General features: G+C 42.6%; 1 protein-coding gene across 1 annotated transcript; it reads left to right on the top strand.

Annotated features, from left to right (window-relative positions):
• Positions 1–68956: 68956 nt before the first annotated feature.
• Positions 68957–137139, top strand: LOC311118286 (uncharacterized protein; the record flags this gene model as incomplete). The annotated part of the gene is made up of 3 exons (XM_084193114.1): positions 68957–69786; positions 70051–70281; positions 133853–137139. 3 exons carry the CDS (start codon positions 68957–68959, stop codon positions 135492–135494), a joined length of 2703 nt encoding a protein of 900 aa, XP_084049240.1. The 3' UTR covers positions 135495–137139.
• Positions 137140–144179: the final 7040 nt, after the last annotated feature.

Genomic DNA, 144179 nt, shown 5'->3' with positions numbered 1-144179 from the left:
GCAAGAGAGTTGGCTAAAGACGGCACGCTCAATGGTTTTGGAGAGAAAAGAAAGAAGGGATACTGGTCTGTAGTTGTTGACATCAGAGGGATCGAGTGTTGGTTTTTTGAGAAGGGGTGCAACTCTCGCTCTCTTGAAGATGGAAGGGACATAGCCAGCGGTCAATGATGAGTTGATCAGCGAGGTGAGGTAAGGGAGAAGGTCACCGGAGATGGTCTGGAGAAGAGAGGAGGGGATAGGGTCAAGCGGGCAGGTTGTTGGGTGGCCGGCCGTCACAAGTCGCAAGATTTTATCTGGAGAGAGAGGGGAGAAAGAAGTCAAAGCATAGGGTAGGGCAGTGTGAGCAGGACCAGCAGTGTCATTAGACTTAACAAACGAGGATCGGATGTCGTCAACCTTCCTTTTAAAATGGTTGACGAAGTCATCCACAGAGAGGGAGGGGGGGGGGGGGGGGGGGATTCAGCAGAGAGGAGAAGGTGGCAAAGAGCTTCCTAGGGTTAGAGGCAGATGCTTGGAATTTAGAGTGGTAGAAAGTGGCCTTAGCAGCAGAAACAGATGAAGAAAATGTAGAGAGGAGGGAGTGAAAAGAAGCCAGGTCCGCAGGGAGTCTAGTTTTCCTCCATTTCCGCTCGGCTGCCCGGAGCCCTGTTCTGTGAGCTCGCAATGAGTCATCAAGCCACGGAGCTGGAGGGGAGGACCGAGCCGGCCGGGAGGATAGGGGACATAGAGAGTCAAAGGATGCAGAAAGGGAGGAGAGGAGGGTTGAGGAGGCAGAATCAGGAGATTGGAGGGAGAAGGATTGAGCAGAGGGAAGAGATAATAGGATGGAAGAGGAGAGAGTAGTGGGAGAGAGAGAGCGAAGGTTGCGACGGCACATTACCATCTGAGTAGGGGCAGAGTGAGTAGTGTTGGAGGAGAGCGAGAGAGAAAATTATACAAAGTAGTGGTCGGAGACATGGAGGGGAGTTGCAGTGAGATTACTAGAAGAACAGCATCTAGTAAAGATGAGGTCAAGCGTATTGCCTGCCTTGTGAGTAGGGGGGGACGGTGAGAGGGTGAGGTCAAAAGAGGAGAGGAGTGGAAAGAAGGAGGCAGAGAGAAATGAGTCAAAGGTAGAGTCCCCCAGAACTGTGAGGGGTGAGCCATCCTCAGGAAAGGAACTTATCAAGGCATCAAGCTCATTGAGGAACTTTCCTAGGGAACCTGGAGGGCGATAGATGACAGGATATTAAGTTTAAATGGGCTAGTGACAGCATGGAATTCAAAAGAGGAGATAGACAGATGGGTCAGGGGAAAAATAGAGAATGTCCACTTGGGAGAGATGAGGATTCCTGTGCCACCACCCCGCTGACCAGATGCTCTCGGGGTATGCGAGAACACATGGTCAGACGAGGAGAGAGCAGTAGGAGTAGCAGTGTTTTCAGTGGTAATCCATGTTTCCGTCAGCGCCAAGAAGTCGAGGGACTGGAGGGTAGCATAGGCTGAGATGAACTCAGCCTTGTTGGCAGCAGAACGGCAGTTCCAGAGGCTGCCGGAAACCTGGAACTCCACGTGGGTGGTGCGTGCAGGGACCACCAGGTTAGAGAGGCAGCAGCCACGCGGTGTGAGGAGTTTGTATATCCTGTGCGGAGAGGAGAGAACAGGGATAGACAGAGGCATAGTTGACAGGCTGCAGAAAATGGCTACAATAATGCAAAGGAGATCGGAATGAGATGAACTAAACATCTGGGAAAGGAGAGAGCGGGGCCTCCCTCACCACAACACCCAAATATAACTCTCCCAACTTCCACCTCAGAAACTATAATTGTTGTAAACTACAGCGGTTCAATGTTTTCTAGGAATAGACTAACTTAGTTTATTCAGCTAGCTAACTAGGTAAAGTATTCTTCCGTGAAAATCGTCCAGGGCACCTAGTCATAAGATGCCGCAGCCAGCTAGCATGCCGGACTCCAACAACACGGTTTAGCACCAATACTCGGCCACACCAAACCACCAGTGGGTCAGCACGACAAGCAGATCGTTCGTGTCCGTGTCTAACGTTGTGGGTTAGTCCCGACAGCTTGAGCGAGTCCGTCGTCAACTTATTCAGCCAGTTAGTTAGCTAGAATAGTTAGCATACTAGCTAGCCATTGCTTTCAGACAAAGAGGAAACCCCTCCTTTCACGGCACGAACACACAGAGAGAGCCAAACTAACGTTAACTAGTCACCCATGTCCCGAATTCCTTGAACGACTCTGGCTACCAAAAGACACAAATGTAGATTATCTGCTATATCACACAGACAGCACTAGTGAAGGCCTTGATTATCTGCTCTATCACACAGACAGCACTAGTGAAGGCCTTGATTATCTGCTATATCACACAGACAGCACTAGTGAAGGCCTTGATTATCTGCTATATCACACAGACAGCACTAGTGAAGACCTTGATTATCTGCTATATCACACAGACAGCACTAGTGAAGGCCTTGATTATCTGCTATATCACACAGACAGCACTAGTGAAGGCCTTGATTATCTGCTATATCACACAGACAGCAGTAGTGAAGACCTTGATTATCTGCTCTATCACACAGACAGCACTAGTGAAGACCTTGATTATCTGCTATATCACACAGACAGCACTAGTGAAGGCCTTGATTATCTGCTATATCACACAGACAGCACTAGTGAAGACCTTGATTATCTGCTATATCACACAGACAGCAGTAGTGACGTTGCATCAGTATACTATTACAAATGGAGCCTACTTCTCTGTGCTCTGGAGAGATGGCAGGTAATTGGTCAGAAGGCTCTGGAGGTCCTTGGAATGTTCTGTCTCTGGCACCTGGAGAGGGATGGATAGAAGTACTGAGTTTGCTTGAAAGAAAGCAAGAGGGTTAACCTGTAATAAGTATTACATTGTTGATTATTTAGGACTATAAGGGGGCCTTTAAATCAGACGCAGCAACTCAATGTGAGGAGTGTTGGGGGAGTTCTATCTTCATGTCTGTAATGTCCCCTCTTACTGGGCCAGTTCATTTTGCATGGCTCGGTGCCCCACATTGGTGGAGATTTCACATAAGGACCAATGGAATGGTCTAAAATGTGCAAACTCCACCCACCCGGGGCACCGGGCCATGTTAAACATACTAGCCCACTCTCTCTGACCCCCAAGCCCTCACCCGTGACCTCCCATTGGCCCAGGGCCTCCTGTCTAACCCTCTAATCACAGTTTCTCTGACAGGAAGTTACTCCAGTATTAAGGTTTATGGTGCATAGGGCTTCTCCACTCCTTATGAGATGACAAACCTGCATGGATTACAAAAGAAAACATGGCACCTGTATTTAGACAATTGTAGTCAAGACAGCCACAGTTTACACAGGAGTGTCCAGGTTCCAGCACTCTACTAACACTTCACTCAACTAATTGTGGTCTAAATGGAAGACCATGCTTAGTTGAATGAGATGTTTGTGCTAGGCAGGAATAAAAACGTGCCCATAGTTCAGTCTCCTGGGACTAGAGTTGCAAAAATCCACAAATTTTCCCATAATCCCCAGGTTTTCCAGAAATCCTGTTTGAAGATTCCAGATTTACTGTTTATTCCCTCCTGATTCAGGAAACCTTCCAACCGGGTTTTCTGGGAAACAAGGGAATTTGGGGAAAGTTACCAGATTTTTGCAACTACCTGGGACAGAAATCACCAACGTCTGTATTATAGAACGAGCTCCCTAAGGAACAATGAGATGACAATTCTGCATGATATAGACAATAACATGTGTGGATCTACATGTAATTGCAAAAATAAAGGAAACCCCCAACATAGTGTCTTAATAGGGCGATGAGCCACCATGAGGCAGAATAGTTTCAATGCACCTTGGCATAGATTCTACAAGTGTCTGAACTCTATTGGAGGGAAGCGACACCAGTCTTCCTCAAGAAATTCCATCCTTTGGTGTTTTGTTGATGGTGGTGGAAAATGCTGTGTCAGGAGCCGCTCCAGAATCTCCCATAAGTGTTCAATTTGGTTGAGATCTGGTGACTGTGACGGCCATGGCATATGGTTCGTATAGTTTTCATCAAACGATTCAGGCACTCATGCCCTGTGGATGGGGGCATTGTCATCATATGGGGGCCAAAAAAATGGCCTGCCCAGCATTTTGTATGCATGACCCTAAGCATGATACGATAACTCAGGAACCACACCTGTGTAGAAGCACCTGCTTTCAATATACTTCGTATCCCTCATTTACTCAAGTGTTTAAATAGTTTTGCCCCTTTTTCTCCCCAATTTCTTGATGTCCAATTGCGATCCAATTACGATCTTTTCTCATCGCTGCACCCCCCCAATGGGCTCGGGACAGGCGAAGGTCGAGTCATTCGTCCTCCGAAACATGACCTGCCAAGCAGCGCTTCATAACGCCCATAACCCGGAAGCCAGCCATACCAATGTGTCGGAGGAAACACTGTTCAACTGACGACTGAAGTCAGCCTGCAGGCGCCCAGCCCGCCACAAGGAGTTGCAAGAGTGTGATGAGCCAAGTAAAGCTCCCCTGGGACAAACCCTACCCTAACCCGGATGTCGCTGGGCCAATTGTGTGCCGCCCTATGGGACTCCTGGTTGTGACACAGCCTGGGATCGAACCCGCATCTGAAGTTACGCCTCAAGCACTGCGATGCAGTGCCTTAGACCGCTGCGCCACTCAGGAGACCCTAGTTACCTGTATTTTTATCTAACATGTGTGCCTTCCTGAATAAACTCCAGAATAAACCTGAAGAACAGGGAGATTTTCCTGATGCTCAGGCCACTGAAGTTCTACATCTGTCTGGGTGTTATGTGCTTACATCTTTAAAATATGACTAGAACATATATTGTTTATTTCTAGAAATATATCCTTAGATACATTGAACTCAGTTGATAGTGGGAGTTAGCTATCTAGATAGCTATTCCCCAGCAGTTTCAACCTAGCTAGCTACCTAATGGCCTTTTTATCATCTTTATAGATAATACAAATATATGAAGTTTCCCCTCGCATCTAGAGCTACCTAATATAGCAAGCCAGTTGATAGTACAGTAGCTAGGATGAATGCAATGTGTGACATTAGTAGCTCTATGGGTGACATTAGCTAACCTTAGATAATTGAGTGATGAAATACGAAGAATGACATCACATCAGAAAAAGGTTTATAGCTAAACAGGAATTAATGAGTCTACCAATACATATATCCACTGGCAAATCTTTACATAAATGATGTCATCAAAAACATGCTGAATTAGCTAGCTAGCTAGTCCCTTGCTGGGAGTCCACCATGTTGCAATGTGGCTACTGGCTAGGTACCTAACTGGTGATGTAATCATCATGTTGTATGGGTACTGCCTTCCATTTAGCCAATCAATGACATTATAAGAAAAAATACAGTAGTTGCATGATAAGAAATGGACGAGAAAAAACACAGCTCAATCAAAACCATCTAACCTATAGCGCTTTAGACACACCCACTCCTTTCCAGACGCCCACAACTTTCCTTTAGACACACCCACTCCTTTCCAGACGCCCACTACTTTCCTTTAGACACACCCACTCCTTTCCACACGCCCACTACTTTCCTTTAGACACACCCACTCCTTTCCACACGCCCACTACTTTCCTTTAGACACACCCACTCCTTTCCACACGCCCACTACTTTCCTTTAGACACACCCACTCCTTTCCAGACGCCCACTACTTTCCTTTAGACACACCCATTTAGTTTGTAAATGATGTCTGAGTGTTGGAGTGTGCCCCTGGCTATCCATAAATACAATTTAAAAAAGAAAATGGTGTCGTCTGGTTTACATAATATAAGGAATTTGAAACGATTTCTGCATTTACTTTTACTTTTGATAGTGAAGTATATTTTAGCAATTACATTTACTTTTGATACTTAAGTATGTTTAAAACCAAATACTTTTAGACTTTTACTCAAGTAGTATTTTACTGGGTGACTTTCACTTTTACTTGAGTCATTTTCTATTAAGGTATCTTTACTTTTACTCAAGTATGACAATTGGGTGCTTTTTCTACCACTGACAATGCCACAGATGTCTCAAGTTTTGAGGGCGCATGCAACTGGCATGATGACTGCAGGAATGTCCACCAGAGCTGTTGCCAGATAATTTAATGGTAATTTCTATACCATAAGCCGCCTCCAACTTTGTTTTAGAGAATTTGGCAGTATGCCCAACCACCCTCACAACTGCAGACCAAGTGTATGGTGGTGTGTGGGCGAGCGGTTTGCTGATGTCAATGTCGTGAACAGAGTACCCCGTGTTCATGTCAGGGTTATGGTATGGGCAGGCATAAGCTACAGAGAAGGAACAAAATTGCATTTTCTTAATGGCAAATTTAATGCACAGAGATACCATGACAAGATCCTGAGGCCCATTGTCCTTCCGACATCACGTCATGTTTCAGCATGATAATGCATGGCCCAATGTCGCAAGGATCTGTACACAATTCCAGGAAGCTGAAAATGTCCCAGTTCTTCCATGTCCTGCATACTCACAAGACATGTCACCCATTGAGCATGTTTGGGAGGGCTGGATCGACGTGTACCACAGCTTGTTCCAGTTCCCACCAATATACAGCAACTTCGCACAACTACTGAAGAGGAATGGGACAACATTCCACAGGCCACAATCATCAGATTGATCAACTCTATGCAAAGTAGAAGTGTCCCGGAGGAGGAGGAGGCAGCGGCAGATACCCTGTTCTCATGTAATGGGGTAGGGCCCAGTGATGCCAACTTAGCAATTTTGTTGCCAGATTTAGCAACTTTTCAGACTACCCTGGCAACTTTTTTTTCAAACAGCACCTAGCAACAAATGTAGCTACTTTAAAAAACGTATTTGGAACTTTTAGCAACTTTTGAAAAGTGACTCAAACACTAAAATGCACACATTTTACCTCCAAATGACACTAAAACGATTTTATCTGTCACACACTCAGTCACGACACACATGGCTGGCTGCAAAAGTGCATTGTGAGTGACGTCAGCAGCAGGCGCTCAGCTCGTGCACAGGCAGCAGCAGGCCAGCCAAGCAGCACAACAACCTGGAGAGAGCTGGAGAGAGATGCCTAGCGCACACATCATTATTTGAGTTAAGTTGCTTGTTCAATAAGATAGCATATATACCTTGTTATTAGCTTGTACCTATAATTGTTGATCAGTTAGGTAGCATGTTTACTAACTACCAATACACTACTAGTTAATAAGAAAATAAATCAAATGTAATTGTTCAATAATGTGTAATGTGTAATTGTTCAATAATTCAATGTGTTGTGTTTATAAATAAAAATATCTGATCATATAAATGTTATGTATTTATATTTATTTTACAAATACAAATATGTGATAATAAACAAACAAATCTAAACTAACAAATGTCAAATCATATTTGTCGCCGAGATGGCCAGTCAATTTGATTAACGTTATTGTGTATTCTCTATAATTATGCAGTTTTACGTTTTTACGTAATGACTTCATCACGCAAAGACATCACAACGTTTTGAGCAACTTTTAGCAACAAATCGACCTGCCTCTAGCAACTTCTCCTGAAAATGAGTTGGCAACACTGGTAGGGCCGTCCCAAGGATCCCGAAATGCACGGACCGTTGCACCGTTGTAGTGGGGAAACAGGAAGTTCCGGCAGGCGCGCCCATCCCACGTTCTTCACAATAAAGAAAGCGCCAGAACTGTGCAGTCAAGAAGATAACCTTTGTGTCCGTTTCTATTTATTACTACAGGTATGTAATAGCACGATTAAACTTTCTAATGTCGAAAGAACATGTCATACCATGCTAGTTAACACATCCATTAATATGTTATCACGTTTGCTAAAGGTTTGATGTGTTATTTTTGTGTCAAACCGAGTAAGTGAAAGAACTTGATAAAAAAAACTATTTTACAAGTCACATAGCTAGAGATTTTGGGTTTGTCTGAGTGAATGTACATAATTTTCTCATTTTAGTTTAATAAATAATCAATTTATTTGAGATTTCTGAGTTCGTTTAGCATATTATTGCTTTTGTGTAAAATTCCCATGCTGGTAAAATGGCGGCTACTCTCGGTCAGCGTCAACAGACTTCAGTGAGGACAGTGCGGGTGCATCAGATAGAGACAATTTCACGGTCGCACTACTGTTTTGAAGCTGAATGTAATGATTATCAGTTTTCTACATGTGTACTAATATTCAGACACATTCACTAGTTTCAGTCTTTATCAATAAATGTTGCTGTGGTGTGACCAGGAAAACCAATTGTTTTTTGATTGAAGTAATACAGTGAAGACAAGGTTCTTCAGGAAATTAGCACACAGTGCTGTCTAAAACAAACTGTAACCTTGTACTAAATGGATTTTGAGTCATGTATGCATTTATCTACTATAGGTTAGGTATTAGCTCAAAAGTATTGTGGAGCTCCTGCCCCTTAATATAAACAGTACCGGCACCCAAAATGAGTATTGGCACCTATTTCAGTCCAAGTAAAGCACTGAATTAGATAATTGAACAAGAAAAAATTATATTTTTAGAGAATAAGGATATTGCCAGAACTGTCAACACTAACTTTTGTGTCTGTGCTCTCTATATTACTACTAGCAGATTCAGATAAGTCCAAACATACAGTCACTGGGTCCTGATTGTGACAGTTGAGCCCAGTTTGCATCGCAATATCCAGAGATGGCATCAATGAAGCTGGAAGATTGCAGTCAAACACTGGAGCTGAATGTCAACATTAAAGATGAAGAAGAGGAGAAGATTGGGAAATCTGTTTCTCAGGGTAAGAGCAGGTTCTATCTAATTAAGTTTGTTGGACATGATTTGGAAAGGCACACACCTGTCTATATACAGTGCATTCGGAAAGTATTCAGACCTCTTGACTTTTTTGAGATTTTGTTACGTTACAGCCTTATTGTAAAATAGATTAAATAGTTTTTTCCCCTCATCAATCCCAAAAATGTCTAAGAACCTGTTTTCACTTTGTCATTATGAGGTATTGTGTATAGATTGATGAGGATTTTTTTGATTTAATCCATTTTAGAATAAGGCTGTAACGTAACAAATTGTGGAAAATGTCAAGGGGTCTGAATACTTTCCTAATGCACTGTACATATCCAAAAGTGGACCTAGAAGTTTGTCCTTAAATATCTATTGGGAGCCCATCTGGACCTTCCGCTTAACCTCCCTTCAGATTGAAAATAGCATCAGATATTTCAACACCATCCAATTCCTTTTCCAGATCCAATTTAGTGTCTTCTGAAGTAGAGGGAAAATCAAGACCTGACTAGTTCAGTTCTCAGGAGATTCAGAGTTGTAAAGTGTGTTGTAGTAGGAAGCAAATGTTTGGTTCATTTCTACAGGATCCATTGATAATTGTCCTTGTAAATTATGAATTGCATTAAAGGCTGAATTTTACTTCTTAATGTGCCAGGCCAGCAATTTACCAGGTTTTTCACCTTGATCATAGGACTGTTTCAGCCTAGTTAAGCTGTTTGCAGCGTTTGAGGTGGGAAGTTCTTCATACTGAGCTTTAAGACCAAATCATTCCTTGTTTACTTCTACTGAGTTATCCAAAAAAGCTTCTCTCCAATTCTCTGATTTTGCTGTCCATCGCTCTCATTTTCTGATTTATTTGATTTTAAACTGGTAAAACGTATAATTTGCCCCCAAATATGTGCTTTGAAAGCCTCCCATCTGGTACTCGCTGAAGTTTGGTCAGTGTTCAATGTCAAATAAACATCTATATGCACTCCAACGTAATGTAAGATGTCTTGGTCCTGTAACCATCTGGGATGCAAACGCCATCTAGAGGATCCTTTTACTAGTTTTGTATCCCTATAGAATAATGACACAGGGGAATGGTCATTCAAAACAATAGTATCATATCCACTTCCTGCTACATTGGGAAGCAATAAGCAAGAAACTAAAAAGTAGTCTACATGAGAATATGATTTAAATGTTGACGAGTAACATGAATTCTCCCTTTTACTCGGGTTCTGAGTCCTCCAAGGTTCACATAGATTTAAGTCCTGAATTAAATGCTGTAATTTCTTTCTACTCTGTGAGTGGGAAGTGTCTAAACCAGAGGAGCGATCTAGATGAGGATCAAGAGTGCAATTAAAGACACCCTGCCATTAGGACTTTACCAGGAATGGAGGCTATCAATAGAAATACATTCTCAAAGAATTTGGTATTATCATCATTAGGACCATGAACATTAACCAGATGAATATGCTCATTCAAAAGAGTTCCCTGTATCAAAATGTATCTACCAGCTGTATCAGTTATAATAGTATCCACTTGAAACGGAACAGATTAGTGAATTAAAACCATAACACCATGAGAATAAGAGGAGAAACAGGATGCTATTACTGGCCCTTGTCATCTCCTGCATACTTTAAGTAGCTCATCCTTCAACAGGTGAGTTTCTTGTAGGAACACAATAGATGAATGAAGTTGTTTAAGCCTAGTAATAACCTGTTTTAAGCTTGGATAGTTTACAAACTCCACAGACATTCCACTAAGTAAATTTAAGTTTAGCATTTGAAGTCATTTAACCAAAGATGTAAACATGGAAAAGCTATAGCATGAAGGCATATCTAAAATATGTTTAGTAACCACAAGGACCGCAGGAATATTTTGTAGTGAGGAAAATGTGTAAAGATCTGTTGGAAGAAACAAACATAAATCTATCCTAACAACACAGGGTCTTTTGCTAGTAGCCTATATAGTAGCCTAAATATCACAACAAAAGGCCTCTCTAGCAAGATGATATGTGAAATATCACGTAGTATTTGTTTGAAAAGTAGCAAAGAATAGCTCCACCTAAAACAGTAACGCTAGTTAGTGAAGCCTGAGACTAACGTTAACGTTACAGTATGGACCGTCCAAAATAGTGGTAGATGATCCACAACACAGGGTCTGTTGCTAGTAGCTACCAAGTAACAATATGGCCCAAACGTATAGCGTTAATGTAGTATGGGTTAATGTAGTATGGGCGGCAGGTAGCTTAGTGGTTAAGAGCGTTGTGCCAGTAACCGAAAGGTCGCTGGTTCTAATCCCCGAGCCCACTAGGTGAAAAATCTGTCGATGTGCCCTTGAGCAAGGCACTTAACCCTAATTGCTCCTGTAAGTCGCTCTGGATAAGAGCGTCTGCTAAATGACCAATTATTTAATTATTTAATTTATTTTAGTATACCATGATACGTTTATAAACCAGAAAAAGTATCAAAGATCAGAAATGAACAGCCTATGTGAGAAAAATATATATCATTGAATATGTGCTACGTTACCCAAAGGCCCTTTGCATGTGATGTTAGGCTTGTACCTGAGTGTCAAACATTTTAGTCCAAGGATATGATCGAAAGGCCTCCATTATTCTTAAATGGAAAAAGTGTGGAACCACCAATCATTTTTCTAGAGCTGGCAGCCCAGACAAAGTAAGCAATCGGGGGAAAAGGGCCTTGGTCAGGGAGGTCATCAAGAAGCCAGTGGTCACTCTGACAGAGCTCCAGAGTTCTGTGGCGATAGGAGAATCTTCCAGAAGGACAACCATCTCTGCAGCACTCCACCAATCAGGCCTTTATGGTAGGGTGGCTAGACGGAAGCCACTCCTCATGAAAAGGCACATGACTGTCCGCTGGGAGTTTGCCAAAAGACACCTAAAGGACTCTCAGACCATGAGAAACAAGATTCTCTGGTGTGATGAAGCCAAGATTGAACTCTTTGGCCTGAATGCCAAGCGTCACGTCTGGAGGAATCCAGGCACCATCCCAACGGTGAAGCATGGTGGTGGCAACATCATGCTGTGGGGATGTTTTTCAGTGGCAGGGACTGGGAGACTAGTCAGGATCGAGGGAAAGATGAACGGAGCAAAGTACAGAGAGAACTGAAAATAGCTTTGCGGCGACACTACCCATTTTACCTGACAAGCTTGAGAGGATCTGCAGAGAAACTCCCCAAATACAGGTATGCCAAGCTTGTAGCGTTATACCCAAGAAGACTTGAGGCTGTAATCACTGCCAAAGGAGCTTCAACAAAGTACTGAGTAAAGTCTGAATACTGTTTTTTTATTTTTATTATTATTATTTTTGCAAAAATGGTGTCATAAAACGTAGCGGTCAATCAGGGAAATGGTTCCAATCATTTTTCCTTTTTATTCATTTTAGAAACACTTAGAATAATGGCTGTGTTTCGTGTAGGCTTACCCTGGCGTGACTTTTAGCAATATTCGGCTCTATTTCCTCTCAGATGATAAAACTCTAATTATCATCAAAGTAGACATCATGCAAAACAACAACACTGCAAGCTCCTGCACGTCATCTCTAGCTGTAACCTTTGATAACAGGTATTGTGTCAATTTAAAACTACTTAACTGTGGTGGCAGGTGCAGTGATGACCGCTGAGAAGGAGCTGAGTGTAGAGGGAAGCAGTGTGGTGAGGGAGGTTATCGTCTAGTGTATAAAGAGGGATACATCCTCCAGTAGCTCAGAGATGGAACCTGGTGAGAGTGAGGATGAATTACCTGCGGTGAGGAACTCCGAGTTCGGGCCTCGTTCCAAGGATGATAAGGATGATTCTGGCCCAGTGGGAGTGAGATTTGTAGAGAGAATGGATACATATGTGGTGTCAGGTTAGGTGGAGAAGAGGTTGGGGACTGTTGAGTTGGTGAAGGTAACTGAGTGGACTCGTGATGATTTATTGTTTCTCCTCTGCTCAGAGGGAGCGGGTGCTGCGGATTACGTGATTAGAGACAGGAATTGTGACTTGAATTGCTCTCCGGAACAGTGTGGCATTGAAAGGAGTGGTAACAGGGTTAGGTTTAAGTGTTGAGGATGAGCAGTTGAAATGGAAGATTCCAGGTGTCTGTGACGCCCTCCGTTTGGTGAGACGTAGATCCGGTGTAGAGCGTGGGGAAACAGAGAATACATTATCTGTCATGCTGGGTTTTGATGCATAGTCTCTGCCAGATAAGGTCAAGGTAGGAAGTGTCAGTTATCCCGTGAGCGATTCTGTTCTGTAAATACTACAGTGTTTTAGGGGTGAAGTTTATGGGCCTGTTGCAGCAGTGTGTAGGCGTGAGATGCCTAGATGTGACAAGTGTGCAGGAGGGCATGAGATGAAGAAATGTGTGGTATCGGTGGAGAAAGTTCTGTGTGTTAGTTGTGGGGGTGCTAACGGGCTGGAGATCTGAGGTGTCAGGTGAGAGAAAGGCAGATTGAGGTTGCCAGGGTTACAGTAATACAGAAAGTGTTGTATGCAGAAGCAGTGAAGAGAGTGGTAGAGGAAGATGGGTACAGGGTGAGGGATCTTGAGAGGATTCCTGTGAGTAGGCAGAGACCAAGAGGGAGTGATGGGAAGAATATGTGCTTCAGTAAGGTGGGCTTTTTAGCATTTATAGCAATGGTTGTCAATTGTACTGCAGAAATGGATCAAAAGTACCAGAAAATAGAGGCTGTGGTGGCAGCGTCAGAGAAGTACTTGGGATTGCGAGGATCTACTGCAGAACAGCTGCAGGGGGTGTTGAGTGGTAGTGGTCTGGCGTAGGACTAGATAGGGTTAAATAGTGGAATGGGGTGGTGGGTTTTTGTCGTGGAAAATCGCCACGAAGGGACTCAAAGTCAAATGAGTCCCTTGTTGGAGAGGTTCCAACAAACGTAAAAGCACCATAGTACACGTCGGTCGGGAGCTCTGCCGGGGCAGTCCCGTTAGTTGTCCTATATACTGCTTACACAGACAAGTTATATTTGCATGATTTTAGCTTTATTAATAATTAATTAATTGTTAACATTTGGTTCCTGCATGTGACCGACCAATACCTCAGAAGGCTTCTTCTCTCCAAGCTGAGACCTTGAAACTGAGTTATCCCTTTTGGTTCCCAGAACAATGTTCTGGGCGTACTGCCAATTGGTCTGAGGAGGTCAGTCATCTGCACGAACCAAGAACATTTACCCTAAAATTTTTTAGAGCAGGCTAATACTGCAATTTTTTATTAATTACCGTATCAATGAATTTAATGTATATAGGCTGTGAATGGCCTCACACACCAGTACAGTAGGTGGCGGTGTATGCACCTAAAAGTTGAATGCGCTCTGCCAACCAAATCCTGAAGAAGAAGGATGCAAATGCACGTCACTTGACCCGTATGGAGAATGTGAAAAAGGAGCAAAGTTCATCTTTATTATTGATGTTTGATGAAGAGTATCTACCACCCTATGTAAAGCTGGGATATATAATATACCCCATAAGAGAGTTTGTGTAAAACCTGATGCAATGCAAGAAATGTAAAAAGTTTGGCCACATGTTTGCAGATGGAAGGAATATGTTATTGAAGAGCTTGTGGATGTAAAATGTAACTGTGGTGGGGGTCATATTCCTGAATTCCCAGAATGCCCTGTTAGGGTGAAAGAGGTTGAGGTCTCAAGGATCAGGGCTGTACAGCAAATCTCCTATGTGGAGGCGGTGAAGAGAGTTATAGTAGCAAGTTCTGAAGAAGATATGGAGGTGGATGCACTGCAACCAGTTGCAAATGTTGTACGTCAATCAAGCGATCTGGATACACTTATTTTGAAGGTGGATTTTTTAGTATTTACAGCCACAGCTATTAATTGTACTGCACAAGAAGTCCAAGATGCTGGACATCATATCTGTAGCTGAGAAGTTTTTGGGCCTCCAAGACTTCACGGCAGAAGCCCTGCAAGGTCTACTGTAGCCAGAAAATGTTCCACCCTCACAGGATCCTTCTGAGCCTGTGTAGGGACCTGATTAGAACAGAAAAGCAGGCTGATTTAATTTAAATGTTGTTATTGATAGTTTGTATGATTTTTTAGAAATACTGTATACACTGAACAAACATATAAACACAACATGTAAAGTGTTGGTCCCATGTTTCATGAGGTGAAATAAAAGATCCCAGAAATGTTCCAGACACAAACTTATTTCTAAAATGTTGTGCACAAATTTGTTTACATCCCTGTTAGTGAGCATTTCTCCTTTGCCAAGATAATCCATCCACCTGACAGGTGTGGTATATCAAGAAGCTGATTAAATAGCATGATCATCATTACACAGGTGCACCTTGTGCTGGGGACAAGAGTAGCTGAATAGGTTATTGGCAGCATCTAATGGGGATCCCTAACAAATACAAAAATGCCACTCTAAAATGTGCAGTTTTTACGCACAACACAATGCCACAGATGTCTCAAGTTTTGAGGGAGCATGCAACTGGCATGCTGACTGCAGGAATGTCCACCAGAGCTGTTGCCAGAGAATGTTAGGTTAATTTCTCTACCATTAGCTGCCTCCAATGTTGTTTTAGAGAATTTGGCCCAACCAGCCTCACAACTGCTGACGACCGTGTAATGGTGTTGTGTGGGCGTGCGGTTTGCTGATGTCAATGTTGTGAACAGAGTACCCCATGGTGGTATCGGGGTTATGGTATGGCATGGCATAAGCTACAGACAACTAATACAAATGCATTTTATCGATGGCAGTTTGAATGCACAGAGATGCCATGACAAGATCCTGAGGCCCGTTGTCCTGCCATTCATCCACCTCCATCACCTCGTGTTACCACCATGAGTACCCCATGGTGGTATCAGGGTTATGGTACAGTGTGGAAAAAAAGTATTTAGTCAGCCACCAATTGTGCAAGTTCTCCCACTTAAAAAAGATGAAAGAGGCCTGTAATTTTCATCATAGGTACACGTCAACTATGACAGACAAAATGAGAATTTTTTTCTCCAGAAAATCACATTGTAGGATTTTTTAATGAATTTATTTGCAAATTATGGTGGAAAATAAGTATTTGGTCAATAACAAAAGTTTCTCAATACTTTGTTATATACCCTTTGTTGGCAATGACACAGGTCAAACGTTTTCTGTAATTCTTCACAAGGTTTTCACACACTGTTGCTGGTATTTTGGCCCATTCTTCCATGCAGATCTCCTCTAGAGCAGTGACGTTTTGGGGCTGTCGCTGGGCAACACAGACTTTCAACTCCCTCCAAAGATTTTCTATGGGGTTGAGATCTGGAGACTGGCTAGGCCACTCCAGGACCTTGATATGCTTCTTACGAAGCCACTCCTTCGTTGCCCAGGCAGTGTGTTTGGGATCATTGTCATGCTGAAAGACCCAGCCACGTTTCATTTTCAATGCCCTTGCTGATGGAAGGAGGTTTTCCCTCAAAATCTCACGATACATGGCCCCATTCATTCTTTCCTTTACACGGATCAGTCGTCCTGGTCCCTTTGCAGAAAAACAGCCCCAAAGCATGATGTTTCCACCCCCATGCTTCACAGTAGTTATGGTGTTCTTTGGATGCAACTCAGCATTCTTTGTCCTCCAAACACGACGAGTTGAGTTTTTACCAAAAAGTTCTATTTTGGTTTCATCTGACCATATGACATTCTCCCAATCCTCTTCTGGATCATCCAAATGCACTCTAGCAAACTTCAGACGGGCCTGGACATGTACTGGCTTAAGCAGTGGGACACGTCTGGCACTGCAGGATTTGAGTCCCTGGCGGCGTAGTGTGTTACTGATGGTAGGCTTTGTTACTTTGGTCCCAGTTCTCTGCAGGTCATTCACTAGGTCCCCCCGTGTGGTTCTGGGATTTTTGCTCACCGTTCTTGTGATCATTTTGACCCCACGGGGTGAGATCTTGCGTGGAGCCCCAGATCGAGGGAGATTATCAGTGGTCTTGTATGTCTTCCATTTCCTAATAATTGCTCCCACAGTTGACTTCTTCAAACCAAGCTGCTTACCTATTGCAGATTCAGTCTTCCCAGCCTGGTGCAGGTCTACAATTTTGTTTCTGGTGTCCTTTGACAGCTCTTTGGTCTTGGCCATAGTGGAGTTTGGAGTGTGACTGTTTGAGGTTGTGGACAGGTGTCTTTTATACTGATAACAAGTTCAAACAGGTGCCATTAATACAGGTAACGAGTGGAGGACAGAGGAGCCTCTTAAAGAAGAAGTTACAGGTCTGTGAGAGCCAGAAATCTTGCTTGTTTGTAGGTGACCAAATACTTATTTTCCACCATAATTTGCAAATCAATTCATAAAAAATCCTACAATGTGATTTTCTGGAGAGACAAAATGCTCAATTTGTCTGTCATAGTTGACGTGTACCTATGATGAAAATTACAGGCCTCTCTCATCTTTTTAAGTGGGAGAACTTGCACAATTGGTGGCTGACAATACTTTTTTCCCCCACTGTATGGCATGGCATAAGCTACAGATAACTAATACAATTGCATTTTATCGATGGCAGTTTGAATGCACAGAGATGCCATGACAAGATCCTGAGGCCCATTAAATACTTATTTCCCTCATTAAAATGCAAATAAATTTATAACATTTTTGATATGGGTTTTTCTGGATTTCTTTGTTGTTATTCTGTCTCTCACTTCAAATAAACCTACCATTAAAATTATAGATTGATCATGTCTTTGTCAGTGGGCAAACGTACAAAATCAGCAGGGGATCAAATACTTTTTTCCCTCACTGTACATGGTTTGACACCAGTATTGCCAGCATTTGTTTTATTCACTGGGCTATCTAGAGTGATCAGAGAGTAGACTAAAGAAGTGAAGTAGACAAACTGCCAATGTTTTAAAGTTCTATTAAATGTGTCTGTGTAGTTACGAACCCTTGTGATAGTGAGTGGAGGATGATATGGCTTCTGCATCTGCAAGGCTTGCTCTTTGGGGTTTTTGGCTGGGTTTCTATAAAGCACTTTGTGACAACTTCTGATGTAAAAAGGGCTTCATAAAATACATTTGATTGACATGTATATCACACCAACTGACTGGTTCTTCTGATGTTGTTCACACAGGAGACCATGTTGAGACATTCTCTACATCCAGAGAGCAACAGCAGGAAGATCACAGAGCTAAGAGGTCTCACCACTGCCCACATTGTGAGGAGAGTTTCTCAATTCTATCAAAGTTAAAAATACACCTACAAGTACACACAGGAGAGAATCTCTATTCCTGTACTGACTGTGGGAAGAATTTCACAACATCAAAGGCTCTGACAGTTCATCAGAGAGTGCACACAGGAGAGAAGCCTTACTCCTGCTTTGTCTGTGGGAAGCGTTTCTCTCAACAGTGCGACTTAAAAAGACATGAACTTATACATACAGGAGAGAAGCCTTACTCCTGCTCTGACTGTGGGTTAAGTTTCTCTCTTCTTGGCAACTTAAAAACACATGAACGTATACATACAGGAGAGAAGCCTTACTCCTGCTCTGACTGTGGGGCAAGTTTCTCTCAACTGGGCCACTTAAAAACACATGAACGTATACATACAGGAGAGAAGCCTTACTCCTGCTCTGACTGTGTAAAATGCTTCAAAACATCAACTGAGCTAAAGGTTCATCAGAGAACACACACAGGAGAGAAGCCTTACTCCTGCTCTGACTGTGGGTTAAGTTTCTCTCTTCTTGGCAACTTAAAAACACATGAACGTGTACATACAGGAGAGAAGCCTTACTCCTGCTCTGACTGTTGGAAGAGTTTCTCTCAACTGGACCACTTAAAACAACATCAACGTATACATACAGGAGAGAAGCCTTACTCCTGCTCTGACTGTGGGTTAAGTTTCTCTCTTCTTGGCAACTTAAAAAAACATGAACGTATACACACAGGAGAGAAGCCTTACTCCTGCTCTGACTGTGGGAAGAGTTTCTCTCAACTGGACACCTTAAAACAACATAAACGTATACACACAGGAGAGAAGCCTTACTCCTGCTCTGACTGTGGGGGAAGTTTCTCTCAACTGGGCCACTTAAAAAAACATGAACGTATACATACAGGAGAGAAGCCTTACTCCTGCTCTGACTGTGGGAAGAGTTTCTCTCAACTGGACACCTTAAAACAACATAAACGTATACACACAGGAGAGAAGCCTTACTCCTGTTCTGACTGTGGGGCAAGTTTCTCTCAACTGGGCCACTTAAAAACACATGAACGTATACATACAGGAGAGAAGCCTTACTCCTGCTCTGACTGTGGGAAGAGTTTCTCTCAACTGGACAACTTAAAACAACATAAACGTATACACACAGGAGAAAAGCCTTACTCCTGCTCTGACTGTGTAAAATGCTTCACAACATCAGCTCAGTTAAAAGTTCATCAGAGAACACACACAGAAGAGTTAAGCCTTACTCCTGCTCTGACTGTGGGAAGAGTTTCTCTCAACTGGACCACTTAAAACAACATCAACGTATACATACAGGAGAGAAGCCTTACTCCTGCTCTGACTGTGGGTTAAGTTTCTCTCTTCTTGGCAACTTAAAAAAACATGAACGTATACACACAGGAGAGAAGCCTTACTCCTGCTCTGACTGTGGGAAGAGTTTCTCTCAACTGGACACCTTAAAACAACATAAACGTATACACACAGGAGAGAAGCCTTACTCCTGCTCTGACTGTGGGGGAAGTTTCTCTCAACTGGGCCACTTAAAAAAACATGAACGTATACATACAGGAGAGAAGCCTTACTCCTGCTCTGACTGTGGGAAGAGTTTCTCTCAACTGGACACCTTAAAACAACATAAACGTATACACACAGGAGAGAAGCCTTACTCCTGCTCTGACTGTGGGGCAAGTTTCTCTCAACTGGGCCACTTAAAAACACATGAACGTATACATACAGGAGAGAAGCCTTACTCCTGCTCTGACTGTGGGAAGAGTTTCTCTCACCTGGACAACTTAAAACAACATAAACGTATACACACAGGAGAAAAGCCTTACTCCTGCTCTGACTGTGTAAAATGCTTCACAACATCAGCTCAGTTAAAAGTTCATCAGAGAACACACACAGAAGAGTTAAGCCTTACTCCTGCTCTGACTGTGGGAAGAGTTTCTCTCAACTGGACAACTTAAAACAACATAAACGTATACACACAGGAGAAAAGCCTTACTCCTGCTCTGACTGTGAGATGAGATTCTACATATCTGGCAATTTAAAAAGACACCAACTTATACATAAGAAGTGGTAGTGGATTGGATACACTCTATTGTAATCCTATTGTTTCTCACTGTGAGAGAACTGTGCAGAGGAACGGGAAAGTTGTAGAATTTATCATCTCTTTACTGATCAGTGTGCACCTTGTCAGTTTTGCAGTGCTTAGATTGCTCCTACTGTAAATATAATGTGAGGTCTAGGACATTGAGGAAACCACGAGTACATGCATCCATGCCGTGTGTCAGCATTGCAGGATGGTGGTGGTGGTGTGGGGTGTGTTTTCATGGCAGACATTGGGCCCCTTGATAAAAGTGGAGCAACGTTTGAATGCCACAGGATATCTAAAAATCATTGTCAATCAGGTGCATCCCTTCATGGCAGAAGTTATCCATCTGCAAATATATTTTTTCAGCAGGATTATGCCCCATGCCACAAGGCTTGTCCAGAAAAGGTTCCACGAACATGACAGTGAATTCAGGTTACTGCAGTGGCCTTCCGAGGCACCAGATCTCAATCCAATTGTGCATCTGTTGTAGGAGATGGAACAAGCTATTCTGAGTATAAATCTACTGCCAGACAACTTGACACAACTGTGGGAAGCATTGCAGTCAACATGGGCCAGCATCCCAGTGGAACGCTTTCGACACCTTGTAGAGTCCATGCCCCGACAAATTGAGGCTGTTCTGATGACAAAGACTATCAGCTGTTCAGAAATGACCGGTCCAGAGAGGGGATGCGAGGAGGGGGCGTGGCTATGTATGTGAATCACAGTATGCAGGCAAAGAGAAGAATAACTGACCTAGAGAAAGAAGAGTTTGAGTGTCTTCAGCTCCGTTCCTAAACAACATCCCAGCTCAGTTTCATCTCTGGTAGGAGTGCTCTAACATCCACCATGGGCACATGACAAAACACTGCAGCAGAACACTGTGGATTATCTCATAATCACTGTCCATGTGATCAGGATGTCCTCTCCCCAAATGGGTCTCATCCTGTGTGGAGACTTTAATCACCTAACCATCAAGATGCTGACAAACTCCCATCCAGACATGAAACAAGTGGCCAAAGACAAGACCACAGAGGGGACTCCATCCTAGATCTGATCAACACAACCCAGTGTCCTTGCCCCTCTCGGATCCAGTGATCACAAATGTCTGCTGTTCTCTCCAAACACAACATCAGGAGGGAGAAGAGAGGTGCAGCGGAAAAAAGGACATCTGGTAACCCAGAACAGAAAGGAGACCTTTGCACGATGTATGGCCAGTACTGACTGGTCTGCCCTATATGAGGTGGAGAGCATCGATGCAAAGGTGGAGATGTTCAACTCCTGCATTCAAACTGCACTTGATGTATACATGCCAATAAGAAAACAACAATACTGGACCAGCCCTGGATGACTGAAAGAATAAAGGCTGCCATCGGGAAAATACAGAATATTTTCAACAGATGGGGAGAAACAATGACATGGAGAAAATACAGAAACACAGTGCAAATGATTATCAAGGAAGCAAAGACAATCTACTACAAAACTGAAATCCAGGACCTAAAGAAGAAAAACCCTAAGGAATGGTGGGACTTCATTAACAATGGACTGGGACCAAAGAAAACATCAGGAGGGAGAATACTGGTCGAGGGAATTGAAGACGACAACGTGGCTGATGTTTTGAATGGCTTCTTTGCTGAGGCATGGACAAGCACCACACCTCTTGCCATCTTCCCCCTGCCCATGTCTACAAAGCAGGTTGAGCTGTGCAGCATTGGCCAGTTAAAGCAAGTTCTGAACAGACTCAGAGCACGTAAAGCATGTGGGCCTGATGGCATTCCAGCCTGGCTACTAAAAGAGCATGCAGAAGATCTAGCCCCTGTCATCAAACACATTGTTAAAACTGTCCCCTGCCAGTAGGAGGTGTTATCTGAGTGCACGATTCAGTATGACTACCTCCCAAAGTCCAGCATTACTACCGCCCTTGTGAAAGCCACATACTCCTGGCTGACAGCTACAGACTCCATAAACCCAACAATGGTGAGGGTGTTACTTGCTGATGTGTCCAAAGCCTTTGATCGAGTAGATCACCCATAGTTCCTGCAACATCTGTCTGACATTGAACTGTCTCCAAGGTTACTAGCCTGGCTCCACAGCTACACCACCGAAAGAGGGCAGAGGGTGATGGCAACTGGTACATTTAGCCGTTGGTCAGAGGACCATCCACAACCTGCACCACTAATCCTAGGAAGACAGGAAGTACCAGTGGTAACAACAACCAAGTATCTTGATTTTAATCTAGACTCTAACCTCAGTGGTGACATGTTGAGCAGCCAGTGAGAAAGGCCTCAACGCCTTTTTGACTGTTCTGGAATACGGTGGGGTGCTGTTAGTTGGATGCAGTAAAAAGCAGCAGGCCCAACTAGACAGGGTGCAGAGGAGGGCCTTGAGGATCATCTCCAGAGGTGGAGCAGTCCAACCACAGCTCCCGTCACTGCAGAGCAGGCGAGAACAGGCTGCAGTGCACCTGGTGAAGGACATGCACACTCTTGACCATCCACTGAATGACCTGCTCCCTCCAAGAAGAGGTAACTGCACCACCAGGCTCCAGAGAAACAGCCACAAACTGTCCTGTATAACTGCCCGTACAAACCGCCTGCGAAACGCCACTCTACCCACTGCTTTTTTTAAATCACATTTTAATATTTCAATTTCCATCATGAAAAATGTCCTGTAATGTTTCAAGTGTTCTGTATTCTACTTATGTCACACATTGTGTTATGTATTTAACAGGTAGCCTAGCGGTTTAGAGTGTTGGGCCAGTAACTGAAAGGTCGCTGGTTTGAATCCCGAGCCAACTAGGACAAAAGTCTGTCATTGTGGCCTTGAGCAAGGCAATTAACCCCAATTGGTCCTATAAGTCGCTCTGGATAAGAGCATCTGCTAAATTACAAATATGTAATGAAAAATCATGTTTGTACATTAATTTGTGCTGGGCAACCTTTTCTCTTGTGCATAAATATAGCAAAGTGTTTAAAGTGAAATAGTTAGTATATACAGTGCATTCTGAAAGTATTCAGAACCCTTTACTTTTTCAACAACAAAAATAAATTACAGCCTTATTGTAAAAATGATTTTTTTTTTTACAAACAACAACAAAAATCCCTCATCGATCTACACACAATACCCCATAATGACAAAGTGGAAACAGGTTTAGACATTTTTGGAAAACCTTATTTACATTAGTATTCCAGACCCTTTGCTATGAATCTTGAAATGTAGCTCAGGTGCATCCTATTACCATTGATATTCCTTGAGATGTTTCTACAACTTGATTGGAGTCCACCTGAGATAAATTCAATTGATGGGACATGGTTTGAAAAGGCACACATCTGTCTATATAACATCCCACAGTTGACATTGCATGTCAGAGCAAAAACCAAGCCATGAGGTTGAAGGAATTGTCCGTAGAGCTCCGAGACAGGATTGTGATGAGGCACAGATCTGGGGAAGGGTACCAAAAAATGTCTGCAGCATTGAAGGTCCCCAAGAACACTGTGGCCTCCTCCATTCTTAAATGGAAGAAGTTTGGAATCACCAAGATTCTTCCTAGAGCTGTCCGCCCGGCCTACTGCGCAATCGGAGGAGAAGGGCCTTGGTCAGGGAGGTGACCAAGAACCCGATGATCACTTTGACAGAGCTCCAGAGTTCAGCCCGCTTGGAGTTTGCCAAGAGGCACCTAAAGGACTCTGACCATGACAAACAAGATTATCTGGTCTGTTGTTACCAAGATTGAACTCTTTGGCCTGAATACCAAGCGTCACTTCTGGAGGAAACCTGGCACCATGCCTACGGTGAAGCATGGTCGTGGCAGTATCATGCTGTACGGATGTTTTTCAGAGGCAGGGACTGGGAGACTAGTCAGGATCGAGGGAATAATGAAGGGAGCAAAGTACAGAGAGATCCTTGATGAAAACCTGCTCCAGAGCGCTCAGGACTTCAGACTGGGGCGAAGGTTCACCTGGCCCAGCCAGAGCCCAGACTTGAACCCGATTGAACATCTCCGGAGAGACCAGAAAATAGCGCTGCAGCAACGCTCCCCATCCAACCTGATAGTTTGAGTGGATCTGCAGAGAAGAATGAATGAAACTCCCCAAATACGGGTGTGCCAAGCTTGAAGCATCATACCCAAGAAGACTCGATGCTGTAATCGCTGCCAAAGGTGCTTCAAGAAAGTACTGAGTAAAGGGTCTGAATACTTAGATATTTCAGTTTTTTATTAACAAATTAAGAAAAATGTCTAAAAACCTGTCTTTTGCTTTGACATTATGGGGTATTGTGTGTAGATTGATGAGGGGAAAAAAACAATTTAACCAACTTTAGAATATGGCTGTAACGTAATAAAATGTGGAAAAAGTCAAGGGGTCTGAATACTTTGAGATTGCACTGTATATAGCCAAGCTATCATTGACTAGGTATTGGCACCCCATGTATATAGCCAAGCTACCATTGACTAGGTATTGGCACCCCATGTATATAGCCAAGCTATCATTGACTAGGTATTGGCACCCCATGTATATAGCCAAGCTACCATTGACTAGGTATTGGCACCCCATGTATATAGCCAAGCTACCATTGGCTATGTATTGGCACCCCATGTATATAGCCAAGCTATCATTGGCTATGTATTGGCACCCCATGTATATAGCCAAGCTACCATTGCTCATCGTGTATTAATTCCTTGTGCTACAATCTTTTTCCTATTATTATAATTGTTGTATTGTGTTCTCCATTGTTGGTCAACATTTCACTGTTAGTCTACACCTGTTGTTTACCAAACATGTGACAAAATGAAATGACTACGTATTTAGTTAATTGTCTTCTAAAACTATACTGAAAAAATATATAAACTTGACAGGTAAAGTGTTGGTCCCATGTTTCATGTGCTGAAATAAAAGATCCCTGATATTTTCCATACGCACAAAAAGCTTATTTCTCTCATTTGGTGCACAAATTTGTTTCCATTTCTGTTAGTGAGCATTTCTCCTTTGCCAAGATAATCAATCCACCTGCGAGTTGTGGCATATCAAGAAGATGATTAAACAGCATGATCATTACACAGGTGCACCTTGTGCTGGGTACAATAAAAGGCCACTCTGAAATGTGCAGTTTTGTCACACAACACAATGCCACAGATGTCTACATTTTGAGGGAGTGCGCAATTGGCATGCTGACTGCAGTAATGTTCACCAGAGCTGTTGCCAGAGAATTGAATGTACATTTCTCTACCGACTGGCTTCACAGCCGCAGACCACGTATAACCGTGCAAGCCCAGGACCTCCACATCTGGCTTCTTCACCTGCAGGATAATCTGAGACCAGCCACCCGGACAGCTGATGAAACTGAGGAGTATTTCTATCTGTAATAAAGCCCTTTTAGTGGGGAAAAATCATTCATATTGGCTGATGGGTGGGCCCCTGTCATGTGAAATCCATAGATTAGGGTCTAATGAATGTATTTCAATTGTCTGATTTCCTTATATGAACTGTACCCCAGTAAAATTGTTGAATGTTGTGTTTATATTTTTGTTCAGTTAGTTAAAATCTTACAAAACAACTGATGATGATTATGTTTGGAAAACTGCATTGATGGGCAATGAAAAATAACATTAGTACATGAATTTGTACTGGTCAACCTCTCCTTCTCTTTTGTATTCAGTTCTTATTAGATCTGACAGTATGAATGGTTCTTATGGTTGTATTCAGTTCTTCCATATTAGATCTGACAGTATGAATGGTTCTTATGGTTGTATTCAGTTCTTCCATATTAGATCTGACAGTATGAATGGTTCTTATGGTTGTATTCAGTTCTTCCATATTAGATCTGACAGTATGAATGGTTCTTATGGTTGTATTCAGTCCTTCCATATTAGATCTGACAGTATGAATGGTTCTTATGGTTGTATTCAGTTCTTCTATATTAGATCTGACTGTATGAATGGTTCTTATGGTTGTATTCAGTTCTTCCATATTAGATCTGACAGTATGAATGGTTCTCATGGGCTGAGTGCCTAGAGTGACTACAGTCATACCAAGTTTTCTTTGACCCTGTGATCTCACCAGGACAGAACCACATGTGTCTATCTCACTCCAGCCCAGAAGGTGGCAGTGATGTACCTTTAAATTGGTCTGAACACCACCGATAAACACCATAGAAGAAGAATGCCTGCTTAGCAACATCCAAGGGGACATGCAGCTTTCCACTGTTCCAAATATTGTCTATTATATGGAACAGATTGGCATGTGACCACTCTAACAATGTAGATACATCCTCAAAGATTGGACATGAATCTGTGTTGGTCAAACTCTTCTCTATCATTAAATACAACAAAACTATGTTTTAAGTGAAATATTTAGTGTTTGTCTGAAGCTGGAAAAAAGACCTGAAATGAGCATCACAAAGATACATTTGACCTATGCACTAACAAGCTTTTTCAATATACGCAGCTTTGTCACCAGCTGCAGTACTGTAGCTTTATTAATCTACTGTACTTCAACATGTACTCACATTGGATGGATTGATTAGGATTCAAACCATGTCTTAAACTGCTACCTTGCAAGTTTCAAGCCACAACACAGATGTAAAGTTGCTGTAGAACTGTTTAATGGGGTGTGTAAATATATGTAATCAAAACTACTGGATATCTTTAGAAGGAAAATTGTTCTACAATTTTCTTACACTTTGAAAATGTGGAATAGTTTTTGTAGGTCGGCAGGATAAAAACAATATTTTATCCCTATTAAGATTTAAGTTTGCAAAATGTAAAGGGGTGTTTAGACTTTCACTGTGACTGTATACGTACCATTGACTTGCAATGGATTTGTGCCACAAATGCTAAAAAGTTAGCATTTTAAACAATAGTAAGATAAACAATATATGCCCAGGACTATATTGAGGGACAGACTGTTGAAATGCCCAGTTGATTATGTAAACAGTCTTGTAGAACTCTGGCATTGATGGTCCATCTGAGGGTGAGTCATTGATATAAATGCTCAGAGTAAAAGAGCTGTGAACTCACCTGTGATGGCCCACGTCTACCACAACCTTTCCTATTGTGTTTGTAAGCACCACAGCATTTTAGGCAGCCATTGTTCAAAATGTGTTCATACATACAGTACAATGGGAGGGCGTGTGGAAGGAACAGGGGAGAACCAGGAGTTTGATCTCTGACTTCTATTTAGGACTGGGATCCCTCTGTGGGCCGGGCTTTTCAGATTATCTCTCGATTCTCTTTTAAACATGCTAGAAACCTAAAGGACAGCCTAGTAAGAGCAGATGAATATGTTCCCCCTCAGCATTTCCTATCCACCCTCCCCTCAAATCATTGTGAGAACTGTAATGTGATGACCAAGGGGGATTTCTTTCTTCACTCTCATACTGGAAATAAAATGTATGTCCTGGGGAGAATTTCCTGTAAAACAAAATGTGTGGAATATTTCCTGATGTGCCCATGTGGCTATTATTATGTTGGAAAGTCTAAGAGAAAATTGAAAGCTGAAAGAGCAACTCCCCTGCAGTGTTACCAACTAATTTTCAGGGGAAGTTGCTAGAGGCAGGTCGATTTGTTGCTAAAAGTTGCTAAATGACGTTGTGTGTTATAACGTAAAACTGTGTCATTACGTAGAATACACAATAACGTAATTCAAATTGACTGGCCATCTCAGCGACAAATATGATTTGACATTTGTTAGTTTAGACTTGTTTGTTTATTATCACATATTTGTATTTGTAAATGTAATTTAAAAACACAACACATTTATATGATCAGATAAAACATTTTTAACACAACACATTTCATTATTTAACAATTACACATTACACATTATTGAACAATTACATTTTATTATGTGAGAAAGACAAATGAGATGATTGTGGACTACAGGAAAAGGAGGGCCGAACACGAGAGTTTTATGTTCCTTGGTGTCCACATCACCAACAAACTATCATGGTCCAAACACACCAAGACAGTTGTGAAGAGGGCCCGACAATGCCCTTTCCCCCTCAGGAGGCTGAAAATATTTGGCATGGGTCCCAGATCATCAAAATGTTAAACAGCTGCACCATCGAGAGCATCCTGACCGGTTGCATCACCGCCTGGTATTGCAACTGCTTGGCATCCGACCGTAAGGCGCTACAGAGAGTAGTGCGTACGGCCCAGTACATCACTGGGGCCAATATTCCTGCCATCCAGGACCTACATACTAGGCGGTGTCAGAGGAAGGCCCAAAAAATTGTCAAAGACTCCAGTCACCCAAGTCTGATAGAAGCATTTGTATGTTTAAGGTAATGACTAAAGTATTCCACCCTGAAACTGTGTGAAATGTGTTAGAATCATAAGACAATAATCTGATAGTGTTTAGCTTAGTTAGAAGTACAACTAGGGCATTGACTCATTTTTATATCTATGCAAGCAGAGTGCCACTGTGAAACCAATAACTGAAAACAGGATGTGAAACTAGACACTGAAAAACATGTCCCCACCTAGGGTGAGGACAGTGAGAGAGCTTAGAGAGTTAATCATATGTGCTTGTATAAGATGCATATTTGCCCAGCAACAGAGTATTTGTGTCTTGTGAAACCAGTAAAGGAAGTCTGTGTATGTGTGACCTGATACTGGAGGAACCAGAAAAGCAACCACACGAACACAGCTGGAGTGTGAAATAGATCCAGGAAGAAACAATAATAATAATAATAATAATATGCCATTTAGCAGACGCTTTTATCCAAAGCGACATACAGTCATGCGTGCATACATTTTTTGTGTATGGGTGGTACCGGGGATCGAACCCACTACCCTGGCGTTACAAGCGCCGTGCTTTACCAGCTGAGCTACAGAGTGCTGTGCAAGCTAACAGAGAAATATGATAGCTGTCTAAATATGGGCTAGGAGCTTTCTCATTGGCCCACTTAGGGGCGTAGTAGAGGTATAAAAAACATTGTGCATTGTATGATTTTCAGAGCTCTCATGAATAAAATACTGATCTAATGCAGAAATGGGACTTTGTTTAATTCATTATTAACTAGAGCCTTACAACCTCTGGGAATTATTCAAAGCTTGAGAAGTAGTTGACTTCAACACCCTGAGATAACAAAATGATTGTGACAAAGTCATAGACTGTTCTCTCTGCTACCACACGGCACACGGTACCGGAGCACCAAGTCTAGATCCAAAAGGCTCCTTAACAGCTTCTACACTGCTGCTACTCGCTGTTTATTATCACTGTACCCCTACCTACATGTACAAATTACCTGGACTAACCTGTACCCCCGCACATTGACTAGGTTCCGGTGCCCACTGTATATAGCCTCGTTATTGATATTTTACAGTGTTACTTTTATATATTTTGTCTTTTTTTTGGGGGGGGGGGGGGTTATTTAGTTAATATTTTTCTTAACTCTGTTTTCTTAAAACTGCATTGTTGGTTAAGGGCTTGTAAGTAAGTGTACACCTATTGTATTCGGCGCATATGACAAATAACATTTGATTTGATTTAATATCCATGACTTACAGAGAGATAAATATTATATCCATGACTTACAAACAGAGTAGCCTCGTACGAGCCGTCCTGATCTCTTGAGCTTACATTCTGTTAAGTTAAATGTATCAGTGAGATCAGGATGGTTCCTACGAGGCTACAAACAGAGAGTCCTAGAGGCCTTAATGATGAACTCCTGTTAGGTTGCTTCCTGTGATCAACAGAGTATCCTAGAGGCCTTAATGATGAACTCCTGTTAGGTTTCTTCCTGTGATCAACAGAGAGTCCTAGAGGCCTTAATGATGAACTCCTGTTGGGTTTCTTCCTGTGATCAACAGAGAGTCCTAGAGGCCTTAATGATGAACTCCTGTTAGGTTTCTTCCTGTGATCAACAGAGAGTCCTAGAGGCCTTAATGATGAACTCCTGTTAGGTTTCTTCCTGTGATCAACAGAGAGTCCTAGAGGCCTTAATGATGAACTCCTGTTAGGTTTCTTCCTGTGATCAACAGAGAGTCCTAGAGGCCTTAATGATGAACTCCTGTTAGGTTGCTTCCTGTGATCAACAGGTACTCTTTTCTTTGTTTATTATCTTTTTCTTGTAGAAAAATGTTAATAATGATTGATTGTAAAGAATTAAACAAATGTGAAGTCATCTATCAATATCTAAACACTGAGGAAGGCCACCTCCATTTGTTTTGACCTCTGCTGCTAAAAAAGAAGACATTAAACCTGAAAGAATATTTCAGTGAGTGGGTTTTTCATTTCTTCCAATCAGGTTTTAGACCTGGACATATTTTTCAGCGGCTACACTAGATGAGGTGCTATATTGTTTCCAGGGGTGTCAAACTCATTCCATGGAGGGCCTTGTATCTGCAGGTTTTTGGTTTTTCCTCTTTAATTAAAACCTAGACAACCAGGTTTGGGAGTTCCTTACAAATTAGTGACCTTAATTGATCAATCAAGTACAAGGGAGGAGTGAAAACCTGCAGCCACTCGGTCCTCCGTGTCGAAGGCATTTGATACGGTTAATAATTTCTTACTTTTTCTAAGGTTGTCTGGAATAAGCCTATATCAGGCATCTTGCAATTGGCTCAATAACTATCTAACGGACACAATGTGTGCTTGCTTAATGACGTTATCAAATCTAGATTAACTAATAATAGGAAAGGTGTGCTGCAGGCAATGTTCCCTGTAAACTGCGCAGCCGCGCACTTCCTCCAGGACTGCAGAGAAGAAGAAATGCCAGGCCGCGCAGAGACGCAAGAGATTGAATTTAACTGAGTTCGCCCCATTATTTTGCACTATATAGATCAACGTTTTTTCTGTGATCGAATCGATATTATATCAGCCCCTTTTCAATGCAACAAACAAAAACATATATAACTTTGCAAGATTGAGTCTGTGATTTTGTTGTAGGCAGAGCCAGTCCGAACCGAGTAGAATTCTATTGGCGGGAGTAGCCCACGAGCGGACTTTCAATCACCCGCGAGTGAATGCGCAGTTCAGATCAGACCGCAGAGCCGCGCGTCTGCACATTTGTTGATATTCTTTGCTAGTTAGCGAGTTATTAGCCCAGTTATACATAAGTATAGGTCAGCAATGGGGAATTACTGCTTCCTACAAGAGACCAAAACGTATAGGCGACATTTCAAGCTGTCTTTGAAAAGGCAGTCAGATAAAAAGCGTATGTCTTAATTAAAGAGGCAGTGTTGTATTTTGAGACAGGGTTGAATATGCAAATAAGCCAATGAGCAGAGGGGTAGCCTACATAGTCTAATTCTCTGTATGGTAATAATAATTAATAGTATTTTGTAAAGTGGTTTCTTGCATCATACAACACAATCCAATTTACAGTCACCTATTTGGCACATGGTGTTACAAACCAAGTAAAAAAACCAAGAATTCACGTCAAGCCCTTCATAATGTAAAAACGTGTTTTAAAGTATCCTGCAATGTAGGCCTGCATTGAACACCACATATAGGCTACTGTAGGCTATATCATAGAAATAAAAAGCTATCTAAAACTGTAAGAGTACAGCCTCAGTGTTCACTGGAAACGCGCGCGGGAAGTTGCGCAAAAGTCTCACAGCCTTCAAGTTTCCGCTCATAAGACCTACAATTTGCTCAGTTGCCCCAAAAACTATTTTACAGAAAAAAATCCTGCTTCACTTTGGAAAGTAGAAGGAAGATTGTTCAAGCAACAATTCTCCCAGTGCTTGATTATGGTGATGTAATCTACAGTCATACAGCAGCCTCTGTTTTAAAACCTTTAGCACTGTGTTTTATCACTGGGGAAATGTTCATATAAAAGTTAAATAAAATAAAAGCAATATAAATACAAAATATGCCTTTTGAACACAGCAACCAAATGCTTTTTTTTTACTAGAAACCTTTGAACTGAGCCAATTTCTCTTCTATATTATTTATCTAGTCAAAACATGTCACTACACCTCTACACATCACCATTGGGACAATCCAATTTGCTAGTCCCCATTATTTTCTATAATGCATATGAATAGATTTTTTCAGTATAAAGGACTTAGACAGGTTTTCTTCTTAGGTAACAATTAAATAAAACAACAAATATATTATTTGTATTTTTTTTCCATTTTTAAGTGTTTCCACTTACTATTGGGGAGTGGAACCAGAGAGGAAGCTTGTGTTACCTTTCTCACACCACTACAGTATTCATTTCAACAGACCCTTTCCATCCCCCATTGTTAGAGTTCAATATATGCCCAGGACTATATTGAGGTTCAGGCTGTTGTAATGTACCATTGATTATGCAAATAGTATTGTAGAACTCTGGTATTGATGGTCCATTTGAGGGTGATTCATTGTTATGAATATTCAGAGTGAAAGAGCTGAGAATTCATGTGATGGCCCACATCTAACACAATATTTCCTGTTGTGTTAGTAAGCACCACAGCATTTTAGGCAGCAATTGTTCAAATCTGTCCAGAGTTTACAAATGAACAGTTAGTACAAACCCAGCCTGCCTCTCTCCTTCCACACTGAGTCCAAACCTACAGTCACTGGGTCCTGATTGTGACAGTGGAGTCCAGTTTACTGCAGGATCCAGAGATGGCATCAGTGAAGCTGGAAGACTGCAGTCAAACACTGGAGCTGAATGTCAAAGATGAAGAAGAGGAGGAGAAGGAAATATGTTTCTCATGGTAAGAGCAGGTTCTTTAGTGATCATATGTACAGTACACCTCACCTGCTACTCATGAAAATATTTCAATTTATGTATTAAGTCTACTAACATGTTTATCTGACACCATAAAGACGATTAAAATATGCAAGCAAGCATTAGGCAATGAGTTGATGTTGACTAGCAATAATTGGTCTGATAGTGGAAAACTAAAGGTAAATAGATTTAATGACATTGTAAAATTAACGATTCATAAAAAAAAAAATCAGAGGATCTAGGGTTATGTGCCTTGCTCAAGGGCACATTGACATATTTTTCACCTAGTCTGCTCGGGGATTCGAACCAGCAACCTTTCAGTTACCTTCTGCCCAAGGTGTGAAGCCTAAGTTACAAATCAATACTGACATTAACGAAACATTAAGTATCTAAACATGATCAGACAGGAAGAGAAAGACAAAGAATCCATAGCTTGTGTCGTGGCCCATAGCTCATGGGATAGAGAGAATCCATAGCTTGTGTCATGGCCCACAGCTCATGGGAGAGGGGTAGAGAGAAAGACGGTGTACACTGAGTGTGTTAAATATTAGGAACACTTGCTTCTTTCCCTGCCATAGACTGACCAGGTGAAAGCTATGATCCCTTATCGATGACTCTTGTTAAATCCACTTCAGTGTAGATGAAGGGGAGGAGACGGGTTAAAGAATGATTTTTTGTGTATGTGTTTAATTCAGAGGGTGAATGGGCAAAATAAAAATATTTAAGTGCCTTTGAACAGGGTATGGTAGTAGGTACCAGACGCACCGGTTTGAGTGTGTCAAGAACTGCAATGCAGTTTCCCGCAGTTTCAACAGTTTCCCGTGGATATCAAGAATGGTCCACCACCAAAAGTACATCCAGCCAACTTGACACAACTATGGAAAGCATTGGAGTCAACATGGGCCAGCATCCCTGTGGAAGGCTTTCGACACCTTGTAGAGTCCATGCCCTGACAAAGTTAGTCTTTACTGAGGGCAGAAGGGGGGTGCAACTCAATATTAGGAAGGTGTTCCTAATGTTTTGTACACTCATTATATTTCTCACCACAGCAGGTCAAGAACAAAAGAGAAAGACACATTGAAGCTAAAACCCTTTTAGAACCATTTGACCATGTTTGGATTGAAAATCGGACTTGTTGATCAATAACATTACAGTTGAGTTAACTTCCAATCAGATATCAGACCTACAGTATGTTATCACAACAGGAGCTCAGAGGTGTGACAGAATGGGGGATGGTGAGATAATGCATCATTCAGAATTGGGGATGGTGAGATAATGCATCATTAATAATGGGGGATGGTGAGATAATGCATCATTCAGAATAGGGGGATGTGGGGAGTAACACAGAGAAGGCTGAATTCCTGAGAAGACAGTAAAACCTTTGGGTTGATAAAAGAGAAGTCTGGGGTTGGGCCCGCCACTATAGTACTATCTACATCTAGGAGTTATCTCCAAAAGTAAGACCTCCATAAGTTCATTCTGTCATTCTGACACCCCTGAAGAACTCAACACAACAAAGCTTGTTTTATCGTTGTGCATGAAAAGTTGAACTGTTTCGATGATAAGATAGATGTTCTTTCATGCTACTGAGACTTGCATGGATGACACCAGTATTGTCAGCATTTGTTTTATTAACTGGGCTATCTGGAGTAATCAGAGATTAGACTAAAGAAGTGAAGTATCGGACCCGGGGTGGCAGGTAGCTTAGTGGGTAAGAGCGTTGTAACCGAAAGGTCGCTGGTTCTAATCCCCGAGCTGACTAGGTGAAGAATCCCCGAGCTGACTAGGTGAAGTGTGCCCTTAAGCAAGGCACTTAACCCTAATTGCTCCTGTAAGTCGCTCTGGATAAGAGCGTCTGGCGAATGACGTAAATGTAAGTAGACATACTGCCAGTGTTTTGAAGTTCTGTGAAATGAGTCTGCGTAGTTGCCAGGGTTGGTGTCAATTCCATTTAAATTCCAGTCAATTCAGGAAGCACACTGTCATTCTAATTCCAATTCTCTTCAATGTTTTTCAGTCAGGAAAATTGGTTTACTGGAAACACCTTTCCTCTTTTGACCTCACCCTTTCCCAGTCCCCTCCCACTGCTTGACCCCATCTTCACTAGAGGCTGTTCTCCTACTAATCTCACTGCAACCCCCCTCCAAAGTCTCTGACCCCTACTTTGTTTCCTTTTCTCTCCATCTCTCCTCCAACCTACCCACTCAGCCCTAACCCAGATGGTCATGCTCCTCCCACTCAGCCCTAACCCAGATGGTCATGCTCCTCCCACTCAGCCCTAACCCAGATGGTCATGCTCCTCCCACTCAGCCCTAACCCAGATGTTCATGCTCCTCCCACTCAGCCCTAACCCAGATGGTCATGCTCCTCCCACTCAGCCCTAACCCAGATGGTCATGCTCCTCCCACTCATCCCTAACCCAGATGGTCATGCTCCTCCCACTCAGCCCTAACCCAGATGGTCATGCTCCTCCCACTCAGCCCTAACCCAGATGGTCATGCTCCTCCCACTCAGCCCTAACCCAGATGGTCATGCTCCTCCTACTCAGCCCTAACCCAGATGGTCATGCTCCTCCCACTCAGCCCTAACCCAGATGGTCATGCTCCTCCCACTCAGCCCTAACCCAGATGTTCATGCTCCTCCCACTCAGCCCTAACCCAGATGGTCATGTTCCTCCCACTCAGCCCTAACCCAGATGGTCATGGTCCTCCCACTCAGCCCTAACCCAGATGGTCATGCTCCTCCCACTCAGCCCTAACCCAGATGGTCATGCTCCTCCCACTCAGCCCTAACCCAGATGGTCATGCTCCTCCCACTCAGCCCTAACCCAGATGTTCATGCTCCTCCCACTCAGCCCTAACCCAGATGGTCATGCTCCTCCCACTCAGCCCTAACCCAGATGGTCATGCTCCTCCCACTCAGCCCTAACCCAGATGGTCATGCTCCTCCCACTCAGCCCTAACCCAGATGGTAATGCACCGCCGCAATCTTCGCTCTCTCTCTCCCGCTTCTCTCGCCTATTTTATCCTATCCTCTCTCATGACTCTGACTTTGCCTCCTGGACCCTACTCTACTCCCTTTCTGCACCCTTTGGCTTTCACTGTCCCCTTTCCTCCCGGCTGGCCCGACCTTCCCCTCCCGCTCCGTGATTGAGTGACTCACTGCGTGCTACAGAACAGGGCTGTGGGCAGCTGAGCGGAAATGGAGGAAAACTAAACTTCCGGAGGACCTATCATCCTTCCACTCCCTGCTCTCTGCCTTCTCTTCTTCTGTATCCGCTGCTAAAGACACTTTCCTCAAGAAACCAACACTACTCCTCTGACCTCAAAAACGACAGACCTGTATCCCTTCTTTCTTTTCTAAAACACTTGAGTGTGCTGTCTCTGACCAACTCTCCTGTAATCTCTCTCAGAACGATCTTCTTGACCCTAACCAGTCAGGTTTCAAGGTGGCTCATTCAACTGAGGGTGCTCTCCTCAGTGTCACAGAGGCTCTCCACTCTGCCAAAGCTGACTCTCTCCTCTGTTCTCATCCTCCTAGATGTATGCCTTCGACACCATGAACCATCAGATCCTCCATTCCACCCTCTCAGGGTTTGTCATCTCAGGCTCTGCAGTCTCCTGGATTGTATTCTACCTGGCAGGTCACTCCTACCAGGTGGCGTGGAGAGGATCTGTGTCTGCATCACGTGCTCTCACTACTGGTGTCCCCCAGGGCTCAGTTTTAAATTTTTACATTTTAGTAATTTAGCAGGCGCTTTTATCCAGAGCGACTTACAGTTATTGAGTGCATACATTATATATTTTTTGTTTTTTATATACATATACAGTGGGGAGAACAAGTATTTGATACACTGCCGATTTTGCAGGTTTTCCTACTTACAAAGCATGTAGACGTCTGTAATTTTTATCATAGGTACACTTCAACTGTGAGATATGGAATCTAAAACAAAAATCCTGAAAATCACATAGTATGATTTTTTGTAATTAATTTGCATTTTATTGCATGACATAAGTATTTGATACATCAGAAAAGCAGAACTTAATATTTGGTACAGAAACCTTTGTTTGCAATTGCAGAGATCATACGTTTCCTGTAGGTCTTGACCAGGTTTGCACACACTGCAGCAGGGATTTTGGCCCACTCCTCCATACAGACCTTCTCCAGATCCTTCAGGTTTCGAGGCTGTCGCTGGGCAATACGGACTTTCAGCTCCCTCCAAAGATTTTCTATTGGGTTCAGGTCTGGAGACTGGCTAGGCCATTCCAGGACCTTGAGATGCTTCTTACGGAGCCACTCCTTAGTTGTCCTGGCTGTGTGTTTCGGGTTGTTGTCATGCTGGAAGACCCAGCCACGACCCATCTTCAATGCTCGTACTGAGGGAAGGAGGTTGTTGGACAATATCTCGCGATACATGGCCCCATCCATCCTCCCCTCAATACGGTGCAGTCGTCCTGTCCCCTTTGCAGAAAAGCATCCCCAAAGAATGATGTTTCCACCTCCATGCTTCACGGTTGGGATGGTGTTCTTGGGGTTGTACTCATCCTTCTTCTTCTTCCAAACACGGCGAGTGGAGTTTAGACCAAAAAGCTCTATTTTTGTCTAATCAGACCACATGACCTTCTCCCATTCCTCCTCTGGATCATCCAGATGGTCATTGGCAAACTTCAGACGGGCCTGGACATGCGCTGGCTTGAGCAGGGGGACCTTGCTTGCGCTGCAGGATTTTAATCCATGACGGCGTAGTGTGTTACTAATGGTTTTCTTTGAGACTGTGTTCCCAGCTCTCTTCAGGTCATTGACCAGGTCCTGCTGTGTAGTTCTGGGCTGATCCCTCACCTTCCTCATGATCATTGATGCCCCACGAGGTGAGATCTTGCATGGAGCCCCAGACCGAGGGTGATTGACCGTCATCTTGAACTTCTTCCATTTTCTAATAATTGCGCCAACAGTTGTTGCCTTCTCACCAAGCTGCTTGCCTATTGTCCTGTAGCCCATCCCAGCCTTGTGGAGGTCTACAATTTTATCCCTGATGTCCTTACACAGCTCTCTGGTCTTGGCCATTGTGGAGAGGTTGGAGTCTGTTTGATTGAGTGTGTGGACAGGTGTATTTTAAACAGGTAACGAGTTCAAACAGGTGCAGTTAATACAGGTAATGAGTGGAGAACAGGAGGGCTTCTTAAAGAAAAACTAACAGGTCTGTGGGAGCCGGAATTCTTACTGGTTGGTAGGTGATCAAATACGTATGTCATGCAATAAAATGCAAATTAATTACTTAAAAATCATACAATGTGATTTTCTGGATTTTTGTTTTAGATTCCGTCTCTCACATTTGAAGTGTACCTATGATAAAAAAAAATGACAGACCTCTACATGCTTTGTAAGTAGGAAAACCTGCAAAATTGGCAGTGTATCAAATACTTGTTCTCCCCACTGTATATGTATATATTTTTTTCATACTGGCCACCTGTGGGAATCGAACCCACAACCCTGCCGTTGCAAACGCCATGCTCTACCAACTGAGAAACATCCTTGCTGATGAATACTTTCTTGAGAGAAAATGTAATTGATACGATTGTGATGCGTTGTTGTCTCACCTAGCTATCTGAAGATGAATGCACTATTGTAAGTCACTCTGGATAAGAGTGTCTGCTGAATTAGTCAAATTTAAAAATGTGAATTGATATGGAATTGACCCCAACCCTGATGGTTACTAACCCTTGTGATAGTGAGTGGAGGATGATATGGCTCGTAACACTTTAGAATAGTTTTATTCCCCTGTATTGTGCAGCATACAGTGGGGGAAAAAAGTATTTAGTCAGCCACCAATTGTGCAAGTTCTCCCACTTAAAAAGATGAGAGAGGCCTGTAATTTTCATCATAGGTACAAGTACTCTATGACAGACAAATTGAGAGAAAATAAATCTAGAAAATCACATTGTAGGATTTTTAATGAATTTATTTGCAAATTATGGTGGAAGATAAGTATTTGGTCACCTACAAACAAGCAAGATTTCTGGCTCTCACAGACCTGTAACTTCTTCTTTAAGAGGCTCCTCTGTCCTCCACTCGTTACCTGTATTAATGGCACCTGTTTGAACTTGTTATCAGTATAAAAGACACCTGTCCACAACCTCAAACAGTCACACTCCAAACTCCACTATGGCCAAGACCAAAGAGCTGTCAAAGGACACCAGAAACAAAATTGTAGACCTGCACCGGGTTGGGAAGACTAAATCTGCAATAGGTAAGCAGCTTGGTTTGAAGAAATCAACTGTGGGAGCAATTATTAGGAAATGGAAGACATACAAGACCACTGATAATCTCCCTCGATCTGGGGCTCCACGCAAGATCTCACCCTGTGGGGTCAAAATGATCACAAGAACGGTGAGCAAAAATCCCAGAACCACACGGGGGGACCTAGTGAATGACCTGCAGAGAGCTGGGACCAAAGTAACAAAGCCTACTATCAGTAACACACTACGCCGCCAGGGATTCAAATCCTGCAGTGCGAGACGTGTCCCCCTGCTTAAGCCAGTACATGTCCAGGCCCATCTGAAGTTTGCTAGAGTGCATTTGGATGATCCAGAAGAGGACTTGGAGAATGTCATATGGTCAGATGAAACCAAAATAGAACTTTTTGGTAAAAACTCAACTCGTCGTGTTTGGAGGACAAAGAATGCTGAGTTGCATCCAAAGAACACCACACCTACTGTGAAGCATGGGGGTGGAAACATCATGCTTTGGGGCTGTTTTTCTGCAAAGGGACCAGGACGACTGATCCGTGTAAAGGAAAGAATGAATGGGGCCATGTATCGTGAGAATTTGAGTGAAAACCTCCTTCCATCAGCAAGGGCATTGAAGATGAAACGTGGCTGGGTCTTTCAGCATGACAATGATCCCAAACACACCGCCCGGGCAACGAAGAAGAGGCTTCGTAAGAAGCATTTCAAGGTCCTGGAGTGGCCTAGCCAGTCTCCAGATCTCAACCCCATAGAAAATCTTTGGAGGGAGTTGAAAGTCTGTGTTGCCCAGCGACAACCCCAAAACATCACTGCTCTAGAGGAGATCTGCATGGAGGAATGGGCCAAAATACCAGCAACAGTGTGTGAAAACCTTGTGAAGACTTACAGAAAACGTTTGACCTGTGTCATTGCCAACAAAGGGTATATAACAAAGTAATGAGAAACTTTTGTTATTGACCAAATACGTATTTTCCACCATAATTTGCTAATAAATTCATAAAAAATCCTACAATGTGATTTTCTGGAAAATATTTTCTCATTTTGTCTGTCATAATTGACGTGTACCTATGATGAAAATTACAGGCCTCTCTCATCTTTTTAAGTGGGAGAACTTGCACAATTGTTGGCTGACTAAATACTTTTTTTCCCCACTGTACTTAAATTAAGTCATTTGTTACCCAGTACAGCCAGAAGAGGACTGTTCACTGCTCAGAGCCTGGTTCCTCTCTAGGTTTCTTCCTAGGTTTCTTCCTTCTAGGGAGTTATTCCTAGCCACTGTGCTTCTGCATTGCTTGCTCTTTGGGGTTGTAGTCTCGGTACCTGCACCCTCAGCGGAGTCAACAAACACCGGAAGCATCCGTGTTTCAGGGAAAAGGCAGAGTGGAAGGCAAAGCCTGAAATCCGGAAGCTTCTGGTTTCTGTGGACCTCGTTAAGGCGTTTCTTTTACGCCTGATACATTAGGTTAGGGTATCTGTAAAGCACTCTGTGACAACTGCTGATGGAAAAAGGGCTTTATAAAATCAATGTGATTGATGTAAATCAAACCAACTGACTGGTTCTTCTGATGTTGTTCACACAGGAGACCATGTTGAGACATTCTCTACATCCAGAGAGCAACAGCAGGAAGATCACAGAGCTAAGAGGTCTCACCACTGCCCACATTGTGAGGAGATTTTCCCAATTCTATCAAAGCTAAAAATACAAATAAATATACACACAGAAAAAATCTGTGTCTCTGCTCTGACTGTGGGAAGAGTTTCTCTCAACATGGCCACTTAAAAAGACACCAACAAATACATAAATGTGAGAATCCTCATCAGTTCTCTGACTAGCTAAGATTAAAATCATTCTATCACTTAATTCTCAAGAAATCGTAGCACACTCTATTGTAATCCTATTGTTTCTCACTGTGAGAGAACTGTGCAGAGGAAAGGGAGACATATTTACTGTTTTTCTGAAGCTGAACAAGACAGGAAGTTTAAATGAGCATCACAAAGCTAAATCTGACCTATTCACTAACATGTTTTGTCAGCATAAGCAGCTGTGAGACATGCTAGAGTACTGTAACATTACTGATCTACTGAATCATTGTAGTTGTTGGGGGTTATCTTTACAGTAAATATAATGCTTTTGTTCAATTCATGGCATTCAAAATAATATATGTTTTATTTATCCACTCAATACGACACCTCTACACATTGGTACAAGCCAATTTGCTAGTCACCAATATTCTCTGAATCAAATCAGTGATGGCTGTTTAACAGTCTTATGGCCTGGAGATAGAAGTGGTTTAATTCTCTCGGTCCCAGCCTTGATGCGTCTGTAATGACTTTGTGGCCTTTATCGCAATTTACATTTACATTTACGTCATTTAGCAGATGCTCTTATCCAGAGCGACTTACAAATTGGTGCATTCACCTTATAGCCAGGGATAACCACTTTACAAGGTTTATATATATATAATTTTTTTTTTTTTTTTTTTGGGGGGGTGGTGGTTAACGGCACTGCCAAGGTGGAGAAAAGATCTAGGAAGATAGAAATCATTGTGGTTGCGGCAGAACGGTTCCTGGGGCTGAAAGATTTCTCGGCAAAAGAGTTACATGGAATATTTTCAAAAGCCGTATCACCATCTCACGTCCTAGAGACTGAGAAGGGAGATATGGAGATTTAAAGGAAGGAAGAAATTGGAGTTTTGTTTGTTTTGGCAATGTACTATTTGTATTAGGGTGGAGTAAATTAGTATCACTATTAAGTATGGATTTATTTTTTATTTAGTGGTTTCAACCCGTCCAGTTGGTGGCGGCAATACAACTTTTGGAAGTAGTCTGCCATAAAACCCACAGAAGAAGAAGTCGCTGTTGCATTGTGGTAGTTGGGGAACAGGAACTTCCGTGTAGGCGCGCACCATTCTTCAGAATAAAGAAAACGACGGGGCTGTGATTTCCGTTTCTCTTTATTACTACAGGTATGTAATAGCACTTTTACACTGTCTAATATCGAAATAACATGTTAGATAACAAATCAGTCAAGGTGTTATCACGTTTGGGAAAGGTTTTGTGTAATGTTTGTGTCAATCCGAGTGATTGAAGAACGTGATAAAAAAATATTTTATAAGCACATGGCGCGGGATCCATTACACGTTTTTATTTGTGAGGCTTTCCAGGTTCGTATATAGGTCAGTGCGTTTCGCCTGGGTATGTTCAGTACAAAAACGTTTTGGAAAGTTGCAGATATAAATACCCTGAATAGAACTGACATGATTAATTAGAATCAGAGGCATGTTTGCTCTACATAATATATTTGTATCTGAATGTGGCCAACGTCTCCGTCCTCCTGCTGGACTCAGCCCTGGTACCCGCTTGTCCCTACGGATGTGAAGCGGGCCACAAATTCAGTGTTGCCAACTCCTCAGTAAGGAAAAAACACCCTAAATATGTTTAGAACTACAAATTAACTTTCTAATGTCGATTCTAGTTTTTTTTAATGTCACAATTCCAACCCTCCTCCTTTATCCGGGACCAGCAAAAGTGACCCAAAAGAGACACTACTTACATTTACATCTCGCCCTGAATGTAAGCCAGGGCGGGATCAGCCAGCAGCGGCTTCCCGAATGCGCGATTCATTTGCAGTCTGGACGCGGAGGGGTGAACATCTCCTGCGATGACTGTGCCGCCTGTGTGTGCTTTGGGACGGGGGGGAGCTTAAGAACGATATGTGCTTTAATGTCAGAGTCTCCAATAACACCAGAAAAAGTCGCTAGATTTGTCGCTAGTCGCTTAAAAATTAATGTCGCTAGAGGGGTCTGAATACTCGCTAAATATAGCGACAGTCACTAAATTGGCAACACTTGCTATAATAACGATTAGCCACAATAGTGGAATTTGCGGTTCGCGCTCAAAATAAAAGTCCCTAATTGAAAGTGATGCAAACTGATATAAAATTGTGAAATCATGTCAAATTTGGACTAGATAACGCTAAACATGGTTGGAATGTTGTTACTTAATTTAAAATGAATTACAAAAAATGATTATTTTTATAAAATCAAACAGAAAAAAACTGTTGAAATCCCACTGTGGAGGTATTAGACTGCATAATTGCTTTGGGCGCATTCATATATGCACTAATGAAACGGGTCGGATTGTGCTCCCATGGAACGGGTGACACCCACAGAAAACAATTCTCAAGAGTTCAAATCAAATCAAATGTTATTGGCCACATGCGCCGAATACAACAGGTGCAGACATTACAGTGAAATGCTTACTTACAGCCCTTAACCAACAGTGCATTTATTTTTTATAAAAAAGTAAAATAAAACAACAAAAAAGTGTTGAGAAAAAAAGAGCAGAAGTAAAATAACAGTAGGGAGGCTATATATACAGGTGGGTACCGGTGCAGAGTCAATGTGCGGGGGCACCGGCTAGTTGAGGTAGTTGAAGTAATATGTACATGTGGGTAGAGTTAAAGTGACTATGCATAAATACTTAACAGAGTAGCAGCAGCATAAAAAGATGGGGTGGGGGGGCAGTGCAAATAGTCCGGGTAGCCATGATTAGCTGTTCAGGAGTCTTATGGCTTGGTGGTAGAAGCTGTTGAGAAGTCTTTTGGACCTAGACTTGGCACTCCGGTACCACTTGCTGTGCGGTAGCAGAGAGAACAGTCTATGACTAGGGTGGCTGGAGTCTTTGACAATTTTGAGCGCCTTCCTCTGACACCGCCTGGTATAGAGGTCCTGGATGGCAGGAAGCTTGGCCCCAGTGATGTACTGGGCCGTACGCACTACCCTCTGTAGTGCCTTGCGGTCGGAGGCCAAGCAGTTGCCATACCAGGCGGTGATGCAACCAGTCAGGATGCTCTCGATGGTGCAGCTGTAGAATTTTTTGAGGATCTGCGGACCCATGCCAAATCTTTTCAGTCTCCTGAGGGGAAATAGGCTTTGTCGTGCCCTTATACAAATGTTAGCGTCTTCACTCTATTGCAGGACTCTGAAACCACTGTTGTCCGGGAGTTTAACCATGTCAGCTAAATTGTCATGATAATCAGTGATTTCAAGTTTGTCTGTACATTTGACGAGATGATCATAGCAAAAAAATTAATACTTCTGCATTTCCCGCTGTGCAAATGCATTGATTCTCATTGTAAAGAGGCTCAGGATAACTCCTAATAAAGATGGGTAGCTGATAGGCCTTTTCAGAGCTTAAATAGCCAAAATGATTAGTCACAGGGCTCCTGAGTGGCGCAGCGGTCTAAGACACTACAGAGCCTGGTTTGATTCCAGGCTGTATCATTATCCGGCTGTGATTGGAGTCCCAATCAATTGGCCCAGCTTCGTCCGGGGTAGGCCGTCATTGTAAATAAGAATTTGTTCTTAACTGACTTGGCATTAGACCAGACCAAATCTGAACCAATCACTCAGACATCATTAGGCAGGTTTCCATTGACCCAGCTGCATTCGACAAACGCAATGTTGCTAAAATAATCTTTGCGATGTGTAATGGAGACAGCAGATATAGGAGAAATGTTCTAAAGCTCGAAAACATTTTTAATCGTTGGACGGGTGGATTTTTCTTTTGTCAAAGTTTCTTTATTCTGACAAGTGAGGAGTAAAACAGTGTTTTTTAAATAATTGATTGCCAAATCATTTTGACGGTACAGGCTGAGTCATTACGTCCAGTTGTTTTTATCGACACAGGATAGTTAAATGGAAACACACCTTAGATGGCAATTGTCGTATCTATTTTCTATGCAAACTTTTTCTTAATGTCGAGAAACAAAGCACTGGACAAGTTATTGGAAACATAGCTACTGTTTCACAAGATTGGAAAGTACAGTACAGGAAAGAGAAGTTTAGTTCACTACAGTACAGAGTATAGTACAGTATAACGTACTGTATTGTATTCTACTTTACTCTAATGTACTCTGTTATGGCTGCTCTATATGGACTAAAAATCATACAGCTGTATCTTGAGTTTTTTTAACTTATGGGCGATTCACGATATATATCTCGATTTTGTTTTTCTCTAAGTAAGCTTGTACAATTAAAGGTAAAATACACTGCATTTCAAACAGTCAGCTATAATCTAATGAATTCAGGGCTTGTGAAGTTATACCTAGGCTAAATATAAGCCATCCACAACCAATAAGACCCACTAATTATTGTATTATTTTATAAAAATAGTTTAACCTGCTTTTTTTTGTTGGCAATAATCACTGATCTGATATTCAAGTCTGTCTATGAAAATGAAATGTCTTGTTACAAATTGACTAATTTATTGTAGCAGGCATTAGGCTATAGACAATTAACACAGGTCTCATCAACAATCTCTCAAGCCCACATGCTAGTGATTAGCCAGCTGATCTTTATATTTCAAGTTTAGCCAACTTGGATCTGTTTGCTAACAAGGTTGAACAGTTGAGTTGTTATGAACACACCATTCTGTCTGTCTCCAACTGTTTGAAAAGCATGTTAGCCTGTCCACTTTGTTCAGATGTTGAAATCAAGTGGCCTACCTTATTTCTCAGAATGAGAACGAGTTGCCAATTCCTTACAGTGGATTCAGAAAGTATTCAGACCCCTTTCCTTTTTCCATATATTCAGACACATTGTTGTTTCTATCTTTATCTATAATTGTTACTATGGTGTGAACGGGAAATACAATTGGTTTTTGATTGAAATAATACAGTGAAGACGAGGTTATTAAGGAAAATATTACATAGTGCTGCCTAAAACAAACTGCAACCTTGTACTAAATGGCTTTTGAGTCATTTATGAGAATTTCTGAAATCTACTATAGGTTAAGTGCACTTACATGGTTTAATTCAAAGTGTGCAATTTGTGTCTAATGTGAAATTAATAAATGGTTTGTTGTCAATGCTTAGCTACCTGATCTAATATATTTTTAGAGAATAAAGAAAGTGCCAGAAATGTCAAGACTAACTTTTGTGTCCGTTTCTCTATATTACTACTGGACGACTCAGATTAAGTCTGAGGCCGGTAACATCAACAGTGAGGACAAACCCAGCCTGCCTCTCTCCTTCCACACTGAGTCCAAACCGACAGTTACTGGGTCCTGATTGTGACAGTGGAGCCCAGTTTACTGCAGGATCCAGAGATGGCATCAGTGAAGCTGGAAGACTGCAGTCAAACACTGGAGCTGAATGTCAACATTAAAGATGAAGAAGAGGAGGAGAAGATTGGGAAATCTGTTTCTCATGGTAAGAGCAGGTTCTATCTAACTAGTTCTCTTTTTTTTGTCAAGCAGTGGCAAATATACAGCACCTACTCATTCAAGGGTTTTTCTTATTTTTTTACTATTTTCTGCATTGTAGAATAATAGTGAAGACATCTAAACTATGAAATAACACATATGGAATCATGTAATAACCAAAAATTGTTAAACAAACCAAAATATATTTTTTATTTTAGATTCTTCAAAGTAGCCACCCTTTGCCTTGATGACAGATTTGCACACTCTTGGCGTTCTCTCAACCAGCTTCACCTGGAATGCTTTTCCAATAGTCTTGAAGAAGTTCACACACATGCTGAACACTTGTTGGCTGCTTTTCCTTCACTCTGCGGTCCAACTCATCCCAAACCATCTCAATTGTGTTGAGGTCGGTTGATTGTGGAGGCCAGGTCATCTAATGCAGCACTCCATCACTCCTTCATGGTCAAATAGCCCTTACACAGCCTGGAGGTGTGTTGGGTCATTGTCCTGTTGAAAAACAAATTATAATCCCACTAAGCGCAAACCAGATGGGATGGCGTATCGCTGCAGAATGCTGTGGTAGCCATGCTGGTTAAGTGTGCCTTTAATTCTAAATAAATCACCAGCAAAGCACCATCACACTTCCTCCTCCATGCTTCACGGTGGGAACCACACATGTAGAGATCATCCGTTCACCTACTCTGCATCTCACAAAGACACTGCGGTTTAAACTAAAAATCTCAAATTTGGACACATCAGACCAAAGGACAGATTTCCATTGCACATGTTTTTTGGCCCAAGCAAGTCTCTTCTTCATGTTGGTGTACTTTAGTAGTGGTTTCTTGCAGCAATTCGACCATGAAGGCCTGATTCACGCAGTCTCCTCTGAACAGTTGATGTTGAGATGTGTCTGTTACTTGAACAATGTGAAGCATTTATTTGGGCTGCAATTTCTGAGGCTGGTAACTCTAATGAACTTATCGTCTGCAGCAGAGGTAACTCTGGGTCTTCCTTTCCAGTGGCGGTCTTCATGAGAGCCAGTTTCATCATAGCGCTTTATGGTTTTTGCGACTGCACTTGAAGAATCTTAAAGTAATGATGGACTGTTGTTTCTCTTTGCTTATTTGAGCTGTTCTTGCAATAATATGGACTTGGTCTTTTACCAAATAGGCCTATCTTCTGGATACCACCCCTACCTTGTCACTACACAACTGATTGGCTCAAACGCATTAAGACATTCCACGAATTAACTTTTAACAAGGCACACCTGTTGATTGAATTGCCAAGAGTGTGCAAAGGTTGCCTACTTTGAAGAATCTCACATAAAATATATTTTGATTAGTTTAACAATTTTTTGGTTACTACATGATTCCATATGTGTTATTTCATATTATTATCCTATGTAGAAAATAGTAAAAATAAAGAAAACCCCTGGAATTAGTAGGTGTTCTAAACCTTTGACTAGTACTGTATGTGAATTTGGGAAAATCTACTATAGGTTAAGTACCGGCACCTCAAATATCTAGTGCTTGAGCTCCTGTTCCTCTTATAGAATGTTAGCTCAACAGTATTGTGGAGCTCCTGCACCTAAATATAAACAGTACCGGCACCCAAAACGGGATTGTGGGTTATCATCATTAGGACCATAAACATTAACCAGATTAATATGCTCATTCAAAAGAGTTCCCTGTATCTAAATGTATCTACCAACTGTATCAGTTATAATAGTATCCACTTGAAACGGAACAGACTAGTGAATTAAAACCATAACACCATGAGAATGAGAGGAGAAACAGGATGCTATTACTTGCCCTTGTCATCTCCTGCATACTTTAAGTAGCTCATCCTTCAACAAGTGAGTTTCTTGTAGGAACACAATAGATGAATGAAGTTGTTTAAGCCTAGTAATAACCTGTTTTAAGCTTGGATAGTTTACAAACTCCACAGACATTCCACAAAGTAAATGTAAATGTTTCATTTGATGTCATTTAACCAAAGATGTAAACATGGAATAAGCTATAGCATAAAGGCATATCTAAAATATGTTTAGGAACCACAAGGACCACATTCATATGTTGTAGTGAGGAAAATATGTAAAGATCTGTTGAAACAAACATAAATATTTCCTAACATTAAAACACTGAACCCCATTCCACTGTCTCCCTAACCGAGACACCCAACGCTTCCTCTCCCACCTCCCCCTAATCGTAGAGTGTAGCCTGGTGGACGACTGATCCATTAAAGAGAGCAGTCTAACCTAAGCGACGCTAAACAAAACAAAGTATCTCCTGCCTTCTCTCTTTCATTACTTCTCACGAACAAAACAAAAGGCATATCTTGCAAGATGTTATGTGAAATATCACAACAAAAGGCCTATCTAGCAAGATGACATGTGAAATATCACGTAGTATTTCTTTGAAAAGTAGCAAAGAATAGTTCCACCTAAAACAGTAACGCTAGTTAGTGAAGCCTGAGACTAACGTTACAGTATGGACCGTCCAAAATAGTGGTAGATGATCCACAACACAGGGTCTGTTGCTAGTAGCTACCAAGTAACAATGTGGCCCATACGTATAGTGTTAATGTAGTATACCATGATACGTTTATAAACCAAAAAAAGTATCAAAGATCAGAAATGAACAGCCTACGTGAGAAAAAGAGATATAATTGAATATGTGCTACGTTACCCAAAGGCCCTTTGCACATGATGTTAGGCTTGCACCTGAGTGTCAATCATTTTAGTCCAAGGATATGATTGAAAGGCCTCCATCATTCTTAATTGGAAGAAGTGTGGAACCACCAATACTTTTTCTAGAGCTGGCTGCCCGGACAAACTAAGCAATCGGGGGAGAAGGGCCTTGGTCAGGGAGGTCACCAAGAAGCCAGTGGTCACTCTGACAGAGCTCCAGATTTCTGTGGCGATAGGAGAACCTTCCAGAAGGACAACCATCTCTGCAACACTCCACCAATCAGGCCTTTATGGTAGAGTGACCAGACGGAAGCCACTCTTCATGAAAAGGCACATGACTGCCCGCTGGGAGTTTGGCAAAAGACACCTAAAGGACTCTCAGACCATGAGAAACAAGATTATCTGGTCTTATGAAGCCAAGATTGAACTCTTTGGCCTGAATGCCAAGCTTCATGTCTGGAGGAATCCTGGCACCATCCCAACGGAGAAGCTTGTTGGGCAGCATCATGCTGTGGTGGTGTTTTTCAGTGGCAGGGACTGGGAGACTAGTCAGGATTGAGGGAAAGATGAACGGAGCAAAGTACAGAGAGACCTGAAAATAGCTGTGCGGCGACACTACCCATCTAACCTGACAAGCTTGAGAGGATCTGCAGAGAAACTCCTCAAATACAGGTATGCCAAGCTTGTAGAGTCATACCCAAGAAGACTTGAGGCTGTAATCACTGCCAAAGGTGCTTCAACAAAGTACTGAGTAAAGTCTGAATACAGCTTTTTTATTATAGTTATTTTTGCAAAAATGGTGTCATAAAATGTAGCGGTCAATCAGGGAAATGGTTCCAATCATTTTTCCTTTTTATTCATTTTAGAAACACTTAGAATAATGGCTGTGTTTCGTGTAGACTTACCCTGGCGTGACTTTTAGCAATATTCGGCTCTATTTCCTCTCAGATTATAAAACTCTAATGATCATCAAAGTAGACATCATGCAAAACAACAACACTGCAAGCTCCTGCACGTCATCTCTAGCTGTAACCTTTGATAACAGGTATTGTGTCAATTTAAAACTAACTGTGGTGGCAGGTGCAGTGATGACCGCTGAGAAGGAGCTGAGTGTAGAGGGAAGCAGTGTGTTGAGGGAGGTTATCGTCTAGTGTAAAAAGAGGGATACGTCCTCCAGTAGCTCAGAGATGGAACCTGGCGAGAGTGAGGATGAATTACCTGCGGTGAGGAACTCCGAGTTCAGGCCTCGTTCCAAGGACGATAAGGATGATTCTGGCCCAGTGGGAGTGAGATTTGTAGAGAGAATGGATCCATATGTGGTGTCAGGTTAGGTGGAGAAGAGGTTGGGGACTGTTGAGTTGGTGAAGGTAACTGAGTGGACTCGTGATGATTTATTGTTTCTCCTCTGCTCAGAGGGAGCGGGCGCTGCGGATTACGTGAGTAATGACAGGAATTGTGACTTGAATTACTCTCCGGAACAGGGTGGCATTGAAAGGAGTGATAACAGGGATAGGTTTAAGTGTTGAGGATGAGCAGTTGAAATGGAAGATTCCAGGTGTCTGTGACGCCCTCCGTTTCGTGAGACGTAGATCTGGTGTAGAGCGTGGGGAAACAGAGAATAAATCTGTCATGCTGGATTTTGATAGATAGTCTCTGCCAGATAAGGTCAAGGTAGGAAGTGTCAGTTATCCCGTGAGCGATTTTGTTCCGTAAATACTACAGTGTTTTAGGGGTGAAGTTTATGGGCCTGTTGCAGCAGTGTGTAGGCGTGAGATGCCTAGATGTAACAAGTGTGCAGGAGGGCATGAGATGAAGAAATGTGTGGTATCGGTGGAGAAAGTTCTGTGTGTTAGTTGTGGAGGTGCTAACGGGCTGGAGATCTGAGGTGTCAGGTGAGAGAAAGGCAGATTGAGGTTGCCAGGGTTACAGTAGTACAGAAAGTGTTGTATACCGAAGCAGTGAAGAGAGTGGTAGAGGAAGATGGGTACAGGGTGAGGGATCTTGAGAGGATTCCTGTGAGTAGGCAGAGACCGAGAGAGTGATGGGAAGAATATGTGCTTCAGTAAGGTGGGATTTTTAGCATTTATAGCAATGGTTTTCAATTGTACTGCAGAAATGGATCTCACAAATTACCAAAATGACAGGCTACTTTGACACTGAGAATCTGAGATCAATAAAAACGACCTTGTCTTAAATCCATCAATAGCCGAGGCCCCTAAGTGTGCAGAGAAACACATTGTATAATATGAGGAGGAAGATACAGTCCTAAAAAAGCTTTCCAGTTTCACTGACTCACCCAATGATGTGCAGCTCACTCACCGGTCAAAAGCTTATCTCTCTCTTGCTTTACTTTTTTAAACAATGCTGTTCGCTCAATAGGCCTATTTGGAAGTTGATAACTTGGTAACATACAGACATTAGTATTTTATTTTCAGCAGGATCCATTTGCTTTACAACCTGTGTTTTCCAGCGATTGTATTAGAAATATTTGCGAAAGGCCTGTTTTGGCTGCATGCTGTTAACTGACAGATTTGCCACACGTTAGGCATGCCTTGTGATTTGGCTACACACATTCCACAGCTAGGCTATTTTTTAAAATTAGCTATGGCTACTCTGTGGTGAAGTTCTAGGCTTACTCCTGGTGTAGTATTGGGAATTATTTAATTTCTTTCTGAACAGACTGCAGAGTGCTGCAGCACCTCCAGCACACTTCCCACAGCTATTATTCTATTAGGAGATAAATGATGAAGTGCAATGCTGGAGAGAAGAGAGTTGCCGGCTTATGTCTATAACAGCACAGAGAGGGAGAGAGATCATACAAAGTGAATGTCATTTCATTTCTGTGAGAGATACAGGTGTGCTTCTCTCTCTCACCACAGCAATGGCCTCGCCTTGGTCTAGGCTACAATGTTGTGCAAACCATAAACCCGGGACGGCCCAACATTAACCAATTCTTAGAATATCATGCACGTTTTCACATTACGTTTTTTTTAGGGGGCATGACAATTACAGAGGAATCTAAATGTAATTACTCTGATTGCTTTTATTAGGATTTTTACATTGCAAACAGTGGAAATTATTTTTCTTGCCACAAGAGGTAGGCTACCTGATCCTGGCAAATGGGTTCCGGAACAAAAGACTACAAAACTGAGAGGTACCGGAGGATCCAGCTCAAATTAAGCACCGCCCTTCTCATATAATGGGGTAGGGGCATCCCAAGGATCCCTGAATGCACGGACGGTTGCACCAAAATTTCTTATAACCAAACCAAGATAGACCACACCTGGTCATTTCCAATGGGAACAGATGAGTCATAGTGGGCAGAGCCAAGCACGAGCTAGCGAGATCCTATTGGTGTGTTCTAGCACACATCTGCATATTTCTGTTAGGGAACGCCTCCTCTGTGAAGCGCTTGTGTGCAATAACTAAATTCGCCTTTGCGTTCCTTCTAAATAACGTGATAAAAAAATATATTTGTCCACTAAACTTAGTCCACTCTGTGCATAACATATTTTAGTTTTGGGAACAGAACTGTATTAAGATCAGATGTTAAATCGATTAGAACATTTGCAGAATGTCGGCCAAAATCCATCTCGTGCCATCTTCTCCCACTGCCGGCCAGTGGGCTTCCTCTCACTGCCATATTTGGTAGTGAGTGGAAACGCCAACCGGATGCTTCACAATTATACATCCAGTGAAATATCTGTCTCATTGTTCTATCTGTGGCTGCACTGTGGTAGTGGGGGAACAGGAAGTTCCGGGCAGACACGCACCATTCCTCAGTATAAAGAAAGCGCCAGAACTGTGATGTCAAGAAGATAACCTTTGTGTCCGTTTCTTTTTATTACTATAGGTATGTGTTATGACGAGTTTCTCTGGCATCAAGTAATTCAGAATGGAAGAGAATAGTTAAACACTTAGATGGAGAGTTGGTTCAAAGTATTTAATATTACAGTACCAGATTCACATGACAAGCTGTACGAGCGTAGCCTAATGTCATCTGAATGACTTACATAGAAAACCTCTTAGTTTATATAATGCTTTTCCGAGCTAATTCCATCCAACAGTTGCCAACCATTATTGAGTGTCACTCCTCGCCACATATAGGATCACCCTATATGGTATCGTGTTGCACCCTAGTCAGGATATTCCATCACGTACTCCTTCTAAGATTAGCACCAGTGGCCCCCCAGCTATCTTGGCCCGCATACCTTCTGGCACCCACCAGTGACAGAAATAAATACATGGAATGTATGTCATCCTTCAAATCCTTATGCAGCTCTCAATATTCCAAACATTAACTAATACTTTATAAAATACGTAAAATCAGTATGTAATAGCACGTGTAAACTTTCTAATATCGAAAGAACATGTCATACCATGCTAGGTAACAAATCCGTCAAGGTATTATCACGTTTGGTAAAGGTTTGATGTGTTATTTTTGTCAAACTGAGTAAACCTGGTAACTATTTTACAAGTCACATAGCTAGATACTTTGGGTTTGTCTGAATGGATGTACATCATTTCCTCAAGGTGATTTCATAAAGAATCCATTTATTTTAGATTTCCGAGTTTGTTTTGCATTTTTGGTTTTGTGTAACATTAACAAGCTGGTAAAATGGCGCCACCCACTCGGTCAGCATCAACGGATTTCAGTGCAGCAGAGAGACTATTTCACGGTTGCACTACTGTTTTGAAGCTGAATGTAAAGAATATCAGTTTTCTACATCTGTACTAATATTCAGACACATTCTGTTATTTCTGTCTTTATCAATAAATGTTACTATGGTGTGAACAGAAAACACAATTGGTTTTTGATTGAAGTAATACAGTGAAGACAAGGTTATTAAGGAAAATAGTACATAGTGCTGCCTAAAACTAACAGTGACCTTGTACTAAATGGATTTTGTCATTAATGCATTTACTGTACCAGTTTGGACACACCTACTCATTCAAGGGTTTTTCTTAATATTTACTATTTTCTACATAGTAGAATAATAGTGAAGACATTTAAAATATGAAATAACACATATGGAATCATGTAGTAACCAAAAAAGTGTTAAACAAATCAAATATATTTTAGATTTTAGATTCTTCAAAGTAGCCACCCTTTGCCTTGATGACAGCTTTGTAGAATCTTTGTAATCTACAATGTAGAAAATAGTAAAAATAAAGAATTTGGGAAAATCTGCTATAGGTTAAGTTCCGGCACCTCAAATATCTAGTGCTTGAGCTCCTGTTCCTCTTATAGAATATTAGCTCAACAGTATTGTGGAGCTCCTGCACCTAAATATAAACAGTACCGGCACCCAAAATGAGCACCGGCACCTATTTCAGCCCAAGTCAAGCACTGAATTAGATAATTTAACAAGAAGAAATATAATATATTTTTAGAGATTAAAGAAAGTGCAAGAACTGTCAAGACACTAACTTTTTGTGTCTGTTTCTCAATTTTACTACAGGACGACTAGAATTACCGTATTGGTCCGAATATAAGACGGCCTTTTTTCCCCTCGAAATAGGTCCAAAAAAGTCGGGTCGTCTTATATTCGGGGTCTAGTATTCAGAGCGCAGTTTCTCTTCTTCGGCGCTCCCTTTAAATGTCAATACACATTCGCGGGCACAGATGGCGCCAAAAATTCGTTCCGGACGGAGGGAAGAGGCGTCCTTAACAACCAGCCCGTTACCGGTGTTTAAAGATGGAAAGACAGGCTGACCATTTAGAGACAAGTGGCTCAAAAGTGGGCCAGGTCAATAAACAACAGCGGAGGAGCTATGATGCCAATTTCAAAATAATGGTTGTCAATAAGGCAGAGTCATCTAACAACTGCCAAGCTGCCAAGACATTCGGGGTCACTGAGTGTAATGTAAGAAGATGGCGAGCAGAAAAACAACGTCTAAAAGATGCTAACAGTCAGCGAAAATCCTTCCGTGGTCCTCAAAGTGGTCGTTTCATTGAGGTTGACCGGAGGGTTTTTGAATATGTCAGGGAAAAAAGAAGTGAGGGAATGCCCATTACCAGAGCTGTCATCCAGGTTAAGGCCCTGGAAATCGCCAGAGAGCTCAACATCACTGGATTTAAAGCCAGCCTCGGCTGGTGTCGTAGGATGATGCGGCGTAATGGACTGTCACTTAGACGGAGAACGAGTTTGAAAAAACGAGTTTGAAAAAAATACACAGAGTGGCTCCTGTCTGGCAACCACGCACTCACACCGACCGGGAAAATACAGAAGCCGTCAGTCCGTCTACTGTGTGAATGGATCCTGCATGCATGGGATGCTATTCCCTCACAGAGCATCATCGATGGCTTTAAAAAATGTTGCATCTCAAATGCATTGGACGGCAGCGAGGACGACGTGCTTTGGGAGGAGCCGGTGGAAGCGGAGCAGCTGGGGAGCGATGACAGCGAGAGCGAACACAGCGGGGCAGAGGACGTGTGTGAGGGATAGAGAGACATCGGAGGAGAAGTTTGGCGAATTTTTGTTAAGTTTAGTTAAATGTGTGGCCTGTATTTTCTCTGTTATTTAAAAATGTTGCTTTATTATTGCTTGATATTAATTTTGAATCATACTGTACATAGTTTGCCTTTGTGTTTAATTCACTGTGTTTTTAATATTGTTATTTTAAAATAAAATGAAGTTCTTTGTTCGGCAAATCTAGTCTGCAAATCTGTTTTTCTAAATGTTTGTGTTGAAAAACGGGGGGTCGTCTTATAATCAGGGTCGTCTTATATTCGGACCAATACGGTAAATCTGATGCCGGTAACATCAATAGTGAGGACAAACCCAGCCAGCCTCGCTCCTTCCACACTGAGTCCAAACCTACAGTCATTGGGTCCTGATTGTGACAGTGGAGCCCAGTTTGCTATGCAGGATCCAGAGATGGCATCAGTGAAGCTGGAAGACTGCCGTCAAACACTGGAGCGGAATATCAACATTAAAGATGAAGAAGAGGAAGAGGAGGAGAATATTGGGGAATCTGTTTCTCATGGTAAGAGCAGGTTCTATCTATCTAAGTTTGTGTTATTCATTCCAACTTCTCACTGTGCATGAAAAGTTGCAGTAGAACTGTTTCATGATGAACTGTTTCAATGAGAAGGTAGATATTATTTCATGCTACTGACACTTACATGGTTTTACACCAGTATTGCCAGCATTTGTTTTATTCACTGGGCTATCTGGAGTGATCAGAGAGTAGACTAAAGAAGTGAAGTAGACAAACTGCCAATGTTTTAAAGTTCTATTAAAAGAGTCAGTGTAGTTACTAACCCTTGTGATAGTGAGTGGAGGATCATACTAACCCTTGTGATAGTGATTGGAGGATGATATGGCTTCTACATCTGCATTGCTTGCTCTTTGGGGTTTTAGGCTGGGTTTCTATAAAGCACTTTGTGACAACTTCTGATGTAAAAAGGGCTTCATAAAATACATTTGATTGACATGTATATCACACCAACTGACTGGTTCTTCTAATGTTGTTCACACAGGAGACCATGTTGAGACATTCTCTACATCCAGAGAGCAACAGCAGGAAGATCACAGAGCTAAGAGGTCTCACCACTGCCCACATTGTGAGGAGTTTTTCTCAATTCTATCAAAGCTAAAAATACACTTACAAAAACACACAGGAAAGAATCTGTATTCCTGTACTGACTGTGGGAAGAATTTCACTACATCACAGACTCTGACGGTTCATCAGAGAGTGCACACAGGAGAGAAGTCTTACTCCTGCTCTGACTGTGGGGCAAGTTTTTCTCAACTGGGCCACTTTAAAATACATGAACGTATACATACAGGAGAGAAGCCTTACTCCTGCTCTGACTGTGGGGCAAGTTTCTCTCAGCAGAGCACCTTTAAACAACATAAACGTATACATACAGGAGAGAAGCCTTACTCCTGCTCTGACTGTGGGGCAAGTTTCTCTCAGCAGAGCACCTTTAAACGACATAAACGTATACATACAGGAGAAAAGCCTTACTCTTGCTCTGACTGTGGGGCAAGTTTCTCTCAACTGGGCCACTTTAAAATACATGAACGTATACATACAGGAGAGAAGCCTTACTCCTGCTCTGACTGTGTAAAGTGCTTCACAACATCAACTGATCTAAAAATTCATCAGAGAACACACACAGGAGAGAAGCCTTACTCCTGCTCTGATTGTGTAAAATGCTTCACAACATCAAGTGAGCTAAAAATTCATCAGAGAACACACACAGGAGAGAAGCCTTACTCCTGCTCTGATTGTGTAAAATGCTTCACAACATCAAGTGAGCTAAAAAGTCACCAGAAAACACACACAGTAGAGAAGCCTTACTTCTGCTCTGACTGTGGGAAGAGTTTCTCTCGACTGGGCAGCTTAAAAAAACATGAACGTATACACACAGGAGAGAAGCCTTACTCCTGCTCTGACTGTGTGGCAAGTTTCTCTCAACTGGGCCACTTTAAACAACATAAACCTATACATACAGGAGAGAAGCCTTACTCCTGCTCTGACTGTGTAAAGTGCTTCACAACATCAACTGATCTAAAAATTCATCAGAGAACACACACAGGAGAGAAGCCTTACTCCTGCTCTGATTGTGGGAAGAGTTTCTCTCGACTCAGCACCTTAAAACAACATGAACGTATACACACAGGAGAGAGGCCTTACTGCTGCTCTGAATGTGGGACAAGTTTCTCTCAACTCGGCTCCTTAAAACAACATGAACGTATACACACAGGTGAGAAGCCTTACTTTTGCTCTGACTGTGTAAAATGCTTCACAACATTAACTGAACTAAAAGTTCATCAGAGAACACACACAGGAGAGAATCCTTACTCCTGCTCTGATTGTGTAAAATGCTTCACAACATCAACTGAGCTAAAACTTCATCAGAGAACACACACAGGAGAGAAGCCTTACTCCTGCTCTGATTGTGGGGCAAGTTTCTTTCGACTGGGCAACTTAAAAACACATGAACGTATACACACTGGAGAGAAGCCTTACTCCTGCTCTGACTGTGGGGCAAGTTTTTCTCAACTGGGCAGCTTAAAAACACATGAACGTATACATACAGGAGAGAAGCCTTACTCCTGCTTTGACTGTGGGGCAAGTTTTTCTCAACTGGGCACCTTAAAAAGACATGAACGTATACATACAGGAGAAAAGCCTTACTCCTGCTCTGACTGTGTAAAATGCTTCACAACTTCAACTGAGCTAAAAGTTCATCAGAGAACACACACAGGAGAGAACCCTTCCTTCTGCTCTTAATATTGCAAGAGTTTCTCCCGTTTGGGCAATGTAAAAACACACCAACGGTTACACACTGGAGAAAAGACCTATCACTGCACTGACTGTGAAACGAGATTCTACAGATTGGGCAATTTAAAAGACACTAACGTATACATAAGAAGTGGTAGTGGATTGGATCAAATGAAGAAAGCGTAGAACACTATTGTAATCCTATTGTTTCTCACTGTTAGAGAACTGTGCAGAGGAAAGGGAACGTTGTAGAATGTTAGCATCTCTTTACTTTACTGATCAGTGTTCACCTTGTCAGTTTTGCTGTGTTTAGATAGCTTCTACTGTATAGATATTGAGATTACCTTGGATTTGCCCTTAGGGTTGAATATCCTCTGTGAGGCGTCTCACAATGGAGTCTGGTTGACTGGGTGGTACTGCTCACCATTAGCTTTGACCCTCTGCAGTTTTCTGTGGGAATGAGCTAGTAGACACAACATACGCTGAGTGTACAAAACATTAAGGACACCTGCTCTTTCCATGACAGACTGACCAGGTGAACCCAGGTGAAAGCTATGATCCTTAATGATGTAGTTGTGGTGTATTTATTATGAATCACCATTAGCTTTCAGCAGAAAACAAGAAACTGCAGTGTCAGTGGGCTAAGGAATGAAAACACTGGACATTGGAGAATTTGAAAAACATTGCCTGGTCTGATGAATCCCAGTTCCTGCTGTTTCATGCTGATGGGAGGACTAAGGTATGGAGAAAACCACGTACATGCATCCATGCCGTGTGTCAGCATTGCAGGCTGGTGGTGGTGGTGTGGGGTGGGATTTCATGGCACACATTGAGCCCCTTGATATAAGTGGAGCATCATTTGAATGCCACAGGATATCTAAACATCATTGCCAATCAGGTGCATCCCTTCATGGCAGAAGTTATCCATCTGCAAATAGATTTTTTTCAGCAGGATTATGCCCCATGCAACAAGCCTTGTCCAGGAATGGTTCCAAGAACATGACACTGTAGTGACCAAAAGAACATGATAGTACCATGGTATTTATTTCATGGTACTACCATGTCAGGAACACACCATGGTAGTTGCACCAGTACCATGGTATTTTCCTGACATGGTAGTACCATGGTATTCTTTAGAAACATAGAGAGAAGATACGGCCAGATCTGTCATAACAGCCCGGAAGTAAAGCCAGATTGAATTTACAATATAGGGGGGTTGGCAACTAGGTTTGGCCTCCAGTCAATGTGTTGCTGAGCTTGTAGCTAGTCTGCGGGCCAGAACATAATTAGCCTATTAACAAATAGCCTATAGCTGCCCAATTCATAGTCCTACACAGTGTAGCTACACTACACATTTAACACGTGGTTAGTGGGCTAATCAATTCAATGACCATAACATAATAATGTCCATCTAATTACAGTGGTAAAATCACCAATGTCTATATTAATAGTCCAACTGTTCTATTCAAATATATTTATCATATTTCTCCAGAGTTCAATCTGAGATGTTATTATGAATCTAAGCATGGTACTTTCAGAAGTAGATTCAGAAGTCTGACGCAGAAAGGAAGGTAGGCCTAAGGAGTGAACACCCTGTGTGTTTTACATTGGCCATTTTATTATGTACATATTTTATTAATATTATTGAACCTTTATTTAACTCGGCAGTTCCTATTGACTTACACAAATCCAGAAGGAGTCAGTAGAAACCATATTTGTTTAAGCAAGTCAGCCATATCAGCTATGTTTTTTTAAGGCAGTAAATGAGGCTGAATAAACGTTTTCGCTGCCAGACTTTGCTCCGGTGGCTGATAGCCAGGTGTAGCAGTGGTAAGGATTCACTCTATGGTGTTGAAAGGAAAGCTCAAACTTTATGTTGGACTAACAATAATTATGTTACAAATGTTTAAGCGTTCTGATATTGTCACTAATCTGGATTTAGACTGTCTGCTACTTCAGGTCTAAATAGGGGTATAATCTATACCTTGTGACAATGTAGGACTACTGAAACCATTGTAAGACAGACTTGACTTATGGTAAGGGTTTTTTCAGCTGTTCTGGCACACAACATTTTTTCCTCGAGTCAAGCCGAAGTCTGTAGCCGAAGGGGAAGGGGGTTATTGGTCAACAGTAGGTATTCTTCATTAAAGTATTTGTTAAAGTATTTCTCAATTAAAAAATCTGCATGAAAACGACTCGTCTCTCATTTAATGACAAACATCTTAGTTAAATGTAAAATTGCACGACTAAGATTTCCTCGGCAAAAACATCAACATTAAAGACGGAATTCTTGAGTTTTCTGACTATTTTGAGGAAGTGGCTATAGGCCCTTTTCCAGTACATGACACACTGACGTCACAAACAGATGCGTGCGACTCTTGGCGGCAGTAGTCAAGATTTACATTTTTATTACTTCTAAACAAAATAACTTTTTTGGGTTCTCATACACTTAAAATTATGTTTTGATTCTTGCTTGAACAGTCGCTATGATTATATTTGGTTGTGTGTGATCTTTGCAAAATACCTTCGATGCAGCAGTTGTTAGCTAGAATGCGTATGCTGATTGATATAGGCTGTAGCAAAAGCTAGCCAAAGAGCCATTTTACTGGTTGAAGTGTTTTTTAAGTATAATGCAGTTGATTTGTGATGATGCCACAAACATTATATTAAGCAGGGCATTCATACGAGCCTTAAAATCCAATTATAATCCAAAGTAGTGTGAAATGCACTCATAAGCAACATGTAAATAGAGGCTTTTTTTGTTGGCGTTCTATAAGAACTCCCCCTTGTTCTGCCACCAACTCGCGCCCATCCCCCTCTTGCAGCTATGTTTGTTAACACAGAAAGGGGTCTATGGCGTCTCAAAATGGACAAACTGTACTACTGCCGTTTTTTCTCTTTATTCAAGCAAAGGTCTTTAAGGGAATATGCGAGCACAGTGTCTGCAACACCACTAAGCAAGGGGCACCACCAAGCAAGCGGCACCATGAAGACCAAGGAGCTCTCCAAACAGGTCAGCGACAAAGTTGTGGAAAATTACAGATCAGTGTTGGGTTCTAAAAAAATATCAGAAACTTTGAAAATTCCACGGAGCACCATTAAATCCATTATTAAAAAATGCAAAGAATATGGCACCACAACAAACCTGTCAAGAGAGGGCCACCCACCAAAACTCACGGACCAGGCAAGGAGGGCATTAATCAGAGATGCAACAAAGAGGCCAAAGAAAACCCTGAAGGAGCTGCAAAGCTCCACAGCGGAGATTGGAGTATCTGTCCATAGGACCACTTTAAGCCGCACACTCCACAGAGCTGGGCTTTACGGAAGAGTGGCCAGAAAAAAGCCATTGCTTCAAGTAAAAAGTAAGAAAACACATTTGGTGTTCGCCAAAGGGCATGTGGGAGACTCCCCAAACAAATGGAAGAAGGTACTCTGGTCAGATGAGACTAAAATGTAGCTATTTGGCCATCAAGGAAAACGCTATATCTGGCACAAACCCAACACCTCTCATCACCCCGAGAACACCATCCCCACAGTGAAGAATGGTGGTGGCATGTTTTTCATCAGCAGGGACTGGGAAACTGGTCAGAATTGAAGGAATGATGGAGAATGATGGTGCTAAATACAGGGAAATTCTTGAGGGAAACCTGTTTCAGTCTTCCAGAGATTTGAGACTGGGACAGAGGTTCACCTTCCAGCAGGACAATGACCCTAAGTATACTGCTAAAGCAACACTTGAGTGGTTTAAGGGGAAACATTTAAATGTCTTGGAATTGCCTAGACAAAGCCCAGACCTCAATCCAACTGAGAATCTGTGGTATGACTTAAAGATTGCTGTACACCAGCGGAACCCATCCAACTTGAAGGAGCTGGAGCAGATTTGCCTTGAATAATGGGCAAAAATCCCAGTGGCTAGATGTGCCAAGCTTAGAGAGACATACCCCAAGAGACTTGCAGCTGTAATTGCTGCAAAAGGTGGCTCTACAAAGTATTGAGTTGGGGTGGTAGGCATGTCATGCAAATTAAATGATACAAACCCCCCAAAAATCAATTTTAATTCCAGGTTGTAAGGCAATAAAATAGGAAAAATGCCAAGGGGGGTGAATACTTTCACAAGCCACTGAATGTAAGATTACTTGGTTTGTATTCAGGGGACTAGGTATGTTTTAGTAGTGGTTTGTTTGCAGCAATTCAACCATGAAGGCCTGATTCACGCAGTCTCCGCTGAATAGTTGATGTTGAGATGTGTCTGTTACTTGAACTCTGTGAAGCATTTATTGGGGCTGCAATTTCTGAGGCTGGTAACTCTAATGAACTTATCCTCTGCAGCAGAGGTAACTCTGGGTCTTACTTTCCTGAGGCGGTCCTCATGAGGGCCAGTTTCATCATAGCACTTGATGGTTTTTGCGACTGCACTTGAAGAAACTGTAAGTTCTTCACATTTTCCGGATTGACTGACCTTCATGTCTTAAAGTAATGATGGACTGTCATTTCTCTTTGATTATTTGAGCTGTTCTTGCCATAACATGGACTTGGTCTTTTACCAAGAGGACTATCTTCTGTATACCACTCCTACCTTGTCACAACACAACTGATTGGCTCAAACACATAAAAAGGAAAGAAATTCCACAAATTAACATTTAACAAGGCACACCTGTTAATTGAAATTCTATATTGTGCAAAGCTGTCATCAAGGCAAAGGGTGGCTACTTCGTAGAATCTCAAATATTAAATATATTTTGATTTGTTTAACACTTTTTTGATTACTACATGATTCCATATGTGTTATTTCATAGTTTTGATGTCTTCACTATTATTCTACAATGTAGAAAATTTTCAAAAATAAAATAAAAATAAAAACTTGAATGAGTAGGTGTCCAAACATTTGACTGGTACTGTATATACACTGCTCAAAATAATAAAGGGAACACTAAAATAACACATCCTAGATCTGAATGAATGAAATAATCTTATTAAATACTTTTTTCATTACATAGTTGAATGTGCTGAGAACAAAATCACACAAAAATTATCAATGGAAATCAAATGTATCAACCCATGGAGGCCTGGATTTGGAGTCACCCTCAAAATGTAAGTGGAAAACCACACTACAGGCTGATCCAACTTTGATGTAATGTCCTTAAAACAAGTCAAAATGAGGCTCAGTAGTGTGTGTGGCCTCCACGTGCCTGTATGACCTCCCTACAACGCCTGGGCATGCTCCTGATGAGGTGGCGGATGGTCTCCTGAGGGATCTCCTCCCAGACCTAGACTAAAGCATCCGCCAACTCCTGGACAGTCTGTGGTGCAACGTGGCGTTGGTGGATGGAGCGAGACATGATGTCCTATTGGATTCAGGTCTGGGGAACGGGCGGGCCAGTCCATAGCATCAATGCCTTCCTCTTGCAGGAACCGCTGATACACTCCAGCCACATGAGGTCTAGCATTGTCTTGCATTAGGAGGAACCCAGGGCCAACCGCACCAGCATATGGTCTCACAAAGGGTCTGAGGATCTCATCTCGGTTCCTAATGGCAGTCAGACTACCTCTGGCGAGCACATGGAGGGCTGTGCGGCCCCCCAAAGAAATGCCACCCCACACCATGACTGACCCACCGCCAAACCGGTCATGCTGGAGGATGTTGCAGGCAGCAGAACGTTCTCCACGGCATCTCCAGACTCTGTCACGTCTGTCACGTGCTCAGTGTGAACCTGCTTTCATCTGTGAAGAGCACAGGGCGCCAGTGGCGAACTTGCCAATCTTGGTGTTCTTCTCAAATGCCAAACGTCCTGCACGGTGTTGGGCTGTAAGCACAACCCCCACATGTGGACGTCGGCCCCTCATACCACCCTGATGGAGTCTGTTTCTGACCGTTTGAGCAGACACATGCACATTTGTGGCCTGCCAGAGGTCATTTTGCAGGGCTCTGGCAGTGCTCTTCCTGCTCCTCCTTGCACAAAGGTGGAGGTAGCAGTCCTGCTGCTGGGTTGTTGCCCTCCTACGGCCTCCTCCACGTCTCCTGATGTACTGGCCTGTCTCCTGGTAGCGCCTCCATGCTCTGGACTCTACGCTGACAGACACAGCAAACCTTCTTGCCACAGCTCGCATTGATGTGCCATCCTGGATGAGCTGCACTACCTGAGCCACTTGTGTGGGTTGTAGACTCCGTCTCATGCTACCACTAGAGTGAAAGCACCGCCAGCATTCAAAAGTGACCAAAACATCAGCCAGGAAGCATAGGAACTGAAAAGTGGTCTGTGGTCACCAACTGCAAAACCAGTCCTTTTTTGGGGGTGTCTTGCTAATTGCCTATAATTTCCACCTGTTGTCTATTCCATTTGCACCACAGCATGTGAAATGTATTGTCAATCAGTGTTGCTTCCTAAGTGGACAGTTTGATTTCACAGAAGTGTGATTGACTTGGAGTTACATTGTGTTGTTTAAGTGTTCCCTTTATTTTTTTGAGCAGTGTAAAGTGGGGGAAAAAAAGTATTTAGTCAGCCACCAATTGTGCAAGTTCTCCCACTTAAAAAGATGAGAGAGGCCTGTAATTTTCATCATAGGTACACGTCAACAATGACAGACAAATTGAGAAAAAAAATCCAGAAAATCACATTGTAGGATTTTTAATGAATTTATTTGCAAATTATGGTGGAAAATAAGTATTTGGTCACCAACAAACAGGCAAGATTTCTGGCTCTCACAGACCTGTAACTTCTTCTTTAAGAGGCTCCTCTGTCCTCCACTCGTTACCTGTATTAATGGCACCTGTTTGAACATGTTATCAGTATAAAAGACACCTGTCCACAACCTCAAACAGTCACACTCCAAACTCCACTATGGCCAAGACCAAAGAGCTGTCAAAGGACACCAGAAACAAAATTGTAGACCTGCACCAAGCTGGGAAGACTGAATCTGCAATAGGTAAGCAGCTTGGTTTGAAGAAATCAACTGTGGGAGCAATTATTAGGAAATGGAAGACATACAAGACCACTGATAATCTCCCTCGATCTGGGGCTCCACGCAAGATCTCACACCGTGGGGTCAAAATGATCACAAGAACGGTGAGCAAAAATCCCAGAACCACACAGGGGGACCTAGTGAATGACCTGCAGAGAGCTGGGACCAAAGTAACAAAGCCTACCACCAGTAACACACTACGCTGCCAGGGACTCAAATCCAGCAGTACCTGACGTGTCCCCCTGCTTAAGTCAGTACATGTCCAGGCCCGTCTGAAGTTTGCTAGAGTGCATTTGGATGATCCAGAAGAGGATTGGGAGAATGTCATATGGTCAGATGAAACCAAAATATAACTTTTTGGTAAAAACTCAACTGGTCGTGTTTGGAGGACAAAGAATGCTGAGTTGCATCCAAAGAACACCATAACTACTGTGAAGCATTGGGGTGGAAACATCATGCTTTGGGGCTGTTTTTCTGCAAAGGGACCAGGACGACTGATCCGTGTAAAGGAAAGAATGAATGGGGCCATGTATCGTGAGATTTTGAGTGAAAACCTCCTTCCATCAGCAAGGGCATTGATGATGAAACATGGCTGGGTCTTTCAGCATGACAATGATCCCAAACACACCGCCCGGGCAACGAAGGAGTGGCTTCGTAAGAAGCATTTCAAGGTCCTGGAGTGGCCTATCCAGTCTCCAGATCTCAACCCCATAGAAAATCTTTGGAGGGAGTTGAATGTCCGTGTTGCCCAGCGACAGCCCCAAAACATCACTGCTCTAGAGGAGATCTGCATGGAGGAATGGGCCAAAATACCAGCAAGTGTGTGTGAAAACCTTGTGAAGACTTACAGAAAACATTTGACCTGTGTCATTGCCAACAAAGGGTATATAACAAAGTATTGAGAAACTTTAGTTATTGACCAAATACTTATTTTCCACCATAATTTCTTTCATTTTGTCTGTCATAGTTGACGTGTATCTATGATGAAAATTACAGGCCTCTCTCATCTTTTTAAGTGGGAGAACTTGCACAATTGGTGGCTGACTAAATACTTTTTTTCCCCACTGTATATATAAAAAGCATTATCAGTATTTCAAATAAATTATCAACACAGTAATAAATGGCTAGAAAAACTCATTCATAATTAAATATAAATCTAGAGGTATAAATACATTGTTCTTTTTGATAGTGGTAAATTGTAATTATTAGTATTATTAACATAACATAATATTAAACAATTCCACCTTTCCAAATGATTGCCTACAACATAATTTACATCCACTTGAGAAATAACAAAACAGTAGATAAACTGACTGAATATCTGAAGGATATTTTTGTACTTTTAAGGAAGGTGAGTATTGGCAAAGTGTGACACTTTCTGAAAATTGTCTTTCCTTGAACACCTTCCAGAATCATCCCATTGTCTTAACCCCTAACATGATACCATTCTAAACACTATGAACTAAAAAATAAATAAATATTAAACACAGGATCAAAGACTCTTCTTAAAACACTAATTGTTCTGAGATCATTGAAATAGTCCAGCTAATCAATTTTCTCTCATCGCCAAGGTCAACCTGGGGGCCAACATCCATTAATCTGAAGTTAAACCTGCCTCTGGCCAGGTTTAATTCAAGCCTTCACTTAGATCCAGTCACGAACCGTGACTATAGGACCTAGGCCTTCAGAGGAATCAAAATTCTAACAATAAGTTGTATCAAAAAATATATATCATGAAAATAACAGAAAACATAGCATCACTTAATACGCCAGACATTATATATTCTGTAGTCGGGCCATTCTAGTTCTAGTGAAGGAGGAGCAATGCTTTTTGATGACATTATGAATTAATCAAACAGGTCGCGCTTCGGGCTGCCGCGCACACAGACAGAACCCGCAAGGACACAACATGACACATAGAATTTTAGAGATGGCGCCGACAGATATGGCAGCTCTGCTTCTAGCTCCTAAGCAACTTTGCAGTTTTTTGTGTTTTTTGTGTGTTATTTCTTACATTATTTGGCAAGATTTTTTTTTGTGTTATTACATTACAGCCGGAAATAACTTTTGGATATCAGAGCGGCAGGAACTCACCTGCCATCACTAGCCGGCTTCCACCCGGTTACGCAACCCTGCAGCTTAGAGGCTACTGCCCTACATATATAGACTTGGAATCAATGGCCACTTTAATAATGAAAAACTAGTCACTTTAATAATGTTTACATATTTTTGCTTTACTCATCTCATATGTATATACTGTATTCTATTCTACTGTATTTTAGTTTATGCCACTCCGACGTTGCTCATCCTAATATTTATATATTTCTTCAATCCATTCTTTTACTTTTAGATTTGAGTGTATTGTGTGTATTGTTGTGAATTGTTAGATACTACTGCATTGTTGGAGCTAGAAACACAAGCATTTCGCTACACCCGCAATAGCATCTGCTAAATATGTATATGTGACCAATACAATTTGACTTGAACATAATGCACTGTTTACCCAGCTTATGGTAGCCAGCACCACTATCACACTATCACCAATAGAGACAACAACAGTGTCACATCAGATGTGAAAGGCTTGTGGTGCTGAAAGGACAGCAACCGTAATACCTGTGCACTCCATAGCGCTGAAGGAGAGCCAGTTTTGGTCAAACACAGAGACAGGGCTGATAGCCAGGAGACAGCAGTCTCACACAGCATCAAACAATGTTACGGAATAAGCAGCCCATTCACTCCAGTAGGCCCCATGAAGTCAGAACAATACAATAGCACAACCATTTCATTTCCAAAATGAAATTAATAAACCAGCTATTACTTCCCATTGCAAATATATTTTATCACGTTCATCACACTAACTGGTGATACAAAGTTTAAATGCAACAATGTTTTCCAGTCATTGTAAGTGAGGACCTGGTGGACCTATTGGGAAACCACACAATCATTTGGCCTTTTTTGGGGCTTGGGCTCATTAAATGTTGTTAATGTAGGGCTCATAAAATGCATTTAATATATGTCTGATCAGGCTCAGGTAGCATCAGGTTTTTATTTTCATGCTGATCAAAGCTATAATCAAATCCAGACATTTATAAGCGTTATAATGCTTTTGAATGACACTTCCGGTTTTGGCGGAAAATACCGGGTTACCCGGGAGAAGTGATTTATTCTCGGGATGGAACATTTGTAAAACACCGGGGGAATATTAAACCCTATTGGCATACCAGTTGATTCACAAGACACCAACTAAGTAACTTACATATACGGTATTATTAATAAAGACAGGCTATTTTTATTGTTCATATTATTTGCGTTGATGATGTATTGAAGTCAAGTGGTTCAACATTCAAATGTAGTTGGATGGACCACACAGGACTGCTTGGAAAACGCGACGGTCGGTGGAACACTTTCGCCACCAAGTGGACAATTGCTTCAGTTCCCTTGTGGCATCAACGCTACCAGAGATATGTGATATAAGATCAAATGTTATGTCATAATTATTATCTCTAAATTGATTCCCCCACCCATATTTCATATATTATTATTCCGATTTAGCTGTTAATCTGGATTTAATTTATAAACACTTTCTGTCATTTCCGATTGGAGGTCAGATGACCACGTGACTTCCGATCCTACCAATTTGTTACTTTGTAACAGTCAAAAGTGGTTATTCCCAACGTTGATCAACTCCCAATCTATGACAAGATTTTCTTTAAATCATTATCTTTGATATTTGGTGGACAGTTTACAGAGCTATGTTTTGTGTAAACGTCATCGAATATGACGTGCCCGAGAACGGCACCTTCCTCCTGAAATCATTGCGGTATCGCTTCTCGGCCTTTTGGCTAAGATCAAGTGTAGTATCGGACTTTTGGCTAAGATCAAGATCAAGTTGCAGTACCAAGGAGATCCTGAAGGTGGAGCGATGTCGTCATCGTCCACGTCACAGTCGGCAGCCGCCGGACTGAAGAACACGCTGCGTTTTCAATGGACTGGAAAAGAAAAGTTGATGGAAAGAGTTATTTTTGGAAAGGACGTTCTTTTTGGACCTCTACGCCTGACAGCAGACGATGTGCACTGTCTGCAACAAAACACACCGGAGAAGTTTTATGATGTGTCGTTCTACACCATCACCAGGCTGGAGGAGGTGAGAGGGCTCTTCCGAGCGAACTCGACAGCACCCGCCCTCAGTAACTTTCAAGTTGAGTCCCTGTGCAGGCACAATCTGAGGGTGCTAACGGTGCACATGTTCAACCCCTGGGTCACTGAAGAAACGTTAGTGTGCTACCTCAGCCGGTATGTGACCATCTTGCCAGGAGTGAGAGACATTAAGGACGCCCTAGGCATCTGGACAGGGAAGAGGCAGTTTCGCGTGCTGCTAAAGGAAGACGAGAGCGGCCATGATGGCTACCTCCATCCTCCCGTGTCTTTTTCTATCGGTGCAGACAGGGGTTACCTCATGTATGCTGGGCAGCCTCGTTTTTGCAGGAAGTGCAGCACGTACGGGCACCACGCTGATGCCTGCACCCAGACAAGGTGCAGAAACTGTGGGACCCTCGGCCATGTAATGAGGGATTGCACCGTGCCTAAGCGCTGCAGTCTGTGCAGCTCAGAGGAGCACCTGTTCCGTCACTGCCCAAAGGCAGCCCCCTCCTACGCCAGAGCGGTGAGCGGGAAAAGAGCAGATGAGGGAAAAGTTATAGAGCTACGCGCTATTGAGGAGGTCGTGGAGGAGCTAGTGATGGAGAGAGAACGGCGAGAGTCTGAGGAGAGCGGGAGTGAGGCGCCATCATCACCTCATGAGGAGAGCGGAGCGGGGGACAGGAGCTGGAGCAAGCAAATGGAGGAGGCTACAGGAGAGCCCACCGCGCCCTCTGCTCCGGAGAGCTGGACCACGGTGGGAGAGAGGAGGAAGTGCTCTATCAAGAGGAAGCAGATGAGCCCTGTTTCCCCACTCATCCCTATGGCGGCGACGGAGGAGTCCGCCCTGGGGGGGAATCGTTTCAGTTGTTTTGCAAGCGGGGAGTCTGAGGAGAAAAGCGCGGGAAACCCGGGCAGCGCAGAGGAGACTCTGCTTTCCCTGTCAGGCGCGAGCTCTACCGACAGCAGCGGTCTCGCACCCAGCGGTGTTCCAGCACCCACACTGACTGAGGAGGAAAGTGTTTTCCCGACCCCTATCTTTGTGGACAGTCCTCCCCCTGGGGACCACCGTTTCCCAGACAGGCCTCCTAACGAGGAACTGTACTTAAAGTGAGTCTGGAAATTAATGTCATATTTAGATAGTTGTCTGCTTCCCTCCTTTCCCCATGTCGTCCCTTTTTAACATAGCTAGCATAAACGCTAGAGGGCTTAGGAACCCCGTTAAAAGGGCGACTGTTTTTTCCCATTTGTCCTCCATTTGCTTCTCTGTGTTTTTTACAAGAAGTACATTTAAAAGATCAAAATGATGTGGAGAGATTTACGAGGGAATGGGTTCAGGGAGAGTCAAGGTGGAGTGTCGGCGGGGTGCATTCTACAGGGGTTGGTGTTCTATGTGGAAATAGGGATTTTTAAAAATAGTGGGAAGTTTTTCGGCAGTACACGGGAGGGTTTTAATAGTAGATATTGATTGGAGGGGTAAATGTCTTCGGTTAATTAATGTACAGTGGGGAGAACAAGTATTTGATACACTGCCGATTTTGCAGGTTTTCCTACTTACAAAGCATGTAGAGGTCTGTAATTTTAACAATAGGTACACTTCAACTGTGAGAGACGGAATCTAAAACAAAAATCCAGAAAATCACATTGTATGATTTTTAAGTAATTAATTTGCATTTTATTGCATGACATAAGTATTTTATACATCAGAAAAGCAGAACTTAATATTTGGTACAGAAACCTTTGTTTGCAATTACAGAGATCATACGTTTCCTGTAGGTCTTGACCAGGTTTGCACACACTGCAGCAGGGATTTTGGCCCACTCCTCCATACAGACCTTCTCCAGATCCTTCAGGTTTCGGGGTTGTCGCTGGGCAATACGGACTTTCAGCTCCCTCCAAAGATTTTCTATTGGGTTCAGGTCTGGAGACTGGTTAGGCCACTCCAGGACCTTGAGATGCTTCTTACAGAGCCACTCCTTAGTTGCCCTGGCTGTGTGTTTCGGGTCATTGTCATGCTGGAAGACCCAGCCACGACCCATCTTCAATGCTCTTCCTCCCCTCAATACGGTGCAGTCGTCCTGTCCCCTTTGCAGAAAAGCATCCCCAAAGAATGATGTTTCCACCTTAATGCTTCACGGTTGGGATGGTGTTCTTGGGGTTGTACTCATCCTTCTTCTTCCTCCAAACACGGCGAGTGGAGTTTAGACCAAAAAGCTATATTTTTGTCTCATCAGACCACATGACCTTCTCCCATTCCTCCTCTGGATCATCCAGATGGTCATTGGCAAACTTCAGACGGGCCTGGACATGCGCTGGCTTGAGCAGGGGGACCTTGCGTGCGCTGCAGGATTTTAATCCATGACGGCGTAGTGTGTTACTAATGTTTTCTTTGAGACTGTGGTCCCAGCTCTCTTCAGGTCATTTACCAGGTCCTGCCGTGTAGTTCTGGGCTGATCCCTCACCTTCCTCATGATCATTGATGCCCCACGAGGTGAGATCTTGCATGGAGCCCCAGACCGAGTGTGATTGACCGTCATCTTGAACTTCTTCCATTTTCTAATAATTGCGCCAGCAGTTGTTGCCTTCTCACCAAGCTGCTTGCCTATTGTCCTGTAACCCATCCCAGCCTTGTGCAGGTCTACAATTGTATCCCTGATGTCCTTACACAGCTCTCTGGTCTTGGCCATTGTGGAGAGGTTGGAGTCTGTTTGATTGAGTGTGTGGACAGGTGTCTTTTATACAGGTAACGAGTTCAAACAGGTGCAGTTAATACAGGTAATGAGTGGAGAACAGGAGGGCTTCTTCAAGAAAAACTAACAGGTCTGTGAGAGCCGGAATTTTTACTGGTTTGTAGGTGATTAAATACTTATGTCATGCAATAAAATGCAAATTAATTACTTAAAAATCATACAATGTGATTTTCTGGATTTTAGATTCCGTCTCTCACAGTTGAAATGTACCTATGATAACAATTACAGACCTCTACATGCTTTGTAAGTAGGAAAACCTGCAAAATCGGCAGTGTATCAAATACTTGTTCTCCCGTCTGTATATGCACCATCGACACCCAAGGAAATGAGGGAAATGCTGAACAACCTAGACACTATTTTTATGACAAACAGACAGGTTATTATGGGGGGAGATTTTAATGTATCATATGACCGAGGTAATCTGGGAGGGCATCTTGTAAAAAACCTAATAGAGAAATATAATTTGGTGGATACTTATAGAGTGGCGCATGCAAATGATCCCGGTTTCACCTGGGGAAACAGCAGGGGCGCTAGGAGCCGCATAGATTATGTGTTTGTTCCGCGTGGACTCGGTGTGGCCTCTGCATGCGTCACTCCGGTTTTTTATTCTGACCACAGTTGCCTGTCTGTGACAGTAGAATTAAAAACAATTGAATTTGGAAAAGGATATTGGAAAATTAATAATGGTATTTTACATGACAAAACATTTGAGACTAGATTTAGGTATTTTTTCCAGGGCTGTGTAACCATGAAATCATTTTATTCTACTGTCATAGACTGGTGGGAGAGCACAAAATTACGAATCAAGATTTTTATTCAGAATTATTGCAAAGATAAAGCACGTAATAAATACAAAGATTTTTATAAGTTGCAGAACGAACTAGAAGATCTCCACATTCAAGGTAATTTGAATGGTGGTGGTTTAGATAAAGACACCTTGTGTAACCTGCAGAAAAAGCAGCAGGCCTTTTTTGGAAAAGAAAGCTCGAGATTTCATGTTTAAAAGTCAACAAGATAAATGGGATAATGATGAGAAGTGCTCTGCATATTTTTTCTAACAAATTAAGTCACGGGGAAAGAGGAGGACCATTTCGGCTTTATTGAATCAAGACGGGGAGACGGTTGAGGATGGAGATGGCATGCTTGGTGTCGCTACCCAGCACTTTTCTCAGCTATTCCAAAAGCAAACAATTAATTATGAGAAGGGGACTACTTTTTTAAAATGTGTGGATGTGCAGATACCTTTAGATATTAGAGACCAATTAGAAGGGGAATTGAATTTAGATGAAATATATATGGCACTGAAGAGCATGAAAGATAACAAAGTACCAGGAGTGGATGGGCTCTCTAAAGAGTTTTACATAGTTTTTTGGGATTTAATTGGATGTCATCTTTTGGAAGTATTTAGAGTTATTTTTGGTTTGGAGCATATGGGAGGTTCAATGTGCGAGGGGGTAATCTCGCTACTTTACAAAAAGGGAGACCCCAAGACACTAGCAAATTGGAGACCTTTAACAATGTTGTGTGTAGACTATAAATTATTAAGTAAAGCCATAACTAATTGTCTGTCTTCTGCCATGGCATATGTTGTTGGTTTAGACCAAACATGTGGTGTGGTAGGGAGAAAGTTAACCTGGAACTTGCAATTGCACAGAGACGTTCAAGCATATTTAGAGGAAAGGCACCTGCCAGCTATTACTGTAAATTTGGACCAGGAAAAAGCCTTTGACATGGTAAACCATGAGTTTTTGTTTAGAGTTCTGAAAAAATGTGGTTTTGGAAAGAATTTTATGAAATGGGTAAAAATTCTTTATAGTAATGTGGGAAGCAGAGTAAATATTAATGGGAATATTGGAAATGTAATCAAGCAATTACGAGGTGTCAGACAGGGGGACCCTCTCTCTGTATGTTTTATATATTGAACCTTTCGCATGTGCAATTAGGACAAATTACAACATCAAAGGCATTATATTACCTGGAGGGGATATTCTAAAAATTTCACAATACGCGGACGACACCATTTTATATTTACAAGACGACCTGAGCTTGAAAGAGGTTATCAAAGTCATTGATGAGTTCTCTGTTGCCTCCGGGTCTAGGATTAACAAGAATAAAACGGAAATAAAATATATGGGACAGTGGAAATGGAGATCTGATCAGTTATGTGGTTTGACTGTGTGCACAGGACCAATGGTAGTGCTCGGGATATCTTTCGGAAATCAAATTAAAGATGACATGGTTAATTGGAAAGAAAAACTACTTTCGCTTAATAAAAGATTGGGACTGTGGAAAGTGAGGCGACTATCTTTTAGTGGCAAGGTGTTAGTGCTGAAGGCGGACATTCTGCCTTCATTACTCCACCTTGCATATGTGTTTCCCATGCCGGTGTCTCTAAGGAAAATGTTCATACGTGTACTGTTTAATTTCTTCTGGGGGGGATATGAGTACATCCGGAGAGATTGGATGTACCAGCCTATAGAGGCTGGTGGAAGGGATTTCCCTCATATTCCTCTCAAACTAGATGCGTTGTTCTACTCAAACGTTTGTTGTCCTGTGTCGTCTTCTGTACATAAATATCATATATTAATCAAATTCTGGCTGTCCATACTGTTAAGGTTTATGGTGGAGTGGGATAACAGTAAGCCAAAAGCTGAAATTATCCCATTACATTTTAAGAAAATAGTTGAATGGGCAAGGAAAAACCCTGTCTGCAAAGTAAAAGAAAATGTAATCAACCACAGACTGCTATATGTGAAATTGATAGAAAATTGTTGTCCTAGAGACCGATTACCTATATCACCTTCCACCTGGCTACGGTCACAATTAAAAGGTTTAGACAACAGACTGAAAGATTTTAATTGGCTTGTTTTACACAGACGTCTTCCGGTCCGTTCAACATTATATGATCATAATTTGACCCTGAATAAATTTTGTCCCAGGGACAACTGTTTGTCACGGTTTCGGCCGAGGCTGCCTCTCTCCCTTGTTCGGGCAGGTTTCGGCGTTCGTCGTCTCCGGAATTCTAGCTGCCACCGTTGTATGTTTCATGTTCGTTTGCTTTTGTCTGTTTGTTTTCACACCTGTTTCTGTTTTGGCGTAATTAGTGTCCTATAAGTTTCTCGTTGTGTTTGTCTAGTGTTGTGTGTAATTATTTTCCGTCAGTTGTGTGTATTGCTCGGTTGAGCTTCTCTCCACTGCGCTGGAGTATTTTCGCACCTGTTTGTGCGCAGTTACCATTGTCGCACCTGTTTGTGCGCTGTTACTTTTCGCCTTCGTGCGTATTTTTCGCCTTCGGGCAAAGTTGTCCTTTTGCCTTAGTTTGGGCAGTAATACAAGCCTTTGGAATATCGTTCTGAGTCCTGCGTTTGATTCCACCATTGCACCTACAGCACGCCCTGACAGAATTACACACCATCAATGGAATCAGCAGGAGCCGAAGCAGCCCAGACGAGACTGGAGGCCCAGGTTCGGGACCAACAAGATCAGATCCTGCAGATGGGGACCGCCCTGCAGGAGGTGATTTCCACCCTCCGAGGCTGGGGTACGCCTCCACCGCCTCCCTCCCTGCCAGCACCATCGGCCAGCCCGCCCATTCCAGCGCCGGAACCTCGAGGAGTCCGACTATCTCTCCCGAGGGCCTACGACGGAACCGCGGCTGGGTGTCAGGGATTCCTACTCCAGGTGGAGCTATACCTGGCCACAGTGCACCCGGCACCTTCGGGGCATGAGAGCGTGTCCGCCCTGATCTCCTGCCTGGCCGGAAAAGCGTTGGAGTGGGCCAACGCGGAGTGGAGGAAGATCGACGCCACGACGATTACCTACGACGAGTTCTCCCGCCGCTTCAGGGCGGTGTTTGACCATCCCCCGGAGGGGAAAGCGGCGGGGGAGCGTCTGGTCTTCCTCCAGCAGGGGAGGAGGAGTGCCCAGGAATTCGCTCTCGAATTCCGTACTCTAGCGGCAGATGCAGGGTGGAATGATCGGGCCCTCATCGATCTATACAGATGTAGCCTACGAGAGGACGTCCGTCGGGAGCTGGCTTGTAGGGACACCAGCCTTTCTTTCGACCAGCTGGTCGACATGTCCATCAGGCTGGATAACCTACTGGCTACCCGCGGACGTCCTGCGGAGGGTCCGTCCATTTCACCCTCCAGCGCCTCCGAGCCGTGTCCTATGGAGCTCGGGGGCGCTGGCGCTAGAGAGAGGAGGAGTCGGCAGGCTAGGGGGTCCATCCACTGCACCAACTGTGGTCGGGGAGGACACACCGCGGCTAGGTGCTGGGGATGGCCTCCTAGGGGAGATGACGACAGGTCCCGCACTGGGGATTCCCTCCAGGTGAGTAGGTGCCCCACTCACCCAGAGCTCACTGTTGCCCATTTTTGTATGCCTGTAAGTTTTCCACAGGTAGCACCTCATTCCCAGCATAAGGCGCTGGTAGATTCAGGCGCGGCTGGGAATTTTATTGATAAAAAGTTTTGTTTAGCGTTAGGGATTCCCCTTATTCCTGTTGATGTTCCTTTCCCCGTTCATGCCCTAGATAGTCGTCCGTTGGGTACGGGCTTAATCAGGGAAGTCACGGCACCACTTAGGATGTGTGCGCAGGGGGATCATCAGGAGATGATTCAGCTGTTCCTGATTGACTCTCCTGCGTATCCGGTGGTGCTGGGCATGCCCTGGTTGAGTACCCATAACCCAGCTATTTCGTGGCAGGAGAGGGCTCTGATGGAGTGGTCTGCTCAGTGTGTGGGTAGATGTTTGGGCGTTTCCGTAGGGGCTACCTCGGTGGAGAGTCCAAACCAGGTGCCCGCATTGCACATTCCACCTGAGTATGGGGATTTGGCTATTGCGTTTAGTAAGGCGAGGGCGACGCGGTTGCCACCCCATAGGCAGGGGGATTGTGCGATAGACCTCCAGGCAGGAGCTGCGCTCCCACGGAGCCATGTGTATCCTCTGTCTCAGGAAGAGAAGAAAGCTATGGAGATTTACATAGACGAATCTCTGAGACAAGGATACATACGGCCTTCCACTTCCCCTGCGTCCTCGAGTTTCTTTTTTGTGAAGAAAAAGGATGGTGGTTTGCGCCCGTGCATCGATTACCGTGGTCTCAATCAGATTACGGTGAAGTATAGTTATCCACTCCCGCTGATTGCGACCATGACTGAGTCGTTGCATGGGGCGCGTTTCTTCACGAAATTAGATCTCAGGAGCGCGTACAACTTGGTGCGCATCAGGGAGGGTGATGAATGGAAAACAGCCTTTAGTACCACCTCGGGCCATTACGAGTATCTGGTCATGCCATACGGGTTGATGAACGCTCCGTCAGTTTTCCAATCATTCGTGGATGAGATCTTCAGGGACATGCAGGGGCAGGGGGTGGTGGTGTACATTGATGACATTCTCGTGTACTCGCCTACCCGTGTCGAGCATGTGGCCCTGGTGCGTAGAGTGTTGCGGAGGCTGGTGGAGCACGACCTGTATGTGAAGGCAGAGAAGTGTCTGTTTTTCCAGGAGTCGGTCTCCTTTTTGGGTTATCAGTTGTCTGCGTCAGGGGTGAAGATGGAGGTAGACCGGGTGTCGGCCGTGCGTAATTGGCAAACACCAACCACTGTGAAGGAGGTGCAGCAGTTTTTGGGGTTTGCAAATTACTACAGGAGGTTTATCCGGGGTTTTGGACAGGTGGCAGCTCCCATCACGTCTCTGTTGAAGGGGGGTCCGGTGCGTCTGCAGTGGTCGGCCGAGGCGGACAGGGCGTTTGGGAGGCTGAAGGACCTGTTTACCTCGGCCCCGGTGTTGGCGCATCCGGATCCCTCTTTGCCGTTCGAGGTAGAGGTGGACGCGTCAGAGGCCGGTTTAGGAGCCGTGCTTTCACAACGGTCTGGCGCGCCACCTAAACTCCGCCCCTGTGCTTTTTATTCTAAGAAGCTCAGTCCGGCGGAGCGGAACTATGACGTAGGGGACAGGGAGCTGTTAGCCGTGGTACAGGCTCTAAAGGTGTGGAGGCACTGGCTTGAGGGGGCTCAACACCCTTTCCTCATTTTGACGGACCACCGTAACCTGGAGTACATCCGGGCGGCGAGGAGGCTGAACCCTCGCCAGGCAAGATGGAGTATGTTCTTGACCAGGTTTACTTTTAAGATCACGTACATCCCTGGGTCACAGAATGGCAAGGCAGATGCGCTGTCTCGGCGGTATGACACGGAGGAGAGGTCCGTGGAGCCCACTCCCATACTACCTGAGTCGTGTCTGGTGGCACCGGTAGTGTGGGAGGTCGATGCTGAACTCGAGCGGGCGTTACGCACCGACCCTAGTCCACCACAGTGCCCGGAGGGTCGGAAGTACGTTCCGCTCGAGGTTCGGGATCGATTGATCTATTGGGCTCACACGTCACCCTCCTCTGGACATCCGGGTATCGGCCGGACAGTGCACTGTCTTAGTGCCAAGTACTGGTGGCCCACATTGGCAAGGGATGTGAGGGTTTATGTTTCCTCCTGCTCGGTGTGCGCCCAGTGTAAGGCGCCTAGACATCTGCCTAGGGGTAAGTTGCTACCCCTGCCCGTTCCACAACGACCATGGTCCCACCTCTCAGTGGATTTTATAACAGACCTTCCCCTCTCCCAAGGGAATACTACCATCCTGGTCGTTGTGGACCGGTTCTCTAAGGCCTGTCGTTTGCTCCCCATGCCGGGTCTTCCTACGGCCCTACAAACTGCCGAAGCACTATTTACCCATGTGTTCCGACACTACGGGGTGCCCGAGGACATTGTGGCTGATCGAGATCCCCAATTCACCTCCAGAGTCTGGAGAGCGTTTATGGAGCGGTTGGGGGTCTCGGTGAGCCACACCTCGGGTTACCACCCGGAGAGTAATGGGCAGGTGGAACGCGTAAACCAGGATGTGGGTAGGTTTCTCAGAACATACTGCCAGGACCGGCCGGAGGAGTGGTCAAGGTACGTTCCCTGGGCCGAGATGGCCCAGAATTCCCTACGCCATTCCTCCACTAACCTAACTCCATTTCAATGTGTGTTGGGTTATCAGCCGGTTCTGGCACCCTGGCAGCAGAGCCAGATCGAGGCTCCTGCGGTGGATGAGTGGGCGCGGCGCTCGGAGGAGACGTGGAACGCTGCACACGTCCACCTGCAGCGGGCCCTCCGACGTCAGAAGGCGAGCGCTGATCTCCACCGCAGTGAGGGACCGGTGTACGCACCTGGTGATCGAGTCTGGCTCTCTACCAGAAACCTACCCCTCCGCCTGCCCTGTCGGAAACTGGGTCGGCGGTTTGTGGGGCCATTTAAAGTCCTGAGAAGGTTGAACGAGGTATGTTATAGATTACAGCTACCTGTGGAGTATAAGTGTATTAACCCCTCGTTCCATGTGTCCCTTCTCAGGCCGGTGGTAGCGGGCCCACTCCAAGAAAATGAGATCTTGGAGACTCCTCCGCCCCCATTGGACATCGAGGGGGCACCGGCGTACTCCGTGAGGTCCATCTTGGATTCGAGACGTCGGATGGGGGGTCTCCAGTATTTAGTGGAGTGGGAGGGGTACGGTCCGGAGGAGCGGTGCTGGGTGCCGAGGAGAGACATTTTGGACCCGTCGCTCCTGACGGAATTCCATCGGGGGCATCCGACGCGCCCTGCTCCGCGTCCTCCTGGTCGTCCCCGAGGCCGGAGTCGGCGCACGTCTGGAGCCGCGCGTCAAGGGGGGGGTACTGTCACGGTTTCGGCCGAGGCTGCCTCTCTCCCTTGTTCGGGCAGGTTTCGGCGTTCGTCGTCTCCGGAATTCTAGCTGCCACCGTTGTATGTTTCATGTTCGTTTGCTTTTGTCTGTTTGTTTTCACACCTGTTTCTGTTTTGGCGTAATTAGTGTCCTATAAGTTTCTCGTTGTGTTTGTCTAGTGTTGTGTGTAATTATTTTCCGTCAGTTGTGTGTATTGCTCGGTTGAGCTTCTCTCCACTGCGCTGGAGTATTTTCGCACCTGTTTGTGCGCAGTTACCATTGTCGCACCTGTTTGTGCGCTGTTACTTTTCGCCTTCGTGCGTATTTTTCGCCTTCGGGCAAAGTTGTCCTTTTGCCTTAGTTTGGGCAGTAATACAAGCCTTTGGAATATCGTTCTGAGTCCTGCGTTTGATTCCACCATTGCACCTACAGCACGCCCTGACACTGTTTCGCAATTGAAACAATTCCCCATGTTTTATGGGAATGCTCTTTTGCCCAAATAGTTTGGAAGAAAATTAAAATAGATTTTAATATTTTAAAAAACATTGATTATGAAGGGGTAGCCAAATTTGAACTAAAAAATGTGGAAAAGGTGCAATTATTAGAATTAGTGACTCTGGTGTCCCTTATCAAGACTAAACTTTGGGAGGCCAGATGTGGTGCGGTCAATGACACCCTCAAGTGGTCACCGACGGGATTGGTTAAATTTATAAAACAAGAAATTTGGAAAAAAATACAATTCGAAATAGATAAGTGGGGCATCACATCTGTTAAACATAGATGGAAAGGGATATACCCTTCTTTGTAAAAGTTTTTTTGTAGCCTATATATAGGCCTATGTGTAACTGTATTCTGGCATGTAAATTGAAATGTAGGCTTTGTAAATATTCGATATACACTGAGGTTTATTCAGAGTTCCCTTTGGTATATGTGTATGATTTTATTTCTATGATAGTTTTTATTCCTTTGAAAGATCAGCTTTGGGAGATTGGTAGAGGCAATTGTTTACATGCTTCTCTTGAATGTAGGCCTTTTAGCTGGTCAGGTTCCTCAGAACAGCACTTTTTTTTAGGAGTTTTGTTATTTTGATATGGTTAAGGTATTGTTTTTGTAAATCCATGTTATGTACAACGTTATGCACTGAATTTGTACTTGTATTTGAATGTGAAATGAAAATAAAAATTATTTTTCCAAAAAAAAAAAAAAAAACATCTGTTCTTATCAGTTTAATATCTGATACGTCCCCTATCTGGGGACCATATATTAAATTGATTTTTGGAACAGGGAGATGGAATAGGGGCTTGCTCCGTCCACTCCACGCATCGACCTGGTATTGCAGTACCTCCAGGAACGGTGCACCCCCTGTCATTGTAAACATAAATCAGGCAAAGACAACAGAATTGCTTTGTTATATTCCATTAGGATCACGATATATTTTATATTTTCACGTTTGAACATCTTCATCTCAATGTCAATGATGGCTAGAAAGTGATGGTGAAGTCAGTCACTGTTATATTGACTATGATAGCTGATGTGAATGGTGCGTTAATCATCTAATCAAATCAATGTTTATTCGTCACATGCACAGGATACAGGGTGTAAATGGTACAGTGATAATGCTTTAAAGATAATGCTTTAAAAAATCGTGTCATAGATTGGGAGTTGATCAACGTTGGGAATAACCACTTTTGACTGTTACAAGGTAACACATTTGTAGGTTCGTAAGTCACGTGGTCATCTGCCCTCCAATCGGAAATGACAGAAAGTGTTTATAAATTAAATCCAGTTTAACAGCTAAATCGGAATAATAATATATGAAATACGGGTGGGGGAATCAATTTGGAGATAATAATATTGACATAACATTTGATCTTATATCAAATATCTCTGGTAGCGTTGATGCCACAAGGGAACTGAGCAATTGTCCACTTGGTGGCGCAAGTGTTCCACTGACCGTCGCATTTGAATGTTGAACCACTTGACTTCCATACATCATCAACGCAAATAATATGAACAATAAAAATAGCCTGTTTTTATTTTACATGTCTGTAGAGCCTTGTACGATAAGACCAGGGTGAAGAGGACTTCATAAAGTTGCCCTCCTAAATTACTAGAGGCCAAACTTCAAAGATGTCCATGGCACTGGACTGCAGTAAGAGCTAGGCCTACAGTGCGGCCTACGGAGCGGTCCTGGTGTATGGTCCTGGCTGCCTAAATGTTTCCTCCACATAATAAACTGTACAAACATGGCACTTTAGAGGGTTACTTTTACAATTAGCCTTACTGAGTCACTACAACAAACTTCCTATCATGGACATGAAATGCCATTAGGCCTAATGAAGATACCGTATATGTAAGTTACTTAGTTGGTGTCTTGTGAATCAACTGGTATGCGCATCAGGGTTTAATATTTCCTCGATATTATACAAATGTTCCATCCCGAGAATAAATCACTCTTCTCCCGGGTAACCCGGTATTTTCCGCCAAAACCGGAAGTGTCATTCAAAAGCATTATAACACTTATAAATGTCTGGATTTTATTAGAGCTTTGATCAGCATGAAAATACAAACCTGATGCTACCTGAGCCTGATCAGACATATATTAAATACATGTTATAATACATTTTACAAATCCAAATCCCAGATGAAGAATAAGACACTATTTCAAAGCATAGTACATGTAATGTTAGCCAAGTACAATGTAATTACTAGTTGTTACACAGGATTTAGCCAATTAAAATTAAGTGTATCTTTAGGAGTACTTGTAATTAATGTGTACAGTACATTACCCATCCTGACAACCTGGCCCTCAATTTAAAGCTTGTGGAAGTGACATCCAAGTGGGAGAATAAATACACTAGAACACCACAGAGTATCTGTATAGGAAAATCATTCAGAGCACACTGTGCACTGTGCTGCCAATCACAGTGTAAGGTGCGACATTTTGCGGGTGTGGAGAGCTCGTTAGAGGATAGAGAAAGCTTGCATTGAAGAGCTGGGCATCGTGTTATGACCTGCATTATCTGAATTAGGCCCACAGAATTATACCTACGGAGGAGCGGCTTCTATGGAGGAACTTTGAATGTCTGAATTTCAGAGTTGGTTTAACGTTGGACCAGAGCAGATGTTAGCTAGCTAGCTAACAACCTTGTTTGTGCAGTGTAGCACTATAATTAAAAACAGGTCTTACCTTTATGTCGTTAATAAATCCAATGTGAAACGTGGTGACTATAGTATCCTTAACTAGCATTGAAAAAGTTTATCCATTCTTCTCAAATTAAACATATCTCCCTAATTTCTGAATCATGCTTGTAACGTTGTCAGTAGGATACAGTAACCTATGCTTCAGAGGGGAGGAGCAGGTAGTTTCCACACGCACACCCACTGGCAAAGGTTTCCATTCCAGCTGACAGGCAGAAACTGGAATACGTTTCTAGAGTGAGCTTTGTTGCGATTTTGTGGGACTGGAGAAAAATACCCGGAAAGTAAAATAAGGTTATTACCTGGATTACATGCTTTTAAAATAACTGCTGTTCCTGAAAAGTATAGAACACTTTTTCCGGTTCTTTCCCTGAACCGGTTCCAATCCTAGAGAAATTATTTGGATGTAGGACATGCTTAGGCTAATAAATTATAAAGGGAAATAAATTGCTACAGTTTACACTTTTTTAGTAATTTAATGAAATGTTGTAATCTGATCTCGGAATGCACGGACCGTTGCACTGTGGTACAGGGGAACAGGAAGTTCCGGGCAGGCGGGCACCGTTCTTCACAATAAAGAAAGCGCCATAACTGTGCAGTCAAGAAGATAACCTTTGTGTCCGTTTCTATTTATTACTAGAGGTATGTAATAGCACGTTTAAACGTTCTAATGTCGGAAGAACATGTCATACCATGTTAGCTAACACATCCGTTAAGGTATTATCACGTTTGGTAAAGGTTTGGTGTGTTATTTTTGTGTCAAACCAAGTGAAGAACGTGATAAAAACTATTTTACAAGTCACATAGCTAGAGACTTTGGGTTTGTCTGAGTGGATGTACATAATTTTCTCAAGGTAATTTCATAAATAATCAATTTATTTGAGATTTCTGTGTTCGTTTAGCATATTATTGGTTTTGTGTAAAATTCCCAAGCTGGTAAAATGGCGGCTACTCTCGGTCAGCGTCAACGGACTTCAGTGAGGACAGTGCGGGTGCATCAGATAGAGACAATTTCACGGTCGCACTACTGTTTTGAAGCAGAATGTAGTGATTATCAGTTTTCTACATGTGTACTAATATTCAGACACATTCTGTTGTTTCTGTCTTTATCAATAAATGTTGCTATGGTGTGAACAGGAAATACAATTGGTTTTTGATTGAAGTAATACAGTGAAGACAAGTTTTAAGAAAATTAGCACACAGTGCTGTCTAAAACAAACTGTAACCTTGTACTAAATGGATTTTGAGTCATTTATGCATTTATCTACTATAGGTTAGGTATTAGCTCAAAAGTATTGTGGAGCTCCTGCACCTTAATATAAACAGTACCGCGCCCAAAATGAGTATTAGCACCTATTTCAGTCCAATTCAAGCACTGAATTAGATAATTGAACAAGAAAAATGTTTAAATATTTTTAGAGAATAAAGAAAGTGCCAGAACTGTCAAGACAATAACTTTTTGTATCTGTTTCTCTTTATTACTACTGGCCGATTCAGGTAAGTCTGAGGCTGGTAACATCAACAGTGAGGACAAAACCCAGCCTGCCTCTCTCCTTCCACACTGAGTCCAAACCTACAGTCACTGGGTCCTGATTGTGACAGTGGAGCCCAGTTTACTGCAGGATCCAGAGATGGCATCAGTGAAGCTGGAAGACTGCAGTCAAACACTGGAGCTGAATGTCAACAATAAAGATGAAGAAGAGGAGAAGAAGATTGGGAAATCTGTTTCTCAGGGTAAGAGCAGGTTCTATCTAACTAAGTTTGTTGGACATGATTTGGAAAGGCACATACCTGTCTATATACAGTGCATTCGGAAAGTATTCAGACCCCTTGATTTTTTCGACATTTTGTTACGTTACAACCTTATTGTAAAATTGATTAAATTGTTTTTTTCCCTCATCAATCTACACACAATACCCCATAATGACAAAGCAAAAACAACAACAACTGAACAATCACATTTACATAAGTATTCAGACCCTTTACTCAGTACTTTGTTTAAGCACCTTTGGCAGTGATTGCAGCCAAAGTCTTAATGTGTATGACGCTACAAGCTTGGCACACCTGTATTTGGGGAGTTTCTCCCATTCCTCTCTGCAGATCCTCAAGCTCTGTCAGGTTGGATGGGGTGCGTTGCTGCACAGCTATTTTCAGGTCTCCAGAGATGTTCGATTGGGTTTAAGTCCCGGCTCTGGCTGGGCCACTCAAGGACATTCAGAGACTTGTCCCGAAGCCACTCCTGCGTTGTCTTGGCTGTGTGCTTAGGGTCGTTGTCCTATTGGAAGGTGAACCTTCGCCCCGGTCTTGAGGTCCTGAGCGCACTGGAGGAGGTTTTCATCAAGGATCTCTCTGTACTTTGCTCCAATCATCTTTCCCTCGATCCTGACTAGGCTCCCAGTCCCTGCCGCTGAACAACATCCCCGCAGCATGATGCTTCCACCACCGTGCTTCACCATAAGGATGGTGCCAGCTTTCCTCCAGACGTGATGCTTGGCATTCAGGCCAAGAAGTTCAATCTTGGTTTCATCAGACCAGAGAATCTTGTTTCTCATGGTCCGAGTCCTTTAGGTGCCTTTGGCAAACTCCAAGCGGGCTGTCATGTGCCTTTTGCTGAGGAGTGGCTTCCGTCTGGCCACTCTACCATAAAGGCCTGATTGGTGGAGTGCTGAAGAGATGGTTTATTTATTTAAATTTTTTTATTTCACCTTTATTTAACCAGGTAAGCCAGTTGAGAACAGGTTCTCATTTACAACTGCGACCTGGCCAAGATAAAGCAAAGCAGTGCAATAAAAACAACACAGAGTTACATATGGGGTAAAAAACATAAAGTCAAAAATACAACAGAAAATATATATACAGTGTGTGCAAATGTAGCAAGTTATGGAGGTAAGGCAGTAAATAGGCTATAGTGCAAAATAATTACAATAGTATTAACACTGGAATGCTAGATGTGCAAGAGATTATGTGCAAATAGAGATACTGGGGTGCAAAAGAGCAAAATAAATAACAATATAGGGATGAGGTAGTTGGGTGGGCTAATTTCAGATGGGCTGTGTACAGGTGCAGTGATCGGTAAGGTGCTCTGACAACTGATGCTTAAAGTTATTGAGGGAGATAAGAGTCTCCAGCTTCAGAGATTTTTGCAATTCGTTCCAGTCATTGGCAGCAGAGAACTGGAAGGAATGGCGGCCAAAGGAGGTGTTGGCTTTGGGAATGACCAGTGAGATATACCTGCTGGAGCGCAGACTACGGGTGGGTGCTGCTATGGTGACCAATGAGCTAAGATAAGGCGGGGATTTGCCTAGCAGTGATTTATAGATTGCCTGGAGCCAGTGGGTTTGACGACGAACATGTAGTGAGGACCAGCCAACAAGAGCGTACAGGTCACAGTGGTGGGTAGTGTATGGGGCTTTGGAGACAAAACGGATGGCACTGTGATAGACTACATCCAATTTGCTGAGTAGAGTGTTGGAGGCTATTTTGTAAATGACATCGCCGAAGTCAAGGATCGGTAGGATAGTCAGTTTTACGAGGGCATGTTTGGCAGCATGAGTGAAGGAGGCTTTGTTGCGAAATAGGAAGCCGATTCTAGATTTAACTTTGGATTGGAGATTCTTTATGTGAGTCTGGAAGTTGAGTTTACAGTCTAACCAGACACCTAGGTATTTGTAGTTGTCCACATACTCTAGGTCAGACCCGTCGAGAGTGGTGATTCTAGTCGGGTGGGCGGGTGCCAGCAGCGTTCCATTGAAAAGCATGCATTTAGTTTTACTAGTGTTTAAGAGCAGTTGGAGGCTACTGAAGGAGTGTTGTATGGCATTGAAGCTCGTTTGGAGGTTTGTTAACACAGTGTCCATTACACAGTGTCCATTGTCCTTCTGGAAGGAAGAATAAGGCTGTAACGTAACAAATTGTGGAAAATGTCAAGGGGTCTGAATACTTTCCTAATGTACATATCCAAAAGCACTGTACATATCCAAAAGTGGACCTAGAAGTTTGTCCTTAAATATCTATTGGGAGCCCATCTGGACCTTCCGCTTTACCTCCCTTCATATCGAAAATAGCATCAGATATTTCAACACCATCCAATTCCTTTTATCAGATCCAAATGAGTGTCTTCTGAAATAGAGGGAAAATGAAGACCTGACTAGTTCAGTTCTCAGGAGATTCAGAGTTGTGAAGTGTGTTGTAGTAGGAAGCAAATGTTTGGTTTATTTCTACAGGATCCATTGATAATTGTCCTTGTAAATTATGAATTGCATTAAAGGCTGAATTTTACTTCTTAATGTGCCAGGCCAGCAATTTACCAGGTTTTTCACCTTGATCATAGGACTGTTTCAGCCTAGTTAAGCTGTTTGCAGCCTTTGAGGTGGGAAGTTCTTCATACTGAGCTTTAAGACCAAATCATTCCTTGTTTACTTCTACTGAGTTATCCAAAAAAGCTTCCCTCTCCAATTCTCTCATTTTGCTCTCCGTCTCTCACTTTCTGATTTATTAGATTTGAAACTGGTAAAATGTATAATTTGCCCCCAAATATGTGCTTTGAAAGCCTCCCATCTGGTACTCGCTGACGTTTGGTGAGTGTTCAATGTCAAATAAACATCTATATGCACTCCAACGTATTGTAAGAAGTCTGGGTCCTGTAACCATCTGGGATGCAAACGCCATCTAGAGGATCCTTTTACTAGTTTTGTATCCCTATAGAATAATGACACGAGGGAATGGTCATTCAGAACAATAGTATCATATCCACTTCCTGCTACATTGGGAAGCAATGAGCAAGAAACTAAAAAGTAGTCTACATGAGAATATGATTTAAATGTGAACATGAATTCTCCCTTTTACTCGGGTTCTGAGTCCTCCAAGGTTCACATAGATTTAAGTCCTTAATGAAATGCTGTAATTTCTTTCTTCTCTGCGAGTGGGAAGTGTCTAAACCAGAGGAGCGATCTAGATGAAGATCAAGAGTGCAATTAAAGTCCCCTGCCATTAGGACCTTACCAGGAATGGAGGCTATCAATAGAAATACAGTGGGGGAAAAAAATATTTAGTCAGTCACCAATTGTGCAAGTTCTCCCACTTAAAAAGATGAGAGAGGCCTGTAATTTTCATCATAGGTACACGTCAACGATGACAGACAAAATGAGGGGAAAAAATCCAGAAAATCACATTGTAGGATTTTTAATGAATTTATTTGCAAGCAGATCTCCTCTAGAGCAGTGATGTTTTGGAGCTGTCGCTGGGAAACACAGACTTTCAACTCCCTCCAAAGATTTTCTATGGGGTTGAGATCTGGAGACTGGCTAGGCCACTCCAGACCTTGAAATGCTTCTTACGAAGCCACTCCTTCGTTGCCCGGGCGGTGTGTTTGGGATCATTGTCATGCTGAAAGACCCAGCCACGTTTCATCTTCAATGCCCTTGCTGATGGAAGGAGGTTTTCACTCAAAATCTCACGATACATGGCCCCATTCATTCTTTCCTTTACACGGATCAGTCGTCCTGGTCCCTTTGCAGAAAAACTGCCCCAAAGCATGATGTTTCCACCCCCATGCTTCACAGTAGGTATGGTGTTCTTTGGATGCAATTCAGCATTCTTTGTCCTCCAAACACGACGAGTTGAGTTTTTACCAAAAAGTTATATTTTGGTTTCATCTGACCATATGACATTCTCCCAATCCTCTTCTGGATCATCCAAATGCACTCTAGCAAACTTCAGACGGGCCTGGAGATGTACTGGCTTAAGCAGGGGGACACGTCTGGCACTGCAGGATTTGAGTCCCTGGCGGCGTAGTGTGTTACAGATGGTAGGCTTTGTTACTTTGGTCCCAGCTCTCTGCAGGTCATTCACTAGGTCCCCCCGTGTGGTTCTGGGATTTTTGCTTACCGTTCTTGTGATCATTTTGACCCCACGGGGTGAGATCTTGCGTGGAGCCCCAGATCGAGGGGGATTATCAGTGGTCTTGTATGTCTTCCATTTCCTAATAATTGCTCCCACAGTTGATTTCTTCAAACCAAGCTGCTTACCTATTGCAGATTCAGTCTTCCCAGCCTGGTGAAAGTCTACAATTTTGTTTCTGGTGTCCTTTGACAGCTCTTTGGTCTTGGCCATAGTGGAGTTTGGAGTGTGACTGTTTGAGGTTGTGGACAGGTGTCTTTTTATACTGATAACAAGTTCAAACAGGTGCCATTAATGCAGGTAACGAGTGGAGGACAGAGGAGCCTCTTAAAGAAGAAGTTACAGGTCTGTGAGAACCAGAAATCTTGCTTGTTTGTAGGTGACCAAATACTTATTTTCCACCATAATTTGCCAACCAAATCCCAAAGAAGAAGAAGGATGCAAATGCACGTCGCTTGACCCGTATGGAGAATGTGAAAAAGGAGCAAAGTTCATCTTTATTATTGATGTTTGATGAAGAGTATCTACCACCCTATGTAAAGCTGGGATATATAATATACCCCATAAGAGAGTTTGTGTAAAACCTGATGCAATGCAAGAAATGTAAAAAGTTTGGCCACATGTCAAGTGTTTGCAGACGGAAGGAATATGTTATTGAAGAGCATGTGAATGTAAAATGTAACTGTTGTGGGGGTCATATTCCTGAATTCCCAGAGTGCCCTGTTAAGGTGAAAGAGGTTGAGGTGTCAAGGATCAGGGCTGTACAGCAAATCTCCTATGTGGAGGCGGTGAAGAGAGTTATAGTAGCAAGAGGCCACAGTTCTGAAGAAGATATGGCGGTGGATGCACTGCAACCAGTTGCAAATGTTGTACGTCAATCAAGTGATCTGGATACACTTATTTTGAAGGTGGATTTTTTAGTATTTATAGCCACAGTTATTAATTTTACTGCACAAGAAGTCCAAGAAGCTGGACATAATTATATCTGTAGTTGAGAAGTTTTTGGGCCTCCAAGACTTCACGGCAGAAGCCCTGCAAGGTCTACTGTTGCCAGAAAATGTTCCGCCCTCACAGGATCCTTCTGAGCCTGTGTAGGGACCTGATTAGAACAGAAAAGCAGGCTGATTTAATTTAAATGTTGTTATTGATAGTTTGTATGATTTTTTTGAAATACTGTATACACTGAGCAAACATATAAACGCAACATGTAAAGTGTTGGTCCCATGTTTCATGAGGTGAAATAAAAGATCCCAGAAATGTTCCAGACACAAACGTAATTCTAAAATGTTGTGCACAAATGTGTTTCCATCCCAGTTAGTGAGCATTTCTCCTTTGCCAACATAATCCATCCACCTGACAGGTGTGGCATATCATGAAGCTGATTAAATAGCATGATCATCATTACACAGGTGCACCTTGTGCTGGGGACAAGAGTAGCTGAGGAGGTGCTTGGCAGCATCTAATGGGGATCCCTAACAAATACAATAATGCCACTCTAAAATGTGCAGTTTTTTCACACAACACAATGCCACAGATGTCTCAAGTTTTGAGGGAGCATGCAATTGGCATGCTGACTGCAGGAATGTCCACCAGAGCTGTTGCCAGAGAATGTTAGGTTCATTTCTCTACCATTAGCTGCCTCCAATGTTGTTTTAGAGAATTTTGCAGTATGCCCAACCAGCCTCACAACTGCTGACCACCGTGTATGGCGTTGTGTGGACGTGCGGTTTGCTGATGTCAATGTTGTGAACAGAGTACCCCATGGTGGTATCAGGGTTATGGTATGGCATGGCATAAGCTACAGACAACTAATACAAATGCATTTTATCGATGGCAGTTTGAATGCACAGAGATGCCATGACAAGATCCTGAGGCCCGTTGTCCTGCCATTCATCCACCTCCATCACCTCGTGTTTCAGCATGATAATGCACGGCCCCATGTCGCAAGGATCTGTACACAATTGAACATGCTGAAAATGTCCCAATTCTTCCATGGCCTGCATACTCACCAGACATGTCACCCTTTGAGCATGTTTGGGATGGTCTGGATCAATGTGTACCACAGCTTGTTCCAGTTCCCGCCAATTCTCACGTCACCCCCCTCCTCCACACACTCCACTGGCTTCCAGTTGAAGCTCGCATCCGTTACAAGACCATGGTGCTTGCCTTTGGAGCAGCGAGGGGAACGGCACCTCTGTACCTTCGGGCTCTGATCAGTCCCTACACCCAAACGAGGGCATTGCGTTCATCCACCTCTGGCCTGCTGGCTCCCCTTCCTCTGCGGAAGCATAGTTCCCGCTCAGCCCAGTCAAAACTGTTCGCTGCTCTGGCACCCCAATGGTGGAACAAGCTCCCTCACGACGCCAGGACAGCGGAGTCACTCACCACCTTCCGGAGACATTTGAAACCCCACCTCTTTAAGGAATACCTGGGATAGGATAAAGCAATCCTTCTACCCCCCCCCCCCCCCCCACACACACAGCGGAGTCGCTCACCACCTTCCGGAGACATTTGAAACCCCACCTCTTTAAGGAATACCTGGGATAGGATAAAGTAATCCTTCTACCCCCCCCCCCCCCCCCCCCCACACACACACACACAGCGGAGTCGCTCACCACCTTCCGGAGACATTTGAAACCCCACCTCTTTAAGGAATACCTGGGATAGGATAAAGTAATCCTTCTACCCCCCCAAAAAAAAAAAGTAAAGTGGTTATCCCACTGGCTATAGGGTGAATGCATCAATTTGTGAGTCGCTCTGGTCTAGAGCGTCTGCTAAATGACGTAAATGTGCCCTTGAGCAAGGCACTTAACCCTAATTGCTCCTGTAAGTCGCTCTGGATAAGAGCGTCTGCTAAATGACTAAAATGTAAATGTAAATGTAATATCCAGGAATTTCCTAGAAGCCTAGAGTCCGGGAAACATTTGTTATTTTATAAATGGATTTCATGCAATTCTATATCATTTTAGATGACTGGAGACCTTCGCAGAATCTTTTTTAATACCTCACAAATGACCAAAATGAAAGGGTACTTTGACACTGAGAATCTGAGATCAATAACCACGACCTTATCTTGAATCCATCAATAGCTTAGGCCCCTACAGTGAGGCAAAAAGTATTTGATCCCCTGCTGATTTTGTACGTTTGCCCACTGACAAAGACATGATCAGTCTATAATTTTAATGGTAGGTTTATTTGAACAGTGAGAGACAGAATAATAACATAGAAATCCAAAAAAACGCATGTCAAAAATGTTATAAATTGATTTGCATTTTAATGAGGGAAATAAGTATTTGACCCCCTCTCAATCAGAAAGATTTCTGGCTCCCAGGTGTCTTTTATACAGGTAACGAGCTGAGATTAGGAGCACACTCTTAAAGGGAGTGCTCCTAATCTCAGTTTGTTACCTGTATAAAAGACACCTGTCCACAGAAGCAATCAATCAATCAGATTCCAAACTCTCCACCATGGCCAAGACCAAAGAGCTCTCCAAGGATGTCAGGGACAAGATTGTAGACCTACACAAGGCTGGAATGGGCTACAAGACCATCGACAAGCAGCTTGGTGAGAAGGTGACAACAGTTGGTGCGATTATTCGCAACTGGAAGAAACACTAAATAACTTTCAATCTCCCTCGGCCTGGGGATCCATGCAAGATCTTACCTCGTGGAGTTGCAATGATAATGAGAACGGTGAGGAATCAGCCCAGAACTACACCGGAGGATCTTGTCAATGATCTCAAGGCAGCTGGGACCATAGTCACCAAGAAAACAATTGGTAACACAATACGTCGTGAAGGACTGAAAGCACATATACAGGCCCGTCTGAAGTTTGCCAATGAACATCTGAATGATTCAGAGGAGAACTGGGTGAAAGTGTTGTGGTCAGATGAGACCAAAATTGAGCTCTTTGGCATCAACTCAACTCGCCGTGTTTGGAGGAGGAGGAATGCTGCCTATGACCCGAAGAACACCATCCCCACCGTCAAACATGGAGATGGAAACATTATGCTTTGGGGTGTTTTTCTGCTAAGGGGACAGGACAACTTCACCGCATCAAAGGGACGATGGACGGGGCCATGTACCGTCAAATCTTGGGTGAGAACCTCCTTCCCTCAGCCAGGGCATTGAAAATGGGTCGTGGATGGGTATTCCAGCATGACAGTGACCCAAAACACACGGCCAAAGCAAAAAAGGAGTGGCTCAAGAAGAAGCACATTAAGGTCCTGGAGTGGCCTAGCCAGTCTCCAGACCTTAATCCCATAGAAAATCTGTGGAGGGAGCTGAAGGTTCGAGTTGCCAAACGTCAGCCTCGAAACCTTAATGACTTGGAGAAGATCTGCAAAGAGGAGTGGAACAAAATCCCTCCTGAGATGTGTGCAAACCTGGTGGCCAACTACAAGAAACGTCTGACCTCTGTGATTGCCAACAAGGGTTTTGCCACCAAGTACTAAGTCATGTTTTGCAGAGGGGTCAAATACTTATTTCCCTCATTTAAATGCAAATCAATTAATAACATTTTTTACATGCGTTTTTCTGGATTTCTTTGTTGTTATTCTGTCTCTCACTGTTCAAATAAACCTACCATTAAAATTATAGACTGATCATGTCTTTGTCAGTGGGCAAATGTACAAAATCAGCAGGGAATCAAATACTTTTTTCCCTCATTGTACATGGTTTGACACCAGTGTTGCCAGCATTTGTTTTATTAACTGGGCTATCTAGAGTGATCAGAGAGTAGACTAAAGAAGTGAAGTAGACAAACTGCCAATGTTTTAAAGTTCTATTAAATGAGTCTGTGTAGTTACTAACCCTTGTGATAGTGAGTGGAGGATGATATGGCTTCTTCATCTGCATTGCTTTCTCTTTGGGGTTTTTGGCTGGGTTTCTATAAAGCACTTTGTGACAACTTCTGATGTAAAAAGGGCTTCATAAAATACATTTGATTGACATGTATATCACACCAACTGACTGGTTCTTCTGATGTTGTTCACACAGGAGACCATGTTGAGACATTCTCTACATCCAGAGAGCAACAGCAGGAAGATCACAGAGCTAAGAGGTCTCACCACTGCCCACATTGTGAGGCGAGTTTCTCAATTCTATCAAAGTTAAAAATACACCTACAAATACACACAGGAGAGAAGCCTTACTCCTGCTCTGACTGTGTAAAATGCTTCACAACATCAACTGAGCTAAGACTTCATCAGAGAACACACACAGGAGAGAAGCCTTACTCCTGCTCTGACTGTGGGAAGAGTTTCTCTCGACTGGACACCTTAAAACAACATGAACGTATACATACAGGAGAGAAGCCTTACTTCTGCTCTGACTGTGGGTTAAGTTTCTCTCAACTTGGCACCTTAAAAATACATGAACGTATACATACAGGAGAGAAGCCTTACTCCTGCTCTGACTGTGGGAAGAATTTCTCTCAACAGGAAAGCTTAAAATTGCACCAAAGGATACACACAGGAGAGAAGCCTTACTCCTGCTCTGAGTGTCTAAAATGCTTCACAAGATCAACTAAGTTAAGACTTCATCAGAGAACACACACAGGAGAGAAGCCTTACTTCTGCTCTGACTGTGGGTTAAGTTTCTCTCAACCTGGCACCTTAAAAATACATGAACGTATACATACAGGAGAGAAGCCTTACTCCTGCTCTGACTGTGGGTTAAGTTTCTCTCAATCTAGCAACTTAAAACAACATGAACGTATACATACAGGAGAGAAGCCTTACTTCTGCTCTGACTGTGGGTTAAGTTTCTCTCAACCTGGCACCTTAAAAATACATGAACGTATACATACAGGAGAGAAGCCATACTCCTGCTCTGACTGTGGGTTAAGTTTCTCTCAACCTGGCACCTTAAAACAACATGAACGTATACATACAGGAGAGAAGCCTTACTCCTGCTCTGACTGTGTAAAATGCTTCACAACATCAACTCAGCTAAGACTTCACCAGAGAACACACACAGGAGAGAAGCCTTACTCCTGCTCTGACTGTGGGAAGAGTTTCTCTCGACTGGACACCTTAAAACAACATGAACGTATACATACAGGAGAGAAGCCTTACTTCTGCTCTGACTGTGGGTTAAGTTTCTCTCAACCTGGCACCTTAAAAATACATGAACGTATACATACAGGAGAGAAGCCGTACACCTGCTCTGACTGTGTAAAATGCTTCACAACATCAACTGAGCTAAGACTTCATCAGAGAACACACACAGGAGAGAAGCCTTACTCCTGCTCTGACTGTGAGATGAGATTCTACATATCTGGCAATTTAAAAAGACACCAACGTATACATAAGAAGTGGTAGTGGATTGGATACACTCTATTGTAATCCTATTGTTTCTCACTGTGAGAGAACTGTGCAGAGGTACGGGAATGTTGTAGAATTTTAGCATCTCTTTACTGATCAGTGTGCACCTTGTCAGTTTTGCAGTGCTTAGATAGGTCATACTGTAAAGATAATGAGAGGTCTAGGATATTGAGGAAACACAAGTACATGCATCCATGCCGTGTGTCAGCATTGCAGGATGGTGGTGGTGGTGTGGGGTGTGTTTTCATGGCAGACATTGGGCCACTGAATAAAAGTGGAGCAACGTTTGAATGCCACAGGATATCTAAAAATCATTGTCAATCAGGTGCATCCCTTCATGGCAGAAGTTATCCATCTGAAAATATATTTTTTCAGCTGGATTATGCCCCATGCCACAAGGCTTGTCCAGGAATGGTTCCACGAACATGACAGTGAATTCAGGTTACTGCAGTGGTCTTCCGAGGCACCAGATCTCAATCCAATTGTGCATCTGTTGTAGGAGATGGAACGAGCTAATCTGAGTAGGAATCCACTGCCAGACAACTTGACACAACTGTGGGAAGCATTGCAGTCAACATGGGCCAGCATCCCAGTGGAACGCTTTCGACACCTTGTAGAGTCCATGCCCCGACAAATTGAGGCTGTTCTGATGACAAAGACTATCAGCTGTTCAGAAATGACAGGTCCAGAGAGGGGATGCGAGGAGGGGGTGTGGCTATGTATGTGAATCACAGTATGCAGGCAAAGAGAAGAATAACTGACCTAGAGAAAGAAGAGTTTGTGTGTCTTCAGCTCCGTCCTAAACAACACCCCAGCTCAGTTTCATCTCTGGTAGTGGAGTGCTCTAACATCCACCATGGGCACATGACAAAACACTGCAGCAGAACACTGTGGATTATCTCATAATCACTGTCCATGTGATCAGGATGTCCTCTCCCCAAATGGGTCTCATCCTGTGTGGAGACGTAAATCACCTGCCCATCAAGATGCTGACAAACTCCCATCCAGACATGAAACAAGTGGTCAAAGACAAGACCACAGAGGGGACTCCATCCTAGATCTGATCAACACAACCCACTGTACTTGCTCCTCTCGGATCCAGTCATCACAAATGTCTGCTGTTCTCTCCAAACACAACATCAGGAGGGAGAAGAGAGGTGCAGCGGAACAAAAGGACATCTGGTAACCCAGAACAGAAAGGAGACCTTTGCACGATGTATGGCCAGTACTGACTGGTCTGCCATATATGAGGTGGAGAGCATCGATGCAAAGGTGGAGACGTTCAACTCCTGCATTCAAACTGCACTTGATGTATACATGCCAATAAGAAAACAACACTGGACAAGCCCTGGATGACTGAAAGAATAAAGGCTGCCATCAGGAAAATACAGAATATTTTCAACAGATGGGGAGAAACAATGACATGGAGAAAATACAGAAACACAGTGCAAATGATTATCAAGGAAGCAAAGACAATCTTCTACAAAACTGAAATCCAGGACCTAAAGAAGAAAAACCCTAAGGAATGGTGGGACTTCATTAACAATGGACTGGGACCAAAGAAAACATCAGGAGGGAGAATACAGGTTGAGGGAATTGAAGACGACAACGTGGCTGATGTTTTGAATGGCTTCTTTGCTGAGGCATGGACAAGCACCACACCTCTTGCCATCTTCCCCCTGCCCATGTCTACAAGGCAGGTTGAGCTGTGCAGCATTGGCCAGTTAAAGCAAGCTCTGACCAGACTCAGAGCACGTAAAGCATGTGGGCCTGATGGAATTCCAGCCTGGCTACTAAAGAGCATGCAGAAGATCTAGCCCCTGTCATCAAACACATTGTTAAAACTGTCCCCTGCCAGTAGGAGGTGTTATCTGAGTGCACGATTCAGTATGACTACCTCCCAAAGTCCAGCACTACTACCGCCCTTGTGAAAGCCACATACTCCTGGCTGACAGCTACAGACTCCATAAACCCAACAATGGTGAGGGTGTTACTTGCTGATGTGTCCAAAGCCTTTGATCGAGTAGATCACCCATAGTTCCTTCAACATCTGTCTGACATTGAACTGTGTCCAAGGTTACTAGCCTGACTCCACAGCTACACCACCGAAAGAGGGCAGAGGGTGATGGCAACTGGCACATCCTGGAGCAGCCAGTGAGAATGGCCTCGATACGCCTTTTTGACATTTCTTGCCAGTAATGTCCTACTGAAGATCTGGTCACAGTCTATACTACACTGGCCAGGCCTTGTCTGGAATATGGTGGAGTGCTGTTAGTTGGATGCAGTAAAAAGCAGCAGGCCCAACTAGACAGGGTGCAGAGGAGGGCCTTGAGGATCATCTCCAGAGGTGGAGCAGTCCAACCACAGCTCCCGTCACTGCAGAGCAGGCGAGAACAGGCTGCAGTGCACCTGGTGAAGGACATGCACACTCTTGACCATCCACTGAATGACCTGCTCCCTCCAAACAGAGGTAACTGCACCACCAGGCTCCTGAGAAACAGCCACAAACTGTCCTGTATAACTGCCCGTACAAACCGCCTGCGAAACGCCACTCTACCCACTGCTTTTTTTAAATCACATTTTAATATTTCAATTTCCATCATGAAAAATGTCCTGTAATGTTTCAAGTGTTCTGTATTCTACTTATGTCACATATTGTGTTATGTATTTAACAGGTAGCCTAGCAGTTAAGAGTGTTGGGCCAGTAACTGAAACGTCGCTGGTTTGAATGCCGAGCCAACTAGGTCAAAAATCTGTCATTGTGGCCTTGAGCAAGGCAATTAACCCAAATTGGTCCTATAAGTCGCTCTGAATAAGAGCATCTGCTAAATTACAAATATGTAATGAAAAATCATGTTTGTACATTAATTTGTGCTGGGCAACCTCTTCTCTTGCCAATAAATATAACAAAGTGTTTAAAGTGAAATAGTTAGTGTCTATACAGTGCATTCTGAAAGTATTCAGACCCCTTGACTTTTTCAACAAAAAAATAAGTTACAGCCTTATTGTAAAAATGTTTTTTTTTTTTACAAACAACAAAAGCAACAACAATCCCTCATCAATCTACACATAATACCCCATAATGACAAAGTGGAAACAGGTTTAGACATTTTTTCAAAACCTTATTTACATTAGTATTCCGGACCCTTTGCTATGAATCTCGAAATTTAGCTCAGGTGCATCCTGTTTCCATTGATATTCCTTGAGATGTTTCTACAACTTGATTGGAGTCCACCTGAGTTAAATTCAATTGATTGGACATGGTTTGAAAAGGCACACATCTGTCTATATAACATCCCACAGTTGACATTGCATGTCAGAGCAAAAACCAAGCCATGAGGTTGAAGGAATTGTCCGTAGAGCTCCGAGACAGGATTGTGATGAGGCACAGATCTGGGGAAGGGTACCAAAAAATGTCTGCAGCATTGAAGGTCCCCAAGAACACCGTGGCCTCCTCCATTCTTAAATGGAAGAAGTTTGGAATCACCTAGATTCTTCCTAGAGCTGTCCGCCCGGCCAACTGCGCAATCGGAGGAGAAGGGCCTTGGTCAGGGAGGTGACCAAGAACCCGATGATCACTTTGACAGAGCTCCAGAGTTCAGCCCACTTGGAGTTTGCCAAGAGGCACCTAAAGGACTGACCATGAGAAACAAGATTCTCTGGTCTGTTGTTACCAGCTCTTACCAACTCTTTGGCCTGAATACCAAGCGTCACTTCTGGAGGAAACCTGGCACCATGCCTACGGTGAAGCATGGTCGTGGCAGTATCATGCTGTGCGGATGTTTTTCAGAGGCAGGGACTGGGAGACTAGTCAGGATCGAGGGAATAATGAACGGAGCAAAGTACAGAGAGATCCTTGATGAAAACCTGCTCCAGAGTGCTCAGGACTTCAGACTGGGGCGAAGTTTCACCTGGCCCAGCCAGAGCCCAGACTTGAACCCGATTGAACATCTCCGGAGAGACCAGAAAATAGCTGTGCAGCAACGCTCCCCATCCAACCTGATAGAGTTTGAGAGGATCTGCAGAGAAGAATGAATGAAACTCCCCAAATACAGGTGTGCCAAGCTTGTAGCATCATACCCAAGAAGACCCGATGCTGTAATCGCTGCCAAAGGTGCTTCAAGAAAGTACTGGGTAAAGGGTCTGAATACTTAGATATTTCCATTTTTTATTAATAAATTAGGAAAAATGTCTAAAAACCTGTGTTTTGCTTTGACATTATGGGGTATTGTGTGTAGATTGATGAGGGGAAAAAAACAATTTAACCAACTTTAGAATATGGCTGTAACGTAATAAAATGTGGAAAAAGTTAAGGGGTCTGAATACTTTCAGATTGCACTGTATATAGCCAAGCTACCATTGACTAGGTATTGGCACCCCATGTATATAGCCAAGCTACCATTGACTAGGTATTGGCACCCCATGTATATAGCCAAGCTATCATTGACTAGGTATTGGCACTCCATGTATATAGCCAAGCTACCATTGACTAGGTATTGGCACCCCATGTATATAGCCAAGCTATCATTGCTCATCGTGTATTCATTCCTCGTACTACAATCTTTTTCCTATTATTATAATTGTTTAATTGTGTTCTCTATTGTTGGTCAACATTTCACTGTTAGTCTACACCTGTTGTTTACCAAACATGTGACAAAATGAAATGACTACGTATTTAGTTAATTGTCTTCTAAAACTATGCTGAAAAAATATATAAACTTGACATGTAAAGTGTTGGTCCCATGTTTCATGAGCTGAAATAAAAGATCCCAGATATTTTCCACATGCACAAAAAGCTTATTTCTCTCAAATTTGGTGCACAAATCTGTTTCCATTTCTGTTAGTGAGCATTTCTCCTTTGCCAAGATAATCAATCCACCTGCGAGTTGTGGCATATCAAGAAGCTGATTAAACAGCATGATCATTACACAGGTGCACCTTGTGCTGGGTACAATAAAAGGCCACTCTGAAATGTGCAGTTTTGTCACACAACACAATGCCACAGATGTCTACATTTTGAGGGAGTGCGCAATTGGCATGCTGACTGCAGGAATGTTCACAAGAGCTGTTGCCAGAGAATTGAATGTACATTTCTCTACTGAGAATTTGGCAGAACATCCAACTGGCTTCACAGCCGCAGACCACGTGTAACCGTGCAAGCCCAGGACCTCCACATCTGACTTCTTCACCTGCAGGATCATCTGAGACCAGCCACCCGGACAGCTGATGAAACTGAGGAGGATTTCTATCTGTAATAAAGCCCTTTAATGGGAAAATCATTCTTATTGGCTGATGGGTGGGCCCCTGTCATGTGAAATCCATAGATTAGGGCCTAATGAATGTATTTCAATTGACTGATTTCCTTATATGAACTGTACCCCAGTAAAATTGTTGAATGTTGTGTTTATATTTTTGTTCAGTTAGTTAAAATCTTACAAAACAACTGATGATGATTATGTTTGGAAAACTGCATTGATCTGCCAATGAAAAATTACATTAGTGCATGAATTTGTACTGGTCAACCTCTCCTTCTCTTTTGTATTCAGTTCTTCCATATTAGATCTGACAGTATGAATGGTTCTTGTGGTTGTATTCAGTTCTTCCATATTAGATCTGACAGTATGAATGACTCTTATGGGCTGAGTGCCTGGAGTGTTTTGGTATGACCACAGTCAGGAGTTTTCTCTGACCCTGTGATCTCACCAGGACAGAACCACATGTCTCTATCACACTCCAGCCCAGAAGGTGGCAGTGATGCACCTTTAACGTTGGTCTGAACACCACCAATAAACACCATAGAAGAAGAATGCCTGCTTAGCAACAACCAAAGGGCCATGCAGCTTTCCACTGTTCCAAAGACTGTCTATTATATGGAACAGATTGGCATGTGACCACTCTAACAATGTAGACATGTCCTCAAAGATTGGACATGAATCTGTGTTGGTCAAACTCTTCTCTTCTCTATCATTAAATACAACAAAACTATGAATTAAGTTAAATATTTAGTGTTTGTCTAAAGCTGTAAAAAAAAAAAAAAGACCTGAAATGAGCATCACAAAGATACATTTGACCTATGCACTAACAAGCTTTTTCAATATACGCAGCTTTGTCACCAGCTGCAGTACTGTAGCTTTATTAATCTACTGTACTTCAACATGTACTCACATTGGATGGGTTGATTAGGATTCAAACCATGTCTTAAACTGCTACCTAGCAAGTTACAAGCCACAACACACATGTACAGATGCTGTAGAACTGTTTCATGGGGTGTGAAAATATATGTAATCAAAACTACTGGATATCTTTAGAAGTAAAATTGTTCTACTATTTTCTTACACTGAGAATGTGGAATAGTTTTTGTAGGTCGGCAGGATAAACACTATATTTAATCTCTATTAAGATTTAAGCTAGCAAAATGTAAAGTGGTGTGTAGACTTTCACTGTGACTGTATACGTACCATTGACTTGCAGTGGATTTGTGCCACAAATGCTAAAAAGTTAGCAGTTATAACAATAGTAAGATAAACAATATATGGCCAGGACTATATTGAGGGACAGACTGTTGAAATGCCCAGTTGATTATGTAAACAGTCTTGTAGAACTCTGGCATTGATGGTCCATCTGAGGGTGAGTCATTGATATGAATGCTCAGAGTAAAAGAGCTGTGAACTCACTTGTGATGGCCCACGTCTACCACAACCTTTCCTATTGTGTTTGTATGCACCACAGCATTTTATGCAGCCATTGTTCAAAATGTGTTCATACATACAGTACAATGGGAGGGCGTGTGGAAGGAACAGGGGAGAACCAGGAGTTTGATCTCTGACTTCTATTTAGGACTGGGATCCCTCTGTGGGCCGGCCTTTTCAGAATATCTCTCGATTCTCTTTTAAACATGCTAGAAACCTAAAGGACAGCCTAGTAAGAGCAGATTAATATGTTCCCCCTCAGCATTTCCTATCCACCCTCCCCTCAAATCATTGTGAGAACTGGAATCCGATGACCAAGGGGGATTAATTTCTTTACCCTCATACTGGAAATAAAATGTATGTCATGGGTAGAATTACCTGTAAAACAAAATGTGTGGTATATTTCCTGATGTGCCATGTGGCTATTATTATGTTGGAAAGTCTAAGAAAAAAAAATAAGAAAAAAATACTTATTTTAAAAACAAATACTTATTTTCCACCATAATTTGCAAATAAATTCATTAAAAATCCTACAATGTGATTTTCTGATTTTTTCTCTCTCATTTTGTCTGTCATAGTTGACGTGTACCTATGATGTAAATTACAGGCCTCTCTCATATTTTTAAGTGGGAGAACTTGCACAATTGGTGGCTGACTAAATACTTTTTTCCCCCACTGTATGTTGGAAAGAGAAATTTGAAAGTTGAAAGAGCAACTCCCCTGCAGTGTTGCCAACTAATTTTCAGGGGAAGTTGTTAGAGGCAGGTCAATTTGTTGCTAAAAGTTGCTAAATGACGTTGTGATGTCATTGCGTGATGACATCATTACATTTACATTTTACATTTTAGTCATTTAGCAGACGCTCTTATCCAGAGCGACTTACAGTTAGTGAGTGCATAAATGTTTCGTTATAACATAAAACTGCGTCATTATGTAGAATACACAATAACGTAATTCAAATTGACTGGCGTCTCGGCGACAAATATGATTTGACATTTGTTAGTTTAGATTTGTTTGTTTATTATCACATATTTTTATTTGTAAATGTAATTTTAAAACACAACACATTTATATGATCAGATAAACATTTTTTAAACACAACACATTTAATTATTTAACAATTACACATTACACATTATTGAACAATTACATTTTATTATGTGAGCAAGACAAATGAGATGATTGTGGACTACAGGAAAAGGAGGGCCGAACACAAGAGTTTGAAGTTCCTTGGTGTCCACATCACCAACAAACTATCATGGTCCAAACACACCAAGACAGTTGTGAAGAGGGCCCGACAATGCCTTTTCCCCCTCAGGAGACTGAAAAGATTTGGCATGGGTCCCAGATCATCAAAATGTTAAACAGCTGCACCATCGAGAGCATCCTGACCGGTTGCATCACCGCCTGGTATTGCAACTGCTTGGCATCCGACCGTAAGGCGCTACAGAGAGTAGTGCGTACGGCCCAGTACATCACTGGGGCCAAGATTCCTGCCATCCAGGACCTATCTACTAGGCGGTGTCAGAGGAAGGCCCAAAAAAATTGTCAAAGACTCCAGTCACCCAAGTCTGATAGAAGCATTTGTATGTTTAAGGCAGTGCTTCTCAATTATTTTCTGTTACGCCCCCCCTAGGAAGAAGTAAATATTTCGCGCCCCCCAACTCTCCGCCGCGACTGTAAATAGTATAATTTGTCTATAAAATTGTTATATGTACACCTCTGCATAACATTGTATCCTTATTAACATTAAAGAAAATAAAAAAGAAAGAAATATAGATCAACTTACAACAAAGAATAACTTTATTAACATTGTAACAGAAAATACTTAAAGTGCATCAATTTGCCTGAAATTTAAAAAAAAATGCAACCCTTATTTAAACTGTAAATTTTTTTTGACCATTTGAGGGGCGGCAGGTAGCTTAGTGGGTAAGAGCGATGTGCTAGTAACCGAAAGGTAGCTGGTTCTAATCCCCGAGCCGACTAGGTGAAAAATCTGTCGATGTGCCCTTGAGCAAGGCACTTAACCCTAATTGCTCCTGTAAGTCGCTCTGGATAAGAGCGTCTGCTAAATGACTAAAAAAAAAAAAAAAAAAAAAAAAAAAAAATATATATAATAATAATACATTCAAATTGATCAGCAACATTAACTCAGGAGTACAATATATGAAACACTGACCTATAAAACAAAAATGAATAAAACAATTTGTGCTGATTTTTTTATTTTTTATTTTTATAAAAATGAGGAAGTCAGGATTAATGGCTACAATGAGCACGTTTTGCAGTGCACAGCTTTTCGAAGCGGGGTTTGAAGCATGATACTGCAACTCTCAGTGTCATTGGCGACGGTGTCATTGGACAGAGGGATAGTTTTTATTTTTGCAGCACTTGCGTCATCCAGCATGACAGAGACCATGTCTAATGCTGCAGGCAGTATCAGCTCCTCTGCTATGGAGTGGGGTTTTCTGCACTGAGCAATTTGGTACGCCACCTTATATGATGCTAACAGTGCTCGCTGGTTTACTGAAGTAGCATTCACAAAGCGGGACGATTGTTGGCAATATTCGGCACGTTTTCGCTGAAAAAACTCAAGCGGCTTATCAGCGTGATTGGGGTGTAATGTCTTTAAGTGACGCCTTAATTTATTTGGCTTCATGCTGTCCGCTGCCAACATTTTTAGACACAGTAAACATACCGGTCTTTCCTCGTCTCCCACCGTAGTCACAGTGAAGCCAAGCGCTACATACGCTTCGTCATATTTCCTCGTCTTCGCTTTCGGGAGACTTTGTCTCATTATCTCCGTCTCTCTCCGCCTTTCTTTTCATCCCTGTTAGATATGTTTCCATGGTGTCTCTTAAGGGTTTGTTATCTGCACTTCATATCTCCTGCTCTGTGCTCTTGTTCGGTGAAAAAAAAAAAGACTCCCTGCGGCTAAAAAAAGCATGTTCCCCGGGGTCACACGCGCCCCCCCTGGCATCGCTCCGAGCCCCCCCAGGGGGGCGCGCCCCACTATTTGAGAAGGACTGGTTTAAGGTAATGACTAAAGTATTCCACCCCGAAACTGTGTGAAATGTGTTAGAATCATAAGACAATAATCTGATAGTGTTTAGCTTAGTTAGAAATACAACTAGGGCATTGACTCATGTTTATATCTATGCAAGCAGAGTGCCACTGGGAAACCAATAACAGAAAACAGGATGTGAAACTAGACACTGAAAAACATGTCCCCACCTAGGGTGAGGACAGTGAGAGAGCTTAGAGAGTTAATCATATGTGCTTGTATAAGATGCATATTTGCCCAGCAACAGAGTATTTGTGTCTTGTGAAACCAGTAAAGGAAGTCTGTGTATGTGTGACCTGATACTGGAGGAACCAGAAAAGTAACCACACGAACACAGCTGGAGTGTGAAATAGATCCAGGAAGAAACAATAGGTTGCTGTGCAAGCTAACAGAGACATATGATAGCTGTCTAAATATGGGCTAGGAGCTTTCTCATTGGCCCACTTAGGGGCCTAGTAAAGGTATAAAAAACATTGTGCATTGTATGATTTTCAGAGCTCTCATGATTAAAGAAACTGATTCATTGCAGAAATGGGACTTTGTTTAATTCATTATTAACTAGAGCCTTACAACCTCTGGGAATTATTCAAAGCTTGAGAAGTAGTTGACTTCAACCACTGAGATAACAAAATGATCGTGACAAAGTCATAGACTGTTCTCTGTGCTACCACACGGCACACGGTACCGGAGCACCAAGTCTAGATCCAAAAGGCTCCTTAACAGCTTCTACACTGCTGCTACTCGCTGTTTATTATCACTGTACCCCTACCTACATGTACAAATTACCTGGACTAACCTGTACCCCCGCACATTGACTAGGTACCGGTGCCCACTGTATATAGCCTCGTTATTGTTATTTTACAGTGTTACTTTTATATATTTTGTCTTTTTTTTGGGGGGGGGGGGGTTATTTAGTTAATATTTTTCTTAACTCTGTTTTCTTAAAACTGCATTGTTGGTTAAGGGCTTGTAAGTAAGTCTACACCTATTGTATTCGGCGCATATGACAAATAACATTTGATTTGATTTAATATCCATGACTTTCAAACAGAGAGAGAAATATTATATCCATGACTTACAAACAGAGAGAGAAATATTATATCCATGACATGCAAACAAAGAGATAAATATTATATCCATGACATACAAACAGAGTAGCCTCGTACGAGCCGTCCTGATCTCTTGAGCTTACATTCTGTTAAGTTAAATGTATCAGTGAGATCAGGATGGTTCCTACGAGGCTACAAACAGAGAGTCCTAGAGGCCTTAATGATGAACTCCTGTTAGGTTTCTTCCTGTGATCAATAGAGTCCTAGAGGCCTTAATGATGAACTCCTGTTAGGTTTCTTCCTGTGATCAACAGAGAGTCCTAGAGGCCTTAATGATGAACTCCTGTTAGGTTTCTTCCTGTGATCAATAGAGTCCTAGAGGCCTTAATGATGAACTCCTGTTAGGTTTCTTCCTGTGATCAACAGAGAGTCCTAGAGGCCTTAATGATGAACTCCTGTTAGGTTTCTTCCTGTGATCAACAGAGAGTCCTAGAGGCCTTAATGATGAACTCCTGTTAGGTTTTTTCCTGTGATCAACAGAGTCCTAGAGGCCTTAATGATGAACTCCTGTTAGGTTTCTTCCTGTGATCAACAGAGAGTCCTAGAGGCCTTAATGATGAACTCCTGTTAGGTTGCTTCCTGTGATCAACAGAGTCCTAGAGGCCTTAATGATGAACTCCTGTTAGGTTGCTTCCTGTGATCAACAGAGAGTCCCAGAGGCCTTAATGATGAACTCCTGTTAGGTTGCTTCCTGTGATCAACAGAGAGTCCTAGAGGCCTTAATGATGAACTCCTGTTAGGTTGCTTCCTGTGATCAACAGAGAGTCCTAGAGGCCTTAATGATGAACTCCTGTTAGGTTTCTTCCTGTGATCAACAGAGAGTCCTAGAGGCCTTAATGATGAACTCCTGTTAGGTTTCTTCCTGTGATCAACAGGTACTCTTTTCTTTGTTTATTATCTTTTTCTTGTAGAAAATTGTGAATAATGATTGTAAATAATGAATGTAAATAATGATTGATTGTAAAGAAATAAAGAATCAGTACAACAATGTGAAGTTATCTATCAATATGGTGGGTGTCTGTTGATCTCCAAACACTGAGGAAGGCCACCTCCATTAGTTTTGACCTCTGCTGCTAAAAATGAAGACATTAAACCTGAAATAATATTTCAGTGAGTGGGTTTTTCATTTCTTCCAATCAGGTTTTAGACCTGGACATATTTTTCAGCGGCTACACTAGATGAGGTGCTATATTGTTTCCAGGGGTGTCAAACTCATTCCATGGAGGGCCTTGGATCTGCAGGTTTTTGGTTTTTCCTCTTTAATTAAAACCTAGACAACCAGGTTTGGGAGTTCCTTACAAATTAGTGACCTTAATTGATCAATCAAGTACAAGGGAGGAGTGAAAACCCGCAGCCACTCGGTCCTCCGTGGAATGAGTTTGACACCTGTGATTTAGACCATAAAAATCATTGCGCTGCTTTATTTATTGACCTGTAGAAGGCATTTGATACAGTTGATCATTTCTTACTTTTTCTAAGGTTGTCTGAAATAAGCCTATATCAGGCATCTTGCAATTGGCTTAAGAACTATCTAACGGACACAATGTGTGCTTGCTTAATGACGTTATCAAATCTAGATTAACTAATAATAGGAAAGGTGTGCTGCAGGCAATGTTCCCTCTAAACTGCGCAGCCGCGCACTTCCTCCAGGACTGCAGAGAAGAAGAAATGCCATGCCGCGCAGAGACGCAAGAGATTGAATTTAACTGAGTTCGCCCCATTATTTTGCACTATATAGATCAACGATTTTGTTGTAGGCAGAGCCAGTCCGAACCGAGTAGAATTATATTGGCGGGAGTAGCCCACGAGCGGACTTTCAATCACCCGCGAGTGAATGCGCAGTTCAGATCAGACCGCAGAGCCGCGCGTCTGCACATTTGTTGATATTCTTTGCTAGTTAGCGAGTTATTAGCCCAGTTATACATAAGTATAGGTCAGCAATGGGGAATTACTGCTTCCTACAAGAGACCAAAACGTGTAGGCGACATTTCAAGCTGTCTTTGAAAAGCCAGTCAGATAAAAAGCTTATGTCTTAATTAAAGAGGCAGTGTTGTATTTTGAGACAGGCTTGAATATGCAAATAAGCCAATAAGCAGAGGGGTAGCCTACATTGTCTAATTCTCTGTATGGTAATAATAATTAATATTATTTTGTAAAGTGGTTTCTTGCATCATACAAAACAATACAATTTACAGTCACCTATTTGGCCCATGGTGTTACAAACCAAGTAAAAAAAATCAAGAATTCATGTCAAGCCCTTCATAATGTAAAAACGTGTTTTAAAGTATCCTGCAATGTAGGCCTGCATTGAACACCACATATAGGCTACTGTAGGCTATATCATAGAAATAAAAAGCTATCTAAAACTGTAAGAGTACGCCTCAGTGTTCACTGGAAACGCGCGCGGGAAGTTGCGCAAAAGTCTGTGAGCCTTCAAGTTTCCGCTCATAAGACCTACAATTTGCTCAGTTGCCAAAAAAACTAGGTATAGAAATAAATCCTGCTTCACTTTGGAAAGTAGAAGGAAGATTGTTCAAGCAACGCTTCTCCCAGTGCTTAATTATGGTGACGTAATCTACATGCAGCTTCTGTTTTAAAACCTTTAGCACTGTGTTTTATCACTGGGGAAATGTTTCATATTAAAGTTAAATTCAAAAATGCAATATAAATACAAAATATGCCTTTTGAACACAGCAACCAAATACTTTTTTTTGACTAGAAACATTTGAACTATCCAATTTCTCTTCTATATTATTTATCTAGTCAAAACATGTCACTACACCTCTACACATCACCATTGGGACAATCCAATTTCCTAGTCCCCATTATTTTCTATAATGCATATGAATAGATGTTTTCAGTATAAAGGACTTAGACAGGTTTTCTTCTTAGGTAACAATTAAATAAAACAACAAATATATTATTTGTATTTTTTTCCCATTTTTAAGTGTTTCCACTTACTATTGGGGAGTGGAATTAGAGAGGAAGCTTGTGTTACCTTTCTCACACCACTACAGTATTCATTTCAACAGACCCTTTCCATCCCCCATTGTTAGAGTTCAATATATGCCCAGGACTATATTGAGGTTCAGGCTGTTGTAATGTACCATTGATTATGTAAATAGTATTGTAGAACTCCGGTATTGATGGTCCATTTGAGGGTGAGTCATTGATATGAATATTCAGAGTGAAAGAGCTGAGAATTCATGTGATGGCCCACATCTAACACAATATTTCCTGTTGTGTTAGTAAGCACCACAGCATTTTAGGCAGCAATTGTTCAAATCTGTCCAGAGTTTACAAATTAACAGTGAGTACAAACCCAGCCTGCCTCTCTCCTTCCACACTGAGTCCAAACCTACAGTCACTGGGTCCTGATTGTGACAGTGGAGCCCAGTTTGCATCGCAATATCCAGAGATGGCATCAGTGAAGCTGGAAGACTGCAGTCAAACACTGGAGCTGAATGTCAACATTAAATATGAAGAAGAGGAGGAGAAGATTGGGAAATCTGTTTCTCATGGTAAGAGCAGGTTCTTTAGTGATCATATGTACAGTACACCTCACCTGCTACTCATGAAAATACTTCAATGTATGTATTAACAAAGTCTGATAGTGGAAGACTAAAGGTAAATAGATTTAATGACATTGTAAAATTAACTATTCACTTTAAAAAATAAAATAAAAATTCAGAGGATCTAGGGTTATGTGCCTTGCTCAAGGGCACATTGACAGATTTTTCACCTAGTCTGCTCGGGGATTCGAACTAGCAACCTTTCAGTTACCTTCTGCCCAAGGTGTGAAGCCTAAGTTACAAGTCAATACTGACATTAACAAAACATTAAGTATCTAAACATGATCAGACAGGAAGAGAAAGACAAAGAATCCATAGCTTGTGTCATGGCCCATAGCTCATGGGATAGAGAGAATCCATAGCTTGTGTCATGGCCCATAGCTCATGGGAGAGGGGTAGAGAGAAAGACTGAGTGTATTAAACATTAGGATCACCTGCTTCTTTCCCTGCCATAGACTGACCAGGTGAAAGCTATGATCCCTTATCGATGTCTCTTGTTAAATCCACTTCAGTGTAGATGAAGGGGAGGAGACGGGTTAAAGAAGGATTTTTTGTGTATGTGTTTCATTCAGAGGGTGAATGGGCAAAACAAAATATTTAAGTGCCTTTGAACAGGGTATGGTAGTAGGTACCAGACGCACCAGTTTGAGTGTGTCAAGAACTGCAATGCAGTTTCCCGCAGTTTCAACAGTTTCCCGTGGATATCAAGAATGGTCCACCACCAAAAGTACATCCAGCCAACTTGACACAACTATGGAAAGCATTGGAGTCAACATGGGCCAGCATCCCTGTGGAAGGCTTTGGACACCTTGTAGAGTCCATGCCCTGACAAAGTTAGGCTTTTCTGAGGGCAGAAGGGGGTGCAACTCAATATTAAGAAGGTGTTCCTAATGTTTTGTTCACTCAGTATATATCTCACCACAGCAGGTCAAGAACAAAAGAGAAAGACACATTGAAGCTAAGACCCTTTTAGAACCATTTCACCATGTTTGGATTGAAAATCGGAGTTGTTGATCAACAACATTACTGTTGAGTTAACTTCCAATCAGATATCAGACCTACAGTATGTTAATCACAACAGGAGCTCAGAGGTGTGAGAGAATGCATCATTCAGAATGGGGGATGGTGAGATAATGCATCATTCAGAATGGGGGATGGTGAGATAATGCATCATTCAGAATGGGGGGATGTGGGGAGCAACACAGAGAAGGCTGAATTCCTGAGAAGACAGTAAAACCTTTGGGTTGATAAAAGAGAAGTCTGGGGTTGGGCCCGCCACTATAGTACTATCTACATCTAGGAGTTATCTCCAAAAGTAAGACCTCCATAAGTTCATTCTGTCATTCTGACACACCTGAAGAACTCAACACAACAAAGCTTGTTTTATCGTTGTGCATGAAAAGTTGAACTGTTTCAATGATAAGATGTTCTTTCATTCTACTGAGACTTGCATGGATGACACCAGTATTGTCAGCATTTGTTTTATTAACTGGGCTGTCTGGGGTGATCAGAGAGTAGACTAAAGAAGTGAAGTAGACATACTGCCAGTGTTTTGAAGTTCTATGAAATGAGTCTGTGTAGTTGCCAGGGTTGGTGTCAATTCCATTAAAATTCCAGTCAATTCAGGAAGTACACTGTCATTCTAATTCCAATTCTCTTCAATGTTTTTCAATCAGGAACATTGGTTTACTGGAAACACCTTTCCTCTTTTGACCTCACCCTTTCCCAGTCCCCTCCCACTGCTTGACCCCATCTTCACTAGAGGCTGTTCTCCTACTAATCTCACTGCAACCCCCCTCCAAGTCTCTGACCCCTACTTTGTTTCCTTTTCTCTCCATCTCTCCTCCAACCTACCATCTTTACGACCTTACTCTACTCCCTTTCTGCACCCTAGAAAATGTAATTGATACGATTGTGATGTGTTGTTGTCTCACCTAGCTATCTTAAGATGAATGCACTATTGTAAGTCACTCTGGATAAGAGTGTCTGCTGAATTAGTCAAATTTAAAAATGTGAATTGATATGGAATTGACCCCAACCCTGATGGTTACTAACCCTTGTGATAGTGAGTGGAGGATGATATGGCTCGTAACACTTTAGAATAGTTATATTCCCCTGTATTGTACAGCATACTTATATTAAGTCATTTGTTACCCAGTACAGCCAGAAGAGGACTGGCCACTGCTCAGAGCCTGGTTCCTCTCTAGGTTTCTTCCTAGGTTCCTTCCTTCTAGGGAGTTTTTCCTAGCCACTGTGCTTCTGCATTGCTTGCTCTTTGGGGTTTTAGTCTCGGTACCTGCACCCTCAGCGGAGTCAACAAACACCGGAAGCATCCGTGTTTCAGGGAAAAGGCAGAGAGGAAGGCGAATCCTGAAAACCGGAAGCTTCTGGTTTCTGTGGACCTTGTTTAGGCGTTTCTTTTACGCCTGATACGTTAGGTTAGGGTATCTGTAAAGCACTCTGTGACAACTGCTGATGTAAAAAGGGCTTTATAAAATAAATGTGATTGATGTAAATCACACCAACTGACTGGTTCTTCTGATGTTGTTCACACATGAGACCATGTTGAGACATTCTTTACATCCAGAGAACAACAGCAGGAAGATCACAGAGCTAAGAGGTCTCACCACTGCCCACATTGTGAGGAGATTTTCCCAATTCTATCAAAGCTAAAAAATACACCTAAAAATACACACAGGAGATAATCTATTTCCCTGCTCTGATTGTGGGAAGATCTGTAAAATATCAAGGGATCTGGTACTCCTGCTCTGACTGTTGGAAGAGTTTCTCTCAACATGGCCACATAAATGTGAGAATCCTCATCAGTTGTCTGACTAGCTAAGATTAAAATCATTCCATCACTTAATTCTCAAGAAATCATAGAACACTCTATTGTAATCCTATTGTTTCTCACTGTGAGAGAACTGTTTTAGAGGAAAGGAACTGTTATAGAATGTTAGCCTTTCTTTACTTTTCTTTACAGTGTTCACCTGGTCAGTTTTGGTGTGATTTGTTAGCTTCTATTGTAAAGATATTGAGATTACCTTGGATTTGCCCTTATGGTTGAATATCCTCTGTGAGGCTGGTTGACTGGGTGGTACTGATTTCCTCTGCAGTTTTCTATGGGAATGAGCTTGTAGACACAACATGTATCAGACAGAGATGGTGTGATGATCAGTTTTCACCATTAGTTTGGGTGGATACTTTTTGTTTATTAAATTGTATTTTAAAACTAGATGAGTTATTTTAGTCATTAAGGCTTAATTCAAGCCTGTTTAATTTATCTGCCAATGAAAAATAGTATGTATATGAATTTGTACTAGTCAAGCTCTTCTCTTTTGTGTAATGAATTACCAAAAAACTATGTTTCAAGTGACATATTTACTGTTGTTCTGAAGCTGAACAAGACAGGAAGTTTAAATGAGCATCACAAAGCTAAATCTGACCTATTCTCTAACATGTTTTGTCAGCATAAGCAGCTGTGAGACATGCTAGAGTACTGTAACATTACTGATCTACTGAATCATTGTAGTTGTTGGGGGTTATCTTTACAGTAAATATAATGGTGGTGGATAAGCCTTCAATGCAAGCTGCAGGGGTTGCCTTTCAACAAGATGATCCTGACATTTTAAAGGTTAAAAAGGTGGACTTTGTGGCCTTTATCGCAATGGTGATTAACGGCACTGCCAAGGTGGAGAAAAGATCTAGGAAGATAGAAATCATTGTGGTTGCGGCAGAACGGTTCCTGGGGCTGAAAGATTTATTGGCAAAAGAGTTACATGGAATATTGTCAAAAGCCGTACCACCATCTCAGGTCCTAGAGACTGAGAAGGGAGATATGGAGATTTAAAGGAAGGAAGAAATGGGAGTTTTGTTTGTTTTGGCAATGAACTATTTTTATTAGGGTGGAGTAAGTTAGTATCACTATTAAGTATGGATGTATTTTTTATTTAATTTATTTTGTGGTTTCAAACCGTCCAGTTGGTGGCGGCAATACAACTTTTGGATGTAGTCTGCCATAAAACCCACAGAAGAAGAAGATGTCGCTGTTGCATTGTGGTAGTTGGGGAACAGGAACTTCCGGGGAGGCGCGCAACATTCTTCAGAACAAAGAAAACGACAGGACTGTGCTTTTCGTTTCTCTTTATTACTACAGGTATGTAATAGCACGTTTAAACTGTCTAATATCGAAATGACGTCATAACATGTTAGATAACAAATCAGTCAAGGTATAATCACATTAAGGCAAAGGTTTTGTGTAATTTCTGTGTCAATCTGAGTGATTGAAGAACGTGATAAAATATATTTTACAAGCACACGCTCGGCGTCCATTACATGTTTTCATTTGTGAGGCTTTCCAGGTTCGTATATAGGTCAGTGCGTTTCGCCTGGGCATGTTCAGTACAAAAACGTTTTGGAAAGTTGCAGATAGAAATGCCCCGAATAGAAGTGACATGATTCATTAGAATCAGAGGCATGTTTGTTCTACATAATACATTTGTATCTGATCGTGGCCAACGTCTCCGTCCTCCTGCTGGACGCAGCCCTGGTACCCGCTTGTCCCTATGTATGTGAAGCTAGTCATAATAATGATTAGCCACAATAGTGGAATTTGCGGTTCGCCCTCAAAATAAAAGGCCCTCATTGAAAGTGATGCAAACTGAACAGTTGATGTTGATGTGTCTGTTACTTGAAGTCTGTGAAGCATTTATTTGGGCTGCAATTTCTGAGGCTGGTAACTCTAATGAACTTATCCCCTGCAGCAGAGGTATCTCTGGGTCTTCCTTTCCTGTGGCGGTCCTCATGAGAGCCAGTTTCATCATAGCGCTTGATGGTTTTTGCGAATGCACTTGAAGAAACTTTCAAAGTTCTTGAAATGTTCCATATTGACTGACCTTCATGTCTTAAAGTAATGATGGACTGTTGTTTCTCTTTGCTTATTTGAGCTGTTCTTGCAATAATATGGACTTGGTCTTTTACCAAATAGGGTACTTTTAAACGGTCTAATATCGAAATAACGTCATAACATGTTAGATAACAAATCAGTCAAGGTATTATCACGTTTGGGAAAGGTTTTGTGTAATGTTTGTGTCAGTCTGAGTGATTGAAGAACGTGATAAAATATATTTTACAAGCACATGGCGCTGGGTCCATTACACGTGTTCATTTGTGAGGCTTTCCAGGTTCGTATATAGGTCAGTGCGTTTCGCCTGGGCATGTTCAGTACAAAAACGTTTTGGAAAGTTGCAGATAGAAATGCCCTGAATAGAAGTGAAATGATTCATTAGAATCAGAGCCATGTTTGCTCTATAATACATTTGTATCTGATCGTGGCCAACGTCTCCGTCCTCCTGCTGGACGCAGCCCTGGTACTCGCTTGTCCCTACGGATGTGAAGCGGGCCACAAATTCAGTGTTGCCAACTCTTCAGTAAGGAAAAAACACCCTAAATATGTTTTGAACTATAAATGAACTTTCTAATGTCGATTCTTGTTTTTTTGGTGATGCAACCAGTCAGGATGGTGCAGCTGTAGAATATTTTGAGGATCTGAGGACCCATGCCAAATCTTTTCAGTCTCCTGAGGGGGAATAGGCTTTGTCGTGCCCTTATACAAATATTAGCGTCTTCACTCTATTGCAGGACTCTGAAACCACTGTTGTCCGGGAGTTTAACCATGTCAGCTAAATTGTCATGATAATCAGTGATTTCAAGTTTGTCTGTACTCTGTTATGGCTGGGCTATATGGACTAAAAATCATACAGCTGTATCTTGATTTTTTAAAAACGTATGGGCGATTCACGATATATATCTCGATTTTGTTTTTCTCTAAGTAAGCTTGTACAATTAAAGGTCAAATACACAGCATTTCAAACAGTCAGCTATAATCTAATGAATTCAGGGCTTGTGAAGTTATACCTAGGCTGAATATAAGCCATCCACAACCAATAAGACCCACTAATTATTGTATTATTTTATAAAAAATAGTTTAACCTGCTTTTTTTTGTGGGCAAGAATCACTGATCTGGCTTTCAAGTTGGTCTATGAAAATGCAATTTTTTGTTACAAATTGACTAATTTATTGTAGCAGGCATTAGGCTATAGACAATTAACACAGGTCTCATCAACAATCTCTCAAGCTCATGTGCTAGTGATTAGCCAGCTGATCTTTATATTTCAGGTTTAGCCAACTTGGATCTGTTTGCTAACAAGGTTGAACAGTTGAGTTGTTATGAACACACCATTCTGTCTGTCTCCAACTGTTTGAAAAGAATCTTAGCCTGTCCACTTTGTTCAGATGTTGAAATCAAGTGGCCTACCTTATTTCTCAGAATGAGAACGAGTTGCCAATTTCTTACAGTGGATTCGGAAAGTATTCAGACCCCTTCCCTTTTCCCATATATTCAGACACATTCAGTTGTTTCTATCTTTATCAATAATTGTTATTATGGTGAGAAAGGGAAATACAATTGTTTTTTGATTGAAATAATACAGTGAAGACAAGGTTATTCAGGAAAATATTACATAGTGCTGCCTAAAACAAACTGCAACCTTGTACTAAATGGTTTTTGAGTCATTTATGAGAATTTCTGAAATCTACTATAGGTTAAGTGCACTTGCATGGTTTAATTCAAAGTGTGCAATTTGTGTCTAATGTGAAATTAATAAATGGTTTGTTGTCAATGCTTAGCTACCTGATCTAATATATTTTTAGAGAATAAAGAAAGTGCCAGAAATGTCAAGACTAACTTTTGTGTCCGTTTCTCTATATTACTACTGGACGACTCAGATTAAGTTTGAGGCCGGTAACATCAACAGTGAGGACAAACCAAGCCTGCCTCTCTCCTTCCACACTGAGTCCAAACCGACAGTTACTGGGTCCTGATTGTGACAGTGGAGCCCAGTTTGCTAAGCAGGATCCAGAGATGGCATCAGTGAAGCTGGAAGACTGCAGTCAAACACTGGAGCTGAATGTCAACATTAAAGATGAAGAAGAGGAGAAGAAGATTGGGAAATCTGTTTCTCACGGTAAGAGCAGGTTCTATCTAACTAAGTTTGTTGGACATGATTTGGAAAGGCACACACCTGTCTATATACAGTGCATTCAGAAAGTATTCAGACCCCTTGACTTTTTCAACATTTTGTTACTTTACAGCCTTATTGTAAAATTGATTAAATTGTTTTTTTCCCTCATCAATCTACACACAATACCCCATAATGACAAAGCAAAAACGTGTTTTTATCAGTTGTTGCAAAAACAACAACAACTGAACAATCACATTTACATAAGTATTCAGACCCTTTACTCAGTACTTTGTTTAAGCACCTTTGGCAGTGATTACAGCCAAAGTCTTAATGTGTATGACGCTATAACCTTGGTACACCTGTATTTGGGGAGTTTCTCCCATTCCTCTCTGCAGATCCTCAAGCTCTGTCAGGTTGGATGGGGTGCGTTGCTGCACAGCTATTTTCAGGTCTCCAGAGATGTTCGATTGGGTTTAAGTCCCGGCTCTGGCTGGGCCACTCAAGGACATTCAGAGACTTGTCCCGAAGCCACTCCTGCGTTGTCTTGGCTGTGTGCTTAGGGTCGTTGTCCTGTTGGAAGGTGAACATTCGCCCCGGTCTTGAGGTCCTGAACGCACTGGAGCAGGTTTTCATCAAGGATCTCTCTGTACTTTGCTCCAATCATCTTTCCCTCTATCCTGACTAGGCTCCCAGTCCCTGCCGCTGAACAACATCCCCGCAGCAATATGCTTCCACCACCATGCTTCACCATAAGGATGGTGCCAGGTTTCCTCCAGACGTGATGCTTGTCATTCAGGCCAAGAAGTTCAATCTTGGTTTCATCAGACCAGAGAATCTTGTTTCTCATGGTCCGAGTCCTTTAGGTGCCTTTTGGCAAACTCCAAGCGGGCTGTCATGTGCCTTTTGCTGAGGAGTGGCTTCCGTCTGGCCACTCTACCATAAAGGCCTGATTGGTGGAGTGCTGAAGAGATGGTTGTCCTTCTGGAAGGTTCTCACATTTCCATAGAGGAACTCTGGAGCTCTGTCAGAGTGACCATCATGTTCTTGGTCACCTATATAGACAGTTGTGTGACTTTCCAAATCATCTCCAATCAATTGAATTTACCACAGTTGGACTCCAATTAAGTTTTAGAAACATCTCAAGGATGATCAATGGAAACAGGATCCACCTGAGCTCAATTTCGAGTCTCATAGCAAAGGGTCTGAATACTTATGTAAACAAGGTATTTCTGCTGTTTTTATTTTTAATACATTTTCAAAAATGTCTAAGAACCTGTTTTCACTTTGTCATTATGAGGTATTGTGTGTAGATTGATGAGGATTTTTTTTATTTAATCAATTTCAGAATAAGGCTGTAACGTAACAAATTGTGGAAAATGTCAAGGGGTCTGAATACTTTCCTAATGCACTGTACATATCCACAAGTGGACCTAGAAGTTTGTCCTTAAATATCTATTGGGAGCCCATCTGGACCTTCTGCTTTACCTCCCTTCATATTGAAAATAGCATCAAATATTTCAACACCATCCAATTCCTTTTCCAGATCCAATTTTGGTTTATTTCTACAGGATCCATTGATAATTGTCCTTGTAAATTATGAATTGCATTAAAGGCTGAATTTTACTTCTTAATGTGCCAGGCCAGCAATTTACCAGGTTTTTCACCTTGATCATAGAAGGACTGTTTCTGCCTAGTTAAGCTGTTTTCAGCCTTTGAGGTGAGAAGTTCTTCATACTGAGCTTTAAGACCAAATCATTCCTTGTTTACTTCTACTGAGTTATCCAAAAAAGCTTCCCTCTCCAATTCTCTCATTTTGCGCTCCGTCTCTCATTTTCTGATTTTATTTTATTTTAAACTGGTAAAACGTTTAATTTGCTCCCAAATATGTGCTTTGAAAGCCTCCCATCTGGTACTCGCTGACGTTTGGTCAGTGTTCAATGTCAAATAAACATCTATATGCACTCCAACGTAATGTAAGAAGTCTGGGTCCTGTAACCATATGGGATGCAAACGCCATCTAGAGGATCCTTTTACTAGTTTTGTATCCCTATAGAATAATGACACAAGGGAATGGTCATTCAAAACAATAGTATCATATCCACTTCCTGCTACATTGGGAAGCAATGAGCAATAAACTAAAAAGTAGTCTACATGAGAATATGATTTAAATGTTGACGAGTAACATGAGTACTCCCTTTTACTCGGGTACTGAGTCCTCCAAGGTTCACATAGATTTAAGTCCTTAATGAAATGCTGTAATTTCTTTCTACTCTGCGAGTGGGAAGTGTCTAAACCAGAGGAGCAATCTAGATGAGGATCAAGAGTGCAATTAAAGTCCCCTGCCATTAGGACTTTACCAGGAATGGAGGCTATCAATAGAAATACATTCTCAAAGAATTTGGGATTATCATCATTAGGACCATAAACATTATCCAGATTAATATGCTCATTCAAAAGAGTTCCCTGTATCTAAATGTATCTACCAGCTGTATCAGTTATAATAGTATCCACTTGAAACGAAACAGATTAGTGAATTAAAACCATAACACCATGAGAATGAGAGGAGAAACAGGATGCTATTACTTGCCCTTGTCATCTCCTGCATACTTTAAGTAGCTCATCCTTCAACAAGTGAGTTTCTTATAGGAACACAATAGATTAATGAAGTTGTTTAAGCCTAGTAATGACCTGTTTTAAGCTTGGATAGTTTACAAACTCCACAGACATTCCACAAAGTAAATTTAAGTTTTGCATTTGAAGTCATTTAATCAAAGATGTAAACATGGAATAAGCTATAGCATAAAGTAATATCTAAAATATGTTTAGTAACCACAAGGATCGCATGAATATTTTGTAGTGAGGAAAATATGTAAAGATCTGTTGAAACAAACATAAATATTTCCTAACAGTAAAACACTGAACTCCATTTCACTGTCTCCCTAACCGAGACAACCAACGCTTCCTCTCCCACCTCCCCCTAATCATAGAGTGTAGCCTGGTGGACGACTGATCCATTAAAGAGAGCAGTCTAACCTAAGCGAAGCTAAACAAAACAAAGTATCTCCTGCCTACTCTCGGCCATTACTTCTCACAAACAAAACAAAAGGCCTATCTAGCAAGATGATATGTAAAATATCACATAGTATTTTGTTTGAAATGTAGCAAAGAATAGCTCCACCTAAAACAGTAACGCTAGTTAGTGAAGCCTGAGACTAACTTTACAGTATGGACCGTCCAAAATAGTCGTAGATGATCCACAACACAGGGTCTTTTGCTAGTAGCTACCAAGTAACAAAATGGCGCATACATATAGCGTTAACATTTACGTCATTTAGCAGACGCTCTTATCCAGAGCGACTTACAAATTGGTGCATTCACCTTATAGCCAGTGGGATAACCACTTTACAATATGTATTTTTTTGGGGGGGTGGGGTAAGGGGGGGTAGAAGGATTACTTTATCCTATCCCAGGTATTCCTTAAAGAGGTGGGGTTTCAAGTGTCTCCGGAAGGTGGTGAGTGACTCCGCTGTCCTGGCGTCGTGAGGGAGCTTGTTCCACCATTGGGGTGCCAGAGCAGCGAACAGTTTTGACTGGGCAGAGTGGGAACTGTGTTTCCGCAGAGGTAGGGGGGCCAGCAGGCCAGAGGTGGATGAACGCAATGCCCTCGTTTGGGTGTAGGGACTGATGAGAGCCTGAAGGTACGGAGGTGCCGTTCCCCTCACAGCTCTGTAGGCAAGCACCATGGTCTTGTAGCAGATGCGAGCTTCAACTGGAAGCCAGTGGAGTGTGCGGAGGAGGGGGGTGACGTGAGAGAACTTGGGAAGGTTGAACACCAGACGGGCTGCGGCATTCTGGATGAGTTGTAGGGGTTTAATGGCACAGGCAGGGAGCCCAGCCAACAGCGAGTTGCAGTAATCCAGACGGGAGATGACAAGTGCCTGGATTAGGACCTGTGCCGCTTCCTGTGTAAGGCAGGGTCGTACTCTCCGAATGTTGTAGAGCATGAACCTACAGGATTGGGTCACCGCCTTGATGTTAGCGGAGAACGACAGGGTGTTGTCCAGGGTCACGCCAAGGCTCTTTGCACTCTGGGAGGAGGACACAACAGAGTTGTCAACCGTGATGGCGAGATCATGGAACGGGCAGTCCTTCCCCGGGAGGAAGAGCAGCTCCGTCTTGCCGGGGTTCAGCTTGAGGTGGTGAGCCGTCATCCACACTGATATGTCTGCCAGACATGCAGAGATGTGATTCGCCACCTGGTTATCAGAAGGGGGAAAGGAGAAGATTAGTTGTGTGTCGTCTGCGTAGCAATGATAGGAGAGGCCATGTGAGGATATGACAGAGCCAAGTGACTTGGTGTATAGCGAGAATAGGAGAGGGCCTAGAACTGAGCCCTGGGGGACACCAGTGGTGAGAGCACGTGGTGCGGAGACAGATTCTCGCCACGCCACTTGGTAGGAGCGACCGGTCAGGTAGGACGCAATCCAAGAGTGAGCCGTGCCGGAGATGCCCAACTCAGAGAGGGTGGAGAGGAGGATCTGATCGTTCACAGTATCAAAGGCAGCAGACAGGTCTAGAAGGACAAGAGCAGAGGAGAGAGAGTTAGCTTTAGCAGTGCGGAGAGCCTCCGTGACACAGAGAAGAGCAGTCTCAGTTGAATGACCAGTCTTGAAACCTGACTGGTTTGGATCAAGAAGGTCATTCTGAGAGAGATAGCAAGAGAGTTGGCTAAAGACGGCAAGCTCAAGAGTTTTGGAGAGAAAAGAAAGAAGGGATACTGGTCTGTAGTTGTTGACATCGGAGGGATTGAGTGTAGGTTTTTTGAGAAGGGGTGCAACTCTCACTCTCTTGAAGATGGAAGGGACATAGCCAGCGGTCAAGGATGAGTTGATGAGCGAGGTGAGGTAAGGGAGAAGGTCACCGGAGATGGTCTGGAGAAGAGGAGGGGATAGGGTCAAGCGGGCAGGTTGTTGGGAGGCCGGCCGTCACAAGTCGCAAGATTTCATCTGGAGAGAGAGGGGAGAAAGAAATCAAAGCATAGGGTAGGGCAGTGTGAGCAGGACCAGCAGTGTCATTTGACTTAACAAACGAGGGTCGGATGTCGTCAACCTTCTTTTCAAAATGGTTGACGAAGTCATCCACAGAGAGGGAGGGAGGGAGGGGGGGATTCAGCAGGGAGGAGAAGGTGGCAAAGAGCTTCCTAGGGTTAGAGGCAGATGCTTGGAATTTAGAGTGGTAGAAAGTGGCTTTATCAGCAGAAACAGATGAAGAAAATGTAGAGAGGAGGGAGTGAAAAGATGCCAGGTCCGCAGGGAGTCTAGTTTTCCTCCATTTCTGCTCGGCTGCCCGGAGCCCTGTTCTGTGAGCTCACAATGAGTCGACAAGCCACGGAGCAGGAGGGGAGGGGAGGACCGAGCCGGCCGGGATGATAGGGGACATAGAGAGTCAAAGGATGGAGAAAGGGGGGAGAGGAGGGTTGAGGAGACAGAATCAGGAGATTGGAGGGAGAAGGATTGAGCAGAGGGAAGAGATGATAGGATGGAAGAGGAGAGAGTAGCGGGAGAGAGAGAGCGAAGGTTGCGACGGCGCATTACCATCTGAGCAGGGGCAGAGTGAGTAGTGTTGGAGGAGAGTGAGAGAGAAGGATACAAAGTAGTGGTCGGAGACATGGAGGGGAGTTGCAGTGAGATTAGTAGAAGAACAGCATCTAGTAAAGATGAGGTCAAGCGTATTGCCTGCCTTGTGAGTAGGGGGGGACGGTGAGAGGGTGAGGTCAAAAGAGGAGAGTAGTGGAAAGAAGGAGGCAGAGAGAAATTAGTCAAAGGTAGACGTAGGGAGGTTAAAGTCACCCAGAACTGTGAGGGGTGAGCCATCCTCAGGACAGGAACTTGTCAAGCTCATTGATGAACTCTCCAAGGGAACCTGGAGGGCGATAAATGACAAGGATGTTAAGCTTGAATGGGCTAGTGACTGTGACAGCATGGAATTCAAATGAGGAGATGGACAGATGGGTCAGGGGAAAAAGAGAGAATGTCCACTTGGGAGAGATGAGGATTCCTGTGCCACCACCCCGTTGACCAGATGCTCTCGGGGTATGCGAGAACACATGGTCAGACGAGGAGAGAGCAGTAGGAGCAGCAGTGTTTTCAGTGGTAATCCATGTTTCCGTCAGCGCCAAGAAGTCGAGGGACTGGAGGGTAGCATAGGCTGAGATGAACTCTGCCTTGTTGGCAGCAGAACGGCAGTTCCAGAGGCTGCCGGAGACCTGGAACTCCACGGGGGTTGTGCGTGCAGGGACCACCAGGTTAGAGAGGCAGCAGCCACGCATTTTGAGGCGTTTGTATAGCCTGTGCGGAGAGGAGAGAACAGGGATAGACAGACACATAGTTGATAGGCTACAGAAAATGGCTACAATAATGCAAAGGAGATCGGAATGAAATTAACTAAACATCTGGGAAAGCGAGAGAGCGGGGCCTCCCTCATTTACGTTTCACTGAAACACCCAAATATAACTCTCCCAACTTCCACCTCAGAAACTGTAATTGTTGTAAACTACAGCAGTTCAATGTTTTCTAGGAATAGACTAACTTAGTTTATTCAGCTAGCTAACTTGGTACAGTATTCTTCCGTGAAAACCATCCAGGGCACCTAGTCCTATGACGCCACATCCAACTAGCATGCCAGCCTCCAACAACACGGTTTAGCACCACTCCTCGGCCACAACAAACCACCAGTGTGTTAACACACCAAGCAGATCATTTGTGTCCTGTCTAACGTTGTGGGTTAGTCCCGACAGCTTGAGCGAGTCCGTCGTCAACTTATTCAGCCAGTTAGTTAGCTAGAATAGTTAGCATACTAGCTAGCCAATGCTTTCTGCTAACGAAAAACCCCCTCCACCCACGGCACAAACACACAGAGAGAGCCAAGCTAACGTTAACTAGTCACCCATGTCCCGAATTCCCTTGAACGACTCTGGCTACCAGTATGTAAAAACAAAACACAAATGTAGGTTATAACTTACCCCTAACAGCAACTGTTAGCTAGCCACTGAATCGACTCAGCCAGTTTGTCTGTTCGCTAGGTCGTTCCAGCTATTGTTTAGTAGCTATCCAGGTAGCAACAAGCTAGCTACATTTAGAGCACAGTAGCTACTTACTACCTAACGTTAACGCTTCAGACAATGAGGTTAGAAAAATAGCTGAATGGTAGGCATTATTGTATGTAATTATTGTAGGCAGCTAGCTGGCGTAATTACAGGCACTCTTAAGCGTGAAACAACTATCCACAGTTGCTAATAGTTACCAGTAGCTACCCGCTAGCTAGTCCAGGAAGTGGGTTAGCTAGCCTCGTGCTTCACCGGGCTCAGCCGAATACAATACTTACCTACAATAATTACATACAACAACCCACGATAACTACCTACAATACCTAACTACAATCTAACTACATAGTTTAAGCTTTACTCTACACCATATAAGCCATATAAGCCAAGCTTACCTCCCGCCAGAGAGAGACACAACCTCACCCGACGAACGGGTGTTAACGTAGTATATCATGATACGTTTATAAACCAAAAAAAAGTTTCAAAGACCAGAAATGAACAGCCTACGTGAGAAAAAGAGATCGTTGAATATGTGCTACGTTACCCAAAGGCCCTATGCACATGATGTTAGGTGTCAATCATTTTAGTACAAGGACATGATCGAAAGGCCTCCATCATTCTTAAATGGAAGAAGTGTGGAACCACCAATACTTTTTCTAGAGCTGGCTGCCCGGACAAACTAAGCAATCGGGGGAGAAAGGCCTTGGTCAGGGAGGTCCAGAGCTCCAGAGTTCTGTGGCGATAGGAGAACCTTCCAGAAGGACAACCATCTCTGCAGAACTCCACCAATCAGGCCTTTATGGTAGAGTGGCTAGACGGAAGCCACTCCTCATGAAAAGGTACATGACTGCCCGCTGGGAGTTTGCCAAAAGACACCTAAAGGACTCTCAGACCATGCCAAGCGTCACGTCTGGAGGAATCGTGGCACCATTCCAACGGTGAAGCATGGTGGTGGCACCATCATGCTGTGGGGATGTTTTTCAGTGGCAAGGACTGGGAGACCAGTCAAGATCGAGGGAAAGATGAACGGAGCAAAGTACAGAGAGACCTGAAAATAGCTGTGCGGCGACACTACCCATCTAACCTGACAAGCTTGAGAGGATCTGCAGAGAAACTCCCCAAATACAGGTATGCCAAGCTTATAGCGTCATACCCAAGAAGACTTGAGGCTGTAATCACTGCCAAAGGTGCTTCAACAAAGTACTGAGTAAAGTCTGAATACAGTTTTTTTTATTATTATTATGTTTGCAAAAATGGTGTCATAAAACCTAGCGGTCAAACAGGGAAATGGTTCCAATCATTTTTCCTTTTTATTCATTTTAGAAACACTTAAAATAAGGGCTGTGTAGGCTTACCCTGTCGTGACTTTTAGCAATATATTCTGCTCTATTTCCTCTCAGATTTTAAAACGCTAATTATCATAAAAGTAGACATCATGCAAAACAACAAATCACTGCAAACTCCTGCACCTTTGCTACAGGTGTTGTGTCAATTTAAAACTTGCACAAGACAGTTCACAGATTTGTCCATTTAAATAAATGTAGCCTATTTATTCATTACTACATTTAGCTAACATTATATAGTTAACCCAGAGATCCTTACCTTTGACTCGATTCTGCAATTTTGTCCAGATCATCATGGCATTTGTAGTTCTTTATGATAGCCACATTAGCAGCTAATTACCATTTAATTTTTTGGGGGGTAAATATAGGCAAATATATTGATCAAAGTCACCTTGTCCTAGAGAGATTTACACGGTTATCAAAACGCCACTCCAGGATAAGCCTACATGAAACACAGCCCTTATTTTAAGTGTTTCTAAAATCCCCTATGAGAAAAATTAATGGTGTAAAAATGATTGGAACCATTTCCTTGTTTGACTGCTAGGTTTTATGGGTATTATCATTTATACTGTGGTACTCCATTGGTGTGCAGCTACCTGAAGCTAGTGGGGTGTGGATGAGCTGAGACACGTGGTAAGATGGCGGACAAGAAAAAAAGTGGAATGGGGGATTGCAACCTTCTGGAAGATCTGATGAAGGAGAAGATGAAGGACGAGGACAAAGGAGAAAAGTGGAATATGTTTTGAGTGAATATGGAATGGAAGATCTCACAGAACTTTTAGAAGAGCTACAGGAGGAAAGTGAACGTGACGAGAGTGAGGATGAATTAACTGTGGTGGCAGGTGCAGTGATGACCGCTGAGAAGGAGCTGAGTGTAGAGGGAAGCAGTGTGGCGAGGGAGGTTATCGTCTAGTGTATAAAGAGTAATACGTGCTCCAGTTGCCAGAGAACCTGAGGATGAAGGACCTGCGGTGAGGAACTCCGAGTTCGGGCCTCGTTCCCAGGATGATTCTGGCCCAGTGGGACTGAGATTTGTAGAGAGAATGGATCCATATGTGGTGTCAGGTTAGGTGGAGAAGAGGTTGGGGACTGTTGAGTTGGTCATAGCCGGCCGCGACCGGGAGACCCATGGGGCGGCGCACCATTGGCCCAGCGTCGTCCAGGGTAGGGGAGGGAATGGCCGGCAGGGATGTAGCTCAGTTGGTAGAGCATGGCGTTTGCAACGCCAGGGTTGTGGGTTCGATTCCCACGGGGAGCCAGTATAAAAAAATTAATAAAAATAATAATGTATGCACTAACTGTAAGTCGCTCTGGATAAGAGCGTCTGCTAAATGACTAAAATGTAAATGTTGGTGAAGGTAACTCGGAGTGGACTGGTGATTATTTATTGTTTCTCCTCTGTCCAGAGGGAGCGGGCGCTCCGGATTACGTGATTAGAGACAGGAATTGTGACTTGAATTGCTCTCTGGAACAGGGTGGCATTGATAGGAGTGATAACGGGGTTAGGTCTAAGTGTTGAGGATGAGCAGTTGAAATGGAAGATTCCAGGTGTCTGTGACACCCTCCGTTTGGTGAGACGTAGATCCGGTGTAGAGCGTGGGGAAACAGAGAATACATTATCTGTCATGCTGGATTTTGATAGATAGTCTCTGCCCGATAAGGTCAAGGTAGGAAGTGTCAGTTATCCTGTGAGCGATTTTGTTCCGTAAATACTACAGTGTTTTAGGGGTGAAGTTTATGGGCCTGTTGCAGCAGTGTGTAGGCGTGAGATGCCTAGATGTGATAAGTGTGCAGGAGGGCATGAGATGAAGAAATGTGTGGTATCGGTGGAGAAAGTTCTGTGTGTTCGTTGTGGGGGTGCTAACGGGCTGGAGATCTGAGGTGTCAGGTGAGAGAAAGGCAGATTGAGGTTGCCAGGGTTACCGTAGTACAGAAAGTGTTGTATACCGAAGCATTGAAGAGAGTGGTAGAGGAAGATGGGTACAGGGTGAGGGATCTTGAGAGGATTCCTGTGAGTACGCAGAGACCAAGAGAGAGTGATGGGAAGAATATGTGCTTCAGTAAGGTGGACATTTTAGCATTAATAGCAATGGTTGTCAATTGTACTTCAGAAATGGATTGAAAGTCCCAGAAAATAGAGGCTGTGGTGGCAGCGTCAGAGAAGTACTTGGGATTGCAAGATTTACTGCAGAACAGCTGCAGGGGGTGTTGAGTGGTAGTGGTCTGGCGTAGGACTAGATGGTGTTAAATAGTGGAATGGGGTGGTTGGTTTTTGTTGTGGAAAATCGCCACGAAGGGACTCAAAGTCAAACTTAAATGAATCATTATTTTTTATCAGCAAGCTGGAGAGGTTCCAACAAACTTAAAAGCACCATAGTACACGTCGGTCGGGAGCTCTGCCGGGGAAGTCCCGTTAGTTGTCCTATATACTGCTTACACAGACAAGTTATATTTGCATGATTTAGCTTATTAATAATTAATTTATCATTAACATTTTGTTCCTGCTAGTGACCGACCAATACCTCACAAGGCTTCTTCTCTCCAAGCTGAGACCTTGAAACTGAGATATCCCTTTTGGTTCCCAGAACAATGTTCTGGGCGTACTGCCAATTGGGCTGAGAAGATCAGTCACCTGCACGAACCAAGAACATTTACCCTCACATTTTTTAGAGCAGGCTAATACTGCAATTTTGTATTAATTACCGTATCAATGAATTTAATGTATGTAGTCTGTGAATGGCCTCACACACCAGTACAGTAGGTGGCGGTGTATGCACCTAAAAGTTGGATGCACTGCAACCAGTTGCAAATGTTGTACGTCAATCAAGTGATCTGGATACACTTATTTCGGAAGGTGGATTTTTTTTGGATTTACAGCCACAGTTATTAATTGTACTGCAGCTGAGAAGTTTTGGGGCCTCCAAGACTTCACGGCAGAAGCCCTGCAAGGAATACTGTTGCCAGAAAATTTAACGCCCTCACAGGATCCTTCTGAGCCTGTGAATGGACCTGATTAGAACAGAAAAGCTGATTTAGTTCAATTAAGATTTCGTTATTGATAGTTTGTATGATTAAAAATATATATACTGCTTACACTGAACAAACATATAAACGCAACATGTAAAGTGTTGGTCCCATGTTTCATGAGGTGAAAGAAAATATCCCAGAAATGTTCCAGACACAACCTTATTTCTAAAATGTTGTGCAAAAATGTGTTTACATCCATGTTAGGAAGCATTTCTCCTTTGCCAAGATAATCCATCCACCTGACAGGTGTGGCATATCAAGAAGCTGATTAAATAGCATGATCATCATTACACAGGTGCACCTTGTGTTGGGGACAAGAGTAGCTGAGGAGGTGCTTGGCAGCATCTAATGGGGATCCCTAACAAATACAAAAATGCCACTCATACATACAACACAATGCCACAGATGTCTCAAGTTTTGAGGGAGCATGCAATTGGCATGCTGACTGCAGGAATGTCCACCAGAGCTGTTGCCAGAGAATGTTAGGTTAATTTATCTACCATTAGCTGCCTCCAATGTTGTTTTAGAGAATCTTGCAGTATGCCCATCCAGCCTCACAACTGCTGACCACCGTGTATGGCGTTGTGTGGGCGTGCGGTTTGCTGATGTCAATGTTGTGAACCGAGTGCCCCATGGTGGTTTCGGGGTTATGGAATGGGATGGCATAAGCTACAGACAACTAACACAATTGCATTTTATCGATGGCAATTTGAATGCACAGAGATGCCATGACAAAATCCTGAGGCCCATTGTCCTGCCATTCATCCACCTCCATCACCTCGTGTTTTAGCATGATAATGCACGGCCCCATGTCGCAAGGATCTGTACACAATTGAACATGCTGAAAATGTCCCAATACTTCCATGGCCTGCATACTCACCAGACATGTCACCCTTTGAGCATGTTTGGGATGGTCTGGATTGACGTGTACCACAGCTTGTTCCAGTTCCCGACAATATCCAGGAGTTTTGCACAGCCATTGAAGAGGAGTGGGACAACATTCCACAGGCCACAATCAACAGCCTGATTAACTTTATGCAAAGGAGAAGTGTCCCGGAGGAGGCAGCGGCAGCTACCCACTTCTCCAGTGCTTCATTTGTAAATTGGGCGGTGCCGGAACCAAAAGTGAGCCCGAGAGGGGGGGTGACCTGGGGGGCTCTGAGGTACCAGAACAGATCAAAATAAACAACATTTATAACAAAGCATTGCATGCATTATCATGGCTTTCGCGTTGCAGTGCTGTGGAGCCGCTTGCAGAAGTTACACACATGGAGTACATTTTTTGTAGCCTAGAGTCCGGGGAAAATGTGTTCTTTTTATAAATGGATTTCATGCAATTCTACATCATTTTAGATAACTGGAGTCTTTCACAGAATATTTTTTTAATACCACACAAATGATCAAAATGACAGGCTACTTTGACACTGAGAATCTGAGATCAATAAAAACGACCTTGTTGTCACGTTCGTTTAAGGACGGGTCAGACCAAGGCGCAGCGTGATATGCGTACATGTTTATTAAATATTAAACAAAACAACAAACGAAATGTGACGTCCAAGGCAACACAACATACCTTAACTGGAACAAGATCCCACAACTTGACAGTGCCAATAGGCTGCCTAGTATGGTCCCCAATCAGAGACAACGAGCGACAGCTGCCTCTGATTGGGAACCACACCGGCCAACATAGAAATATACATACTAGATCCCAAACATAGAAAAAGCACAACAAGGAATATACACACCCTGACTCAACATATAAGCGTCCCCTGAGTCAGGACGTGACACTTGTCTTGAATCCATCAATAGCCGAGGCCCCTAAGTTGCAGAGAAACACATTGTACAATATGAGGAGGAAGATATAGTCCTAAAAAAGCTTTCTAGTTTCACTGACTCACCCAATGATTTGCAGCTCACTCACCGGCCAAAAGCTTATCTCTCTCTTGCTTTACTTTTTTAAACAATGCTGTTCGCTCAATAGGCCTATTTGGAAGTTGATAACTTGGTAACATAGAGACATTAGTATTTTATTTTCAGCAGGATCCATTTGCTTTACAACCTGTGTTTTCCAGCGATTGTATTAGAAATATTTGTGAAAGGCCTGTTTTGGCTGCATGCTGTTAACTGACAGATTTGCCACACGTTAGGCATGCCTTGTGATTTGGCTACACACAATCCACAGCTAGGCTATTTTAAAAAAAATAGCTATGGATCCTCTGTGGCGAAATTCTAAGCTTACTCCTGGTGGAGTATTGGGAATTATTTAATTTCTTTCTGAACAGACTGCAGAGTGCTGCAGCACCTCCAGCACACTTCCCTCAGCTATTATTCTATTAGGAGATAAATGATGAAGTGCAATGCTGGAGAGAAGAGAGTTGCCGGCTTATGTCTATAACAGCACAGAAATGGGAGAGAGATCATAGAAGGTGAATGTCATTTTATTTCTGTGAGAGATACAGGCGTGCTTCTCTCTCTCACCTCAGCAATAGCCACACCTTGTTCTAGGCTACAATGTTGCGCAAACCATAAACCCGGGACGGCCCAACATTAACCAATTCTTAGAATATCATGCACGTTTTCACATTACGTTTTTTTAGGGGGCATGACAATTACAGAATAATCGAAATGTAATTACTCTGATTGCTTTTATTCGAATTTTTACATTGCAAACAGTGGAAATTATTTTTCTTGCCACAAGAGGTAGGCTACCTGATTCTGGCAAATGGGTTCCGGAACGAAAGACTACAAAACTGAGAGGTACCGGAGGATCCAGCTCAAATTAATCACCGCCCTTCTCATATAATGGGGTAGGGCCATCCCAAGGATCCCTGAACGCACGGACGGTTGCACCAATTATTTTTTATAACTAAACCAAGATAGACCACAGCTGGTCGTTTCCAATGGGAACAGATGAGTCATAGTGGGCAGAGCCAAGCACGAGCTAGCGAGATCCTATTGGCGTGTTCTAGCTCACATCTGCATATTTCTGTTAGGGAACGCCTCCTCTGTGAAGCGCTCGTGTTCAATAACTCAATTCACCTTTGCATTCCTTCTAAATAACGTGATTTAAAAAAATATTTGCAACAGGTAAGTCCACAAAACTTTGTCCACTCTGTGCATAACAGATTTTAGTTTTGGGAACAGAACTGTATTAAGATCAGATGTTTCATCGATTAGAACATTTGCAGAATGTCGGCCAAAATCCATCTCCTTCCACGCACCATTCCTCAGTATAAAGAAAGCACCAGAGCTGTGATGTCAACAAGATAACATTTCTGTCCGTTTCTTTTTATTACTATAGGTATGTGTTATGACGAGTTTCTCTGGCATCAAGTAATTCAGTATGCAAGAGAATAGTTCAACACTTAGATGGAGAGTTGGTTCAAAGTATTTAATATTACAGTACCAGATTCACATGACAAGCGGTACGGGCGTAGCCTATTGTCATCTGAATGACTTACATAGAAAACCTCTTCAGTTTATATAATGCTTTTCAGAGCTAATTCCATCCAATAGTTGCCAAACATTGAGTGTCACTCCTCGCCACATATAGGATCACCCTATATGGTATCGTGTTGCACCCTAGTCAGGATATTCCATCACGTACTCCTTCTAAGATTAGCACCATTGGCCCCCCAGCTATCTTGGCCCGCATACCTTCTGGCACCCACCAGTGACAGAAATAAATACATGGAATGTATGTCATCCTCCAAATCCTTATGCAGCTCTCAATATTCCAAACATTAACTAATACTTTATAAAATACGTAATATCAGTATGTAATAGCACGTTTAAACGTTCTAATATCGAAAGAACATGTCATACAATGCTAGGTAACAAATCCGTTAAGGTATTATCACGTCTGGTAAAGGTTTGGTGTGTTATTTTTATGTCAAACTGAGTAAACCTGGTAACTATTTTACAAGTCACATGGCTAGATACTTTGGGTTTGTCTGAATGGATGTACATCATTTCCTCAAGGTGATTTCATAAAGAATCCATTTATTTTAGATTTCCGAGTTTGTTTTGCGTTTTTTGTTTTGTGTAAAATTAACGAGTTGGTAAAATGGTGCTGCCCACGCGGTCAGCGTCGACGGACTTCAGTGCATCAGAGAGATAATTTCATGGTTGCACTACTGTTTTGAAGCTGACTGTAATGATTATACGTTTTCTAATAATAATATAATATGCCATTTAGCAGACGCTTTTATCCAAAGCGACTTACAGTCATGTGCGCATACATTTTTACGTATGGGTGGTCCCGGGGATCGAATCCACTACCCTGTCGTTACAAGCGCCATGCTCTACCAATTGAGCTACAGAGGACCACGTGTACTAATATTCAGTCACATTCAGTTGTTTCTGTATTTATCGATAAATGTTACTATGGTGTGAATGGAAAATACAATTGGTTTTTGATTGAAATAATACAGTGACTACAAGGTTATTCAGGAAAATAGTACATAGTGCTGCCTAAAACAAACAGTGACCTTGTACTAAATGGCTTTTTTCATTTATGCATTTACTGTACCAGTCAAAAGTTTGGACACACCTACTCATTCAAGAGTTTTTCTTATATTTTACTATTTTCTACATTGTAGAATAATAATGAAGACATTGAAACTATGAAATAACACACATGGAATCATGTAGTAACCAAAAAAGTGTTAAACAAATCAAATATATTTTAGATTTTAGATTCCTCAAAGCAGCCACCCTTTGCCTTGATGACAGCTTTGTAGAATCTTTGTTTTCTACAATGTAGAAAATAGTAAAAATAAAGAAAAATCCTGGAAAGAGTAGGTGTTCTAAATCTTTTGACTGGTACTGTATGTGAATTTGGGAAGAATCTGCTATAGGTTAAGAACCGGCACCTCAAATATCTAGTGCTTGAGCTCCTGTTCCTCTTATAGAATGTTAGCTCAGTATTGTGGAGCTCCTGCACCTAAATATAAACAGTACCGGCACCTATTTCAGTCCAAGTCAAGCACTGAATTAGGTGTTTTAACAAGAAGAAATATAATATATTTTTTGAGATTAAAGAAAGTGCCAGAACTGTCAGGACAATAACTTTTTGTGTCTGTTTCTCATTGTTACTACAGGACCACAATAATTAAATCTGAGGCCGGTAACATCAACAGTGAGGACAAACCCAGCCTGCCTCTCTCCTTCCACACTGAGTCCAAACCTACAGTTACTGGGTCCTGATTGTGACAGTGGTGCCCAGTTTGCACTGTAGGATCCAGAGATGGCATCAGTGAAGCTGGAAGACTGCAGTCAAACACTGGAGCTGAATGTCATCATTAAAGATGAAGAAGAGGAGGAGAAGATTGGGAAATCTGTTTCTCATGGTAAGAGCAGGTTCTATCTAAGTTTGTGTTATTCATTCCATCTTCCCACTGTGCATGAAACGTTGCAGTAGAACTGTTTCATGAACTGTTTCAATGAGAAGGTAGATATTATTTCATGCTACTGACCCTTGCATGGTTTGACACCAATATTGTCAGCATTTGTTTTATTCACTGGGCTATCTGGAGTGATCAGAGAGTAGACTAAAGAAGTGAAGTAGACAAACTGCCAGTGTTTTAAAGTTCTATTAAATGAGTCTGTGTAGTTACTAACCCTTGTGATAGTGAGTGGAGGATGACACTAACCCTTGTGATAGTGAGTGGAGGATGATATGGCTTCTACATCTGCATTGCTTTCTCTTTGGGGTTTTAGGCTGGGTTTCTATAAAACACTTTGTGACAACTTCTGATGTAAAAAGGGCTTCATAAAATACATTTGATTGACATGTATATCACACCAACTGACTGGTTCTTCTGATGTTGTTCACACAGGAGACCATGTTGAGACATTCTCTACATCCAGCGAGCAACAGCAGGAAGATCACAGAGCTAAGAGGTCTCACCATTGCCCACATTGTGAGGAGATTTTCCCAATTCTATCAAAGTTAAAAATACACCTAAAAATACACACAGGAGAGAATCTGTATTTCTGCACTGACTGTGGGAAGAGTTTCACAACATCAAATGCTCTGACAGTTCATCAGAGAGTGCACACTGGAGAGAAGCCTTACTCCTGCTCTGATTGTGTAAAATGCTTCACAACATCAGCTAAGCTAAAACGTCATCAGAGAACACACACAGGAGAGAAGCCTTACTCCTGCTCTGACTGTGGAAATAGTTTCTCTCGACTGGGCGACCTAAAAATACATAAACGTATACACACAGGAGAGAAGCCTTACTCCTGCTCTGATTGTGTAAAATGCTTTACAACATCAGCTGAGCTAAAATGTCATCAGAGAACACACACAGGAGAGAAGCCTTACTTCTGCTCTGACTGTGGGACTAGTTTCTCTCAACTGGGCCACTTAAAAACACATGAACGTATACACACAGGAGAGAAGCCTTACTCCTGCTCTGTTTGTGGAAATAGTTTCTCTCAACCGAGCCACCTAAAACAGCATGAACGTATACATACAGGAGAGAAGCCTTACTCCTGCTCTAATTGTGTAAAGTTCTTCACAACATCAACTAAGCTAAAAGTTCATCAAAGAACACACACAGGAGAGAAGCCTTACTTATGCTCTGACTGTGGGGTGAGTTTCTCTCAACTGTGCAACTTAAGACAACATGTGCGTATACACAAAGGAGAGAAGCCTTACTCCTGCTCTGACTGTGCGGCGAGTTTCTCTCAACCTGGCAACTTAAAACAACATGAACGTATACACACAGGAGAGAAGCCTTACTGCTGCTTTGACTGTAGGAAGAGTTTCTCTACACTTAGCCACTTTAAAAGACACCAAGGTATACATAAGGGAGAGAAGCCTTACTCCTGCCTTGACTGTGGAAAATGTTTTAAATCATCAGCGGAGCTAAAAGTTCATCAGAGAACACACACAGGAGAGAAGCCTTACTTCTGCTCTGACTGTGGAAAATGTTTTAAATCATCAACTGAGCTAAAACGTCATCAGAGAACACACACAGGAGAGAAGCCTTACTCCTGCTCTGACTGTGGAAAGAGTTTCTCTCGACTGGGCGACTTAAAACTACATGAATTTATACATACAGGAGAGAAGCCTTACTCCTGCTCAGATTGTGTAAAATGCTTCACAACATCAGCTAAGCTAAAAGTTCATCAGAGAACACACACAGGAGAGAAGCCTTACTCCTGCTCTGACTGTGGGACAAGTTTCTCTCAACCTGGTAACTTAAAACAACATGAACGTATACATACAGGAGAGAAGCCTTATTCCTGCTCAGATTGTGTAAAATGCTTCACAACATCAGATAAGCTGAATGTTCATCAGAGAACACACACAGGAGAGAAGCCTTACTTCTGTTCTTACTGTGGAAAGAGTTTCTCTCGGCTGGGTGACTTAAAACAACATGAACGTATACATACAAGAGAGAAGCCTTACTCCTGTCCAGATTGTGTAAAATGCTTCACAACATCAGCTAAGCTAAAAGTTCATCAGACAACACACACAGGAGAAAAGCCTTACTTATAAACACATCAACGTATACATTAAGGAGAAAAGACACCAGGTCTCTCAGACCAGTTAAGATTAAAGTCACTTCATCACTTCATTCTCACCTCAGAAAGGAAGTGGTAACAGTGAATTTGATAACATTAAGAAAGAGTAACACTCTATTGTAATCCTATTGTTTCTCACTGTGAGAGAACTGTGCAGAGGAAAGGGAGCGTTATAGAATGTTAGCCTGTCTTGACTTTACTGATCAGTGTTCACCTGGTCAGTTTTGGTGTGTTTTGTTATCTTCTACTGTAAAGATATTGAGATGACCTTGGATTTGCCCTTAGGGTTGAATACACTCAGTGAGGTCTGATAGATGACTGGGTGGTACTGCTTTCCTCTGCAGTTTTCTGTGGGAATGAGCTAGTTCGGACACTCATCGGTACAACACAAGACATGCAGCAAGAGGTTTCTTCACAGTCCCCAGGTCCAGAACAGACGCTGGGAAACACACAGTATTAAATAGAGCCATGACTACATGGAACTCTCTGCCAGGTAACTCACAGTATTAAATAGAGCCATGACTACATGGAACTCTCTGCCAGGTAACTTACAGTATTAAATAGAGCCATGACTACATGGAACTCTCTGCCAGGTAACTCACAGTATTAAATAGAGCCATGACTACATGGAACTCTCTGCCAGGTAACTCACAGTATTAAATAGAGCCATGACTACATGGAACTCTCTGCCAGGTAACTTACAGTATTAAATAGAGCCATGACTACATGGAACTCTCTGCCAGGTAACTCACAGTATTAAATAGAGCCATGACTACATGGAATTCTCTGCCAGGTAACTCACAGTATTAAATAGAGCCGTGACTACATGGAACTCTCTGCCAGGTAACTCAAACTAGCAATAAAACCAGATTCAAAAAAATATAAAATAAAATAAACCTCATGGCACATAAAAAAACAACAACAGGAACTTTTAGCTCAGCTGATATTCTGAAGCATTTTACACATCTCATATGTATATACTGTATTCTATAATATTCTACTGTATCTTAGTCCATGCCGCTCTGTCATTGGTTGTCTATATATGTATATACTGTATTCTATAATATTCTACTGTATCTTAGTCCATGCCGCTCTGTCATTGGTTGTCCATATATGTATATATTCTTAAATTCCATTCCTTACTTAGACTTGTGTGTATTGGGTATATGTTGTGAAATTGTTAGATATTACTTGTTAGATATTACTGCACTGTCGGAGCTAGAAGCACAAGCATTTCGCTACACCCGCTATAACATCTGCTAAACACGTGTATGTGACAAATACAATTTGATTTGATTGGAAGAGACAGATTTTTTTCAAATGTATTTTATATTGTATTTTGCATTGTATTATGCTTGTGATACGTGGTTGGAATACCACTGTGATATGTGGATGTCTCTCCTGGCTATCATAAGATGAATGCACTAGCTCTCTGGATGGGAGCATCTGCAACATGACTAAATTGTAAATGTAGTGCATGATGATGTATTTTATGTATTTTTTGTGTTTCCTGTTTGTACCCCAGGAAGAGTAGCCGCTGGGGATCCTAATAAAATACTACATTGTACTGAATGTATCAGATAGAGATGATGTGATGATCAGTTTTCACCATTAGTCTGTTTTTGGGGCATTTATGAATGTATTATTCAATGTGTTTCTATTGGATATAGTAGTAAAGGCCAAATTCAATATTTTATCAAATCATTTTTAAATATATATTTTTATAACTAAAGGGGTCCTAAAATTCAAAATCAAAGGGAGCATTATAGAATGTTAGCATCTCTTTACTTTACTGATCAGTGTTCACCTGGTCAGTTTTGGTGTGTTTTGTTAACTTCTACTGTAAAGATATTGAGATGACCTTGGATTTGCCTTTAAGGTTGAATATCCTATTTGAGGCGTCTCACAATGGAGTCTGATGGTTAATTGGGTGGTAAATTACATTTACATTTTAGTAATTTAGCAGACGCTCTTATCCAGAGCGACTTACATGAGCAATTAGGGTTAAGTGCCTTGCTCAAGGTCACATCTGCAGTTTTCTGTGGGAATGAGCTAGTAGACACAACATACACTGAGTGTACCAAACATTAAGGACACCTGCTCTTTCCATGACATAGACTGACCAGGTGAACCCAGGTGAAAGCTATGATCCTTAAAGATGTAGTTGTGGTGTATTTATTATGGATCCCCATTAGCTTTCAGCAGAAAACAAGAAACTGCAGTGGGCTAAGGAATGAAAACACTGGACATTGGAGAATTTGAAAAACATTGCCTGGTCTGATGAATCCCAGTTCCTGCTGTTTCATGCTGATGGGAGGACTAAGGTATGGAGAAAACCATGAGTACATGCATCCATGCTGTGTGTCAGCATTGCAGGCTGGTGGTGATGGTGTGGGGTGGGATTTCATGGCACACATTGGGCCCTTGATATAAGTGGAGCAATGTTTGAATGCCACAGGATATCTAAACATCGTTACCAATCAGGTGCATCCCTTCATGGCAGCAGTGTATCCATCTGCAAAATACACTGCTCAAAAAAATAAAGGGAACACTTAAACAACCCATCCTAGATCTGAATGAATGAAATAATCTTATTAAATACTTTTTTCTTTACATAGTTGAATGTGCTGACAACAAAATCACACAAAAATTATCAATGGAAATCAAATGTATCAACCCATGGAGGTCTGGATTTGGAGTCACACTCAAAATTAAAGTGGAAAACCACACTACAGGCTGATCCAACTTTAATGTAAAGTCCTTAAAACAAGTCAAAATGAGGCTCAGTAGTGTGTGTGGCCTCCACGTGCCTGTATGACCTCTACAACGCCTGGGCAACGCCTGGGCATGCTCCTGATGAGGTGGCGGATGGTCTCCTGAGGGATCTCCTCCCAGACCTGGACTAAAGCATCCACCAACTCCTGGACAGTCTGTGGTGCAACGTGGCGTTGGTGGATGGAGCGAGACATGATGTCCCAGATGTGCTCAATTGGATTCAGGTCTGGGGAACGGGCGGGCCAGTCCATAGCATCAATGCCTTCCTCTTGCAGGAACTGCTGACACACTCCAGCCACATGAGGTCTAGCATTGTCTTGCATTAGGAGGAACCCAGGGCCAACCGCACCAGCATATGGTCTCACAAGGGGTCTGAGGATCTCATCTCGGTACCTAATGGCAGTCAGGCTACCTCTGGCGAGCACATGGAGGGCTGTGCGGCCCCCCAAAGAAATGTCACCCCGCACCATGACTGACCCACCGCATGCTGGAAGATGGTGCAGGCAGCAGAACGTTCTCCACGGCGTCTCCAGACTCTGTCACGTCTGTCACGTGCTCAGTGACCTGCTTTCATCTGTGAAGAGCACAGGACGCCAGTGGCGAATTTGCCAATCTTGGTGTTCTCTGGCAAATGCCAAACGTCCTGCACGGTGTTGGGCTGTAAGCACAACCCCCACCTGTGGACGTCGGGCCCTCATACCACCCTCATGGAGTCTGTTTCTGACCGTTTGAGCAGACACATGCACATTTGTGGCCTGCTGGAGGTCATTTTGCAGGGCTCTGGCAGTGCTCCTCCTGCTCCTTGCACAAAGGCGGAGGTAGCAGTCCTGCTGCTGGGTTGTTGCCCTCCTACGGCCTCCTCCACGTCTCCTGATGTACTGGCCTGTCTCCTGGTAGCGCCTCCATGCTCTGGACACTACGCTGACAGACACAGCAAACCTTCTTGCCACAGCTCGCATTGATGTGCCATCCTGGATGAGCTGCACTACCTGAGCCACTTGTGTGGGTTGTAGACTCCGTCTCATGCTACCACTAGAGTGAAAGCACTGCCAGCATTCAAAAGTGACCAAAACATCAGCCAGGAAGCATAGGAACTGAGAAGTGGTCTGTGGTCACCACCTGCAGAACCAGTCCTTTATTGGGGGTGTCTTGCTAATTGCCTATAATTTCCACATGTTGTTTATTCCATTTGGAGATGGAATGAGCTATTCGGAGTAGAGATCCACTCCCAGCCAACCTGACACAACTGTGGGAAGCATTGCAGTCAACATGGGCCAGCATCCCTGTGGAACGCTCTCAACACCTTGGAGAGTCCATGCCCCGACGAATTGAGGCTATTCTGAGGACAAGGGGGGGTGCAACTCAATATTAGGAAGGTGTTCCTAATGTTTTGTACACTCAGTGTATATCAGATAAAGATGGTGTGATGATCAGTTTTCAGCATTAGTTTGGGTGGATTATTTTATATTACTAAACAACTTTTATTAATTATAAAAAGGCTATGAATCGACTACTTGTGTTTTTTAAATTCTCTTTTAAAATTAGATTCATTATTTTATTCATTGATTATGAATGTATTTGGATAACTGTATTGAAGTTAATTGATCTGGCGGCATGTAGCCTAGCGGTTAAGAGTGTTGGGCCAGTAACTGAAAGGTCGCTGGTTTTCAATCCTGAGCCAACATAGTGAAAAATCTGTCGTTGTGCCCTTGATCAAGGCAATTAACCCTAATTGGTTCTGTAAGTTGCTCTGGATAAGAGCATCTGCTAAATGACTCAAATGTAATGAAAAATACTGTACATTAATTTGATCTGGGCAACATCTTTTTGTGTATAATTAAATGAAACAAACTGTTTTAAATCAAATAGTTAGTGTCTATATATGAACCAAATGTTATCCCATTCACATTCTCTCAAACAAATGACCTATACTGTATATACAAGACACAACATTACCTCTTTGTTTACCCTGGACAGAGGGACAGGGCCATCGTAAGCTAGACTATGTAGCTGCTGTTGTTAGTAGCCTGCAGTTTCCATGCAATACAGCATGTCAGATCACTAGTGTTTAGGTGTATAGGCTTCTACATTTATGCAAGAGTTTTTGCTTGTGTCTGTCGGGGGTGATGTGTTATCAGGCTTGCTAAATAACTACCGGAGGGAAGTGGAGAGCGCTCCTTGAGCTTTGTGCCCGGTCCACGCGACATGGTCAAGAGACGCAAAGAGCCAGCATTAGCGCTCCGATGTGAAGGACAGCCCTTACAAAAATGTACCATCGTAGTACAATGAACAACAACATTCCAAGGTACTATAATGTTTTTTGGGTCACTACCATGGCAGGAAAATACTATGGCACTGGTGCAAATACCATGGCATTTTCCTGCCACTGTAGTGACCCAATAAACATGATAGTACCGTGGTATCTTTTTCATTGTAATACCATGTCAGGGAAATACCATGGTAGTTGCACCAGATTTTTGTAAAAAATTATACTGGGCCAAGAAACATGGAGAGAAGAAACTGCCAGATGTGTCATAATTGGACACACATTTGATATGGAACATTGGATACATTCAGCAGGGTGGGAAAAAACACAGGAAAACACGTTTTAAATGTATTGTCAGAAGGGTTGTGGTCACCATTCATGTAATACATTAAATATATACATCAGACGGTATTGGGGAGCTATTTCATAGGGTGTTCACAGGTACATTATTTTCCCATTTCAATCTTATACCAGCCAGATTGAATTTACAATATAGGGGGGTTGGCAACTAGGTTTGGCCTCCAGTCAATGTGTTGCTGAGCTTGTAGCTAGTCTGCGGGACAGAACATAATTAGCCTATTAACAAATAGCCTATAGCTGCCCAATTCATAGTCCTACACAGTGAAGCTACACTACACATTTAACACGTGGTTTGTGGGCTAATCAATTCAATGACCATAACATAATGATGTCCATCTGATTACAGTGGTAAAATCACCAATGTCTGTATTAATAGTCCTACCTGTTCTATTAAAATATATTCATTGTATTTCTCCAGTATCAAACCAGTGTGTCTTGTTTGCAACGAAACTGTCGCTGTTTGGGAAGAGTTCAATCTGAGATGTTATTATGCATCTAAGCATGGTACTTTCAGAAGTAGATTCAGAAGTCCTACGCAGAAAGGAAGGTAGGCCTAAGGAGTGAACACCCTACAGTGGGGAAAAAAAGTATTTAGTCAGCCACCAATTGTGCAAGTTCTCCCACTTAAAAAGATGAGAGGCCTGTAATTTTCATCATAGGTACACGTCAACTATGACAGACAAAATGAGGAAAAAAAATCCAGAAAATCACATTGTAGGATTTTTAATGAATTTATTTGCAAATTATGGTGGAAAATAAGTATTTGGTCACCTACAAACAAGCAAGATTTCTGGCTCTCACAGACCTGTAACTTCTTCTTTAAGAGGCTCCTCTGTCCTCCACTCGTTACCTGTATTAATGGCACCTGTTAAACTTGTTATCAGTATAAAAGACACCTGTCCACAACCTCAAACAGTCACACTCCAAACTTCACTATGGCCAAGACCAAAGAGCTGTCAAAGGACACCAGAAACAAAATTGTAGACCTGCACCAGGCTGGGAAGACTGAATCTGCAATAGGTAAGCAGCTTGGTTTGAAGAAATCAACTGTGGGAGCAATTATTAGGAAATGGAAGACATACAAAACCACTGATAATCTCCCTCGATCTGGGGCTCCACGCAAGATCTCACCCTGTGGGGTCGAAATGATCACAAGAACGGTGAGCAAAAATCCCAGAACCACACGGGGGGACCTAGTGAATGACCTGCAGAGAGCTGGGACCAAAGTAACAAAGCCTACCATTAGTAACACACTACGCTGCCAGGGACTCAAATCCTGCAGTACAGACGTGTCCCCCTGCTTAAGCCAGTACATGTCCAGGCCCGTCTGAAGTTTGCTAGAGTGCATTTGGATGATCCAGAAGAGGATTGGGAGAATGTCAGATGAAACCAAAATATAACTTTTTGGTAAAAACTCAACTCGTCGTGTTTGGAGGACAAAGAATGCTGAGTTGCATCCAAAGAACACCATACCTACTGTGAAGCATGGGGGTGGAAACATCATGCTTTGGGGCTGTTTTTCTGCAAAGGGACCAGGACGACTGATCTGTGTAAAGGAAAGAATGAATGGGGCCATGTATCATGAGATTTTGAGTGAAAACCTCCTTCCATCAGCAAGGGCATTGAAGATGAAATGTGGCTGGGTCTTTCAGCATGACAATGATCCCAAACACACCGCCCGGGCAACGAAGGAGTGGCTTCGTAAGAAGCATTTCAAGGTCCTGGAGTGGCCTAGCCAGTCTCCAGATCTCAACCCCATAGAAAATCTTTGGCGGGAGTTGAAAGTCCGTATTGCCCAGCGACAGCCCCAAAACATCACTGCTCTAGAGGAGATCTGCATGGAGGAATGGGACAAAATACCAGCAACAGTGTGTGAAAACCTTGTGAAGACTTACAGAAAACGTTTGACCTGTGTCATTGCCAACAAAGGGTATATACCAAAGTATTGAGAAACTTTTGTAATTGACCAAATACTTATTTTCCACCATAATTTGAAAATAAATTCATAAAAAATCCTACAATGTGATTTTCTGGAATTTTTTCCCTCATTTTCTCTGTCATAGTTGACGTGTACCTATGATGAAAATTACAGGCCTCTCTCATCTTTTTAAGTGGGAGAACTTGCACAATTGGTGGCTGACTAAATACTTTTTTTCCCCACCCTATGTGTTTTACAGTGGCCATTTTATTATGGACATATTGTATTATTATTGAACCTTTATTTAACTAGGCAGTTCTTATCGAATTACACAAATCCACAAGGAGTCAGTAGAAACCATATTTAATAAGAGCGTCTGCTAAATGACTCAAATGTAAAAATGTGTACTTGTTTGTTTTTTCCCAAAAATGTGTTTATCCCCAAAAATGTACGCGTCAGCAGTGAAGTTCTCAAGATGGAGGACTTTCAGTACAGCAGTGTTCCCCAATCCTGGTCCCAAAGGGGTGTACTTGTTTGTTTTTGCCCTAGCACTCACATACCTTATTCCATTCAAAGGCTGGAGTTGCCTAGTTAATAATAAAAATTAGTTGAATCCACTGTGTGAGTGTTAGGGCAAAAACTAAAAAGCTCACCCCTTTGTGTCCCCTGGACCAGGATTGGGAAACACTGTAGTACATTGCAACAAGTGTGATGATGCAAATTGTATGCAATTATCATTTTCCTCATTTGCATCATCACACTTGTTTCTCTGTACTGAAATCTTGAAAACTTAATTGCTAACATGCAACATTTTTGCCGTTGTATTAACAGTGGACTAATTAACAAAATACAACATTATATCGTTGTTTTTTTTAAACATCCCTTTCATAGCACCTACCACTACATTAAAGGAGTAGTTCACTATTTTACAACTTGAAGTCCTATATGTAAGGACGTCGGTGTGTACCCAAGATTCAAAGGTATGTACTCAGGAGAAGAATCTCTGATTTTAGCAGCGCCATTTTTACGCCTTCGCGGCATTGAACTGTGGTTCTTCAATGTTTTCCTGCCCCTGTCGAAAGGATAAAACATTTGTGGTCCTCTGTAGCTCAGCTGGTAGAACACGGCGCTTGTAACGCCAAGGTAGTGGGTTCGATCCCCGGGACCACCCATACACAACAACCACAAAAATGTATGCACGCATGACTGTAAGTCGCTTTGGATAAAAGCGTCTGCTAACTGCCATTATTTTATTATTATTACATTATTATTTGTAGATCTTTAGAAAATGTCTCCTGTATCTGCCGTTTCCATCATGTTGCAATGATTTCTTTGCTAAA

This window comes from Coregonus lavaretus, assembly GCF_964263955.1.
Source record: "Coregonus lavaretus genome assembly, contig: HAP1_SCAFFOLD_48, whole genome shotgun sequence".
NCBI lineage: Eukaryota > Metazoa > Chordata > Actinopteri > Salmoniformes > Salmonidae > Coregonus > Coregonus lavaretus.
The sequence above is the reverse complement of the archived record's forward strand: the minus strand, read 5'-3'. Positions and strand labels throughout refer to the sequence as shown.